This window comes from Meles meles, chromosome 13 (genome assembly GCF_922984935.1).
Source record: "Meles meles chromosome 13, mMelMel3.1 paternal haplotype, whole genome shotgun sequence".
NCBI classification, from domain to species: domain Eukaryota; kingdom Metazoa; phylum Chordata; class Mammalia; order Carnivora; family Mustelidae; genus Meles; species Meles meles.
In genome coordinates this window covers 55,501,524-55,619,181 of record NC_060078.1, presented here as the reverse complement: position 1 = coordinate 55,619,181, position 117,658 = coordinate 55,501,524, and the positions used below count along the sequence as shown (strand labels likewise).

Sequence of the window (117,658 nt, the reverse complement as noted above, 5' to 3'; positions counted from 1 at the left end):
AATTAGCCATCTATATCTTTCAATTTTTTGTAAGAGTATTTATAAATATAAAGAAACTACAATGTAGAATATATATAATTACTACTTTTTCAGAACTGGAAATTTGATTTCTTGAGGCTCTGTTTTTAGTTATATATGCTTATGAATTGCATTTCTGGTTGCAGACTTTATAAGAATTAATTTATTTGTGATTTTTTATTCCTTTTATGAGTAGTTATTGTGGGCATACAGCAAGAGATTATAGCTTCCACCGAGCTGATTAAGCTACAAAATTATAGAGTTAAAAAACCCATCAGAACTAAATTTTTAAGTCAATAACTCTCTTATCACTGGTAGTGACAGGAGAAGGAAAAATCCATTGTAGACAGGACTAAGGAACCACCTGAACTTTATAGAATTTTTAAAGTTTCCACGCAGGCTTGCGTTATGGATCACTTACCAGCTTTCCCATGGGTTTCTACCAAAAGCACAGGGGTAGTACACTGCAGAAGAGCTGGGAGAAATCCCTTTGAGGCCCACCAGGTCTTCACTGAGTGCTGGGCACTGGCTCCCCAAAGGCAGACAGAAATCTCCTGAGGCACAGAAAACTGACTGAAAAAGAAACCCTTGAGGAATGTTGTGGAAGAGTAAGAGGAAGCTTTGTAAATTGCCCTTGAGCTGGCCACTGGAACAGGCTGCCAAGTGACGTATGGCAGTCCGGCGGAAGATGACCACTTACCTGAGACCCAGTAGAAGGAACTCCATGGGATGCTAAAGTAGTCTAGGTCTTTGATACTCAAAGTGGGCCTGACAGCAGCACTGGCATTACCAGGCAGCCTGTTGGAAATGGAGAACCTAAGCCTCATCTCAAACCTACAGAGTCATTTTTTATTAATTAGAATTAATTTCTATTTCAACAAGATTCCTAGGTGAGTTATATAGACATTAAATTTTGATAAGCATGACCATTTTTTAAAAGATTTTATTTATTTATTTGAGAGAGAATAAGCAAGAGAGAGAGAGCACAAGCAGAGTGAGGAGGGAGGAGTAGAGAGAGAAGGAAGCAGACTCCCCATTGAGCAGGGAGCCCAATGTGGGGCTTGGTCCCAGGACCCTGAGATCATGATCTGAGCTGAAGGCAGATGCTTAACCCACTGAGCCACCCAGGTGCTCTGATAAGGATAACTTTTTAAGGTGTATTCTGATCCATAAAATTCTACTTAAATAGTATGTGTGATCAATCGCTGGGTGGTGAGCTATACAGAAACTCAATGCATGGTCCAAGAAGGAAACATTCAATGTAAGTAATGCAAGGAGGGATCATTGAGGAACCAGGAGTTGAGCTGGCCCTGAAGAGCTGGAGGAAGATATGGATCATGTCAAGAGATAATGAATTAAGAATACTGAACCAGAAATAGTGGTATGGACCAGCCTTCCTACAGTGGAAAGGGAGGTTAACTAGGACTGTTACCTCAGTTCCTGCTAACATACCCCTGAGACCAACTTTTCAGAAAGAAGTAAGTCACTTACCTTTCTCTGAGGAGCTTAAGCTGGATGCGGAATAGAAAGGTCTGAGGTCTAATGCAGGCCTAGGCCAAGGGCTGCAGTAGCACAGGGAAGCAGCAGTTTATTCTGACTTGGAGATGTGAACTTGGCCTGTCCTGGCCAAGGCTGTAAGAGGCATCTTGTTCCCTCTTCCTCTCTGGTGTCCCTGCATTTATTTTTTGTAAGAGATGCAAGATACAGGAGCAGGCCTGAGCTAAACCTACTGCCTGAAGGCTTCACTGTAGGCATTTCAGCTGAGCTTTGAAGGTAGAGTGGGGCAAAGGTGTTCAAGTTGAGCAAATAACCTGAACAGTGTTGGGTGAAGAAGCAGTCTACCCTGTCTGAAGTGTAGGTAACATCAGAGGGGTGGAGTGGGATGTAAGCCCAGAGAGAGCTCACAGGCATGGTTCAAAAAGCTTTAATGTCTGTTGGAGAGTTTGACCTTATTTTGTAGGCAATGGAAAGCTACTGGCAATTTTAGTTAGGGAGCAATGTGTTAAAGCTTTTTCTTTTTTCTTTTTTTTAGATTTATTTGAGAGAGGGAGGGAAAAAGAGAGAGCAGAGGGAGAGGGACAAGCAGATTCTGCACTGAGCATGGAGCCTGATGTGGGGCTCCATTTCACATCCTGAGATCGTGACCTGAGCCAAAATCAAGAGTTGGATGTTTCAGAGACTGGGAGCCACCCAGGTACCCCAAAGACTGTTTTTTGTAAAGCTTATTCTGGCATTAATAGATTGGAGACACAGCTGCCATTCCTGGTGTCAGATCTTCACTGGGCTGATAACAATAAGATTAGAAAGAGGAATCGAAATGAAAACTGTTGCAAAGGCAAAATGGGCAGGTGATGTTGATGAAGTCCTAGTTACTTGACACAGTGGTGGCATTGAGGCATTAATTATGATACAATTCAGGAGGCGGGGCAGGTTTAGGAGGAAAAATAGAGTTTGATTTAGGTCATTCTAAATACACACTGTTCCCCACCTAGCTCCCAGGGTTGCCTCCCCTTTCTTCTTAGAACTTCATTATAAGGAGTGATGCTGTTTCTTAGGTGACTGTATCTCATTTGTCATTGACTTATCCAAGTTCTCTGGTGAGCTTTGCTATTCACTATACATTAAAAAGGGATATAAAACCAAAAAGTTAACCCAGGTCCTGATGAGGGTATGCCATCACTGTATCACCAGTTTAAACTTTTAAAATAGATAAATGCAAAAGGTATAGCAATGCTTCTATCACATGTACAGTCTTTTTTATTTATTTATTTATTTTTTAAAAGATTTTATTTATTTATTTGACAGACAGAGATCACAAGTAGGCAGAGAGGCAGGCAGAGAAGAGAGGAGGAAGCAGGCTCCCTGCTGAGCAGAGAGCCTGATGTGGAGTCCGATCCCAGGACCCTGGGATCATGACCCAAGCCGAAGGCAGAAGCTTTAACCCACCGAGCCACCCAGGCGCCCCTATCACATGTACAGTCTTAAATGCCACTTTTCTAGAGAAGGTTCATGGAGCTACTCCTTTCCCCATTATTAAAAAAAAACACTCTCCCTGTGATAAAACCAAATGTACTCAGTTGTATTAGATTCATGTACAAAATAAAAACTTGGGTAGTTAACTACACATTGTCCTAAACACATAAAATAAAGAAAATAAACAGATGCATGTTCTCTTAGGAAATCTAGGAGAGAGAGCCTTTTTTAGAATATGAGGCCAGTTTGCGAGCTGCTACAGCATCTTGATTAAGGCTCTGGAAAGAAGTTGCAGACTGATGACATCTCGGAAGTAATGACAGTTTAAATAAAGAATATTCCCTGGCAAGATAAGTAGACAGTAATGGATAGAAAACACCCTTTATGTTTTAATTAATGAGACACTGTGGTAGGTTCAATCATTGTGCCCAATGCTTCACTCCTCTTCTGTATTAAATGAGTCATCCATGTCCTTCGCCATATGACCTAGCCATTCCTCCAGTATTTCTCCAACTTGCTAATTGTTGGGCTTGGTCATATGACTTATTTTGGTCAGTAGGATGTAGATGAGAGTGACAGAGGCTTGTCCTGGCCAAGGCTGTAAGAGGCATCCTGTTCCCTCTTCCTCTCTGGTGTCCCTGCCATTCATTTTTTTTTTTTTTTTTTTTTTTTTTTTTTTTTTTTTATTTATTTATTTGACAGAGAGAGAGATCACAAGTAGGCAGAGAGGCAGGCAGAGAGAGAGGAGGAAGCAGTCTCCCTGCAGAGCAGAGAGCCCGATGCGGGGCTCGATCCCAGGACCCTGAGATCATGACCCGAGCCGAAGGCAGCGGCCCAATCCACTGAGCCACCCAGGCGCCCCATTCATTTTTTGTAAGAGATGCAAGATACAGAAGGAGGCCTGAACTAAACCTATTGCCTGAGGGAGAGCTACCCAGCTGACGCAGATCCATGAACATGAAAATCAAAGTTGATTGTGGCTTACCACTTAGAGTTTATTACCACTCTAAGGTTGTTATAATAAATTTAAAAGATAAAACTCACAAACAGAAAAGAAACATGGTTAGTGAGCACAACTAACCATAAGCAACTGTCCTATTCTAACAAGATAGCAACTGTTAGAACCGGAACCAGAGAGGGATCAAACCCATCTGGCTGAAATTCAGTTCATCTTTCATACTAACAATAAATAAGAATATATTTTGATAGTAATTTTAATATAATAATATGGTAATCTTTGTGAGCTATTAAAAAACTAATACGTAGCTTAATATTCAAATTTACAATTTGATTATGGAATATAATCATCAAAATTATCTTTTTTTTTAAATATTTTATTTATTTGACAGAGAGAAATCACAACTAGGCAGAGAGGCAGGCAGAGAGAGAGGAGGAAGCAGGCTCCCCGAGGAGCAGAGAGCCCGATGTGGGACTCGATCCCAGGACCCTGGGATCATGACCTGAGCCGAAGGCAGAGGCTTTAACCCACTGAGCCACCCAGGTGCCCCACATCAAAATTATCTTGTATCATCTTTGAATCCAGATTACATTTTCCAAAAGTCTTTCATCAGGTGTCTTGGCCTGAATAACAGTCATCTCTGCCTTCACAAAGAAGGCAACAAAACCTGAGGAATAAAATGAAATTCTGAGCTGAGATCTTAAAGAACAACAATGTCTAAGAATATTTTAACTTCATATATAACAAATAATAGCAAGATGTTATAGTATCTATGGCTGTTTTTTTTAAAATTTCCCCTCACTAGAAAGACAAAGTACTGCCTGTGTCTTTTTAGGTTTGAATGTATTTTTAGACACGTGCTGTCCAATGCAGTAGACTAGTTATACATGGTTCTCCATCACTTGAAATGTAGCTAGTCCTGATTAAGATGTGCTGTAACTTTAATATATATAACAGCTTTCAAAACTTAAAATGCAAAACAAATATTAATAATAGTTCTTATGTGAACTACATGTTGGAATGATAATACCTTGGATATAGTCACTTTCTTAAACTCTTCTTAGCTCTGTGGTTTGATTGCACCTTCTTTTACTTGACTGATAAAACATTAGAGTGAAGTATACTTTTTTTTTAAAGATTTTATTTATTTGAGAGAGTGTGAGCGAGTGAGAGAGAGCGAGCATGAGCAGGGGCAGAGGGAGAGGGAGAAGCAGACTCCGCGATGAGCAGGGAGCCTGGTATGGGGCTTGATCCCAGGAGCCTGAAATCATGACCTAAGCCAAAGGCAGACACTTAACTGACTAAGCCTCTCAGGCGCCCCAGAATGAAGTATACTTTTAAAAACGTCTATTTTGCATTTTATATTTCTTATTAATTTAAGAATTGGGTAAGGTGAAAATTTCTCTCTCTTTCTCTCTCTCTCTATCACACACACACACACACACACACACACACACACACAGCCTACTTGCATAACTTCATTCTTTTATTTACAGAAGTAACCATTTCTGATGTTTTCCCATTATGAGTTCATAGAATAAATTTCCCACCTTCTAAGGAATGGTGGAACCCAGTTTAGGTGAATGGCCAGGAAGGAATGGTAATCATTTATAACCAGTGGCCAATTCAATATTAAAATCAATTGACAGTGACCCATTTTATTTGGCCCTTCTCATCTAGAATGGCCCAAAGCAGATTCCTGAATCTGCCACAAAACCATGTTTCCCTGCAATGGAAACGAGATCAGGTTGTGCCAGCAGATGTCCATGTGTTGAGACTTAAAACAAGCAAGTGGAATTTGACTCCAAATACCTTAATGGATTTTTTTTTTTTTGGACCCGGTCTGTAAGACCAAAAAAAAAAAAAAAAAAAAAAGAAAAAAGATTTCAATTTATTGAAGGAAACTAGTGAATTCTAATTCCAGCTTGTTGATGGGCAGTGTTTAGAAAAGATAAACAATAAACTCGGGGCAGAAGACATGAATTTGTATATCTGCTGTACCATGTACTAGTTTGTATGACCCTTATTTATAAAATGGAAATAGTACTTATACACCCTCATGGGGTTTTTTAGAATCAAAATAGAGAATGTGTGTGACAGTGCTTTGTATATGTAGACATAAGAAAGGAGCTGCTGCTGGCTCTATTTTATGACCTTTTTCATTTTTATTTGATGCAGAATTGCTGTGCAGGGAGCAAGCACTATAATTAAGAAGTCAGGAATATGGGGAATCCTTGATTAGTATCATACACGATGTATGTTACCATGCAAAGTACGTGAACAGGATATCGGTGTTGCCACGACAGCCTTTGTGGACTTAAAGCAATATTAAGTCACAAGTCCATCAGGGAACAGGTTATCTGTCTACTTCCCTCTCTTCCATGCCAATCAGCCCTGTATTCATACAGAGTTAAGTGTGAGTTTAGAGGTAACAAGGAGACAGTCTTGTATATTTGGGAGAGAAAATAATGGTTAAGTGCATTGCAGGCTTTTAGGTCAGCCACTTGGGCAAGTGACTTAACCTCTCTGAGCCTCAGTTTCTGATTCAATAAAGTGGGAGTGGTAGTAGCTTCCTTTAGACTGTTGTAAGGATTAAGTGAGAAAATGAATGTGATGCACTTGAGCACAGAGCATGGGACATAACAAATGCTCAATAAATACTAAGTTTAACAATATAACCACTAGCACTAGTAGAAAGAGTTTAAACATCTTCAAACTTGGCTTCTCCTTCCTAATCCAAGTGCAAGTTCAATTGTGAGTGGCAGAAAAGAAAAACTCCGCATCCACAGCTTTGTATGTTTGTATTCACCTGGTTGTAAAAAAAAATGACTTGGTTATTCAAGAGATATAAGGACATTTGGCTTCCAGTTTATAGGAAAGCTTTTCCTTCCTCACCCCAGCCCCACCCTGCATTAGTTCAGCAGTCAGTCCCCAAATCCAGAGATGGGGAGCTTGGGAAACTTCAGAGTAACACATCACCACTCCACCTGCTCACAGCAGTCATTAAAGGAAGAAAGTACAGGGTGTCTTCATATTTCTGTGACAAGGTCCATAGCTGCTGCTTCTCCCACAAAATAGTCCATGGAATAAGTAAATAGAGCCCATACTTGTGTGACGGGGTGGCAACCACACTTTCAGATCTGGTTCCTGGCACACTTTGATGAGCAAATACCATGACAGAAGAAAGGTGTGTTGTAGCTCTCTCACTACATTAAGCCCTGGGACAAAAAGATATGGCATGGCTTTTAAAACTCAATGGGCATCTTTGTGGTACAACTGATGAGCTTATTTGGCTGTTAACTGAAAGGTTGGTGGTTTGAACCTATCCAGGGCTGGCCTTGTCTCCAGCTAATTTCTTGATGGGGAAAATATTCTGGAATTAGTGGTGATGGTTGCACAACAATGCAAATGTGCGAAATGCAGCTGAATTGTACACATTAAAATGGTGGACTTTATATGTATTACTACAATAAAAATAAAACCCCAGTAGAAGCATTGAAGGGTGTATTTTCCAAACTCTTCATTGTAATTGTATTTTTCTTCCTGACGTGTATACCTACCATGTAGTATACCCTGATAACTGAATGCTTAGATGTTACATCAGCTTTTTAAAAAATCTCTGGTCTGGGGGGTCCCACTCCATAGAATTTTGGCATCACTGAAGAATATATAATTCATCCACACCCCTGTTTTGGATTGAAATATCATATTAGTGATATAAGCACATAAATTCTCTTGCAAGACTCTTTGGCCCTGGCGCATATTTGTCTACTCTAGAAAATTCTCCTGTGCCAACAGCAGGATGGGAATGAGATGGGTGTCTGCCCTCTCCAAAGGCATTGTATGGCATTCTTCATAAATGGGCAATGGGAGAAAGAAAGGGTCTGCATCAGTACAACTGAACGAGTTCCTGAGATCTTCTCTTGGCCAGTGTAGCTTACCAGCCCAGGACTCAGGACTCTTTTGAGTTCTTCGGCACAAAGTCATGATTGGGTTTTTTTTTTTTTTTTAGATATATAAAGCAGAGATCATGAAAGGTAACAGGTCTTTAAGACCCATACAAGCACAGGGTACAAAAGAGAAAAGTGGAGTTGGGAAGGAATCACAAAAGAGACGATGTCTTCTGGGTAGTCCTTGAGGCAGAAGGTGGTGAATACCTTCCATGGAAAGGCTTCAGCAAAAGCCAAGGAAGCTTCGTGCTGGTCAAGACTGGCCTTGGTGAGCAAGGAAGGATGACCTTGTACACCACTGTGGAGGACGGTGCTCCTTGGGCAAGTTTTTTTCTCACTCCAGCCAGCAGGTTTCAGCTGCTCCTGCTATACCATGTCTTTCCAGAAATATGAAGGCTTGTGAAAGATAAACACGCCTATGATGACCACTGCAACCAGGATCAGGGAGAAGAGAACCATGAGGAAGACATAGGTGGAGTGGGTCAGAGGTGTGGACAATGGCTCCTCAGCTGGGATCATGTTGGTCAGGTTCAGCATGTAGCCCAGAGTCCATCCGACATTGCTGCTCTGGATCTGCAAACAGTGGGAATAGGCTGTTGTTTCTGGTTTGAAGATGAAATGAGCTTTCATGCAATCCCATCCATAACACAGCATCAGGAAGTGGAGAGCACCACGTTCAATTCTCTAGCTGGATTACTTTTACATTCTAAGTTGGGAATATGTTTGTGGGGAAAATTGAGCCTGAGCGTGATGAAGGAGAGTTTGGAATCTCACTGCTCTATTCCTGAAATTCAGAGAAATTTGGTGAATAACTGCCTAGTGCCTCTGCCTAGAAGAACTTACTTCAAACAACCTTTGGAGATTTGCATTCCTCTTCGGTTAAGCGAATGCAGAGGGAAGGGTGTGGGAGGCAGGATGGTGACAGAAAGCAGGCAAAGGATAAGACAATAATGAGTGTCCCTGGTCTCTTACATCAACGTTACCCAGGAATCTCATCCCTAAGTAACTAGGACGTCTTTATGATTCAATGAGAGAAGACCGGGAAATAATCCCAGCAAGTCGGTGTTACTTTATGGAAGTTGGAATACTGTACACATGTTCAGAAGGGATTCTTCCTAAATGTTAAGACATGCTCTGGCCCTGCCATCTTCCTAGGAGTATTTTCCACTCACCTCCGAACATACTGAAGTGTAGTCAGTCTGTGAATAATAAATAATTTTGAAAATGTTTTTATTACATGAATTGTGCATGGTCAAGGTAGAAAAATTAGGATATACAGATAATCCTAAAAAGGAAAATAAAACCCAGCTATATTTCACCACTCAGAAGTCGCTGCTATTATCTTTTTGTGACACATGCTTCCAGGCTTCTCTGTGCATGTCTTTTGCCTTACAAAACATGGAATTAAGTTATATGTAGACTTCTTCACTTAACAATACCTTTCTAAACATCATCTCATCTCTCAAAGGATCATCACAGGCATGAATTGCCTTCTAGGTTTATTTTTACTCAATTTATCCAATTATTTATAAATCCTAGAAATGAAGTAATTGGATAAAATGACATGCATATTCTAAGGCTTTTAGCACATATTGCCACAACAGTCTCCACAAAGGTGTGCCAATTTATGTTCCGACCAGTTTCTGTGTAGAAATGCTCCTATCCCCTAAACCTTTACCAGTCAGTACTGGAAACTAACAATTTGTGAAGGGTCCGCTTCCATTTATGGGGCGCAGGAACCTTGTCTGAAGGCATGTATCAAGGAAGTTTCCAGCGTTAGAGGAGTTATAGCCTATGGTTTAGAAATACTAGATCATTCACTGACGTCCAAAGAATACAAATCACTCGAAAATTTGACACAGACATATCCTTCAGACAGACAAAAAAACTGTGATGAAATTAAAGAAGACTAGGAATTAAATCAAGGAAAAGATGAGCATTTGAATTAGCAAGGTCAATATCGACATGAGTGTAATGAAAATAGCATCCTTTAGGCTGCTACATCCCGGAGCCTCAATGTTTTGCTTTGCTTGAAGTCACCATATTTAATAAAGGGAGTTAATTGTTTTTGCCATTAGTGGGTATGGTTTAAAAGGCTGAGAAGCACGGCTCTTGATACTTTTGAAGCAGGAATTGCCTATCAATGTAAATGTTTCTCTATGCCTGGGTACCTGCAGGTGGCGCTATGGTAAAGAACAGCAGTGAGGTTGCTTCTGTAAGGCTCTAACTAAGCCTGCTAAGGAAAGACCCCCGTTGACAATCACTCATCTTTATGCTAAGCTTTCAGAATTGTCAACCTTGAAGCGACAACCAACGAGACCTGCAGCCCTTATAAGAAGCCATAATAATCATTTCCAGATCATGGAAGGGGCCTTTGGGATGGATGTTGAAATCAGCAAACAGAAACACTGAGACTACTGAAACGCAGTTACATTTAAGATCTCACTGTTTGTTTTATAAGGAATTAGTCACTGTTGCATGAGCAGAAAGAAGAGGCTGAGAATGCCCATAGCTCTCCTTCGATCAATGGGCTGGTCAACACAGCAGGGCTTGATACAAAATGTCAGCTTGGGTTAGAGGTGAAATGGCAGAACAGGACATCAGACTGACTTCTACCTCTTTCAAGCCCAAAGCTGCCTCAGTCACCCAATCTCCCCACAACCTAACAAGTCCCCAAATTACCTTGCCCATGAAATGAATGTTCTTCCAGGAATCAGCTGTGAAACCATAGCCACTCAGAAGGAGAGAGAGGATGTAGGCTCCAGAAAAGCAGTATTCACTCAAGTACTTCTCCTTCACATCACCAAAAGATGTCTTCAGCTGGAAGTGAAGTGAAAGAAATATCACCATGTACAACAGGCATCTCCCCACAGCCCTTTTCACCATTTGAGTCAGTAGAGACAGCAGAAAGGCCCACCTCAACCCAGGCCTTAGCGCTGTCTTCTTTAGAGAGACCTGAGGATGGCGCTGCACTCCTTCAGTGGGTGCAGGGCTATAGTTCAGGGTCTGTTAAGGAAACTTTTCCTCCACTGGGTCCTGTGGGATATCAACAAGTGCTCCAGGAAAACAATAGTTCCCATGATCTAATAAGTTCCAAAACACGGACTTTCAGTATACCTCTTCACCCCTTCAGAAACTTGTTTCACAATCACATTAACATTTTAAAAACTGAAAAATCTTGCATGAAAGAAATCCATCAATCTGTTTAATCAGACTTTTCTATGTTCTTGACCAGAGTCTGAGTACAGAGTGTCTGAAGGAATTAGTGCATCTGAAGCATGTTAAGGAAAGAGTGTCATAAAAAGTCTTGCCACTCGTGGGGTGCCTGGGGAGTTCAGTTGGTTAAGTGGCTGTCTTTGGCTCAGGTCATGATCTCAGGGTCCTGGGACTGAGCACCACGTAGGGCTCCCTGCTCAGCGGGGAGTCTGCTTCTCCTTCTCCCTCTGTCCCTACCCCACTCGTGCTTTTTCTGTCTCTCTCAAATAAATAAAATCTTAAAAAAAAAAAAAAAAGCCTTGCCACTCGGTTTAGTACCTGAACTAACAGTGTTGGGGTCTCCCAGGAGCTTATTAGTCCTCACCCCAGAACTACCAATACAGAATGTGTTGTTTAATGTGATCCCCAGGTGATCACATGCACGGGAAAGTTTGAGAAACCCTACAACACAGTTTAGGACGTGTTTTGCTCAGCCCTGCTACCAGTGCCAACATCTCACTTGTCCTCAGCCCTTACCTGACCTCTTTTGTTGCTTATGAGTCATGCAAAGGGGTCTTCTTGAGTCCATGTGTTTGCTCACCCTACTTCTCAATGAAGGCTGCCTGCTGACTCTTATCTCTCCTGTTGTAAATATATGCCCAGATGTCCACAGCTTGCTCTGCTCCTTGTTGGCCCTCAGAGAACAACAGACGAGAACATCTGTAGCTCAGCCCTGAGTTTTGTTTGCTGCCCTATTCCTCAGCTCTTGAAAAGAGGCATTCCCTCCTGGACACCCTGGTCAGAGAAAGAACTAACACCTGTTAAACATGTATCAAGTACTAGGAATCAGGCCAGATGCCTTATATGTAGGACTCCCTGGCTACCTGCCCGCCCACCACCACCACCCCACTTTTGCACAGATTTCTCTCTCTTCCCAAGCAACCCCCCATCTCTAAACTCCCTAGCTGCTAGCTGGGGTCTGTTTCCTCACTTGGTTTCTGCCAGCCCCCAATCTCTAGAAGGCTAAGTCCACACCTAGCCTGCCTTGGCCTGCTCTGGTGGAATTCTCTGAATGACCCAACATGGAACTTGTCTTTTTCTCATAGTCCTAGAAACAAACTACTCTTTGATCAGCTCCTCTGTATGGACATTCTCCCAAGACCTTGGTGTGACATCAGTGCTTATCCAGATCCTGCCCCCATCTTACAGTAACTGCACTCTTTTTTTTCCTTCATGGAAAGATTTCTCCGCCCATTTGATGTAGTCTCAGCAGGCCCGTTAAACAAAAAACTGGTATGGAATTCCAAGAATCCACTTGGGCCAAAATGGAAAGTGCTGCAACCCACAGGTCTTTAAAAGCTGGCCTAGCCCTTGGGGGAATGCCATTTTGGTCTAATTTTCCTGAATTCTACAAATTCCTGCCCCCTCCTCCTGGAAAGATATACATTGCCATGCAGTCTAATCTGCTGAGGATTAATTAATATAATTAATTAATATAATTAATTATGACAGTATAATTAATATAATCAACATAATAAATATATAATATGTAATAATATAATAATATAATTAATTAATTATGATAGTAGCCAAAAAATATGGAACCCAAAAACATCTACCTGGTTCATCAGTCCAGATCTGATCATGTTTTTGCTTGTGGACTCAACACTATGTTCTCTCCAAATGGGAGGATGGTTTGCCTTTCTCTATCCTAACCCTCTCTCTGCCAGTCTCTCCTCTCTCTTTTTCTATTCCTAGGGCAGTGGGATAGTACCAGCTTCTCTTCTCCTTGCCCATTGCCCCCTATCACTCCCCCCAGATGAAGGGGCATGGCAAGTCTTCAAGAATGGGATGCTTTTCCCTAGAAAGAGTAATAGTCTGTAAGTTTGAATGTCAGGACCCAGAATATATGGAGAAATCCTAGTTAGTATACACAGAATCTTACAGTGTCAGTCTTGTAGGCTGACCAGAGATCTTGAATGCACATATTTTCTGAGTGGACAAGTGATTATTCTGGTTGTCAAAATAAGAGGGTTGCTGACCTGCTAGTTAACCAATCAGAAGACAAGCATGATATGTCCCTTTCACTCACTTTCCTAACCTCTCCTTAGGGACCCAAGGATTGCGGGCATCCCCAAGGATTTGGAGGACATCAACATTTTATTTCTCCTGCCAAAGCAGGGACAGGCAGCACGATATAATATGTATAAAGTATCTAGCTCACTTTTCAGCAATAAAATATGTCTAACAATTGTCAGTTCTCTCTTGGCCAAAGGTGTCTAGAAGGGACATTCCCAAACTCCAGTCACACAGGAGTAGCAGGAAAAGAGTTGCCCTATAAGAGTGTACTTGAAACCTATGCATTCCATATGGACAGACAAGGCAGTTGGGGAGAATGAACCCTAGGTTATAACACCCACCTCAACATCAAGGCTCTGGGTGAGGTTCTGGGTCTCACTCTACAACTCCCCCCACCCCCTGCCAAAGATTACAGAATTTCTTTCAGGTGCAGGCCTTAATGAGTCTACTTCCAGGACCTCTGAGCAGCAACTCATGTGGCTTATTGGAGTAGACCTACTGGCCTGCATATAGGCATTGCCAACCTAATGTAACCTGATGAAATTAAACACAAACAAACAAACAAAAAAACACACACACAAATCAGATGAGGGTAAGGAGAAAAGATGTGATAGAGCTTTCACACTGAACAAGAAGTAATTTTTCTCCCTCCAGGGACCTCTGGGTGGCTCAGTCAGTGAAATGTCCAACTCTTAATTTCAGGTCAGGTCTTGATCTCAGGCTCATGGGTTTGGGCCCTGCACTGGGCTCCATACTGGGCACAAAGCCTACTTTAAAAAAAATTTTTTTTTTTCCAAAAAGCAGCCTAAATCTACCTCTGTCACAGGCATGCATTGGGGTTGTTTCAAGTTGCTTCAATTCCAAGATGCTCACCTTCCTCCACAGATCACTACCAGCTGCAAATGAGGCATTTCAAGGGGCTCTTTGAAAAGCCCAGAGTCCTCTTCCTTCTTGTTCTAACTCAGACAAAATATGGAGGAATAAGTCCATACCTCCAGCTCTTGCACAACCTTCTTCCTCTGTCAGCGCCAAGGAGGCAAGCATCCGTTTCTAGTATCACACCTACTCAGAATGAAAGTACCACTCAAGTGTGCAACCCTGTCAACTTGAAACAGCTGCCGCTGGGCACCACCCTTAGCTGATCTGTTTTGATTAGAGTGGACCCCATACCTCCTCCTCCCTAGAAACTTTCACCAGGTAGTACTAGATCTTCAATGACTCAGTGCCTCAGACAAGAAATATCTGTGCTTCAAATTTATGAGTAAATAGGCGGTACCTGGGACCTAGGCACGAGAAAGGGTCTTGCCACAATGGTTTTTATAGCAGACTCTGCGAACTGCTGGTCTTCCTTGTTAATAAAACTCTCATTTGGGGTGTGGGGAGAGGAATGTGTTACAGTGTACCCAGCTCCAAAGCGTAGCTCACCCTGGGTCTAAGGGTCTAAGCCAGTCCTAAAATCCCGCACCCTGCTTTCCCAGCCAGTCCCAGCTAATGAGATGTCAGAGAGAGACTGCTAAGGAGTTTCTGGGGTAACTGATGCTTTCTTATAAAATGCAACAGATGTTATCTGGCTCTACCCTTCTTCTGACCTTGAACATGAGTGATCTCTGAAGCCACATCTTGTGTCCGTGAAGAAAGCAGGCCTAATGACAGAACTGAAGAAGGAACGGCTGAGACCCAGTCAAGCTGCTGACCTTACACCAGCAGTTGCGGACTGCCAGGCTTGCTCGGTATCAGGTGAGAAAAGTAAGGTCGTGCTGGCTTCAGCTGGTATATGCGCAGTTATCAAGAAATGCCCATGCATGCACTCCGGGATGAGTGTGCCCTCTGGGATCCTCTAACGTCTTTGCTGGGTCTCCGTTCGGGTAGCAGGACTTGACGAACAGACTCCCATCCTCTGTGCCGTCAAAGGCACAGAGAGATACCAAACAGCTGCCGTTTCTCATCACTTACCTCCTCCCAGGGCTGAGAACAGAACTTTTCCATAGCGTCCGTCATCTTTTCCTGTGAGGGGGTTCCCTCTGATGTAAAGTTTAAAAATTCCATCACATAGTAATAAGCCGAAAATGCCTGCAAGAAAAAAATGCAGTTTTGCACTGTGTCCAACATAGAGGGACACTGATTCACTCTCCTGAAGGATGAACCCCTGGCGAAGGTGCCTGGAAATCTCTGTTGAGTAAATTAATAAGCCAAGTAGTATCCCAGACCCAAAAGTTGTTTCATTCCTAGAAGAAGTGTTACTTTGTTGTTGTTGTCGCTTTACTACTGACATGCATTTCTGAGCCACCTGGTAACTAACTGTCTCTGTAATTTTAATGGAAGAGTCAGGAAGAAAGAAAAATGAGGGGAGAAAAAAAGAGGTTAAAAAAATCCCATCTTTTTTTTTTAATATTTTATTTATTTGACAGACAGAGATCACAAGTAGGCAGAGAGGCAGGCAGAGAGAGAGGAGGAAGCAGGCTCCCTGCGGAGCAGAGAGCCCGATGTGGGGCTCGATCCCAGGACCCTGGGATCATGACCTGAGCTGAAGACAGAGGCTTTAACCCACTGAGCCACCCAGGCACCCCAAAATCCCATCTTTTAAAAACTGTACTATTATAGGAGCTTTTAATAAATAAAAACTGGGAACGTCTATACAAAGATCTAAGAGTTGTCTCTGGCAATTGTAAGGTGTTTTTTCCTTTTTATTTCTGCTTTTTTGGCCTATTTCTAAAATGTCCATGTACTGCTTTCTTTAAACAGCCAATCTTTATTTAACAAATATTTATTGAAGTCTATCATGAACTAAGCATAACTGAAAGGTTTTTTAAAATCACGATCATACGTGAGAACTATGGGAAAAAGTACAAATGAGTAGAAAGGAATAAATTAAAATTCACAGGATAAGTGCTAGGAAGCGTTTTCTACAATACTGAATTCCATGTCTTCCCTTTCCACTCCTTTTTCTCACCCTTCAGTTGAACTTTTGTCCCCCTCCTCCACTAACCTACCCACTCCAATGGCCACTTAAAAACAAAGAGGATCACTTTACTCCTCGACTTAAAGCCTTCGATGACTCCTAATTATGCGTAGAATAAAGTCCAAACTCTACCAGGTCTCTCAAAGCCAGGCAAGCTCCAACCCTTCCCACTTTGTCAATACCACCTCCTACCACTGCCACCTGCACACGCCACCCCCCAGGCCTTCCAGTCACTGCGGAGCTTTGCCTCCCTGGGGTGGCACACCTGCTCGTCCCCTATAGGGATTCCCTTCACCTTGACTCATGTTTTCTTTTTTTTTTTTTTTTAAGATTTTATTTATTTGACAGACAGAGATCACAAGTAGGCAGAGAGGCAGGCATAGAGAGAGGAGGAAGCAGGCTCCCCGCTGAGCAGAGAGCCCGAAGTGGGGCTCAATCGCAGAACCCTGAGATCATGACCTGAGCCGAAAGCAGAGGCTTTAACCCACTGAGCCACCCAGGTGCCCCTTGACTCATGTTTTCTAATCATCCCCCTGGACTAGGACAGTGTCTTATTCCCTTTCACGGGACTCTGCTGCTTTCTTCCCTGTGGTTGCCACAGTCTAATTTGCTTTTTGTGTTTCTGGCCTTCCATCTGCTTGCCCTCTAGAAGGCCAGTGGCACGATGGCATGGACCACCACTGCCTTTTTCTTGGCTGAATCTGCTGCACCAGCATGGCACCTGGCACATGGGGGGAGCGCTAAAGATGTGTAAGTGGTAGGAAACCGCTCTCAAATTCCTAGAGCACAGCCTCGAAGGTAAGAGACGCTGGGTGGATCTCTGTTGACTGAGAACCTGGATAACTCCTGAAACTGGATAGCTCCAGTATGCATAGCCAATGCCCAGAAATGTTCCCCCCTATTAATTAAAACTACTCAAGAGTATTTTCTCTAGTGAACTGACTGTGGGGCAGGAAGGAGAGGAGGACTTTTTAGGGTGTACTTTTATTTCATTGTTTTTTTTGTTGTTGTTGTTTTTTTAAAGATTTTATTTATTTATTTGACAGAGAGAGATCACAAGTAGGCAGAGAGGCAGGCAGAGAGAGAGGAGGAAGCAGGCTCCCCACGGAGCAGAGAGCCTGATGCGGGGCTCGATCCCAGGACCCTGAGATCATGACCTGAGCCGAAGGCAGCGGCTTAATCCACTGAGCCACCCAGGCGCCCCTAGGGTGTACTTTTAAATGTTTTATTTTTATTGTGTAAGAGCATTTAACATGAGATCTACCCTCTTAAATTTTTAAATGTGCAGTACAGTATTGTTAACTATATATAAGGACAAGGTTGTACAGCTGATCTCTAGAACTGAATCATCTAGAGTAACTGAAACTTTATACCTGTTAATGAGCAACTCCCCATTCCTCCTGTCCTTAGCATTCTATTCATTGAACACATGGAGTGTCTTTGCATTTGTCTTTAATTTCTTTCATCGGTGTTTTGTAGTTTTCAGTGTACAAGTCTTTCTCCTCTGTAGTTAAGGTTATTACTAAATATTTTATCCCTTTTGAGGTTCTTGTAAATGAGATTGTTTTCCTAGTTTCCCTTTCAGATAGTTCCTTGTTAATGTATAGAAAAACAACTGATTTTTGGATGTTGGTTTTGTACCCTGCAACTTTACTAAATTCATTTATTCTAATGGGTTTCTTATTTTTCTTTTTTTTAATTTTTCTTTTTTTAAATTGAAGTATAGTTGACACACAATTTTACATCAGTTATAGGTGTACAACAGTGATTCAGTGTGTCTGTATATTATGTTAGGCCTGCCACAAGTGTAGCTCCCATCTGTCACCGTACAACACTAACACAATACTATTGACTAGATTCCCCATGCTGTGCTTTTGTCCCTGTGACTTATTCGTTCCATAACTAGAAGCCTGTATCTCCCATCCTCCTTCAGCCATTTTGCCCATCCCCTGCCCTCCCTCCCCTCTGGCAACCACCAGTTTGTTTTCTGTATTGATGAGCCTAACAGGTTTCTTTTGCTGTGTGTAGACTTTACAGTTTTCTTTATGTACAATCTTGTCATCTGTAAACAGAGACAATTCTTACTTCTTTCTTTCTGGTGTGGATTCCTTTTATTTCTTCTTGCCTAACTGCTCTGGTGAGTTCTTCCAGTACTATGCTGAATAGAAATGGTGAGTTTGGACATGCCTGCCTGGTTCTTGATCTCAGAGGAAAAGCTTGCAGTTCTTACCACTGAGTATGATGTTAAGCTGTGTGGTTTTATGCCTGACTTTTATTGTACTGATGCAATTTCTTTCTGTTTCTACTTTGTTGAAATTTTTTATCATAAATGAGTGTTCGACTTTATCAGATGCTTTTTCTGCATCTATTGAGATGTGTAGTTTTCATCCTTCATTCTGTTAATGTGCTGTATCACACTAATTGATTTTTATGTATGGAGCCATCATTGCATCCCAGGGATAAATCCCACTTGTTCATGGTATATTATTCTCTTAATGGACTGTTGAATTCAGCTTGCCGGTGTTTTGTTGAAGATTTTGGTTGTTCCAAAGTGTGTTCTTTCATTTCCACATACTTGTGAATTTTCTGGTTTCCTTCTGCTATTGACTTCTGTGTTCATTCTACTGTGTAGAAAAGATACCTGGTATAATTTCTGTCTTCTTAAATTTGTAAGACTTGTTTCATGACCTAAGATGTGACCTGTCTTAGAGAATATTCCATGTGCACTTGAGAAGTTTTTATATTCTGCTCTTCTTGGGTGGAATGTTCTGTATGTGTCAGGTCTATTTAGTTTATAGTGTGGTTCGAATCTGTGATTGTTCTATCCCATATTGACAGCGAGGCACTGAAATCTCCTACCATTATGGCATTGCTGTCTCTTCCTCCCAGCAGTCCTGTCAATGTTTGCTTCAAAGATTCAGGTGTTCTGATTTGGGGTACATATATGCTTATAATTAATGTATCTTCTTGATGAATTATCCCTTTATCATTCTGTAATGTCCTTCTTAGCCTTGTGTGACATTTCATGACTTACAGCATATTTTGTAGCTTGAGGATTCTCAAGCAGAGGATTCTCTGAGGTGTGATTCGCTGAGTGTGGAGCCTGACAGTGGGGCTCGATCTTGTGAACCATGAGGTCATTACCTGAGCCGAAACTAATCACCCAGGTGCCCCCTTATGAGATCTTCTTTCAAAAGGTTAGATCACTGGGGCGCCTGGATGGCTCAGTGGGTTAAGCCGCTGCCTTCGGCTCAGGTCATGATCTCAGGGTCCTGGGATCGAGTCCCGCATCGGGCTCTCTGCTCAGCAGCGAGCCTGCTTCCCTCTCTGTCTCTCTCTGCCTGCCTCTCTGTCTACTTGTGATCTCTCTCTGTTAAATAAATAAATTATTAAATAAATAAAATCTTTTTTTAAAAAAAGGTTGGATCACTTTATAATTGTAGGAGGTAATTTTTCCCTGAAGTTTAAAATATGTTCTATTTCCTGTGAGTCCCACAAATGGTCCTTTATATGCCCCTTAAACAGTGTTATTCACTTATTCTAAAACCCCAAATCATTTCTTTCTAAACCCCTGAACCACATCTTCATCTTCAGTCTTCCTAAAATCACCACCATTTTCCTGTACTGTAGAAATCTCGGAGTTTAGAGATCATAAACCTCAAACAAAGGCATCTTATGATCACAAAGGTGATCTTTAAGCTTAGGGGGAAAAAAATTCTAAAATACCAGAGGCAAGTCTCCTGGCTGCCCACATAGAAAAACCCATTGAAATACTTTCGGGTCTCTGAACACACATCATGCTTTTTCACCTTCAGGCTTCTGTGCATGCTGGACATCTCACTAGCATATTCCAAATACTGACATTCTTTTATTGAGAATATACAATATTCTAGGCATTCTAGCAATAATATATCTAGCAGGCCTAAAAATGAAAAGATGAAATGTACACCACCTGTGCCTTCCAGGCCCTCAGGATGTAGTTGGGGAGACAGATATATCAACCTATAAAGACAAGACCCATTCTTGCCAGCCAAATTTTGTGCAACTTTTAACCTACACAGAATGCAATACATGCATTCCTGTTCAATTTAACTAAGCTGGTTTCAGTGCAACATCTATTCTCTCTCAAATTTTTTCTTCTTTTTGTGGTATCAATTACCCACTGTCCTCCCTGCTCCCCCAGCTTTAGAGCCTATCCAAGGGAGTTGTTTACTTTGACATGGTTTCTAAAACTATATTCATTAAAATCACCAGTAACCTCCTAATTGGCAAAAATCAACAGCCATTTTTTTTTCATCCCACCTCTTCCTTGACTTTTGGCTGCACATCATGCTTGCATCCATTCAACAACTATTATCTGAACAACAACTATGTTCCAAGCAGTGATGGAAGCAGATGAAAATCCCTCCCCTCTAGGGGAAGATGGTGCAACTCAAACAAGTAACAGAGGGTATGATGGTCAGGTAAATAAGTCCTATAAAAATAAAGCCTTTTGTTACATACCCTACATACATAAGCCTTTATTCAGACTAGAGAAGCCCACAGAGTAAGCTTAGTTCATTAATTTCTTCCAATCCAGATACACTTTATTTCAGGGGTCATTTTTTTCATAAGAACTGTTGCCTAGAATGACACTCCCATCTTTATCACATTTCCAGGGAAACAAATCCAGAAAAATAACCCAAAGCCAAATTTGTAAGGGAAGAAAGGGGGTTTGTCAAATCATTTTTCCAAAGATCCAATCCAAAACATATTGCTAGCATTTTGGAATAAAGATTAAATGAAGCACCCATAGTCACAGAAGGGTCACGTATTACAGTCTAGTCACAAGTTCTGCCCCAAATTGACCACCTGACATGTCCCCCTCCCCTCCTCCATCTAACCTGATTACTCATGCTAACTCACTTCTCTAGCATGGCCTGCCTGCTTTTATTGTTAGATATTAGGTTCGCTCTGCCCTGGCAGGAAGCATCTTAGAGGCAGGAGTAGGATCAGTTTTAGGGTCACCTCTCTCTGGCACATGTGTCTGCATTTGCTTTCCATACTTCTAAAGAGACTGGCCTCTAACATTTGTTGGTGGCATTCAGTCCCAGCCATTGCACTGCTTGGGCTCATGGCTCTACTTTAATCTCTACTTTCTATGTACCTTTTGTTCTAGATTAAGGGCTCTTAACATGGGGCTCACAGGTCTATCTCAAGGAATCATGATGTATTTTAAATTGTACGCAAAAACTTCAGAACACCTTTACATGTCTATTTTCCTGTTTAAACAATTGTTAGCTTTCCACACATTCTCCAGAAAGTCTTGTGATCCCTTGAAGAGCTAAGAATGACTGGTCTACGGAAGACATTACACTAAGTGAAAAAAGACAAGTATAAGTGGAATCCCACTTATATGAGATACCTGGAATAGTTAAATTCATAGCGACTCAAAGTAGAATGGTGATTGCCAGGGGCTGAGGGGAAAGAGGAGTGGGGAATTAGCATTTTGTTTAATGGGTGGAGTTTCTGTTTGGGAAGACAAAAACGTCTTGGAGTTAGATGGTGGAAATGGATGTACAACAATGTAAAAGAACGTAATGCCACAAAACTGTACTCTTATAAGTAGTTAAAATGATAAATTTTACCCCCCCACACACAAGAATGGCTGGTCCAGACAATCTTGATATTTTGCTTCCAGCTGTTGCCTTGACTGTGCAGGTTATGGTTTAGAGTCATATCTCAAAGTAGAATCAAATGAACAACATGCAACTGTAGAATAATGCCATTATATAAGGAATAGAAAAACAAAATGAATATAAATATGCCCTTCTAACATGACAAACGCCTGAATCAAATTTGAAGTAATGTTTTTAAACTCTCTCTTTTATAGATTTTTTAAAATTTCTCAGATAATAATGTTATTTTCATTTCATATTCCATATAAAATAGATTATAGAAATGACTAATTTCTCTGCAACCACAGTAGAGAGTAAGTCATAGAATTAGAATCAAGGGCGGATCCTGCTTGCTGTCTGAGCTGGGAATGTGTCCTTTCATCTTTCTTCCTTAGACAGTTGTGCTCCAGAATAAGGTCATCTCTTTCTCTTCCCCTGCTCCAGAACCAGCCCATTCATACTCATATTCATATTTATTTTTTCATTTTATCTGTCAGTCTTTCTCAAAGTGTTCCATGTGTCGAGGCCTGATGGTTTTCCTCTCTGTATATGCTCTTCAGAAACCCACTCACTTGAGTTTAATATCTAATCTGGCCTCTTAAATCCCTTGAAAAGGTCTCTTCTAGGATGGAATATTCCTTGCACTAACCTGCATTAGAATTTAATCAAGAAAAATTAAGTGTTAATGGGATAGGTTGGTGAGGTTTAGGATGAATATTTTTTTCCCTTGGTTTATTTATATTATGTAATGAAAAAGAAACCTTAGCCCTATTCAGAATGCTTCTATTTTTTTGAAGATTTTTATTTATTTGATAGAGAGGGTGAGAAAGAGAGAGCACAAGCAGGGGGAGCAACAGGCAGAGGGAGAAGCAGGCTCCCAGCTGAGCAGGGAGCCCAATGTGGGACTCGATCCCATGATCCTGGCGGGATCATGGCCCAAGCTGAAAGCAGACGCTTAACCGACTGAGCCACCCAGGTGCCTCCAAAGGTGATTCTCGAGGGAAATGCTGACTCAGTTCTTTTTTTTTTTTTTTTTTTAATTTTTTTTTTATTTCTTTGACAGAGAGAAATCACAACTAGGCAGAGAGGCACGCAGAGAGAGAGGAGGAAGCAGGCTCCCTGCCAAGCAGAGAGCCCGATGTGGGGCTCGATCCCAGGACCCTGGGACCATGACCTGAGCTGAAGGCAGAGGCTTTAACCCACTGAGCCACCCAGGCGCCCCCTGACTCAGTTCTAAGAATCCATGACCTTGCCTTTAGGTACTGGGGAGATGCCCTATGCCCTAAACTACTGAGGTCAAAATCTGTGATCAGCTTCTTAATTTCCAAATTAGGGATTGATCTTACTATATAAACCTTTACTTGATTGGTGTCTATAACCTGTGGGCCCATATTTAAGCAGCAACTGAGAATAGTAACACTCTAGGCCATTGTTAGAGAACATAGAGCCTCAAAAGTTCAGCTCCTCATCTTCCAGTTTCCAGCCTAGATAATTAATATTTATGGAAGACGACCTGAAAGATGTGTCTCCCCTTTTCCAGCCACTCTGAATTCTTTCTTTCTATCAAGTTGAGCATCTATCAAAGACCTCTACTGCCTTAGTCCATCACAGAATTGCTATGACTGAGTTGGCTTTTTAACATTATGCCTCTAGGTTACAGTTGCTATAAGAAATTGCCATTTTAAGAAATATGGTCAAAGACATTGTCTAACAAAATCTCCTTTATAAAATATCCTTGAGAATCAAATTCAGAATATCTCTGCTTTGCCCTGGGACTGGGTATGCTACACGTAATGAAAACAATATTTGATTATGTCTTATTTTTTCCCCTTGGCTACTAGGAAGCTCAGAGCTAAATACACACACACATACACATGCAAGTGTATACATATATGGAAACAAATATGTTTCCATACATATATGGAAACAAACAAGTTTTTAATGTTCTTTAATTCCATTTCACTCTTGAATTTGTTTTATATTCTTTCTTGTTTATATAAGTGATATGATGTGATCTTTCAAAAATTTCCTAAATTACCTCATAAATAATTCCCTGCAGATGTTCCTTGTTCTTTTTGGGTGTTTCTAATTTGCCTACAAATTGGATTCTGCCTAGCAACCAGTGTAGCCAAACTAAGAAAAATGACAGCTTTTCATACTTTTCATACTCTATTTACAGAGTAAGAATTAAATCACCAGTGCTGAATGCAAATGTGGCAAATTGTCTCTCCCTAAAAATGCTGTGGCTTGAGAACACCTAGGCTAACTGGTCCTGGAAATAATTAGAATGCAACTGCATTTTTGTGTTGCAAATAGTTATGCTTCCAGACACAGGACTGGGCGGTGGGAACTTCTGCAGGTATAACAGCCTAGAGAAAGGACTGTTAGGAGAAAGAACTAACCTTACTAAGGACCCACGTGGTGCTAGGGTATGTTAGCTTTCTGCTGTTGGCAGTGATATGCTGAAGGTGGCTCTTTCCCACTCACAAGAGCTAGCTGTTAAAGTTTGAAGAGTTTTGTGAACCTGCTGATGTTATGTTGATTAAACTAGACCATGGTAGGAGTACTTATACCACATAAACTGGCAAATGTCACAAACCAGCTCCTACATCCCCAGAGAGCTGGTTGGTACACAGTTACCAGTCCGCTACCATTGTCTGGCTTATCACTCACAACTAGCAATGAGATAGGCATTTCTGTCCTCATTCTATAAATGAGGAAATAGGCTCAAAAAATCTTTAGACTTTAGGGAGAAATTACAGAGGGAAAAACAAGTTCTGTAACAGAAACTGACAAAGCAGGAATAGGTACAGGTATCATGCTAACCCTAAGGGCTATATTCAGAGGAAAAAGATCCTATTCAGGGAAAAGCAATGAGCTAATCCAAGAAGATTGTCAAGCTGAGGTTCAGAAGGCTGTGTGGAGAACAATTTCAGTGAGGGACTAAGAGACCAAACAAAGGCATCCCAGGGGAGCTCAAACCTCCTTCACCCCTTCCAACTCCACCTCTCCCTACCTAGGTTGGAGGAATCACTTTCAAAGGCAAGAAATTCCACTACTGCCACCCTCAATAGAAAGGGTTTGCTCAAGCTTGAAGACAGGAATTGGGCTATGATTCCCAGGAGGTGAAATGTTGAAAAGTCAATACACCTCCCCTTCCAACCATAAGAGACTATGGACTCTGAAAAACAACCTGAGGATCTTGAAGGGGCGGGGGGTGGGAGGTTGGGGGAACCAGGTGGTGGGTAATAGGGAGGGCACGTATTGCATGGAGCACTGGGTGTGGTGCAAAAACAATGAATACTGTTATGCTGAAAAGAAATTAAAAAAATGTAAAAAAAAAAAAGTCAACACACAACAGTATATTTCCTTTCCTTCAGAGGTACTTCCTATCAGCGACTGGAATGAAAAGGGCCCTTGGTTGTCGCAGCACCCCTAGCCACCTTCCTCCCTTTTGTGGCCCCCTCTTCTATCATCCAACAAATTCAAGGCAAGGGCATTGGCCCAAAAAAGTCCAGTATGTGCAACCTGTGCCAGCTTAAGTAAAGGGCATCCAGGTGAGGTTCTAGTTGGTTCTGAATTTAGGTTTAGAGCTAAATGATCACTAAGTATTACTCTGCCAGGCATTATCCGGGCATGTTATTTCCCTCAGGAACCTCGAGGTGAGGAGTAACTGTGGTCTGGGCCATGATAAAGGTAAGCCTGGATCGACGGTGCTGCCCATTCTTGTTTTCCCAGAGATGATAGGAATGAAGAGCTCATATAGTTCTCAAGTGGTAAAGCCAGATTTTAAACCAGGTACAATTACTACAAGGCCTGTGCTCTATTCAGGGATCTCTTTCTGTGACAATGGGCTGAGCCAGGAGACTTGGGAGAAACCTCTCCTTCTGGGGTCCCATAGGAAAGTTGGACCTCCCTTCTCATATGCTGTTTTCTGAAAAAGGGAGAAAGAGTGTGAAGGCAGACAAAAGCCTTTGTTTCTATGTACGATATCTTGAGTAATTAAAAAGATAATGCATATATGTTATTTAGTCTGTAACTGGCTCTTGATTGGTGGTAGAGAATTTTGCAATATTCTGCTAAACTATGATTACAATAATGCTTTATCTCCAGGACCAAAATATGAAATTTGAATTATGAGTAGATTAAGGGGTACCTCTTCTACCTCTGCTCAAATATTTTATCTTATTCTAGAGTAATTAAGAAGGAAGTGGAGCTGGGATTCAAAGAGTCCCCCAGCTGTTCAAAATTTAATGCCAATGATGCTATCCTCAATATTTCCTTGGGATTTTTTTGAGTTTTTAACTTCAGTTTATAGAGGAAAGCCTTTAGCTGAGATATCTAACTGCTTCCTTTCCTTCTTCTGACATTAAGAAGCCAGATCACTGACATTAAGTAGCAGATCCCAGCGGGTGTGCCTACTTAACAGCCCACTCCTTCTAGCTTACAGATTCCTGATTTCACCCATGTAGAAGAAAGCACTATGTATAGGAAAGACTCCCCAGTTCCAAGGATGAACGGTCATTAGTCTAAACCAAACACAGTAATCCATTCCCTTTGATCACAGATTGGTTTAGAAGTGTGCATTTCACCAAATTCTGGCCAGTGACATCTGAAAAAGACATTTGTTGGCACTTTTGCAAAACTGGACAGAAATGTAATCAACAGAAACTTCTTTCTTTTTTTGCTTGTGAAACAGTAGCTGCCATCTTAGTACCACAAATAAAGGCCAAGAACGTAATGGAAAAGCAGATCCCAAATCCTGACATTGTTAAACCAAAGAACTAACCCTGAATTATCTACCTAAAGACTTGTTATCATATAGGAAAAAAATAAATCCTACTATTTAAACCCTTCATAGGCACCTAGTCCACAACTTGCAACCCAAATCGTCCTAACCAATATACCTTATTATTTTACAAACTTACCCCAAAATCCCCGTGAAGCGGCGGCAAGAAGATCCCATTGAAGGAACAGTTGGAGTAAGGGCAGTAACTGGTGTTGAAGAGTTGAAGGATGCTTTGCTGGCATTGTTGATAATTTCCAGTGCCCTGGATTTGAAACTGATCGAATGGAAGAGTCCTCTCATATCTCTTGGTGCAGGGGCTACTGTAGAGGTCACTTACATTCATTACTGTCTCGTATCCAGGGTGAAAGCATGGGTCCCTGAGGGTTCCGTTTGTACCCTGAATGGAAAAATCACTTGACGACATCATGTGCAAACGTGCTGGGTGCAAAAAGCACCACTCTGACTTCCTTAATGTGTAGGAATTTCATAATATCTTAGCAATGGCATCAATATGCCCCTGCCATGCCTTTTTCACCCTTGGGAACAGTCAGATTTGTATACGAGGTACCAGAAATGGCATCAGGTATGAATGAACTTTTGCTATTCATAAAAAGCTAATAGAGCTCAAGCTGGCAGAAATGCCGTTAGTTTGAAATGTCCCCTAGTGCTTAGTTAGTACAAACGAAATACATAGGTCAGAAGCAGATTCACAAGAAAAACTCCCAAGGCTCTCACAAGTCTGAGCCTTGGGTAGTTCTCCAGAAGAAGTCTGCCCATGCCCCCCACACCAACCTCTAAGCAAAAAAATCAGAAGCAATATGCCTTGAAAATACCTTAGATCATTTAAGCCAGGAGTATCAAAATGACTTTTAACCTATAACCTGATATGTTCAAAGCAAGAAAGGGGGCTTGGCTTGTGTGAAGAAAGGGGGCTCCTTGGTGGAGCCTTGGGGCTCAGTAGGTGTCTCTCAACATCCCCTACTCCAGTGGGAGTTACCTATTGACTGTGCTTCTGAGATCCAGAGCAGATTTGGAGGAGAGCAGAGAACTGGTTGTCCTTTCAATGGAGACAGGGAACAGCTGGGTGTGACAGCCTTGCTCTATGTGTGTTTGTCAGAGTGTGCCTGGTACTCACATGATTTTGAGTATGTTTTACTTTTCTTGTCTTCAGAAGACAAAAAGCGTCTGGGGACAAGACGTGAAGTGTTGATGGATAAACTCTTGTGTTTTCTCTAAATGAAACTTAGAGGTTGTTTCTAACAACCCCGTTTTCTATCGCTGTAGGAAATGGAGACTTAAAAAGTGCTAAGAGCTGTACGCCTGGGGCTAATACTACATTATATGTTAATAAAAAAATATATTTAAACAAAAAAAAAGTGCTAAGAGCTTGTAAATTACACATCCCTCCCAACAATACTTGAGCATGTAATTTTCACTGTCAAGGCCACAGGGCTGAGAAATTATTTGCAAGAAAGGATTTGAGTCGTGTCCTTGGAGAAAGTGCAGTAAACAAACACAGGAGGTGATGTCTGGATGGGACGATTCACAGGGGTTGACCAGATGTAGTTAGATATCCTGCTTGAGAAGGTTTGGAAAGTACAGTAACCAAGTTCAGACCAATTACTGAAACAGAAAGAGACAACAACAGGATGTGGGGGCCGGTGGCCCAGATGTGGGGAGGGTGGGTCTGGATTCAGTTATACTTGCCTGAATGTCCTTGGCCAGTTTCTGCCTGAGTGCTTGATCCTTCCCATAGCACAAGAAGCTGTGCGTGTACACGCTGTAGTCCCTGCCATAGAGGCGGAAGTACAGAGCATTGCTTGGAGACTCGATCTTCTTGTCTTGTGGCACAAAAGTGATTTGTGTAGAGGCTCCCCCAAGGTCTAAAGCCCCGTAGGTTTCAAGAGCACTGTCTTCATTTGGCTTCAGGTTGAGCCAACTCGGTTTCTGAAAGAGAGTACAGTCAACAGCCGTAGCAGTCTCTGGATACCCGCTTCACACTATATCTTAGACTCAGGGACTTCCTAGGGTGAGGGAAAGGGGGCAGAAGGTGACACAAAGCTCACTGGATGCTCCTCAGTCTGCATCAGATCGATAAGGAACATCAGCAAAGCAGGAAAAGAGGGGCTTCAAAGATAGAGCTCAGACTGCGGCAACACAGAAGTGGCATAGCCAGTGTTTACAATCAAGGAGTCTGAACTGAAAAGACTCAAGTTCAAATCTCCACTCATTTGCTCATTAGCCATGTGACCCTGAACAGATAACTACCTTCTCTAGGCCTCAATCTGAGACTTGAAAATGAAAGAATTTCTCATGTAATTGTTCTGAAGATGAAATCAGACAGTACATGAAAAGTGCTTATGGGGCGCCTGGGTGGCTCAGTGGGTTAAGCTTCTGCTTTCAGCTCAGGTCCTGATCTCAGGATCCTGGGATCAAGCCTCACATCAGGCTCTCTGCTCAGCAGGGAGCCTGTTTCCCCCACCCCTCTGCCTGCCTCTTTGCCCACTTGTGATCTCTGTCTGTCAAATAAATAAATAAAATCTTTTAAAAAAAAGAAAGAAAAGTGCTTAGCATAGTACAAGACACATAGCACTAGGCAAATATTAGCTATTCTTATTTTTAATGATAGATATTTAATTTCCTCTCTGCCTCCCTAAGGTGAAGATATGATTTCCTTATTCTCCAAAAGGAAAAGTTCTTGTAATAAAATTCTTGCAAATGTGGGGATAAATTAACGTGTCCATTCACCCAGCATTCATTCTGGCTACAGATCCATATACTGCCTAAGACCGCAATGGCATTGACCCTCTCCCCCCACCCGGGGAGCCACCTCCTTGGGTGCTGCGAGATGATCACCTGAGTGAATTTTCCCAGCAGGTAGTTGATGGTAATCCAGCCGTAGGCACCTTCCTCCTGGCCGGTGATGATTCTGGCACCCTGGAAGTCAAAGTGGTAGTTGCTGAGGCTCCTCGCCACTGCAGCCAGGACCTTGTCTGCCAACTGCTCATTTTCTATCCTGCGCAAAGGAAGACCTGTGTTTACCGGTTTTGCTTGAGTAACTACAAGCACTCCTTTTAGTCACAGCTTCCAGCCAGTTCTCGTAGGAAGCAAATCCTAACTCCCTGGAATAAACAAGGGGATGGAGATCCCTGCACATGGCTGTCTGAGGAGCCCTCCTTCTGGGTGAGGCGGAACTAGTCTTTTGGCCCTCCTCTCCAAATCCAGATCCTTCCGGTCCCTACATAGGCTGCTCTTCCTAAAAATACCATTTTTGTTGTTGTTGCTTCTAAATATTATCAAAGTAGTTTTCATTTTTGTGGTGGTGGTGGCTGGATGTTGTTTAATCACTATACCTGGAGATGACAAATGCTACATTAGCCATCACTGGTAGCTTCCAGCTGGTTCCAGAGTCAGGCTCTGCTTGAGATTTTTAATTATGGCTGTAGCAGATACCAGGTGGCAAATGTCCTGAGACAGATACCCAACCTCCACTGGGGGGCCAGACTGGGAAAAAAAATCTGCCTCATATTGTACCTCAGTTCCTGGGTCTGTCTGAGATGTTGAGACCTAAAGAAGGAATCTTCCAATGGTGTCCTAGTGAAAATGGGATGCAATTACTCCCAACATTGAGAGGCTCTGGGCCAGAGGATGCTGCCTTCCAAACAGCACTGAACCCTCTCAACACTCATCTGAATAGCTTCACACCCTATACCTGGCTTCCCTGTCCCCAGTTTTCCTCCCCTTCTCCCACTCCTAATCACCTCTCTCCCAGCGTGACCAACAGCTTCCTATTATCTCTCCGACGAAAACCAAATTCCCAGCCTGGCCCACAAGGCACTTTGTGAGCTGGACCCTGCCTCTTTGGAATTCCCCTCAGAATCTTGACTCTACAACTTACCAGGCATGTGACTGACCTGGGGGTGACTTACTCAACATTTGTAAGTCACGGCTTCCTTAGCTGGTTAATAATAGTTGATAATGCCTCTTCATAGAGTTATGATGACTAAGCACAGGTCTAACAACATTGCAAGGGCTCAACAAGCTGCTTCATCTTTTTTATTCTTATTATTTTTTACTATATGTAGCCTATGTTCTATCTATGCAGAACTATTTATAGTCCTCTGAATATGCCCTGGTCTCTCACTCATCCCTACTTTGCACATCTACTAGAACAAAAGCTTCAGGAAGGCAGGGACTTTGTTCTCTTCACTCCTGTATCCCCAGCACTTGCAACAGTGTCTGCCACAAAGCAGATGTGGAAGAAACATAGGTAATGGAATGTGTGACATCTTCTCCACCTCTAATATGCCCTTTGCCTGCCCTCCAACTCATCCTTTGTGATTCAGCTCATGTGTACTCTCCTCCCATTCTGAGCAGGGCCAAGTATGCTCCCATAGCATCTCTGAGCACTCCTCTGTTAAAGAATTGATGACCTGTATCGAAATTCTCATCTCCTTGAGAGCTGAGTCACCTACTTTTATGTCCTAGGACAGAGTAGGCAGGCAGTACAAGCTGAATGAATGAATGAACAAACAAATAAGGTACACGGGTACTAAGCAATGACCAAAGAAAATGTGCTACTTGTGATTATTTGGGTCTTGGGGCATCTGTGGCTCTCCTCTGGTCTTTCTCCTCCCAGATACTGGATGGCTAACTTGGTAGCCTCAAATCCCAGAGAACACACGCTCAACATTTCTCTTTGTCCTTGTCCCCTTGAGTTCTCCGCAGGGAGATGGGCAGGAGGACTTTTCTTTTACACACTTGAACTCCCAACATTACACATACTAAGAGTTTGGGAGTTGTACCCACTTACTGAGATTTTCTTCCTGAAGTGTGGACATGTAGGATGTTTAGAAGGTGGGGTGCTAGGGAAGTGTGGTGCTATCCCGTAACTTCAGAGGCTCTTGCACTACGAGCCTAACCCCCAACACTGTGTCCCCACGTGCTACAATACCTGAGCAAACGCATGCCTGCCGTTGCTCCCAGGTAAACAGGGGTCTCTTGGTGCCGGGACTTTGGAACCACTTGAGTGGCTCTTACCATGCATTCCGTCAGATAAGTGTCTATTTCACTTAATTTTTGAGCATATCTTGAGATTCCAGGACCTAAGGAAAGATGTAGAAGCAAATGACAATCTTTTTTAAAAGTACAGGACACACCTGGGCAATATTAGAGCAAAACGGTGGCATTTTATGAGAAAACGAAAGAAGACAATTTCTTGATGTAATGCAGGTTAGGTTGCTATACTTCGAGGGTAACTCTCTGAACCTGACCTTGGTAGGATCTGTTTTCAGACCTCGGGCTGGGTCTGTCCACTGTCCAGTAATTTTGCCGCTGGATGGCGCAATTTGCACATTCAATTGCATAATCTCCCTAATAGGGTCTCACATTTTTAAGGGGGAATAACTAGAATTGAAATAAAAAATTGAATTTAAAAAATTAAATGGGGCTCTTATAGTTACCCTATAGATCTGCTTTTTGATTTTTTTTCTACAAAACTGTAACTAACACCACTAATTCCTAGAAGACCTAAAAGGAGAAATAAGGAATTTAGAACAAAAATTAAAATAAACACCAGGCACACTGGCTTTTACTGAAAAGACAGTAACTGCTGCTAACTAGCTATGTGATCATGGACAGTCCCCTGAAATTTCTAAAGCAGAGTTTCTTCCTTTATTAGAATAAACAGGTATAGAATCCATGTCTCCTTGGCAATTTTTCCTCTCTGAAAACTTGGTTTCCCTAGTAAAACTGTTTTTCCAATTCCAGAGCAAAACTAACTGTTGCTAAGAAGTTTTTGGGTTTTTTTTTTTTTGGTAAGTTATGCTTAACAATCTCAGCTCTCTTTAAAATAAACATCTACACTTTAGTGAAAATGTGCATTAAAGATCTTTGTCCAGATATGTGATCCGTATCTTTCACAGGTTTTTAAAAAGCCAGTTTAACAGTAATGAAAAGATCAGCTCTAAGTTATCAGGTAACTGTTTTGATTCAAAAATTCTGGCCTTCAAAATTAGCAAGACAGGAAACAATGTGTGTTGGAGAGGATGTGGAGAAAGGGGAACCCTCTTACACTGTTGGTGGGAATGCAAGTTGGTGCAGCCACTTTGGAGAACAGTGTGGAGATTCCTCAAGAAATTAAAAATAGAGCTTCCCAAAAAAAAAAAAAAAAAAAATAGAGCTTCCCTATGACCCTGAAATTGCACTACCGGGTATTTACCCCAAAGATACAGATGTAGTGAAAAGAAGGGCCATCTGTACCCCAGTGTTTATAGCAGCAATGGCCACGGTCGCCAAACTGTGGAAAGAACCAAGATGCCCTTCAACAGACGAATGGGTAAGGAAGATGTGGTCCATATACATGATGGAGTATTATGCATCCATCAGAAAGGATGAATACCCTTGGGGCGCCTGGGTGGCTCAGTGGGTTAAGCCGCTGCCTTCGGCTCAGGTCATGATCTCAGGATCCTGGGATCGAGTCCCGCATCGGGCTCTCTGTTCAGCGGAGAGCCTGCTTTCCTTCCTCTCTCTCTGCCTGCCTCTCTTGTGATTTCTCTCTGTCAAATAAATAAAATCTTTAAAAAAAAAAAAAAAAAAGAAAGGATGAATACCCAACTTTTGTAGCAACATGGATGGGGGGACTGGAAGAGATTATGCTGAGTGAAATAAGTCAAGCAGAGAAAGTCAAGTATCATATGGTCTCACTTATTTGTGGAGCATAACAAATAACATGGAGGACATGGGGAGATGAAGAGGAGAAGGGAGTTGAGGGAAATGGGAAGGGAGATGAACCACAAGAGACTATGGACTCTAAAAAACAACCTGAGTGTTTTGAAGGGGCAGGGGGTGGGAGGTTGGGGATCCAGGTGGTGGGTAATAGGGAGGGCACGTACTGCATGGAGCACTGGGTGTGATGCAAAAACAATGAATACTGTTACGCTGAAAAGAAATTTTTAAAAAGTGGAAAAAAATTCTGGCCTTCAAGAATTTTTTCTACTCACCTTTCATCTAAATATTTGACTAGAGAACTCTCTCTTTTGAGAAGGGGAAAGTCCTGCACTTCTTTGGCCAGACATACCTGGGATGAGTCTCAGAAAAAAAGATAGCTGCTGAATTTTAAAAAATACCAACACTTTTTTAAAAATGGAATGCAGTGAATTAAATAGAAGCCCCCCCCCCCCCAAAAAAAGAGGGATTTGGGCTTAAGAAATGCTCAACATTCTGTCTCAGAACGGATGGGGCCAATGTCTGAAGATACTAGGCTCCTGGGTAAAATGACTTGCTCCTTGGAAACATCTCCTCTCTACTGCTTTCTTGGCACACTTTGAAAATTGGGGGACCTCACAGACCATCAAAGTAAAAGTCCATCTTCTGGGAGCTAAGACACCTGTCTAAGAATAAATAGTGGGACCCTACCTCAAAAGGCCCAGAGAGATCAAGGTCAGAGAAGATAGTGCGGTGCAATAACACTCGGTGCATGCTGGGGTGTTGAGTGGAGGGAGTGGAAAGGTCTGAAGTGACAACTCTAACCTGTTCTGTGAGCTTAGAAGAAAACTAGGGAGGAAAAAAAATCAATCTGTAATGTGGCGATTCAGAGTAGAAGGAAGCCTGGAGTGCAGGAAAGAGACCTAGACTCTTGTCCTGGGTCTTTTGCTACTTGTAAGTCACTAGTCTCCCAGGTTTTTGCTTCCTTCTTTGAAAACAAGATTTAAATGATCCGCAAGCTTGGGGCGCCTGGGTGGCTCAGTGGGTTGAGGCCTCTGCCCTCAGCTCGGGTCATGATCTCAGGGTCCTGGGACAAGCCCCAAGTCAGGCTCTCTGCTCAGCAGGGAGCCTGCTTCCCCCCGCCCCCTTCTCTCTGCCTGCCTTTCTGCCTGCTTGTGGTCTCTCTCTCTGTCAAATAAATAAATCAAATCTTTAAAAAAAGATGATCCATAAGCTCCAGCCCTAGGAATCTGTGATTTCTTCCAAGCTGTAGCTTAGAGGATAAAGACTAAGGGCAACAATTCTTTGGACCAACAGCATCAACATCACCTGGGAACCTGTGAGAAATGCATATTCTGGGGCCTGCCCCAGACCTACTGCATGAGAAACTCTGCTGGTGGGACCCAGCATCTGTGTTTTAACAAACCCTCCAGTTGGCTCTGCTGCAGATTCAAATTTGAGAGCCACTGGAGAAGTCGTGGGTTCAAAATTAGGCAGATCTCCATTTGAACCCCAGTTTCATCACTTACTAGCTCAAGCAACCTTAACAAGGGGCATACCCTCTCTCTATGTCAGTGCCCTCATTTTTTTAAAAAAATGGGAATAGTAGGACATAGCTCCCAGGGAGACCGTGAAGATAAAATCACGCATTTTCCATACTTGCTACATGACACACAGATGTGTGCTGGGAGCCACTATGACCTGACAACTTTTACATTTGTTTCTTCTTCAAAGGCTCCATCATTCAGGACTGATTTCAATATATTTGTGTAATGATAATAAAATAACAGCAGCAGCTGCCCCACTATGTTCTTCACTGAACGTCCTTTTTCTCACGTATTCCCCTCACCTGCCATACATGTTCTCACATACATTCCTCTCATCCCTCACTATCTCCCTCCCCTTTTCCTTCTTCTTACCTTTCAGCTTGCATTCTGTTACCTGGTGCACCACCCCTGTGTTGTTCTCCTTTTCTGCTGGCCACTTATAGATGTACAAACTTGTGTGAGAAGAGCCTGCATCCAGCACAATCCCATACTGAGGGGAAAACAACAAGTCAAGAACTTATCAGGATTACATTATGCTTCCCCATACTGAGCTTGCAACAGAAGGAAACAAAGACAAGAGTCTTCAAAAACATGAGGAGACATATTTTTTAAAAAGATTTTATTTATTTATTTGACAGACAGAGATCGCAGGTAGACAGACAGGTGGGGGGGGGGGTGGAGGCAGGCTTCCTGCTGAGCAGAGAGCCCAATGTGGGGCTTGATCCCAGGACCTTGGGATCATGACCTGAGCCGAAGGCAGAGGTTTTAACACACTGAGGCACCCAGATGCCCCGAGGAGACATATTTTAATTCAAGAGGAACATGGGGAGGGGTGGCCTCGTATTGCCCTGATCATAAGAACTACCAGGACACCAATCTCTCTAGAATCATGGCTCGTAGTGCTGGTGGCATGTTAGAATTTTCCAGGCCTTCCCCATGGTGGGGCCTGAGCCTCACTACTGACCAGAAGCTTCTCAGGTGAGTCTTATGGGCAGCCAAGAATTAGAACCAGATGTTGAAGCAGCTGAGACAACATAGAGGGAATAGAAAGCCATAAATCCAGTAGTTCCCAAACTTGTGTGCATGCTGGAATCATCAAAATCACCTGGAGAGCCTTAAAAGCTACTGATACCTGTGTTCTGCCCCAGATACAGGATTTAATTGGTCTGGTATGTGGCCTGGGCGTTGGAAGAGAGACATGGAAAATACTAAGCATGTATTTTTCATTACGAATATAACTATACATTGTATTTAGTACATTTAAAAGTTAAGTATTTTCATGTTTAGGGCTCTTATGACTGAGGGGAGATGAAAGGAAGAATAAAGGGGAAAAGGTGGGAAGAAAAAAGGGGAAAGATGGTATGAGAAAAAACTCATTGGTCAGAGGGGAAAGAGGAAAGAGCCAAGTCCCCACATCACATTTCGTGAGAATATTAAACGTACTGGGCAGGTGTTGCACAAAACTTTTCATGAGAGTTCTCTGATTTAACCCTCAGAACAGTCCTGGAGGGTAGGTACTCTGTTTATCCCTGCTATATATGTGAGAAATTAAAGGACAAAGAGGTTAAGTAGTTTACTCAAGATACACAGCTAACTTGTGAGTTAACTGGTGAGAGAGCCTGGATTTGGATCAGAGTTAGACCCAAGATCGTATGCTCCATATACAGAGAAACATAGGAGCAAGGCCAGAATAATAGTCTTTAAAGACTTTTAGTGAGAGATAACTACAGCAAAGTGCATCCCAGTGAATTCTGGCATATGTGCACATCCATATACACCACGCCACCAAGATCAAGATTCAGAATGTTTTCTACTGCCCCTCTCAGTCCGTTCCTCCTGAGGGTAACCATTGTCTTGATTTCTGTCCCCACGGATGAGTTTTGCCTATCTTCGAGCTGCTGTAAAGGGACTCACACAGCGTGCCTCCTTTATATCTAGCTTCTTCTGCTCTAGCCTATCTCTTAGATGCATCCTGACTGTGTGCAGCCATAGTTCATCCCTCTTCATTGCTATACAAGACTTCCTATTTCATTATATGCACTATGTTTTTGTCCATTCTACTGTTGATAACATTTGAGTTGCTTCCAGTTCGGCACTATTGGGAATATAGTCCCCGGGAACATCCTTGCCCATGTCATTCTTTGGATATAAGCTCATTTATTTTGGGTATTTACGTAGGAGTAGACTGCTGAATGCTCTTTTTGATCATTTAATGTTCATCCTTGGTTACACCCCTGAGTTTAATCAGGAAAAATGCCATGGGGCTTGTAAGGAGAGCATGATGGTACCTGTACTTTAATTTATTATCCCTCTGCTAGAGAGAAACATGGAAGAAAGTAAACAGGGAAACAGAAGGAAGAGAAAAAGGAGGCATGCCTACAATGTGAGCTAACCACTCCCACCACACTTCGTTGCTGTGGACCTCCAAGTGCCTTCTGCCTCTTGATAATGCTTAAATCGGCAGGCATTTGATATATAGCTTCCCATACTGTCTTATTGTCTGTTAAGAACCTAAGATCTTCCAGGGAGGAAAGAAGAATGAGGATTCAAGAGACCTCCCTGGACCACTGGCAATAGCTAAAAGCTGAGTTTGTTGTGGTGTCGAGCTTTATTCTGTTTCTCCAGATGAGGAGAATGTCAGTGTGCAGCAGAGGGCAGATCCTTGGCCTTCTGCAACCTCCAGTGTTCTCAGCCTAGTTCAGCACAGCAGGACTCCCTATGGCAATGAACATTATGACCTTAAAAGAAAAAAGCCTGTATACTTGGCGAGAGAGCAAGCTGGACAGACTCCTCGGTAAACAGGCTTGCAGTGAGAGGAAACCAAGAACTGACTTAGGTCGTGACTCTTGCAGGCCCATCAGGGAATGCCTGGCATCTGGGGCCTTTGGAACCATGGGCAGCCTCCTGAGGTCGAGAGAGGCTGAGAGTTTACACAGCAGAAAATTCTGTTGTTTCTTAGGAGGGTCTGTGAATTCTTGCTGCCAGAAAATGTTCCAGCCACAGTGGCCTATGATAAAATCTGAGGCAGCAGCAGCAAGCAAGCAGCCTTTATCTGGGATCAGGACATTCTATTCTTTGTTGACACGAAAGTCATTCTTCCAGCAGAGCAAAGGAACCAGCCTTCCATCAACCTGTTTCTCGAAGGCCTGAGACAGCGAGGTGGTGGAGAAATGAAAGTTTTTGCTACATTTGGTTTATCGAGTTTTTAAGTGGGAGGTGTGGTGTATTCTGTCACATGAGCTGAGGGCTTTCCACCTTATGTATACAGTGGACTGGAATGCTAACCTGCCGAATTGTGCCAAATATTTTTTCTCTTAGGAAACAGTTTGCAGCTTGAGGGACAGATAAAAGCTTGATTGTGTGAAAAGTCTGTTTGGGCATTTTGGAAGTTTGCCTTTCATTGTTGTAAAACTGTCAGCATATTTACTCATTTTCATAGCTGGCCCATCTTAGAGCTGTAAGTTTATTCCACATAATCTTCTTATTTGAGAGATGAGAGACCATGTCCAGCAGAGTTCAAGGATCTACCTAAGAAGTACAGAAGGTGAAAGCCTTCAAAGACCCATCTAGAGCCTGGGTAGCCTCCATCTTTTGTTACTTTTCACCATACCAACAGTTTCCAATGCATGTTCCAGAGAACACTAAGCCTGCAAGGATCTAGGCAAATAAGCCTTCCCAGGAGTTTGGGGAATGCTGAGTGCTTTCTCTCTCTCTCCTGGGCTCACAAACCCCCTAGGTAATGAATGCTTCAGAGAGTCTGGCAGTAGAGAAGCTTGCCTAACTTTGTTTGAGCCAGCATTCCCTTGACTCCATGACGACAGAATTCTGTTAAATTAAAATAACAGAATTCTGTTAAAATAAAAATAAAAATCTCTATCCAACAGAAAGGCTTTGACCAACGCTGTGCCTTACACCATGCTAACACTCCTATCCAGTGTTTCTCTGTAGCTCATATTTTAAAATGCCCTGTGAGTACATTCTACACATTAAAGAAAAATTAAATATATGTGTGGTGATGAAGAGATCTGACATTTCCCTAAGATTATTTCAATATTACTTTCTATTTTAAGAATACTAAAAGTTTACTAAATAACATCTATAAAATGAAGGGGAAAAAAGACATTTAAGATCCTACCAACTACATATCACTGTTACTTTGATTTATCTCCTTCCAGTCTTTCCTAAATACACAAATTTTTATATGGCTGCAATCTTACTGTGTATATACAACTTTATCCTGGCTAGTTTTCGATCATCCACATGATTTTAGCAATCATAACTGATCTTCATAAGTTATGCTGAGTGAACAGAAGCAGTGTTTCAGGAAAAGGAGCAATAAAAATGACCTTGCTTGGTTCACAGAGACACCAATGTAGGGCCATTGGTGTAGACCCGGCGATGTGGGTGGCCACAGACCCTGAGCTCACAGAGACTGGAGGCCATGGGGACATGAGCCAAGACTCTCCTTAAGGTGGAAGCAGTTCTACCTGCACAATGTCATAGGTCCACTCATCTGAGTAAATCTCTCTAGATGCAGAAAGAAATAGAAAACTTGAGCATCAGATGATCTACTTCTATTCCTGGTTCTGCTCTCATTCAGAGAGAACAACCCACTTGTCACCCAACTGTGAGTCTTCTCATTCAGAAAACACTCACCCTGACACTGGCCCCAGCTCTCAGTTCCCTATAAGACACATAACTTCCATTCCAGAGCCTCAGCCCAGAATGCCCTTCACCTAAGATCCCAGCCTTCTCTGACCTTTTCAGATTTGATTCTACTCCTAATCCATGGGTCAGAGTCCCCATATTTTGTTCTAAAAACAGGACTTACCATGATGCATAACTACATGTCTATATGGCTATTTGATTAATATCTGTCTTCCCCATAAGGATGTGAACTACATTAGGGCAGGTCTGTTTTGCTTACTATGGTATGTCCAGCACCCACCTCAGGATATCCTACCACATGTTAGGCACAAAGAAGGAATTCAACAGGCAGTTGTTGAATTGAATGAATGAGGAGGGTTAGAACTCTATGATTTTTTAATCCCTTCCAGTCCCCAAAGAACTTAGTACTCACAGTCTAATATAAAGTAGTATCATCAAGGTTGAGTTCCACCATCTCTACTACCACTACCCAAAAAAACCCCATAAACCAGGGAACATGGGCAACAGTAAGATAATTAACTTCTCTCTGTCACTTCAGACATATTGGTTCTTCAGAATCGTTCCTAAAAGTCCCTGTAGCTTTAACTGTACTTTTAGCAATGTCATCAGTTTGTCTCAGTGAGTCCTTTTGAATAAACAAAGCTAATCCTTTCGAATTTGACTCCGGTACTCTATAAACTCTATAAACAAATCAGGTCTCCATTAGCTACGGTAATGCTGGCAGGGCCTATAAACTATTAGAGACCATTTTCTGCTTTTCTTTTTTCTTCGATGAGAATTACTAGACTTTCAATACAAACCACAGTTTTATTGCTGTTTGTTAATTGTGGTAAAATACACTGAACATAAATTTACCATTTTAAGTGTACAGTTCTGTGTACAGTTCGGTGGCATTAAGTACATTAACACTTTGTACAATCATCACCACCATCCAGCTCCAGGTATTGTGGGTTTTTTTTTTTTAAGATTTATTTATTTGAGAGAGAGCACAAACAGGAGGAGCAGAGGGAGAGAGAATCTTAAGCAGGGTCGGCACTGAGTGCAGAGCCTGACGTGGGGTCCAGTCCCACGAATATGAGATCATGACCTGAGCCGAAACCAAGAGTCAGCCACTTAACCAACTGTGCCACCCAGGCGTCTCTCCAGGTATTGTTTTTTAAACAAGACAACGTTAAAATCCAGTGAAGTAAAAATAACATAGATCTTTTCCAGGAGTATTTGAGGTTGAAAATTGAAGCAAGTCCTTCCAAATTCTCCATAAAACAATACAATCACAAATGCTTAATGAAGAATAGCACTTTAGTTCCTTGTGAAAATGATGTATGGAGACAGGTCACTACCCTTTAGCAGCAGCTAGAAATCCTGGGGGCACCGGCTCAGTGACCTTAACACATTAGCAGCAACGAGCCTTCCCTAGAATTCATCTCCCTCAAAGCAGTGTGGACAGCTGGTCTCCACTGAGGGCTTCTGGTGTGCTAGCTACTCTGATAAGGAAGTCACTGGTATCATCCCAGGTAATCCTCACAACCACCTCCATTTGACATATGAGGAAGCTGAGGAATAGAGAGAGAGACTTACTTGCCCAAGTCTCGTAGCAGAAAGTAGCAGATCTGGGATTGAAATCAAAACCATCTGGTCCCTGAGCCAACAGGCTTCCACAGAAGTGGTAGCTGTTAATGAAGGCACGTAGTTTGGTATTGGGTCAGTCTGGTGCCTTCGAGAGAATCTTGTAGGGATCTGTGTGTGTCAGAATGTGCAAGGTTTGTGCTAAAAGGAATGAATATCTGACAACTCGCTAAATGCCAGTTTTCACTAATGAGTCAGAAATAAAGGGAGTGAAGAACTGAACATATCTGAAAGCTACCTCCCCACCCAGGTCCAACAGGACAAAGGGAGTTTCCCAGGGGACACTTAGGTACAGCTAAATGACTCTTCAGTTCATTAAAGCCTTTCTTTTTTTTTTTAAAGTATTCATTGCATATCTATAGGATGGTGATTCCCAGACTTCAGTGGCTTGAGAATGTCCCAGGATGCCTGTTCCATGTGTAGATTCTCAGGTCCTGCAACCTGGAGATTCAAACTGAGTAGGGTCTGGGGGTGAAAATAGGGAACGCTGATCTCCAGGGGATTGGGAGGCAGGGCTCTGCCTCCCACACTGACAAATCCTGCCATCAGGCTGGTCGTCACATGCTATTCACATCCAAGGAGGAGGCAGTTTTTACGTGTTCAAGATGTTACTCTGTTCACTGAGTCAGCAAACTTCTATGAGGCAACCAGCCAAGTCAGATCGCTGGTTGTAATTTAACATTTATTTTGCAATTATTTGATTGATAAGTATCTCTTCCACTAGACCATAAGTTCCATGAAGGTAAGGACTTTGCCAGTTTTGCTCATTGCTATATACCTGGGGCCTAAAATAAGAATAGATGGTCAATGACTATTTGTTAAGTGAATAAGTTGAGTGAATGAATAATAAAATGCATAAAAAAACAGATGAAACCCAGACCCTGTCTTCAATACCCTTACCACCTCAGTAGCTGGGCAAGTAAACAACACATCAGTACAATAAGGAGTTCTTGTATTTTGCTAGATATGGCCTGGGCATGAGGCCACCAAGGCCCCAGTAAGGCTAACCCCAAACTAGATCAGGCAGGAAGATGACAGGACTGGATCATTAGGATGGGAGGGCTGACCCGGGTTGGGTTAGACAAGGACGAGTTAGATGGGAAGAAGGGGGTATAAAGTGACAATTTGTGACCAGGCAGACAGGCTGCAAAGATGATAACATATGAGCTACCAGTCACTGAGTGTCCACAGTGGGCCAGGATGCCTGCTCATCACTTCACATTTGCATTTATTTATCCTGTTTGATTCTTGCAATAATCTATGAGATACTGAGCCTTGAGCAAGAGAAACTCAAAGGCCCTCATTTTGCTTATCTGTAAGGTGAGGATAATCTTTCATTCCTCACAGCATTCCTGGAAAGAAAAAATGCAAATGATTTATAAACTGCAAGCACTATATTTGAATGCTAGAATTCCTCAGGACTTGATCCTTGCCCTCTTCTTGCTTTTTACCCCCTTCCTATAATCTTATCCATGTCTAGGGCTTCAATACATCAAAGGCATTAGAGACATACCTTTAGTCTAGACCTGTACTGTCTAATAAGGCAGCCACTAGCCACATGTGGTTCTTGAGCACTTGGAACGTTAACTGCAGTTGATCCTTGAACAACACAGATTTGAACTGTGCGGGCCCATTCGTACATGGATTTTTTTCAATAAATGCAGTAGAGTCCTATAAGTGCCTTTTCTCTCCTTACAATTTTCTTAACATTCTCTTTTCTGTAGCTCACTTTATTGTAAGAATACAGTATACAATACATACACAAAATATGTGTGAGTCAACTGTTTACATTATTGGTAAGGCTTCTTCTGGCCAATACTAGGCAATTAAGTTTTGAAGGAGTCAAAAGTTGTACATGGATTTTTGACTGTGTGGTGGGGGTGGCACTCCTAAGCCCCACGTTGTTCAAGGACCAATTGTAGTCTGAATTGAGATGTGATTTAAGTTAAAAATCACACTGGAATTTGAAGATAACATGAAAAAAAATGGAAAATATTTCATTAACCATTATTTTGATGAAATATTAAGATAATATTTTGGATGCAATGGATTACCTTAAATGTTATTAAAATTAATTTCATCTCTTTCTACTTTTTAAAAATGTGACTCCCGGGGCACCTGGGTGGCTCAGTGGGTTAAAGCCTCTGCCTTCAGCTCAGGTCATGATCCCAAGGTCCTGGGATCGAGCCCCGCATTGGGCTTTCCGCTCAGCGGGGAGCCTGCTTCTCCCTCTCCCTCTGCCTGCCTCTCTGCCTACTTGTGATCTCTGTCAGATAAATAAATAAAATCTTTAAAATAAAATGTGACTCCTGGAGAAATTAAAATGTGGCTTGCATGATATTTCTAATGAACACTGTGGGTCTATACCTCTTCTATGAGGTTCAGATCTGATTACCCAACTGCTGCTTTGACATTTATCCTTGGATATCTAATACCTCAAAAACAAAAAAATTTTCTTCAAAAATTTAACTCTACACCTTCTCCTCCTTCCACACTACTGTAATAGTCTAGTCTCCTATACCTGCTCTAATCACCCCACTCTCAACTTCATTGCAGCCAGTGTGATCATTTCAAAACACAAATCTGATCAATTTACTGTCTTCTCATTGCTCTTAGGATTAAAGTTAAAATCCTCAGCCTGAGTGGCAAGACTCTGACTGAACCATCTCCCTCACCATCCTTATCTGTGAGATTCTTGGACTTGCTTTCCTTTTGCCTGGAATACTCTCGATCCTTCTCTATCTCTGCTAACTTCTTTTTTTTTTTTATTTGTTTATTTTCAGCGTAACAGTGTTCATTGTTTTTGCACCACACCCAGGGCTCCATGCAGTACGTGCCCTCCCTATTCCCCACCACCTGGTTCCTCAACCTCCCACCCCCACCCCCCCGCCCCTTCAAAACCCTGGTTGTTTTTCAGAGTCCATAGTCTCTCATGGTTCATCTCCCCTTCCAGTATCTCTGCTAACTTCTAATCACACTTCACGTTTTACTGTATATGTCGTTTCTTTCAGGCAAGACTGCCCTGGCTCCCAAAACTTTCACTTGGTGGCACTCGTCACAACTATAATCAATAATTTGTATCAGCTATTAAATGTGTTTCCTTCCCCAGATAGTAAGCTCAGTCATATCTATACTGGCTTTCCAACTCTATAGCTAATATAGAACCTAATACAGATACTTAATAATTGTTAATACATGAATTTGTGAACAAGTGAAGAGCTGCTAATTGAGGTATGGTCATAAAGAGATGATATGTTTTTATTTACTTTAATTCCAGTATAGTTATATACAATGTTATGTTAGTTTAAGGTGTACAACATAGTGATTCCACAATTCTATACATTACTTAGTTTTCATCACAGTAAGCATACTCCACCTATTTCACCCATTCCCCTCATCTACCTACCCTCTGGTAACCATCAATTTGTTCTCTATAGTTGAGTCTGTTTTTAGGTTTCTCTTTTTTTGCTTGTTTCTAAAATTCCACATATGAGTGAAAACATACGGTATTTGTCTTTCTCTGACTTATTTCACTTAACATTATATCCTATCCATGTTGTTGCAAATGGCAAGATTTCATTCTTTTCATGGCTGAATAATATTCCATTGTGTATCTATACCACATCTTCTTTATCCATTCCTCTTTCAATGGACAATGGGCTGCTTCCACAATTTGGTTATTGTCAATAATGCTGCAATAAACAGAAGGGTGCATATATATTTTTGAATTAACGTTTTCATATTCCTTGGGTAAATACCCAGGAACAAAATTACTGGATCATATGGTAGCTCTATTTTTAACTTTGAGGAATTTCCATACCCTTTTCCACAGTGGCCACATCAGTTTGCATTCCCACCACCAGTGCACAACAGTTCCCTTTTCTCCACATCCTCACCAACACTTACTGTTTTTTGTTTTTGATTCTAGCCATTCTGACAGGTGTGTGGTAATATCTCATTGTGGTTTTGATTTGCATCTCCCTGATGATGAGTGATGTTGAGCATCTTTTCATGTGTCTGTTGGCCATCTGTATGTCTTCTTTGGAGAAACGTCTGTTCATGTCTTCTGTCCATTTTTTATTTGAGTTATTTGGTTTTTTTGTATTGTGCTATTTAAGTTCTTTATATGGTTTGAATACTGGCTATGCCATTTAAAAATATAATCTACCACTCAGTAGTTTGTTTTTAAGTTTTGTTGATCATTTTCCTTGCTGTGCAGAAGCTAATAGATTATTTTTGCTTTTGTCTCCCTGACTCAGGAGACATATCTAGAAGAATGTTACTACAGCTGACATCAAAGAAATTACTACCTGTGCTCTTCTAGGATTTTTATGGTTTTAGGTCTCACATTTAGGTCCTTAAACCATTTCTAGTTTATTTTTGTGTATGGTGTAAAATAGTCCATTTTCATTCTTTTGCATACAGCTGTCCAGTTTTTCCCAATACCATTTGTTGAAGAGACTATCTTTTTCCCATTGCGCAGTCTTGCTACATTTGTCAAAGATCAACGGACCATGTAATTGTGTTCTATTGATCTGTGCATTTATTTTTGTGCCAGTACCATACTGCTTATAGTACTACAGCTTTGTAGTATATCTTGAAATCTGGGATTGTGGTATCTCCAGTTTTGTTCTTCTTTTTCAAAACTGCTTTGGCTAAGAGCACCTGGGTGGTTCAGTGGATTAAGCCTCTACCTTCCACCCAGTCATGATCTCAGGGTCCTGAGATCGAGCCCCATGTTGGGCTCTCTGCTCGGTGGGGAGACTTCTTCCCCCTTTCTCTCTACCTACTTGTGATCTCGCTCTCTATCAAATTAAAAAAAAAAAAAAAAGACTGCTTTGGCTATTCGAGGTCTTTATGAATCCATATATATTTTAGGATTATTTATTCTAGTTCTGTGAAAAATGCTCTTGGTATTTTGATAGGCATTGCATTAAATCCACAGATTCCTTTGGGTAATATGGACATTTTAACAATATTGGTTCTCCCAGTTCATGAGCATGGAATATCTTTCATTTGTTTATGTCATCCTCAATTTCTTTCATCAGTGTTTTATAGTTTTCAGAGTACAGGTCTTTCACCTCCTTGGTTAAGTTTATTCCTAGGCATTTTACTCTTTTTGGTACAATTGTAAATGGGATTGTTTTCTTTCTTTCTTTTTTTAATTTTAAGATTTTATTTCTTTATTTGAAAGAGAGAGACCAAGCAAGAGAGAGAGGGGGAGAGCACCAGTGGGGGTAGCGGTGGGGGTGGGGTGCAGAAAGAGAGAAGGAGAAGCAGACTCCCTGCTGAGCAGGGAGCCTGACACTGGGCTCCATCCCAGGATCCCAGGATCATGACCTGAGCTGAAGACAGATGCTTAACTGACTGAGCCACCCCAGCACCCCCATGGGATTGTTTTCTTACATTATTTTTCTGTTATTTCATTATAGATGTATAGTGTATAGATATACAACGGATTTCTATATTTTGATTTTGTATCCTCTGACCTCACTAAATTCATTTATCAGTTTTGGTAGTTTTTTTGGTGGAGTCTTTAAGGTTTTCTATATATAATACCATGTCTTCTGCAAACAGTGAAAGTTTTTCTTCTTCCTCACCAATTTGGATGCCTTTTATTTCTATTTCTTGTCTGATTGCTGTGGCCATCCTGTACTATGTTGAATAAAAGTGGTAAGAGTAGACATTTTGTCTTGTTCCTGATCTTAGAGGAAAAGCTTTCAGTTTTTCACCATTATGGTGAACCATTATGGGTTTTTTTTTTTAAATATATGTGTCCTTTGTTATGTTGAGGTATATTTCCTTTTATCCTTTCTCTTATTAATGTGATGTATCATGTTGATTGATTTCCAAATATTGAACCACCTTTGCATCTCAGTAATAAATCCCACTTGATCTTGGTGAATGGTTTTTTAAAATTTATTGTTGGATTTGATTTGCTAATATTTTGTTAAGGATTTTTATATCTATGTTCATCAGAGTTTATTGGCCTGTAGTTCTCTTTTTTTATAGTGTCTTTATCTGGTTTTGGTATCAGGGTAATGCTGCCCTCAGAGAATGAAACTGGAAGTTTTCCTTCCTCATCTATTTTTGGAATAGTTTAAGAAGACTAGGTATTAACTCTCCTTTAAAAGTTTGGTAGAATTCACTAAGGAAGCCATCTGGTCCTGAATTTTTGTTTGTTGGTAGTTTTTTTGATTACTGATTCAATTTCATTGCTGATAATAGGTCTACTCTGTGTTTCTATTTCTTCCTGATTCAGATTTGGGAGGTTATATGTTTCTAAGAATTTATCCATGTCTTCTAAGTTATCCAATTTGTTGGCATATAATTTTTCAAAATAGTCTCATAATCTTCTTTGTATTTCGTGATACTGGTTGCTATTTTTCCTTTTTCATTTCTAATTTTGTTTATTTGAGTCACCTCTCTCTCTCTCTCTCTCTTTTTATGAGTATGGCCAAAGGTTTATCCATTTGGTTTATCTTTTCAAAGAACCAGCTCCTGGTTTCATTGATCTGTCCTATTGTCTATTTAGTTTCCACTTCATTTATTTCTGCTCTAATCTTTATTATTTCCTTCCTTCTAGTGGTCTGGGGTTTGTTTGTTGTTCTTCTTCTAGCTCCTTTAGGTGTAAGGTTAGTTTGTGTAATATTTTTCTTGCTTCTTGAGGTAGGCCTGCATTGCTATGAACTTCCCTCTTAGAACAGCTGAGCTGCATCCCAAAGATTTTGGACCATAATGTTTTCATTTGCATTTATCTACATGTATTTTTTTTTATTTCTTCTTCGATTTCTTGGTTGGCCTGTTCATTGTTTAGTAGCATGTTATTTAATCTCCATGCTCTTTCCAGATTATTGCTTGTGGTTGATTTCTAGTTTCCCAGTGTCGTAGTCAGAAAAGATACATGGTATGACTTCAGTCTTCTCGATTTTGTTGGGGCTGGTTTTGTGGCCAGTACATGATCTATTTGGGAGAATCTTCCATGTGCACTTGAAAAGAATATGTATTCTGCTGTTTCAGGATGGAATGTTGTGAAAATATATGTTAGATTATTTTGGTCTAATGTATCATTCACAGTCACTGCTTCCTTGCTGATTTTCGGTTTGGATGATCTATCCATTGATGTAGTGGAGTGTTAAAATCCCCTACTTCTATTATGTTACTATTAATTACTTCCTTTATATATGTTATTAGCTACTTTATGTATTTGGGTGCTCCCATGTTGGGTGCATGTTTAAATTGTTATATCTTCTTGTTGGATTGTTCCCTTTATGATTATATAGTGTCCTTCTTTGTCTCTTTTTACAGTCTTTATTTTAAAATACATTTTGTACAATGTAAGTATTGCTATCCCAGCTTTCTTTTCACTTTGATTTACATGATAAATGCTTTTCCATCCCCTCACTTTCAATCTGCATATGTCTTTAGGTCTGAAATGAGTTTCTTGTAGGCAAGATTGTTTTGATTGTAGCAGTTAGTCCAGATACATTCAAATGAATTATTGATAGGTATGTACTTACTGCCATTTTGTTACTTGCTTTATGGTTGTTTTGTTCTTCTCTGTTCTTTTCTTCTCTTGCTGTTTCCTCTCATGGTTTCCTACTTTCTTTAGTGGTATACTTGGATTCCTTTCTCTTTATTTTTTGTGTATCTATTACTGGTTTTTGATTTGTGGTTACCATTAGCTTTATATATAACATCTTATGCATATAGCAGTCTATGTTAAATTGATGGTTGCTTAAGTTTGAATCCATTCTTTATTCCTTTCTCCCCCATGTTTTAAGTAGATGGTGTCATACTTTACATCCTTTTATTTCATGAATCCCTTGACTGATTTGTATATTTATACTTATTTTTTTGTGCTTTTGTGCTTCCTATTTTTCTTACTCCTGCTTATAGTCTTTTCCTTCCACTCAAGAGTCCCTTTTAACATTTCTGGTAGTGGTCATGAATTCTTTTAACTTTTGTTTGTCTGGGAAACTGTCTCTCCTTCTATTTTGAATGATAGCCTTGCTGGATAGAGTATTCTTGGCTGCAGGTTTTTTTCTTTCAACAGCATAAATGTATTATGTCAGTCTCTTTTGGCCTGCAAAATTTTTGCTAAAAAATTAGCTACAGGCTTATGGGATTTCCCTTATAAGTAATTATTTTCTCTTACTGCTTTTAAAATTCTCTTTATCACTACTTTTTGCCATTTTAACTACTATATGTCTTGGTGTAGACCTCCTTGGGTTACTTTGTTGGGGGCTCTCTGTGCCTCCTGGATCTGGATTTATTTTTTTTTAAGATTTTATTTTTATTTATTTATTTGACAGATCACAAGTAGGCAGAGAGGCAGGCAGAGAGAGAGGGGGAAGCAAGCTCCCTGCTGAGCAAGAGAGCACGATGTGGGGCTTGATCCGAGGACCCTGAGTCATGACCTGAGACAAAAGCAGAGGCTTAACCCACTGAGCCACCTAGGCACCCCTGGATCTGGATTTCTGTTTCCTTCTCCTGATTCAGGAAGTTTTCAACTAGTATTTCTTCGAATAAATTTTCTGCTCCCTTTCCCTCTCTTCTCTTTCTGGGACTCCTATTATATGAATGTTTTTATGCTTGATGGTGTCACTGAGTTTCCTGCTTTTAAATTTTTAATTATTTCTTTCTTAGCTCCTGTTCAGCTTGATGCTTTCCATTACTCTGTGCTCCAGTCACTGATCCATTCTTCTTCTTCCTCCAGTCTACTATTTATTCCATCTAATGTTGTTTTAATTTGAGTTATTGCATACTTCATCTCTGGTTCATTTTTTCTTTTTCTTTTTTTCCCCAAAGATTTTATTTATTTATTGAAAGAGAGAGAGAGAGAGAGAGAGAGAACAGGGGAGGGACAGAGGGAGAAGGAGAGAGAGAGAATCCCAAACTGATTCTGAGCTGAGCACACAGCCTGGTACAGGGCTTGATATCACAACACTATGATCACAACCTGAGCCAAAACCAAGAGCTGGTTGTTCAATCACTTGATCTATGCAGGTGCCCATCTTTTTGGTTTTCTATCTCTTTGTTAAGAGTGTCACTCTATTCTCAAGTCCAGTGAGTATCTTTATGACCATTACTTCAAATTCTCTACAAGCATATTACTTATCTCTATTTGTTAGCTCTCTTGCAGTGATTTTGTCCTGTCCTTTCATTTGGGATATATTCCTCTGTCTCCTCACTTTGTCTAACTCTCTGCATCTGTTTCTCTGTGTTAAGAAACATAGAGCTATGTCTCATGTACTTGAAAGTAATGGCCTTATGAAGAAGTCCTGTAGTGCCTTACTGCACAGTGTCCCCTGTTTATCAGAACCTGGCACTTCAGGGGTATCTCCTATGTGTGATGTGTGTGTCCCACTATTGTGGCTGAGCCACTTTTGCCTTCAGTCTACCTGTCTGTGATGGCTCTCTTTGCCTGTTATAGGCAGGGTCTGGTCCCTGTGTTGTTAATGGGCCAGTCTTGGGCCACTTTCATCTTGAACTGAGTCAGACCAGGAGTTTGCCAGAGATGCAGTAACACCAAACTATAGGGCATTTTTTTGTGTGTTGTCTTTTGAGAGGCTTTCATAGGGGGGCAGGACCTGCAGTCATACCAGACATCAGCTGCCAGCCCACTGCTGACGCAACAGTCAGACTGGTCTGTGTGGTGTGTGTAGTGTGGTCTCTTCCACTGTCCCCAGGACAGGAGTCACTTTGGAGTAGTGCTGGCCTGTCAGGGCTGGTTGCACACTGTCAGGCTTCTGGCACCACTTTGGATAGGCTTTGGCCAACGGCATACGGAGGGGGCAGGTACACGGGAGAATGCAGGAATGGGGGGGGGGGGCGAGCACACAGTGCTAGCAAGGTTTGCTTAGGGCTGTTGTGAAAGGGGACCTGTAGCCACCACTGGCTGGATTGGAGGTAGTAGATCTCAAGAAGCACTTGAGGGCAGTGTGGGTGGTATTAGTAAGGTCTGTAGTGAAAGAAGACCTGGAGTGAGACCTGGCTGGTACCAGCAGGTCCACAGGAAAATACAAGGGTGGGGCAGGCTGTTATCAAGTAAGGTAGTGTTGTTGGAGAAGTGCTGGGTCACAGGTATCCATGTGTTTATGCTGGACGGTGGAGGAAGGAAATGGCATCTACTAGCTCCTTTGTTCCTGGAGAAGTCTCCCAGTGATCCCTGCCCCTCCAAACACATGCTCTGAGATTAGTAAACAAATCTCCCTCCTGCACACCCCAGGTGCTTTTCAAACTGCTTCTTCTATGCTGTGTCTCCACAGGGCTGTTTAAGGGTGCTGTCCCTTTAAAGGTGGGGACTCAGTTTCCTCTCACCTTCCTGATTCTTCCAGAACTGAGCCCACTAATTTTCAAATTTCCAGGTATTAATCCCTTCTTATTTTAAGAACTCAGGAAATTAAGCCTCTCTGGTTTCATGCAGAATCCCTGTGCACCTGGGGTACTTGGTGTGATGGTCTTGTCCTCTCCCCTTTCCATGCCTGTATCATTCCTCCTACTATAGACAGGTCCATTTAATTTCCAAATGTGTCTCCACCCTTCTTATTCTCTTTGAGATGGCCTCTTCCCTACATTTAGCTGTGAAGAGTCTCTTCTGTCAGTCTTCAAATTGTTTTCTGGGTTATTTACACTGATGTGGATACTATTGTGTTCCATGAGATGAGGTGAACTTAGGGTCCTCCTACTCTACTATCTTCCCTGGAAGTTCAATGTTAAAGGTTTTTATTTTTATTTATTTTTTTTAAATATTTATTTATTTATTTATTTATTTGACAGAGAGAGAAAGATCACAAGTAGGCAGAGAGGTAGGCAGAGAGAGAGGAGGAAGCAGGCTCCCTGCTGAGCAGAGAGCCCAATGTGGGGCTTGATCCCAGGACCCTGAGATCATGACCTGAGTCGAAGGCAGAGGCTTTAACACACTGAGCCACCCAGGCGCCCCACAATGTTATAGGTTTTTAAAACAAATGTACCAGGTACAAATATTGAAATAAGTATTATCCTTTAAATCATCATTTTTGAAAGGAAATAAATTTATTCCAACAAACTACTCAAAGCACGTTAGTAGCTCGTGATATCTGGGATGATCTTGGTACTGGTTTACAAACCACACAAGAAAAAGTCTCATTTCTTTTTCCTTATTTTGGATTTTATAATGTTTCATCATATACCTTATTCCTCAAACTTAGTTTTAAATGATTTCGAGGATATTATCAAAGAGTATGCTCTAAAGCAGCAATGTCCATTTGAGCTTTCTGCCCCAGTGGAAATGTTCTAAGTCTGCATTGTCCAGTTTAGTATCCACCAGCCACGTGAGGCTATTGAGTGCTTGGAATGTGGCTAGTGCAGTTATGGAACAAAATTATATTATATTATTTTATTTTATTTTAATTAACCTATGTTGAAATAGCTACATATGGCTAGTGACTATCAAATTTAGTATACATAGCTTAAAGCCATCACCAAAGACAAGTCCCTAAAATATTTTTGTCCTTAATGTTTGCCAATAATCTTATTAAAATTAGTATATGATCTTAATAAATGACTAGTTTGCATATATAAAGTGACTTTGTGTAAAATAAACTAGTGATATTGCTATAACGATCCATTTCATATGCCACTATCTACTCTTCAAATACTTATACCTCTTATTTAAAGACCTGTTCCATTTTCTGGGGCCAACACAACACAGAATCACAACAGAGTCAATGATGACTGCTACAAATGCAGGAAAGTCATCCATGACCAGAAGTATTCACTGGGAACACAGAGCTCAAGTCTGTCATGGATTTTGCCTCCTAGGCAGTCCCCTTCTCCAATGATGCAATAATGAACATGTAAAAAGGTCAAATCAAGAAGGCAATCATGTACTTTTGGAGCTGGTAAACAAATAACAGAAACAAGATGTCACGAGGCTTCAACTGTGAGTGAAGTTTTGCCAAGAGAGCCAATATCACTCAATATTAAAAGGCAAGAGACCATTGACAATGAGATAATATCAGCCTTCTGAGCTGACAAAGGGGTTGCTGTGCACAGCAACACTGAGTTGAGTTCATGTCACAAAGGAATGCCAATGTAACATCCAGGCCTCCACTTATATAGCAACTGATTTGGGTGGGTGGCAAAAGTTTTAGAAGCCTGGCATATGCATCCGTCATTCCAGTCTCACAGTTTGGTGTCTTCAAATACAAGAAAATAAACTTCTGCACATGTATTCCAGAGCCTCCACAGTCAAGTTAACTTCTAAACATGTCATCGTCTACGTGTACATATGTGCCAATATGTACAACATTAGCAAATTGGTATATTCTGGGCCCTTTTAGATTTATTTACTTATACATTTATTTAATTTCAATGAAAGTTTAAACTTAAACTTAAATTTTAAGTTTAAAATTTAAGTTTAAACTTAAACATAAACTTAAATTTTTTACATGCTTTTTAACTAAATAAAATAGTGACATTATAAGCTACTTGTAAGATATTCATGTCTTTGAAATTTTACTTTGGTGAATTTGGAAGGAAGTAGACGTATATCACAGCAGAGTTAATGACCCTAGTTATTTTTAATGATATTAACTAGCTCTTCAAATGTGGAAATTTTGAAGAAATATGTCTACCCATGAATTAATTTCAAATCACTATATTTAATACATGTGTGTGTTTCTCTGTTTTTTTATTGACTTTACTGCTTTAATATTCTGAAAATGAGGAAAAATTCTTCTCCATAATCTTTGACTTCAAAACTACTTTATATAATGCTCCCTAATAAATTGAATTATTTTGGTATAGTAATGATGATTGAGTAAGAAGATCAAAGAGTGCAGCGTTGTGACAGATCCAGAGTGAAACAATGAATAAGAAGTAGAGATAACACTAAATCATAGACTATCAGCATGAAATAGCATCACATAATATCTGGATGTAGTAAAGTATTTGTTTCTCTCAAAGTACTAACAATTAGTGCTGAACAAGCATAAAGATAATTATCTTCCTACCACCAGTTGACTCAAGACATTCCCTCTTCCCCAGTGAGCATCACTCCATTTTACCTCCCTAATCCAGTGGATATTGACTTGCTCCTGGGCGGCCAGAATCTCCACCCCTCCTGTATGCTCTGATTTACCATACCTCCTTCCCCTTCCCCCACTCCACCCCACCCAGACCCCCTCAGATTTGAGTTACCTTAACGTTTTCTGGCAATGGTTTGTTCTGGGTCAGCCCCACAGCGATCAAAGCAATCACAGCTATGATACAGGAGAAGCCAAGGATGATCAGTATATTTCTGGAACAAAAATTCTTCAGTTCAGACTCTAAAACCAAAAGCAGAAAAGAAAATATCAACAAGAAATAAAAAAAAAAAAACCATTGATTTTCCTCTACTTTCGGTAAGGTCTCGTGCTAGCTATCTGGAGACATCAAAGACAGATTAAAGTTCATCTTTATTATGGGGAAATAATTTGAGAACAAAAGGATTTGCCTGTTCTGTGATAAGAGCCAAGACTGTTAGTTGTTGTGGTAAGGAGAATGGACAGAATTAGGTCAATGACCAGATAAGGAATGAGGACAGGGATGAATCCTAAATTGGCTGTTTAATAGGTCATGCCGGTCTGTGAGGGTACAAACAACAAAATAAAGCAAGGATTGCCCTCATTTTTAAAATCGACCGCAGAATGTTTCAGATGTTCAAAAGTATTAAGAAAATATCATCAAATGTCCAAGTCCCAACACTCCATGCCATTTTCTGGATTGATGCACCCCTTGCATTTCAACCACACTTAAATGTTGTATTTGTAAAGGTGTAGAGGCTGTGGAGTTTTGAACATTCTTCATTTACATTATCTCATCTATCCTTAGTTTCAGCCTGTCATGGGACATAATAAAGTTCCAAGCAGAGAATTATATAAAAGGCACAAGTTACTTTGGTCATCACAAACAGAGCATATAGCAGAAGTGAACAAGAAATGGAAAGCTACCCGACTCCTCCATTCTGACAACTCACTCCCTTCCTCTCTCAACTTCCCAAACCATCCCTAAACGTTTTTTCTTAGGCTTTGGGAAAGAAGGGTAAGATAAAGCAATAAAGAAACACATGGAATGAGATGGGCTCTGCAGAATAGATTGCACTTCTCTAAAGACAGGGCATGGGATTAAAACAGCTGAAAGAGGAGCCCGACTGACTCTCCCCCTCTGGGTCTCCACTTGAACAGCAGCAGGCACCACTGCAGGAGCTCCTCCCCAAGCTCTTAAGCAGAAGCTTGGACTTAGTCCAAAGGACTGTAACTGTATGGGTCTCCAGTCTGCTCACCAACCTCTAGAATCTTAAACTAGTCTTTACTTATCAGACCAAACAGTACAAAACTTAAAAGAAAAGCTTTAGCAATCCCGTTAGCTACTGCTTCCAAACATAGGAACAATAGATGAAATATGCAACACTTCCTCTCCTTCTCCCCTCCCAAAAGAACCTCAATTTTGTTCAGATGATTACCACTCCCCAAGCAGTCCACATACCTCGTGAGAAAAGGATACACTCCACCCTTCAGGCTCAGGATCAGGCCTTATTGTTGTGCATAATCTCATTCCCTCACCAATGGTTAGTTCAACAATGCATATATACCCAAAAATGGCCCATGAGACCCTGGAGGAAGTCTGCTGGAGCAAGTCTAGGAAAAGAATGGCAGCACTCTTGTCTTCCTCAGACATTACCCTGCCTGGATAAGGTGACATTCAATGATGGCAGAACAGAGAGATGGACAAAACTTGAGTCTTTCACGGCATTTTGAAATGCTAAAAGACTAATACCTGCTCCAAACTTCCCGTGCGACTTATGCTTTGACCCCATTAGAGTCAGGAATTTAATACTCTGATATCCTGATATAACTGGAGTGGCAGAAGTCTCCTGTTTGATGCCAGAGCTCTGGAATCTGGAAAAGAACCCCCCTACCTGCCTCAGTTCCCAAAGTGATGCTATTGACAAACACAGCTCATTACAAGCAGCACTTGGGATGAACAATTACAAATCTAATACCCAGGGACAGCACACTGCAGCAGTTTCTATTTAAACTGAATTTTGAAAGCTTGGCTCCCTCAAGCTGTTCCCCCCAAAAATCTATCTATTTAGTTATTTTGTTTTCATATATGACAATTTTGCTCTCATTTCCCTTCCACATCTATTTGGGCACTAATCTTCATAGTGACAAAGACCAAAAAGGTCCCTGCTCTTTGGAGTTCACAATCTGGCTGGGGAGATAAATAAGCCAGAACAGAAGTCATAAACCAGCAACTCCAGGTCATGATATATACTAAGAAGAAATTTAAACTAAGGGATATTACACAGTTTAATGGGAATTAGAACCAAGGAATGGGATATGCAGCAGAGTTGGGGTGGGAGGATTCAACTAAGGGTCAGGAAAGCCTCTCCAAGAAGGTGACATTTGACTGAGACCTGGATGATGAGAAAATACCAGCCATGAGAAGGAGTAAGAACATTCCAGAAAGAGGGAACAGCAGCTGCAAAAGCCCTGAGGTGGGAAACAGCCTGACATGACTCTGTCTCTTCCATTTCCTAATGAGATTATTTACTTACATTATTATTCCTGGATAGGTAGATATATACTTTTCCACATTTGCCCAGCTTTTGCAATGACATCCATATTTTCAGACTATATTGAAGATTTTCATCATATTCTTAATGACAGATATGACAAGAAAAAGAACTTAGATCAGCAAGAAACTTTCGGAATTTCTCATACACAATTTTTAAAACTCTATTACAAAAAAAATAATAATGACTAAATTTGTTTTTCATGAAACTGGCTAGATTACCAGGGAGGAGCAATTAAAATATTACCATGTTTTCTATGGCTTAAGGCAGGTAGTTTTCAAAAGACCTTAATCTCCTCTTAGGAGGTGGTACTAGCCATACCACTGGATGTGGGGACCCGGGGGAGGGGGAGATGTAGCTGGGATGTGCTTATAAAAAGGGAACCACTTAGGTTACTGCCCCCTCTTCTCTGGCCCCCAGAACTCTTTCAGATGCTGTGACTGCTACAGTCAAATTGCTATGGAAAATTCACAGTGACTCTCTCTCCCTCACTTCCCTGAAAGTCCTTCATTTACCTTGTGGATAACAGAAATTCAGTTTCTATCACACAATGTGAAATGGAATTTCAAAAAACAATTTCAAGGAACACTTTTTATCAAAATATGTAATGGCAAAGTGTTGTGTTTGCTTTCCTTTGAATTGTCTCACTGTACTAAAGAATTCAAGACTACCTCTTCCCTCCCATTTTTTCCCTTTCATACGACAAGCGAGAAAATATTTCTATTTAAGGTGAGAGTCAGGTAGAAAGTTCAGCTCTTCACTTGAGAGACAAAACTGAAGGAAACCCAAGCTTTGTGAAAACAGATTGATTTCAAGCCAATTAGCTATGTCAGAGGAAAAGAACAAAAAAGAAAAAATGATCTTTTGATTCCTACACAAACAGCCCTCCTGATATCTACAGCTAGCATCCTATTAGAGGGAAGATCAAAATTCTGCCAAACAGAGAAATCCCAGCCATCTCACTTCATGATACCAAAGATGTAATAACTTAAAATTTTACTACATTAATAAAAAGATTTGGAGTGTTGAAAGGTGTGGTAGGTTTTAGGCAAAAATCATGAAAGTTTTACTCTGCAGATCCTGTATGACTCACTAGTTTCAGACCATTTTCAGTTTGATCAGTTACATCTGGGCTTAAGCTTGGCTTGTCACACAGAGAAGAGCAAACACAGACAAGTGCTGGAGGGTAAACAGCAATAGAGTTTATTGCGGTCCTTCCTGTGGGCCTTCACAAAGGCCAGTGATGGGACAGTCACTGAATTTAGGGATTGGTCCTAATCTGGCCTCATCTGGTCCCAAATCCCGGCATCAAAGCCCCTGCACCAACTCTCCTATCTTGTTCCTTCCCTTCCCTCAAGTAGTTCTTGGTGACACACATTTAGATTGTTCTAACACTCTGGGGCTTTAAGATCCTTTCTCAATTTCTCAGTTCATTCCAGACATCTTTGACCCACCCTCTTCTATGGTGATATCACCCCTTCCAGTTACCTCCACCTCTGTACAACAGCCCTTTCTTGGACCTCACCCTTTCCAATGCCCTTCCCTATAAGAATCCATCCTTCCTGTAGCTGCAGAAATCTCCCATAACTGACATTCCCAGGGCTTTTCCAGATCAAGAATCTAAAATAGCTTCCTACAGTCTGCCAGATGAAAGCCACACTGATCTAGACCTCTCAGCCCTCTGGAAATATAAGCCCTTCCAATCTCACCATTCCAATAAGCAGATGTTTTTCTCCAAGATCATACTGCCTGACATGATGACCACTAGAGTGTAAGTACCCTTGGTCATTGCTGACTTGGTCATTGCTGTGTTCCCAGTTGAATGAATAAATGAATTTTGGATTTTGATTTTTCCAGAGAAGTCTGAGATTTCTCTATCACTTAGAAGTTTGTTCCCCTCTTTCTCCACCGCATCCTTTTCCTTGTCTCCTTTATTTTTTTAAAAGATTTTATTTATTTATTTGACAGACAGAGATCACAAGTAGGCAGAGAGGCAGGCAGAGACAGAGAGAGAGGAGGAAGCAGGCTCCCCGCCAAGCAGAGAGCCTGATGCGGGGCTCGATCCCAGGATCTGGGATCATGACCTGAGCCAAAGGCAGAGGCTTTAACCCCCTGAGCCACCCAGGCGCCCCCCCCCCCTTGTCTCCTTTAAAATCAAGCTCAATAAGAGGTTATGTTCCCTCCATATGCTTCAAAGCTCATTTGTTCCACTAGTTCTCTCTTTGTGTGCTGCTTCTAGATACTTCGTGACTTGACCCACTTCTGTTGGGGAGTTTCATAGTTATTGTCGGGGAGGGGCTTTGCTTCACTCATTCTTTCAATTAGTCACTCAACAATTATCTAGGGAATAAATTACTCTGTTCACTAGTTCTGTCCTAGGCTCTGAGCTATAGTAGTGAACAAAACAGATAAGCATCCCCATCCTCATGGTACTTATAGTTTGGAAGAAAAGACAATAAACAAGATAAGTAAAATTTATGGCATGTTACATCATAAGTGTTAAGAGGGGGAAAAAGCAGGAAAGGTGAAGAAGAAGGATAAGTTGAATAAGAAATTGATGAGATGGTGATATTGATGAGAGTCAAGGGGGTAAAAAAGAAAGCATGCATAAGTGTTGGGCAAGAGCATTAAAGGCAACAAGACTGCATGTGCAAAGGCCTTAAGGTGGGACAGTACCTGGCCATGAGGTCATTACTCATGGAGAGTGATGCAGGGGAGAATGATAAAAGATGGTCCGGTGGGTAACCGGGTTGCTTTCTTATAGAACCTTGCAGGTTCCAGCAAGGGCACTGCCTTACTCTAAGTGATCTTACTTATTTCTAATCATTTGTATAGTCTACACTCAGTAGCATAGGGGCCTTTGAAGTCCCTGGAGTCAGCGGGGGCTGGGGGTGCCCTTTAGGCAGCATACACCTATCTGTTGTCATGAGGTGCTGAGGCTACCTCATTGAGGTCAGGTCATAGGACAATCAAACAACCAAGTGTAGACAGAGCCTGATTCTGTTGGAGTAGAGCCTGTGCCAAGACCAGGGCTGGTAAGATGTATCCAGGAGTAATAAACACCATTACATGGGAGGTCTTCTCTATACCTTCTGGTCTTGGTAGATCACTACTAAAGAATCTTTGCTGAGAGAACATCATGAGGGGTCACCAAGCCAACCAGAATCCATGAGCAGGAAGTTCAACTCCAGGGACTTCTGAAGTGTGGGTCGGTCAAACTAGAGCTGAGTCCAGACAAGCTCATCTTTGCTTAGCCTCTCTAAGCCTCCATTTCTCCATGTGCAAATGGGAGTCATAATAGTACCTACTTCATAGGGTTGCTAGGTAAGATCCAGTGAGCTAACAATACATAGCAGCCAATGCTTCAAGAGCCCTCACTGTAGTCCACATTTTGCTCTTAGCACTTTTTTGTAAGATTTTATTTATTCATTTGAGAGAGAGAGCACAAGCAGGGAGAGCAGCAGACAGAGAGAGTGGGAGAAGGAGACTCCCCTCTAAGCAGTAAGCCCAATGCGGGGCTTGATCCCAGGACCCTGGCATCATGACATGAGCTAAAGGCAAATGTTCAACTGAGCCACCCAGGCACCCTGTACCCTTAGAACTTTAAATATAACCACTCATTTAACCCTCCTGGGAGGTAGATGTACTTTTATTGTCTGTATCAACTTCCTAGGGCTACCACAACAAACTACCACAAACTTGGTGACTTAAAACAACAGAAATTTATTCTCTCATAATTTTGGAAGTCCAGAATCAAGGTGTCAACAGGGCCAAAGTCTCTGGAAATAATTCCTTTCTTGCCTCATCTGGCTTCTGCTGGCTCCTGGTATTCTTTGGCTTGTGGCTGCATCTCTCTAATCACTGTCTGCACATGGCCTTTCTCCCTATGTCTGTGTATGTCATGTTTCCCCCTTTTCTCTCATCAGGATGTTAGTCATTGAATTTAGGGCCCATCTGAAATCCAGAATGATCTTAAGACCTTTAATTACACTGGCAAAGACCCTTTTCCTTTTTTTTTTTTTTTTTGTCCACACTTCTTTTTTCGTTTTGTTTTTGTTTTTGTTTTAATTTTTTATTTATTTCTTATTTTTTTATAAACATATAATGTATTTTTATTCCCAGGGGTACAGGTCTGTGAATCGCCAGGTTTACACACTTCACAGCACTCACCATAGCACATACCCTCCCCAATGTCCATAACCCCCCTCCCCCTCTCCCAACCCCCCTCCCCCCAGCAGCCCTCAGTTTGTTTTGTGAGATTAAGAGTCACTTATGGTTTGGGCAAAGACCCTTTTCTAAATAAGGTCAGAATCACGGGTACTATTATCATCATCATCATTGTAATTTTACAGATGCGGAAACTCCATCACAGGTTAAGGAAGTTGCTCAGAGTTATACTGATGTAGAAGTAAGCACAGAGGCCAAGCTTTTAAACCACTGCCCTATCTTGGACCACATGACTGAAGCTTAGTACAGTGCCTGGCACACAGTAATAGCGCTATGTGTGGGACCCAATCCCAACATCCATAAGTGAAAAGTGACTGACTTTGGGGATTTGGCTGGAGGGGTTGTCAGGACTGTTGTCACAGATGATACCAGACAGTGTTGTATCTTTTAAAATAGAGTCTTCAGTCCATGATAGTCAGAAGCTTGGAGCTAAGTAAGAGAAGCTGAGATTGTAATTCCCCAAGAGGTTAAGGGACTTTCTCAAAGTCATACATCTTGCAAACAGCAGAGAGGAATTCAATCCAGATCTCTCACGCCCGCTTCACTGCCTCAGCCATTGCTCTGGATTAGGGACATGTAGAAATTACTCAGCTTTGTTCCTAGACTCAGTGCAAAAGAATTCACCCCAAGTTCTGTTCAAATGGAAAGATCTTACTCCATCTCAAACCCCCCCCATATTGTTCCAATTAATAAATCCAGAGCCTAGTTTGAGGACAAAGCAGTTTAATTTGGTGGGGTTTTTTTCCTGCCTGTGTTTCTAAGTCAAGGAAGTCAGTACAATGTCAATAAATACACAAATACTAAAAATAAACTGCAAGGTCTCAATGATTACCAGTTAGTTAAAGGGCAAAAGGCAAATGAGAGGGAGGGAAAACACAATTGACTCAGGCTTTGGGGACACGTGCAAGAAGACAGAATAAGAGGGAGGGAAAGGTGGAAGATGAAATGAAAGGAGAGGTAGAGATGGATAACTGAGTGGATTACCCACATTTTGTCCCATGATCTCTTGAACCACAGACTTCAGAGGATGTCATTTGCTTTTATTTGATATTTTATTCCTAGTCTTTAAAATGTTAGATTGTTAATCTCAGTTCACAGCTCTTTACAAAAGGAGTGCATTTATCTTAACAAAGTAGCCAACTGATCCTGAGTGAACCCCTTCAGAGATTCAGCTTTGGGTGGGAGAAGCCCATCTAGAGACACCAGGCAGTGGAAATGGGAGTAGGGGTACAGAACAAGCTCTTCTTCCAAATCAGATTCTGCCAACCCCATGCTCCCCACCCCACAGTTCTTGCTGTGAGCTATGCTCTTTTCAGATTAGCAGCAAGTAACTGACTTTCATTTGGTATGCTTGACTCTAAAAACGTTAATGACTGCAGAAATCAATGCCCATAGAGGCTCTGTGTGTGGGAAATAAGGAAGCAAAGGAGTCCCCTTCCTTACTCTCTTTCTCCTTACTTCGTCCCACCATACCATCCACCTCCTCATCCATATCCCTTCTGGCTTCTCCTGCATTATTATGCCCATAGACTGCATGGAGCACAATAAGTCTTTGTGGTCATCATGGAATTCCATATTCAAGTATAGGGCTGGCAAGGAGGAGGGCCGTTTCCAGCAAAATGATATCACTGAGACCGCAGACAGGAATTCCCTGTGTCCCAGCCAACAAGCATAACAATCTCGTGTATTGATGGTCTCTGCAATAAGTACATTGCTTTCATTAAATGAATCCTCTTCCACATCTGAATTGAAGAATTACACCCTTGGGACTCTACCCTTTCTCAAAGCAGCTGCATTTGTCAATAAGCTTTGGTTCTTTGTAGCCAGTGAGACAGACTTAAGAAAATCTGTACTGGCCATATATTACTAGTTTGGGGGTCACAGCCAGGGTTGAGTAAATTGACTCACCCAGGTTGCCTAGACTTATAGTCCCCTGTGTTCTATACCTGCCATTCATAAATTCTCACATTTCTATCTCCACATCTTTGCACCCATGAGATGTATTTAATATAAAACATTAAAATATTTCTTCAGAAAAATATGCCATAAACATAGTAAAACATTACAAACTAAGGAAAATGTTCACAACAACTATGAACTATTTGGTTACCTTAATATATAGAGTCATTAAAAATCATTAAGAATATGATCAACCAGGGTGCCTGGGTGGCTCAGTGGGTTAAAGCCTCTGCCTTCAGCTCAGGTCATGGTCCCAGGGTCCTGCGATCAAGCCCCATATCGGGCTCTCTGCTTGGCGGGGAGCCTGCTTCCTCCTCTCTCTCTGCCTGCCTCTCTGCCTAGTTGTGATTTCTCTCTGTCAAATAAATAAATTAAAAATCTTAAAAAAAATTTAAAGAATATGACCAACCTACCTACTAGAAAAATACCTGAATAGGCAATTTGAAGAGAAATATATATTCTTAACATATTAAGTGTCTTCTAATTGCCCTTAATTAAAGAAATGTAAGTGAAAAAATGAGACCTTTTTATCACTTACCAAAGATAGCAAAGTTTTTTTTTACTTTGATAAATGTATAACATTCCTAAATACTTATTAGAACGGCCAAAATTTAAAAAAAAAAAAATACTGACAACAAAATGTTGGCAAGGATGTAGAGTAACTGGAATTCTCATATGTTGCTACTGGGGATGCAAAATGGCACACCCACTTTGAAAAGAGTTTGGCAGGGGCACCTGGGTGGCTCAGTGGGTTGGGCCTCTGCCTTCGGCTCAGGTCATGATCCCAGGGTCCTGGGATCGAGCCCCGCATCAGGCTCTCTGCTCTGCAGGGAGCCTGCTTCCTCCTCTCTCTCTGCCTGCCTCTCTGCCTAGTTGTGATTTCTCTCTGTCAAATAAATAAAATATTAAAAAAAAAAAAAAAGAAAAGAGTTTGGCAGCCTCTCATGAAGTCAAGCATAGACTTGCCATATGACCAGGCAATCCCACTCATAGACATTTATCCAAGGAAAATTAAGGCATCTGCCTACCCAAAACTCAAAATAACCCAAGTATCCATCAACTAGTGAATATACCTAAATTATGACACAACCATATGGAATTGAAGTTAGCAACAAAAAAGGAATAAACTGGGCGCCTGGGTGGCTCAGTGGTTTGGGCCGCTGCCTTCGGCTCGGGTCATGATCCCGGGGTCCTGGGATCGAGTCCCACGTCGGGCTCTCTGCTCAGCCGGGAGCCTGCTTCCTCCTCTCTCTCTCTCTGCCTGCCTCTCTGCCTACTTGTGATCTCTCTCTGTCAAATAAATAAATAAAATCTTAAAAAAAAAAAAAAAGGAATAAACTACTGAGAATTATAACAACATGGATGAATCTCAAAAGCATTAAGCTAAGTGAAAGAAACCAGACTTAAACGGCTATATACTGGGGCGCCTGGGTGGCTCAGTGGATTAAGCCGCTGCCTTTGGCTCAGGTCATGATCTCAGGGTCCTGGGATCGAGCCCCGCATCAGGCTCTCTGCTCCGCGGGGAGCCTGCTTCCTCCTCTCTCTCTGCCTGCCTCTCTGCCTACTTGTGATCTCTCTCTCTGTCAAATAAATAAATAAAATCTTTTTTAAAAAAAGGCTATATACTGTATGATTTCATTTACAATGATATTCTGGAAAAGGCAAAACTAAGGATAGAAATCAGATCAGTGGGTCAAGGTTCAGAGACAGAGGACTGACTACCAAAGATCACAACGGTACTTTCAGAGATGATATAAATACTCTATATTTTGATTGTGATGGTAGTTAAATGCCTATATCCATTTGTTAAAATCCATAGAACTATGCATCTAAGGAAGGTGACTTTTCACGAAGGAAATTCAGTAAAGAAATTCTATTTAACCATAATGCTGTGGGGGAAACAGGCATTTCCTACATGTTGGTGGGAGTAAAACTTCATGCAAACTCTTTAGTGGGTGGACATTTTGTAATACCTATGAAAGAGTAAAGTACATATATCCTTTGGCCCAAGAATTCTTCTTCTAAAGGTTTAACCTGCTGATAATACTTATGAATGTACAAAAAGATCCATGTATAGGGATGTTCGGTGCATCATTATTTGTAATAGCAAGACTAAAAATGACTAAAGGTCCATTAATTAGGGTCTGGGTATATATTCCTAATACACTATAGGTAATATTATGCAGACATGAAAAGGATTTTGATCTATGAATGTCGATGCAGACTGTCTTTGAAATATTTTATATGTGAAAAGCAAATTGTGAAACAATGTATACAGTGTGTTCTCATTGGGTGGAGGAATACGGATGCTCTAGGACTCAGGATTCAGCATATGGTCATATTCACAACTAAGATTTATTACAGTGAAAGGATATGAAGCCTCAGCAATGAGGAAAAAAATGCATGGTAATAATTCTGGAGGAAACCAGGCACAAGCTTCCAGGGGCCTTCTCCCAATGGAGACCACAGGACATACTTAATTCCCCGGGCAGTGAGGTGGGACAACACATGCGAAATATTGTCTGTCAGGGAAGTTCACCAGAGACCCAGTGCCCAGGGATTTTACTGAGAACCAGCTACAGAGGCACCTTCCATTCAGCACTCACCAATATTCCAGACTCTCAGAAGGAAAGCAGGTACCCAGGCCAAACCATGCACCTGCACAGCCCAAGCACAGTGACCCATCCCCACCAATCCTCAGAATGGTGAGAACCCTTCTGAAATCCCAAAACATCCAAGGACTAGCCTAGCAAGCAGTTCCCCTCAAGGATAGCAGTCCCAGGCTTGCATGTTGATTCCGTTCCATGCTGAGCAATTCTTAAAATATTTTACCACGTGACTGTCCTTACTCCCTCTTGCTTTTTCCTCCCTTCTTTCTCCTCCTTCCTTTCCCCCTTCCCTCCTTTCTTCCTGATTCTCTGAGTAATTTAAAATTCTTTTTTTTAATTTATTTATTTGTCAGAGAGGGAGAGAGAGCACACATAAGCAGAGAGAATAGCAGGCAGAGGGAGAAGCAGGCTCCCAGCTGAGCAAGGAGCCCGATGTGGGACTTGATTCCAAGACCCTGGGATCATGACCTGAGCCAAAGGTAGACACTTCCCTGGCTGAGGCACCCAGGCATCCTGTAATTTAAAATTCTTAATAGAAATTCCTAAAAACCCAAAGGCTTTGATCTAAAGAAGAAAAATTGACAGAGGGTTTCTAGTTTGGAGTAAAGGGGCAAAGACACTGGGAACCCAGAAGGTAAGGAATGAGTAAATAGAAAGTTGTGCATTGGTAATTTGGTGATGACCTTGCCAATTCTCTGCCCACTCTGCCACCCTGCTACCCACTCACCAACCTGATGAGACCAAGCAGCCATCTCTGGGTCCCCTCCACTCCCACTTGTTCATCCTTCCTAGGTCAGTGTAATCTCTTTTCTGTTCTTTGGGGCAGAATCATCAGGTGTCACTTGGCCAGACTTTGGGTGGATTTGGAGCTTTATTTTGAGGGAAATTTGGCATCTCCTCTCGGGTATCTCTGCTGTTATGTAACAACGCAAGAGGGAACACCTCTCTGGATAAGAAACAGTCACGTTTCTAAATGCCCATGGCAGCTTTGTCGTAGATCTTTGTCTCTCTTTAACCATGAACACAGAGTATTTGTACTTTAGATACTTAGGTGAAAACTCAACCTTAAGTTAAGTATCTAGTTCCTGTCAAGGGTATAACAAACACAACTGATATTTGGGAGGGACAATCTAAGAATCCCCTAGATTTTTTTTAGCTTATTTTCTGTACTCATTTAGTGAGGCAGAAGGAAGGAAAGGTTAAGGAAAGGTCCTGGACCTTGGAAAAAGGGGTGTCCTTCTAGAGCAAAACTAGTAAGACCAACACATAACAGATGAGAGCAGCTCCTACCAACTTTGCCCAAGCATTTTAAAAAAAGGTATGTTCAGTCCTGTTGATGTGGGAAACAACAGCAGAAGAAAAATTATTAAATGTCCTTACTACCTACAGTCCATTGACAAGTCCTTGAACCAGGCAGAACATTCCTCTAGGAACTCAGCTGCCTCAATGTTAATAATTTGCTAAGGGAAAAGGCAATCTTAGCCCAATCCCCATGATCCTGTAAGTCTACATTAACATATAAAAATTCCCTTGGAAACTTCCTTTATCTCTACCACCCGCCCCAAGATAGGTGGCAAGCATCTTCCAAGCATATGACCCACTGATAAACATCTGAAGAGTTTCGTGACTGAGTTTTTACTGGACAGTAACAAATGACCTTTTCCTAACAATATCTAGCCCCCTCAGGATCCTGGAAACCTTGTTTCCAAAATACCTGGGAGGCTTCTGCTATCCCTAACTTCCTCCCAACTTGAAACTATATAATGGGCCACTACCCATGACCCCGTTGCAGCTCATTCTCCCCACAGGTCCTGTCCCATGCTTTCATAAAACCACCTTTTTGTACCAAAGATGTATCAGGAATTCTTTCTTGGCTGTCAGCTTTGAACCCAAACATCCTTCTTACATCACCGTGACTTCAGTATTTCCTCAAATCCAGAATATAACTAAGAATGTGGGGTCCTACTCAGTTTTGCACCCTGAGTGAAGAGAGAATGTATAAATATGGTGAGGTGGGGTCATCTGCTTGGAGTAAAAAAGCAACTAGAAGAATTGGACAGTGTGGTGTGTGTCTCTAGCATGGTCTAGGGGAAAAGATCCCTTGGCCCATGGAATCAAGTACGCCATTTCCCTGAAAGTTCTTTCTCCATAGTAATGAAGGATGCCCTCTCTAAGATAACAGATTAACTCCCCCTACTGTGATGTCATGTCCACCAAGCACTCTTGCCATGATTTTTCTAACAGGCTAAAAATGAGCTGATGATTGTTAAACAATAAGTGGGTATTATGCCTTATATACTCATCCTTTGCATGTTTGGTTTTGCAGGATTCTCATTCTTTTTATTCCAGTAGGTGAAATAGATAGTCTTTCCCTTAAAGACAGAGGCTGCCTATAGAATACAGATCCAATATGGAGACCCCAAGAGCGATGTGTGCAGCAAATTCAACACACTTCTTGCTCACACCCAGACCGTCTGCTATCTTACCTGCTCAGATTCACAGAGGTAGGAGGGGTGCAGCCAGACAAGGAAACAGACTTGAGGAGCCAAAGCAGACAAGAGTGATTCCATGTGCTTTCTCTTCTTTGGAATTATACTACTGTTCTGAGTGGAAGGGAAATTGTCTCCACCTCAGCAAAAGCTCAGGATACATTAGGGTCCTTGGTGGCTAAAATAGTTCAAATTTCTTTAGTTCAAATTTTCTTTACAGAAATTCCTGCAAACCCAAAGGCTCTAGAGAACACTTAAGTTGAAGAGGAAAATTTTACTCTGCCTTCTGGGGAAGTCTTTGTTGCCTAGAACTGACATCTGGGGATAATACATTGGTAGACCCATCTTTAGGGATGGAATAGTTAAATTAGATAACAAACACACTGTTAGGCCCACCTTTCACCTATTCTCTCAGGACTGGGTGGGGAAAGGCCACTTCCTCTCTTCATAGGGCTTTACGTGAAACTGGTATGTTCATTCCACTCCTCTTGCCTCCGGCTCTCCCCCTCCAGCATCTCCAGTGAGCTGACCCATGTCACAGCAGTTCTTAAGATGTGACTTCCTCTAACTTTTTTTCCCCTCCTTATACTCTGTGTATTCCTAAATTTCACCTCCTTGCAACACATCCCTCCTTGATCTGCCACGCCCGGCTTCTGTCCCACCAGTCCACTGAAGCCACTCACAGAAATATCCAATGGATGCTTTTTGGTATTTTAATTTTCTGTAGATTTTGACACTGCTAACTTTTTATTACATACAGTCTCTCCTTTCTTCGTTCCTGTAACACCAGGCTCTTGTAATAGTCCTATTTCTCTGACCCCTGCTTTGCTAGCTTCTCTTTCTCACCATACCCTTTAAATAGGAACGTTCCACAGTGCTCCATCTTAAAACCCTGGTTCATCTCATTTTATACACCTATTTCCAACTCAATGGTGATGACTCCCTAATCTGTATGAAAATGACTCCTTAATCTCTATGGTGATGACGCTATGATCTATATTTCCAGTAGAAATAAAGTCCAGAACTTTCTCTTGAGCTCCAAATCTATAATTCTAGTCACCTACTGGACGTATTTGCTTTGATATTCTACAGCCAAAATCTCTATGTCTAAAAGTTAACTTTCTCTTTCCCACTCTAATTTTTCTGCATAATCTGCTCAGTGAAGCTCACTGCCATGTCACCAGTCTACCTAAACTCCTCCTTCTCCCTCTAATCAAACTCAAAACAAACGAACAAACAAAAAGCCCTCTACATTTTATTGATTCTACCTACTAAATAGCTCTCAAATCCTTTCACTTACCTCCTTTTTATTCCTTGCCCAGACTCCTAAGACAGCATTCAGAAAGGCCCCCACATCTGGGCTCTTCCCCTTCCAATTCATTCTCTACTTTAGAGCTAACATAATCATCCTAAAAAACGCAGACCTGATTCTCCAACCCTACCAGTGTGAGCTTCTGATTCTCTGAGCAATGTGTCTCAAAATAAAAGTAAACCTCTTTAACAACAATTTTGAGTCCATGTCCCCAGGTACTGTTCAAGGTGTCTGTCTCTACTTTGGCCCTTCTTTTTCATATCCTCGTGCCTTGCACAATGTTTCTACTTCTTTCTTCTTCCTAAAACACTCTTCGTTCCTCCCTTCTAACTCTACCTTATGAGGAAACTAAGGATGAGAATAAGCAGTTTATGTGTCATTGTTTCCAGAAAGTCTTGCAGAAAGCCTCTTGCCCTTCCTCTAATGATGGATTAAATATAAATACCCTCCTTTGCATCTGTCTCATGGCACCTGCCCACACTGCTGCAATGACCTTTAACCTGTGTCAGTCTCCTCTATGAGAACAAGTACCTTGAGAACACAGTGTATCTTTTAGATCTCCAGAAACCAGCAAACAGTCTGGCCTATGTCAGTACTCCGTATATCAGCTGAATAAATGAATGGATAAGATTGATTCGAATTTTTAGTATACAATGTTTTCCCATCAAGAAAAGGGGTACGGGACTTGATTATTTTGGATGTGTTTTAACTTCTCGATTCCATGGTTCTATTTTTAATGAGTTGCCAGGAAACCTCAACTTCAGTCTGCATGTACTTTAGGAAATAAGAGGACAAATGTTTGTGTAGTAAATCCCAAATCTGGACTAGGGCTTAGTCATAAACTCCATGGAATATTTTCTCATTGAATTATAAAGAATAATAGCCCCCAAATGATAGGTTTATAATAGAAGGAACTCCACATTTAGCTAGTTCTTTCTAAGCAAGCACAGTTAACCCTACATTGTCTCCGTGAATGAGTAATTCTGACTAAGGAAAGGTTACGATATGATTAAGTAGTAATGCATCTTCTTAGTATGTAAAAATCTCATAGGATGGATTCTCAACCCTACCTCTTACTAGCTGTTTGGGGAAGTTAACTTTCTAAGTCTTCATTTTCTAGACTAAAATTTTTTAAAAATCTATCACTGACTTTGGGAAACTGATGGGAAAATTTAATGAGCTCTGTAAGAAAAGAGTGAATAGAGTGATCCCAGATCACCCTGTGGCCTCAGTCCATATGTGGGAAATAGTCTAACTTCTATTTAGTTCAGACACATGTATTCTTGACTTTACAGCTGCCTCCTGGCCCTTTCAGCTTGGATGACTCACAGACACCTCAAACCTATGCTACCCAAACAGAATGCATGCTTCCCCCCCCTTCCCCCAAACCTGGTCCTCTTCTAGCTTCCCACAGCTCAACATCCGCAGCTCAGTGAATATCTCTACGACTCAAACAGTTGTGATACCAAGAATAATAGCATCATCCTCAATTTCTTCTTCCCCTTCACCCTTCACATCCAAGCAACCCACTCGTTCAGGAAATGTTTCTGAAACCTTGTGTATTGTCCTGGGTCTTGCTTCCCAAAGATTCTGATGCCCACCCATCCCCCTCCACCACAGTGCCGCCTCCTTGGTCCAACCACCACCACCTTCCACAGCGGGCTCCTAACTGGTCTCTGTGCATCCACTCTTGCCTCTCAACAACTTACTTTTCACACTAGAGTCACAGTGATCTTTTCAAAGTGCCTGTATGACCACATCACCCACTAGATACTTCAAGCACTGCAGAGCTTCCCATTACTTTCGAATAAAAAAAAGCCAACGCCCTTCTTGCACGCCACAGGTCCCACCCACAAGCCCCAGGGCTTCCAGCCTCTCTTACTACCACCTTCCCCTCACTCCACCTCCCTTCAGCCTCACTGCACCACTCCGCCCCTGCCGCAACCCCCAAGCACAATTTTTTTCCTCTGCCTGGAACATTCTCATCCCACCCCCTTAGCTATTTTTTACTCAGCCTTCTGAAAGTCACTTCCTCAAGGATGCCTCAGAGACCCCTTCTATGAACTCCACACTAGCTGGCACTCTGCATGGCACTCAAAACTTTTTTTTAGAAGATTTTATTTATTTATTTATTTGACAGAGAGAGATCACAAGTAGGCAGAGAGACAGGCAGAGAGAGAGGGGGAAGCAGTCTCCCCGCTGACCAGAGAGGCTGATGCGATGTGGGGTTCCATCCCAGGACCATGAGACCATGACCTGAGCGGGAGGCAGACTTAACCCATTGAGCCATCCAGACTCTAAACTTTTTCTATCACTTAAAGTAATTAATTAATCTCCACGCTTGGGCCTTCCATCACACCAGCCTCAGTTCTGGCTATATATTAGAGTCATTGGAGAACTCTGTGAAAACAACTCCTGAGTTGTCCCCCCCCCCCCCCAATTAAATCAGAATTGCAGGAGGTGAGAGACCTGGAAGTTGTTGTCCTTTAATGGCCTCCTGGCACATCCAGTGTGCAGGCAAGGTTTCAAACTTCTAAGCAGCAAATCTACTTCTACGGAACTCTTGAAAGCTGGGTATTTAACCTTTGCCATATCCTTCTCCACTGAAAGAGGTGCGCGTCTGTGTAGTCCAGGCCATTGCCAGACATTTGGAATTGTTAGGAAGCTTTTACCTCGATCCAGGTTTTGTTTTATTCTCCCACCATTGACCTCAGCTTTAAGCTACAGCACAATGCAGTATGTTTACTTCTTCTACATTAACAAATTTCCTTCCAAATCCTCAAAGATAGCCAATATTTGAATCCCATGCTCCAGTTTCCCATTCTTGAGGATATATAGTTCCATTAACCATTCTTTACATATTATGATAGACAGATCTCATGTCATCCTAATTACCCACCACTAGATGCCCTTCAGTTTGTTAATGTTGCTCTCAAAACACACTGCTCTAGGGGCGCCTGGGTGGCTCAGTGGGTTAAAGCCTCTGCCTTTGGCTCAGGTCATGATCCCAGGACCCTGGGGTCTCTCTGCTCAGCAGGGAGCCTGCTTCCTCCTCTCTCTCTCTGCCTCCCTCTCTGCCGACTTCTGATCTCTGTCTGCCAAGTAAATAAAAATAAAATCTTAAAAAAAAAAAAAACCACACCGCTCTAAACTGAGGATAATACTGCAGAGAGAGTGACATTATTACATCCTTAATCTGGAAAGTTAACTTTAATTGATGCCACCTAATATGGCTAGTTGTTTTAGATACTCATACTGAGAATCATGGTCCAGTAAAACCTACAAATCTTTTTCAAATAATCTCCAAGTCAAGATTCTCTCTGTGTATGTATCATTTAAATGGCAGCCTTATGGCTCCAGCCCATCCTTCCAGTTTGATAATACTTAAATCTTTTATGTAATATATTGCACTCTCACTAAAAGCCATGAATTTTTTGGCCAGTTTGTTAAATGTGCTTTCAATGGTTTCATCCAAATCATTGATAAAATGTGCCAAATAAGACTGGGATAAGGACAGAACCTGGTGGTACATTCCCCTATAACCTTGCCTCAAGGTGGATCCCGAACCATTTGTCAACATGATTTAGCCATGATTCACATTAATGCCAGTCTTCCAAGTTCATTCTTACCCAGTCCATGTTTCTCCAGCTCATCTTTAAGCACATCGTGAAGGACTTTGTTATATATCTTTCTCAGCCTGTTGTATTATACATTTTTCTCATAATGAAGTATTTGCAAATGATATAATACCTGGGATTTGCTTTAAAGTATTCCAATACCAACAATAAAAAGACCTGGTAAAGGGGAGAGTAATAGGGAAAACAAAAATCTCAGAATATTAATAGTTGTTAAAGATGGGTAATGGCTATATAGAGGTGTATCATGTCATTCTTTTTGGTTTTGTTTGAAATTTTCTATAAAAAGCATGATGACCCTCTTGCTGAAATAAAACACACTATTTCTATGAATTTGAGAGACTGCCAAAAGTTATTAACTCTGGCACCCTCCTACATACTTTTCAAATTGGGATAATTGATATAACTTGACTTAATAAATCCATGCCAATTTCAAGTGATTGGGGCTTTCTTTTCTAGGTGTTAACAAATCTTCCATACTTATTTTAAGACTTTGCCAAGAATCAACCTCATGTGGAGTTTCCTGAGCCCATCCTCTCCAGTATTTTGTAACTTAGATCACTAACTCTTAGAACTTAAAGACCATCATGTCTGTAAAGTTCTTTAAACTCATTTGGGAAAGTAATGGACTCTCTTAATAACTTCCTGTCTGTTTCAATGACTTCTTAATAATGCATGTTTTACTTTGAATTGATTGAACTGCATTTTTCTAGATTCAAGCAAAATAGTTCAGAAGTCCCAATTCCTTTGCATAATCCATTACAGTTGTGAATCCCTCTTCCTGTTCATGTCTTGCACTGAACCGTAACCAAAATGATTTTTTTTTTGTTATCTTTAGCATTTTTTCCTGCACGCCTCATCTCCAAGTGATACTTAGCCCAAGGGATGCTGCTTTTAAAAGAATCTCCTAGCTTCTAAATGTTCTTCTCAATTACTTGCCATCTTTTTTCTCTATTGTACAAATCCTTATGGGGAAACTTTATTTTATAAAAGCCATAGAAATTTTTTGAAAATAGAGAAATACATAAAATAGAATTAAACTCACCCATAATTTTAAAGTCCCTTCTCAAAGTTCCCTCTGTTCAGATAAGTGTTTTAAGTGCCTTTCACTTTTCTTACCCGGTAAGATTACTTATGGTCACACAATCAGATTTCTCATGTAGTTGGTTAGTCCACTTTTAGACTCTTACCCTTTTTGTGCCATATTCTTTAGTAAATCTGACCATGAGATCTCACCTATCATCTTTCTGATTTTTTTTCTTTAATCTGCATTCTTAAAAATTGAGGCCATATGTCTGGTTGCCTTATGTTTTCCTCCTTCAGGATTATTAATGCCTAAATGAACTAGTCATTTCTCCTACTTCTAAACCACATCTTTCTTTTGAACCAGAGTTAAATCAAGGAAGAAGGCATTAAAACCTTCCTCTAACTTGCAGGAAGTATCTGCAAGGAATATCAAGAATTTTCCACATGTTCTATTTTTGGAAAATAAGATTTCCAGGAAATGTTTCAGAATTTCATAATTGAAAGGGGTTGGGTGGGGATAATGGAGCAAAGTGTTGCCAACATCTATTGTGACCTTCTTCGTGCCAGGCACTGTACCAGGCACATCATATAATTTTTTTTCTCTCACTGAATACCCTCTTTTAAAATGTTATTTTATTTTATTTTAAATTCAATTAATTAACATATACTGTATTATTAGTTTCAGAGGTAGAGTTCAGTGATTCATCAATTGTATATAACACCCTCATAACAGTCCTCATTACATCACGTGCCCTACTTAGTGCTCATGACCCAGTTACCCCATTCCCCACCGCCACCCTCCAGCAACCCTCTGTTTCCTATAGTTAAGAGTCTCTTATGGTTTGTCTCCCTCTCTGATTTCACCTTATTTTATTTTTCCCTCCCTTCCCCTATGGTCCTCTGTTTTGTTTAATTCCACAAATGAATGAAATCATATAATTTTTTTCTCTAATTGACTTATTTCACTTAGCACAATACCCTCTAGCTCTATCCACATCTTTGCAAATGGCAAGATTTCTTTTTTTTTTTTGGTGGCTATTAATAGTCCATTGTATATATACCACCACATCTTCTTTATTCATTCATGTGTTAATGGTCTTCTGGGCTCTTTCCATAGTTTAGTTAAGATGGACATTCCTGCTGTAAACATTGGGGTGCACGTGCCCCTTTGGATCACTATGTTTGTATCTTTTCTGTAAATACTTAGTGGTGCGATTGCTGAGTCATAGGGTAGCTAGCTCTATTTTCAACTTTCTGAGGAACCTCCATACTGTTTTCTAGAGTGGCTGCACCAGCTTGCATTTCCACCAGCAATGTAAGAAGGTTCCCCTTTCTCTGCATCCTCACCAACATCTGTCATTTCCTGACTTGTTAACTTTAGCCATTCTTTCTGGTGTGAGGTGGTATCTCATGGTGGTTTTGATTTGTATTTCCCTGATGCAGAGTAATGTTGAGCATTTTTTCATGTGTCCGTTGGGCATTTGGATGTCTTCCTTGGAGAAATATCTGTTCATGTCTTCTCCCATTTAATACTCTCAAAGGAACTAACTATAAGTTAAGTACTGTTTTAGTTCCTGTTTTGCAGATAAGGAAAATGCAAATGAGATAGGTTAAGCAACTTCTCCCAGATCAGGTGGTATAGTATCTTTCAAATGTTAACTAGCATACCCAATTTGCAAAGTCCTCCTTTCTTTGAAAAACTCCATTCATAGTTTATTTTGCTTCTGTCCTTGCTTTGTAATTTGTATTAAAACACTTCACAAAGCCTCCACTTGCCTACAGTGGTTTATCTGACACTCATACAACAATGTCCTTTTCACTCGCCCTCCTTTATATCCTCACCCAAAGCCCTGCATCAAGCTGCCAATCTCATGCTCCTATATTTTCTTAACAGACAAACAATATCTTAACATTCCCTCCATCTCCTAAAACATTTAACTTTGAGTAAGAAATAGAATTCATTGCCTCCAACCAATTAGGAGACCCATCCTTGTGACATGTGGACCTTAGTGTTTATGTACAGTAGAAGCGATAATTTCAATAGGTTAAACTTTGATTTGAAAAAGAGATGACCAAAATAAAGGCTGGAATTCTAGAATCAAAGTTTCTTAAAAGCTGTATCAGTGAGTCATAGATTTATTCTCCTTTTTCTCTCTCAGCTCTTTTCCTGAAAATTAATGCAACTTATTATGCTTCACATTAGAAGGCGTAAAATCCATAGCCCGAGACCTTTCCGTGCATCATTCTAATGACGGTAACTCATTACCTAAATGGAGAAGCAACAGCAAAGCAACGCCTAGAGGTTACTAGATCTAGGATCTTGAGTAAGTCACATTCTAGCGTTTGGCTCCTCAACTATAAAAGGAGGATTAACAGTAATACCCACTTGATGCGGCTGCTAAAAGGATTGAATAATGTGTAGGAAACTGGCTATTTGAAAGTAAATCCAATGATTATGATTATTAGGATAATGATGATTATAGTTTGCAAGGCCAAAACTTCATTTTTAATCAATGTAGAAAATCAGATATGCAAATGTGCAATACCCAAGTAACCAGAGGCTTTTCTTTCTTTTTTTCCTTTTTTTTTTTTTTTAAGATTTTATTTATTTAATTGAGAGAGAAAGAGAAGAGAGAGCACACACATTGTGGGGAGGGTGTGTAGGAGGAGGAGCAAAGGATCCCCACTGACCAGGGATCCCAGTTTTTGTCATGGCGCTCAATCCCAGGACCCCAGAATCATGACCTGAGCAGAAGGCAGACGCTTAACAAACTGAGCCACCCAGGTGTCCCCGGAGGTTTTTTCTTTCTCTTTTCTTTCTTTCTTTCTTTTTTTTTAACAGCTGTAAATGGTGTTGGAAATTTTTTAAATTTCCCAGATTTCCAGGATTCTTCTTTTCCTCATGATAGGAAAGTCTAGGATGAGACAATTCCTGTCACTTCAGTATTTGCTGATACTTTTCCCCACTAAATTTGCTGTTTTAGGAGCCAGGTTTTGCTGTTGACTGTGGGTGCTGGGAACCAAATCTAGGACTGAACCTAGCTTGATGACTCTCAGTCCTGAGTCACCCTATTCCTTGGGGAGCAACATCAGCTTCAGGTTCTAGAATCAGCGTTCACCTTCTCAGGCAAAGAAGGGGGATACTATAGGGAGGTTGGCGAAACCCACACCTGTTTCCTCCACTGCTGATCCTGCCCTTCCTCTAGGCTTGTCTTTCAGGTTCCTTTCAGGGCAATATGCAAGTCTCCGGGCTCAAAGTACCCTCTACTCCACAGCTTCTGACTGATTTCCCATTCAGGGGAGTAAAGAAGCAACACTTCTGGTGGCCTTAAAAGTAGAAGGGAGGGGCGCCTGGGTGGCTCAGTGGGTTAAAGCCTCTGCCTTCGGCTCAGGTCATGATCCCAGGGTCCTGGGATTGAGCCCCGCATCGGGCTCTCTGCTCCGCAGGGAGCCTGTTTCCTCCTCTCTCTCTGCCTGCCTCTCTGCCTACTTGTGATTTCTCTCTGTCAAATTAATAAAATATTTAAAAAAAAAAAAAAAGTAGAAGGGAGTTGTGTGGTTCTCCACACCTTAAAATGAAATGTTCCCCAAACCTGGCTGCGGCAAAGCTGCACAGAAAGAACATGTGTTTGGAGGCAATATGGGAAGGGAGCAGGAGGCATACTGTCCCTTGGGGTGGTTTGGAGCAAAGGGCACTGAGCCACAGTTTGCAAGAACATAAGGCTCAGGAGATAAAAGAGAGGCATAAATGAAACCCTCAGATATCACATCTACTTTACCTGCACCCAGTTTTACCAGGTACCCACGTTTTCTCCTCCCTCCCTGCTTGGGTGGAAAGAGCAGCACCCCAAGACTCTAGACCAGATAAGCTGTCATCCTCACAGTCATCATCTGTCATGTGCTTGCTGGGTACCAGGCAGGATGCTAAACACTACATGCACTATCTGTGAAATCCTCACAACGCTGTAGAGATCATTAGCCCAGTTTGCATTTGAGGAACCTGGGGCTCAGAATGTTTAGTAATGGGCTCATGGTCACACAGTAAGTGCAGAACTGAGATGTGGACACAAGCGCGTCTGACACTGGGAATGCTATGCTCTTAGTTATTAGGAGGAACTGACACTCATATAACTCTTCCCTTTTCTACTTTCCCCTACCCTCCCCCACATACCCACCTACTCACTTCCTTCCGTCAAGTGGGGCCATTTTACATAGCCATCTTCTAAGAAGGTCACCACAGGTAGTTTCTGCCTCTTAAGTTTCTATGTTGAGTTTTATGGCTGCCTTTCATATGTCCTGTGACCTCAAGATCTTGGCCACAACAGATTGCTCCAGCAATTGTGGCTTAAGCCAAAGCCAGGGTTGGACTTGCATTACCTCCTTTAATCCTCTTGACAAACCAATACAATATTAATTGCATTGTACTGGTGGGAAGGCTGATTCAGAGAAGTTATCTGCCTGAAGTGATACAACTAGTAAGAACAGAACTAGGATTGGAAGACTGGTTCATCCAAATGCTTGAACATTCTGATCTGCATCTTTTTTTTTTTAAGATTTTTTATTTATTTATTTGACAGGCAGATAACAAGTAGGCAGAGAGGCAGGCAGAGAGAGAGGAGGAAGCAGGTTCCCTGCTGAGCAGAGAGCCCAATGTGGGGCTCGATCCCAGGACCCCTGGATCATCCTGGGATCATGACCTGAGCCGAAGGCAAAGGCTTTAACCCACAGAGCCACCCAGGTGACCCTGCTCTGCATCTTTTTCTTTTTTTATTTTCTTTTATTTTTATTTGTTTATTTACAGCATAACAGTGTTCATTGTTTTGGCATCACACCCAGTGCTCCATGCAGTACGTGCTCTGCATCTTTTTCTTGGGAGACCACTGGAGTTGGCCTGGAACAAGAGACTCTCTTGAATGCAATTTGTGACAAGAGAAGGGAGATACAGACCGAGTACAGAATCAAAGAAGAGCTGAGTTCTGGCAATGGAACAGTGATCAGAGGGGTTGACTTCCAAAGTAGCTATCTAGTCATGCTAGTCATGTGATGCCCTCATCAGAGGGGCCCCACCAGTGCTAGGCGGCAATAGAAGCTGTTAACTTTGTTTTCTGACTTCTCGGAATGGGCCTGTCAACCCCTATCATCTCAAATAGCTTAACCCAGTCCATACACACTCCCCTTAGGCTTAAACTCACAGCAACCCACCCCATCACTATCTTGGCCTGTTGGAATGGAGTGGTGAGAGCCTTGGAGCGTTGCAGGCTCTGATGCTTGGATCCTACCCCCACTATGACCTCCAGCTTTACTCCTTTCCCCAACAAGTAACTCTTCCCCTCCTTCACTGCCTGGCAACTCCAGGGGAAGGAGTATTAGGCCTAAGGGTGCTTTCCAACGAGACCTGAGTGTTTGGGGTGTACATCAAATGTTTTCTGGGATAACAGCAAGTCAAAGGCAATGTGCAACTCAGAAGACCACACAAGTACAGAACTTCCATGTCCTGGGTCCACCAAGGCCTTGGAGTGACTAGGGAATGAAGCCAGAATCTTTTTCCAGGTCTTCACACTCTTTCCTTAGGCTCACTGTCTACAAGAGACATCTGAGCTCACAGAAATCCCCTTGTCTCGTGGCTGGCCAGAGCAACAAGCTGCTGGTAAGTGTCAGTACTGGAAACTCTGGCAAGAAGCCACATAAGACATTTTCAGTGCCCCCGTAAAGTCTGTGTGTTCTGAGGAACTTACACCCATGAGCAGCTGATGCTGTAATGTCACACATATAAGGCTGTTCCAAGAAAGATCCAGGAGTATAAAAAGCTGGATTTCCTGGCTTCATTGTCTTCCCTTTGAAACCCTGTCTTATGAGGACAATTTGGCAGAAGGTCAAATTACTACCCTGATCTTTACACACACACACAAAGAGAACAAGATAATCATTTGGTTATATTAAGCATCCCATCACATTCATCCCTCAGGAGGCAGAATATAGTAATCAGAAACAGACAAAAAGAAAAAAATGATGATACACCAGTTTTTTATACAGATCTACTTCTTTCCACCTCTCTTCAGGGCCTCCAGCTGTTCTGCTGGGTCACCAACTGCCCCAGCTCCAAATTTGTTCCTGCTTTTCATACTCAGTAATATCTAGAAGCTGAGTTCCCAAGGCAACCACAAATATTTGTTATTCAGGGGCGCCTGGGTGGCTCAGTGGTTTAAGCCGCTGCCTTCAGCTCAGGTCATGATCTCAGGGTCCTGGGATCGAGTCCTGCATTGGGCTCTCTGCTCGGCAGGGAGCCTGCTTCCCTCTCACTCTCTCTGCCTGCCTCTCTGCCTACTTGTGATCTCTCTCTGTCAAATAAATAAATAAAAAATCTTCAAAAAAAAAAATTTGTTACTCTTTCTGTCCTGTGATTTCCCCTAAAATAAGCTCCGATATTTTTCCTACCATCAAAATGCATGAAGAATGTAAAAGGATATTGGTTTTTTATGCATACCTGTAAAATAAAGAAGTTGTAATGCTACTTAGGCAAAATGTCGAGGAATGCTGTCAGAGTCCTAAAGTAGAAGATTATATAAAAGCTGGGGTGTCAGATTATTCTACCTTTAAAATGGAACAAGCAAAGGAAGACATGGGGGAGAAGGATTCGAACAAGCAGGTACATACATATATGCTCACATGCCCCCAAACAAATAGAATTTGTTTTCCTTTTTAGAAAGGCAATAGCAGAGTGCCTATTTGCTCTGAGTTCTTATCAGGATTTAGCCTCCTTCCTTCGAAATGCCAGGTTGATGTGCACCCAAGGACTCCCAGAAACATCCATTTGAAGCTGACAGAACTTGAAACCAATTAACAAGCAACCGTTGCTTTCTCTTCTCGTGTGACTCTGGAGGGGAAGACCTTTCAGAATCATGGATAAAGTCTCCATTTATGACTCCATCACAGTAATGCCCCACTACACAATTCACTGTGGCTTAGGGGGCTTCTAATTTAAAGGAGATCCTGCAAGTGGTAGTGTCACCATAGCAACAATGATAGAAAACTTCACGTTTCAATGGTCTCAACAACAGTTTGCAAACAGAGTTATGTCCCCTCTCTTTTTGGTCCACAGAGAAACTCCCTAGGACACAGAGGACACACACACACACACATACACACACACACACACACACAATCCCATTTTACAGGTCCGTGAAAGCTGAGGCTAAAGAACAAGGAACTCACCGGACCTGTCGCGGCCAGGTGTTCAATTCAACCAAGGCTTCTACTTCCAGTCTCTTGTCTTTTTGTCCTAGATATTCTTTATGCCTCCACCTCACCATCTGCACTATCATCCAAGAATCCTGAAACTGCAGAATTTGTGATACAGAAGACGAGGAGTCAAGAAAACAGACTTAGAGCTTTAGAGCCTCAATTCATAAACAGACAAAAGAATGGAACAACTGGGGGAAAAAGAGAAAACAGGAAGAACTGAGATGAACCAATGCAGAATGTAGTCACTAAGGCAACAGGGAAAGTTCTCACTCCTTCCTTTACATCCTCACTGCTCATGACTGCCTGTCCTAAGACCTATGACTTCTCCCAAATGGCCCTTTAATAATCCTTTCCTCCAATATTGGATTGTCTCTTAAAATACTTTGGCTAACCTTCCTAATTGACCAGGAGCAAGTTTCCCATTTTCTTTAGAACTACCACTTAGTACCAGTCACATTCATGTCACTGCTTCCTTATACGACATGGTCTCTGAGTCCTTTCCCATTCTGGACATACCCACTCACCCAGTTTGTCAACATCTTACTTCCAGGGTTTCCAGGTCATTCCAACAGGCCAAGATAGTGATGGGGTGGCTTGCTGTGAGTTTAAGTCTAAGGGAGTGTGTATGTGTGAGGCACAGGTGACCAGGACTGGGCCAAGTTATTTGAGGTGATAGGGGTTGACAGGCCCATTTGGAGAAGTGAGAAAACAAAGATAACAGTTTCTATGCGGAAAGGGAATGTACCACCCACAGTGATTTCCAGTTCTTCATTCAATGAATCAACAAAAAGTAAACAAGTAAGTATTGACTCATGAGGGAACTTTTTTGGGGTGATAGAAAAGACAGAAACTTTTTTGCTCTATAGCTTGATGAGGGCAAAAAGTATTGTAGGGATAAATGAGATAGTGAAAGTCAAGCACTTAGCACAGGGCCTAGCACAATGTAAGTCCTTTATGGACCACTGCAAATTAATGCCTTCATGGCACTCTCTCTGCAGTACTATCTTCCATTCAGAGCAGTGTATTCTGAGGGAGACATTAACAAACTGGAGGGCAGAACTTTGAAAGGAGAGAAAGAAACTCCTACTCACAGAACTTCTATCAGCAATTTGTCCCTCTCTGTGCCTGTCCAGCTTTGCCCTGCTCTGGTGAAGACATTACAGGTTTATCTCCTGAGGATCAACTCTACCTAATTCCTACAGCATGTGAAAATCTATGATTGCTTCCATGCCTTGGATCAAGCGTCCTGGGAGGAATTTAACCCCACCTTTGGGAGAATCTGGGAAAACCTTAGCTAAATCCATCCCAGAGTATAAGAGTCTGTCTGGCTACCCAGGTCCTGGTCCTTGTTTCATCTCCATTCTAGGACTAGAGTCAGACCACAAATGTTGACCAAATTGGTGTGACCTCCTCTACTGGTTTCAGTCCACTCTTCTCATGTAGGATCTGAATTCAACTTCTAGTGACTCTCAGACAGACCTCCTGCCCAATGACTTGGCATCAGACAAGGATGTACTTCCCAGATGCCCCTGCAGCTGTACCCCACACCTTGGATCAAAGCCCTTGACCATCACCATGGCCTGGATCAAACATGAGTTTGTCTCCCTTGGATGCAATGATCTGGACTACCTAGGACAACTTCCTTTTACTCTCCCCCATCTACAGAGAGCTTCAGGCACATCTCCTATCTATGGATGTTCCATTTCATACACTAACAGTGAGGAATGAATGAATGAAAAATAGTACAAAGAGCAAACATGTGAGCTCATAAAGCAAAGCAGTCTGTTGAAGATTTAGTATAGGGGCAAACAGGCCTAAAAACTTTAATAGTCACTGCTATTTTATAATTTCATTTATCCATTCATTATGTACTCATTCATATATTCATACCTGCATTGATTTGAGTAACAATTAATTGTCTGGAATGTGCTTGATACTGGATATGTAGATATGAATAATACCTAATCCCTGCTCTTAAAAAAACTATAAGAATTAATGTTCAGAATGTCAGCAGCATCATCTTGACCTATCAAATAAAACTTTTATTTATTTATTTATTTATTTTTAAAGATGTTATTTCTTTCAGACAGAGGAGTGTGAGAGAGAGCACAAGCCAGGGTGAGAGAGGGAGGTGGGGAGGGGCAGAGGAAGAAGCAGACTTCCCACTGAGCAGGGAACCCCGGGCTCTCATTCCAGGACTCTGGGATCACAACCTGAGATGAAGGTAGACGATTAACTGCCTGAGCCACCATGGTGCCCCTCAAATAAAACTTTTTATGCTCGGTATGCTCTGTTAAAAGAAAGAGAAAGATGTAATACACCTCAGTAGCTTATATTAAATATTTCCATTCAATAATATTTGCTCTAATTAGCACAAGATATAATGTGTGCACTTCAATTCTCTAGCACTGTCAGCCTTTAGTCTGGCGTTTCTAGGACCACATCACACCATTGGTCCTCCAAGTCATATGGCATTGGCCTCCCTTCTTCAGCTTTAAAATGAGAAAATCAGGGGTACCCGGGTGGCTCAGTCATTAAGCATCTGCCTTTGGCTCATGTCATGATCCCCAGGGCCTAGGATGGAGCCCTGCATTGGGCTCCCTGCTCTGCAGGAAGCCTGTTCTCCCTCTCCCACTCCCCCTGGTATGTTCCCCCTCTTGCTGTGTCTCTCTGTCAAATTAAGAAATAAAATCTTTTTTTAAAAAAAGACACATTAATAAAGTGACAGTACCCCCACTCAAGGCTCAGGCTTTCAAAGTACATCTGGACTCTGTATTAAGTTATAGACAGTGCACTTAAAGTGAGGCAGGGACAGCCAGGAGCTTTCTAAAAATGTTAGCCAATGGGAGCTTGAAAAAACAGTGAAATACGGTAGGAAAGCCAAGGCCTCTTCAGCTGGGGGATGGCAGATATGGAAGAGTCTTGATAATATCCTTCCAAATATCTGAGGGATTCAGAACTGTCCATCTCTATGGCTCAGAGGGAAGAACTATTGCGAATGGCAGAAGGAAGATGCAGGGGCGCCTGGGTGGCTCAGTGGGTTGAAGCCTCTGCCTTCAGCTTAGGTCATGATCTCAGGGTCCTGGGATCAAGCCCTGCATCAGGCTCTCTGTTCAGCGGGAGCCTGCTTCCCTCTCCCTCTCTCTGCCTGCCTCACTGCCTACTTGTGATCTTTTCTGTCAAATAAATAAATAAAATCTTTAAAAAAAAAAAAGAAAGAACATGCAGAGAAGAAGAAATATTTCCATTAAACTTTAAAAAGAGCAAATCTTTCAAACAGAGCTGTCTAATATAGTAAAACAACTGTCTCTGGGGCTTGGGGAAAGTAAAGTATAGGAGGATAAGAAGAAACTTCAGGACTCAAGAGAGAATGCAACTTTGATCAAGAAGCTGGACTGTGGATTTGGCTGATTTGTGGTAACTTTTTCAGACATCCATTGTAAGAAAAATAAAACAATGATATGCTCTCTAGGACACATTAACCATAAAATGAAAATAATATCAACCTGACAGAATAGTGTAAAGATAAAAACAATATGTGGGAAAAGTCTTCTTTCAACAGGAAAGACTGAAATGAAAACAGACAAACCCAGAGAAAACAGAGAAGAAACCTCCAATTACTGTCCTCTTAGAGATGAGAGAATATGGCATCTATGAGACCAAAAGTGTGTACAGCTTTGTTTAAATTAAACATGAGAAAATAAAAACCAGCTTTTACATATTTAAACATCTATAATAACCAAAAAAAGAAATTAACAAATTTCTTTGAAATTTGAAAGATAAAGTTGAGAAAATGTCCTGGAAGATAGAGTCAGCTGTCAAAGAGTATAGGGAGAAAACACAAGAAATTAAAATTATTAATACAAGAAAGACAGCATCTGACTCATATACCTCCCAGGAAGAATGATCAGAGAAAACCATGGAAAGGAAATTATACAAGAAACCATATGAGAAAATTTCCCAGAACTGAAGGATCTGAGTTGCCAGATGGGAGGGGCTAAGTGCCCAACACAATAGATGAAAATAAACACACACCAAAGTACATCACCATACATGTTTAGTACCTAAGAGATAAAGAAAAAATCCTAAATACTTCATAGAAAACAGAGGGTGGGGTGGGAGTAACAAGTGACATAAAAATAATTGGGAATAGAATAGCATCAGACTTCAAAAATCCAAAAGACACAAAGGCCTCAACATTTTTACTCCAATGCACCTTTTCTCAGGAAGTTACTGAAGGATGTGCTCCACCCAAATGAGATAGTGAACCTAGGAAAAGGAAGAGATGTAGTACAAACGGAGAATCAACACAAGAGAAAGGTCAGGGGAAGCCCAGGAGGACAGCTATTCAGCAGTCCAGGAGAGCAACCAGCTTAGATGGGGATGGGACAGCAGATTCAGAAAGGAGGTTTTAAAAAAGGAACAGACAAGAAAAGAAGCACAAAAAGAAAAATTACTGACTATGTAGGAAATTATATCAAAGGGATCGCAAGAAGAATTAGTAATATGGAGACAAAGAAAACTAAACAGATAAATGAGGCCTTATTAATGCCAGTAAAAATAAAAAATCATATAGGAAAGAAAATCTAAGGCACTAACAATGCTTACCTAGTCTGCTAGAGGAAACATTGGATATTCATTTAACGAAAACTTGCAATATCACTATACAGGGATGGTGTGGAGAGGGCACCCCTGCAGGAATGTAAGAAAACAAAGTATTCAGCTATCAAAATAAGTAACAGAAAACATCTAAATTAGCAATGTAAGCACAAATACCACAAGAAATTCTGAATCTCTTTTCTTAAATCCTATCTCTTCCCATCCATTTGTTAATGTTGGTGTTTCTGAGGTCCAATTCTTAACCCTCTTCTTTTTTTTTTTTTTAAAGATTTTATTTTATTTATTTGACAGACAGAGATCACAAGTAGGCAGAGAGGCAGGCAGAGAGAGAGGGGGAAGCAGGCTCTCCGCCAAGCAGAGAGCCCAATGCGGGGCTCGATCCCAGGACCCTGAGATCATGACCTGAGCTGAAGGCAGAGGCCTAACCCACTGAGCCACCCAGGCGCCCCTCTTAATCCTCTTCTTAATCCAATTCTTAATCCTTGACACTTTCCTGGGAGATCTATTTTTTTTAAAGATTTTATTTATTTATTTTATAGACAAAGATCACAAGTAGGCAGAGAGGCAGGCAGAGAGAGAGGAAGGGAAGCAGACTCTCTGCTGAGCAGAGAGCTTGATGTGGGACTCAATCCCAGGACCCTGGGATCATGACCTGAGCCAAAGGCAGAGGCTTTAACCCACTGAGCCACCCAGGCGCCCCGTCCTGGGAGATTTATTCATGTCCATACTTTCAACTGCTGATTCCAATCTCCAGCTCCTACTCTCATTATCTCTGGATTTCAGCCAGATCTCTTCAAGATCTAGATCCAAATTTCCAGCAACCAACAGAATATGTCTGCCTTGATGTCATAAACATCACGTGTTTAGTACGTGCCAGGATGAACTTGTTATCTCTTTCTTCCCCTGCCAAATCTACTCTCCTTCCCCCTTCCCAGCCTTACTTTATAAACATTTATTAACCCAATTATTCAAATTTAAATGTCAGGATAAGTCTTGATATCTCCCTCTCCTTTTCTCCCAGCAAACCACCTAGCCCTCTACTTCAGACTCTACCTCAGAAATATTGTCTAAATCTAGCTCCTCACATCCTTCCCCTGCCCTCACATTTTGCACCATCAATGCCTTAGTAAAATCCCCATCATTTCTCACCTACTAAACTATAGCAAAAACCCAATACGAGTCTCCCCCAATGTTCACCAACTTCTTGTTTCATTGCCTAGACTACTGTCACGGTGATCTTACAAAGCCAAGTATTATGACCCCAAGCATGATGGTAACATAAGTGAAAATATTTTGCCACACTCTCTCACATTCTTGTGAAAATCCTAACTACTCCCTAAAGAAATGGGTTTTCCCCCCAAATGAAATGCAAATGCATTAGAATTAAAACATGATACTAATCGGGGCACCTGGGTGGCTCAGTCAGTTTAAGCATCTGCCTTATCTCAGGTCATGATCCCAGGGTCCTGCTCCCTGCTCAACAGGGAGCCTGCATCAGGATCATCTCTTCTGAGACATGGCAACATAATGGGATAAATAAGCAGAGGCTTTAGTTGGCCCTCCCAAGACCCATTAACTTGGAAAAACAAATGGGCACTATGGGAGAAGAACAACAGAGTGTGATGGGAGAGGCAGGGGGAATTCTTTGGGAAGCCCCGGGTGTGTTGTTTTGTCTCGCTTTGTTTTGTTTGTTTGAGTTCGGTTTTGCATCTGTGAGTTGGCAGCCATGTGTCTATCATGAGTATAAAGACCTTAGAATTGATCTCCATAAAAAGACATTACTCAGCTCACTCTCCACTGCAACATAAATTTGCTCTCAGTGGGGAAGGGATAAAAGCAAGAAAATGGGTCCTGAGATGAGTCCTTCCTGGATGTCTTTGTGCCTCTGGACAACAACATTGGGAGAATTCTAACAACTGTAGACTATCCTCTCAAACATGACTATATGGCAACAGGACTTTTGACTTCTATCGTGCATCTGAGTGAGCTTATTTTGGCTAAAGGATTGAAATATCTTCCCACACATAAAAGGGGATCTAGCACTTTGTGACTGCATTCTTCCAGGATCCAAAGGAAATCTGATGGAGCCAAGTGTAGACCAGGCATTTCAAGCATTTCTAACATTGGACTGGATGAATTTCCCCTAACACGTCTTTAAATTCTTTTTAGAATAAAGTGAAAAATACACACATTCATTTGTACACACATACAAAAGGAATCTCCTTTTTTTTTTCCCTAAGGGTAAGGCCTTAGGTTAAATAAATTTTGCAGTAAAGTAGAAAGAATAATGAAGAAAAGCTTGTCTCTAAAATAGATACGATTCAGGAAAGAGAAAGAAATTCTCTTTGTTTATTTTTTAGTTAGCTACAAAAGGTTGTTGCTATGAGAAGAGAATGGACTAAGATAAAAGATTTCATGGTAACCAAAAACATTGCAGTTGAATGAAAGTTTATATGCGAGATAATTAAGGAAAATTGAATCAGTGATATAGAACACAGTCTCAGGAAAATATTCTCAGGATACAAAGAATACAAATGAATACAAATACTAATGATACAAATGAATACAAATACAAATGATACAAATGAAGGGGGGAGAGGGAAAGGTAGATGGTGTTCAGAGATTAGAGATCCAAATAATAAGTCCTTGAAGGAAAAAATGAACAAAGCAGTAACGCTGATCAGAGTTATGACAAGAGAAATATTTCTTGCTCCTAAAGAAGTCTTGAATTTGGAAATCAAGAGGGTTTACCACATGCTAGGCAAAATCTATGAAAGGAAGTCTATACTAAGTTGTCTTACTTTAAGAAGTATAAATGTCAGGAAGAGAGAACAGAAAAAAAGTTTGGGCTGAAAAACAGCTGTCAGACTTCTTTTCAGCATCAGACATCTCAAGACAATGGAGGACTATCTCCAATTACTTGAGGGGGATAAGATTTCTATATTTAGACAAGTTGTCACTCTCCTACCACATGGATGCCCTTTCTAAAAAATTACTTTGGTATGCCTACTAGACTGTGAAGAGAAGCAAAATTAAAAACTCAAGGATGGGATTTAAAGGCATAGTGAGGAAAGAACTATACTGAAACCAATTAAATACATGGAAGGATGAGTATAATTATTAATAGCTAAATAAAAAGAAACACCTATGAAATAAATGACTAATAGAGTTTTCAATATTGAAATTTATAATATTATCAGATTAAATAATTAAAATAAGAAACAAGGACCCAGGGAAGCAAAAGCTCTTAAACTCTTCTCTTTCATGACACAGCCAAAATTACTCTGGTTTTTACTTTGATATGAAGATAAACTTAAGCTCAGGAATGTTCTTCTTTTCAGATAGCCACAGATAAAAATATAGATAAAAGCAAATAAGCAAAAGTGCAGAGTCTGTACTGCAAAAAGCATAATATTAGAAAACATTAAACACGAGAGAGAATAAAACAAGAATGGAAAGTAAAATAAATATGAACTACTATATTTAAATTCCTGCATGATAACAGACTCAACTTGGATTTTTTTTAAAAGATTTTTATTTATTTATTTGACAGAGAGATCACAAGCAGGCAGAGAGGCAGGCAGAGAGAGAGGGAAGCAGGCTCCCCACCGAGTAGAGAGCCCGATGCGGGGCTTGATCCCAGGACGCTGAGATCATGACCCAAGCCGAAGGCAGAGGCTTAACCCACTGAGCCACCCAGGTGCCCCTCAACTTGGATTTTATAAGAGGACACATGGAAAATAAAATGAAAGTTCCAGCTGATTTCTTTGCAGAAATTGACAAGCTGATCCTAAAATTCATAAGGAAATTCAAGGGACCCAAAATAGTAAAAACAATCTTGAAAAAGAAACAGAATTGAAAGACTCACGCTTTCTGATTTCAAAACTTACTACAAAGTTAGAGTAATCAAGACAGTGTGGACATGACACAGAGATGGACATACAAATCAATAGAATAAAGCTGAGAGTCCTCACATTTATAGTCAATTGATTTTCAAAAAAGATGCCAAGAAAATTCACTGGAGAAAAAGAACAGTCTTTCCAACAAATGGTGATGGGACAACTGGATATTCACATGAAGTTGGGCCCCTACCTCATACCACATGGAAAATGGATCAAAATGGATCAAAGACCTAAATGTGAGGGCTAAAACTACAAAACTGTTTGAAAAAAAAGTAACTGCAAGTCTTCATGACTGGATTACGCAAAGGTTTCTTCTCCAAAGAAGATATACAAATACCCGTTAAACACGTGAATCATTAGCCATCACAATCATTAGCCATCAAGGAAATGCAAATCTAGGCCATGAGATACCACTTGGCACTCAAGGGGATGACTATAATCAAAGATCAATTTTAAAAGGTTTAGGTAAGGATGGTTATACACTACTGGTGGGAATGTAAAATGATGCAGCTACTTTGGGAAACAGTCTGGCAATTCCTCAAATGGGTAAGCATAGACATATGACCCACCAATTCCATTTCCAGGTATATATCCAAGAGAAATTAAGAACAGAGGTCCACACAAAAACTAGTACATGAGTGCTCAGAATGGAAAAACATTATTTATAATGTCATTATTTATAATGTCAAAAAGTAGAAACACCCCAAATATCCATCAACTGCTCAATGGATAAAATGTAGTTTATCCATACAGTGGAATATGTGATATGAAATGTTCAGAATAGGCAAAACTATAGCAGAAAGTAGACTGGTGTATGCCAGGGGCTGTGGAGAAGAAAGGGTGCATAAGGAGGGAATAGAAGTGACTGCTAATGAATATAGGGTTTCTTTTTTTTTAATCAAGAAAGAGACTCTTTTTTTTTTTAAATTTATTTACTTGACAGAGATCACAAGTAGGCAGAGAGGCAGGCAGAGAGAGAGAGGAGGAAGCAGGCTCAGGACCCTGAAATCATGACCTGAGCCAAAGGCAGAGGCTTTAACCCACTGAGCCACCCAGGCGTCCCAATAGGGTTTCTTTTTGGGGTGATAAATGTTCTAAAATTGATTGTGGTGATGAGTGCACCATTCTGTGAATATCCCCCCCCCCAAAAAAAACATGGAAAAGTAGATTTTAAGTGGGTGAATTATGTGGTATGTGAATTATATCTCAAAATAATAATAAGGTCAACAACTATGGGCTCAAATCTCAACTTCAACACTTACTAATGGAGAGACTTTAGGTAAGTCACTTAACCACTCCTTCTTCAGTTTCTCATTTGTAAGACAGGGACAGTAAACAGTATGAATCTCAAACGCTTATTTGAGAACTGAGTTAACAGCTGTTAAGAGCAGGAGGTGGCCCGATACACACTAAACCTGTAGATTAACTAAAGCTACCACCATCTCCATTTATTAAAAACAATGTACTAGTTTCCTGTGGCTGCCATAACAAATTACCACAAACTTGGTGGCTTAAAGCAAAACACACATTTCCTGTCTTACTACAGTTCTATAGGTCTAAAATCAGTTACAGTGGGCTGAAATCAAGGTGTTGACAGGGCCACTCTTTCTTTTCCATCCTTTTCTAAACTGTTCCATGCATTCCTTAGTTTGTGGCCCCCTCCCCCATATTCAAAGCCCGCAGAGTAGCATCTTGCTTCAGTGGTTACATTGCCTTGTGTGTCAAATCTCCTACTCCCTCCCTCTTACAAAGACATTTGTGATTGCATTTAGGGCCCATCTAGATAATCCAAGGTAATCTCCCCAGTTCAAGATCCTTAAAGTCATCACATCCGCCAAGACTTTTTTTCAAGATAAGATAACATACTTGAATTCTAGCTAGGGATTAGGAGCTGTAATCTTTGCAGCCTTAGTTACCATATTGACCAAAAAAGAAGAAAAAGAAAATAAATCTACGAAAAAGCTCTATTTCTATGAAAGAAATCTTTCTAAACTCACCAAAATAAAGCAATAAAAAGAAAACGTTAAGCAAACGATGGTATCAGCGACGTTTTTACATAGCTTAAATTACAATATGTGAGTACTTCACTATTAATTTCTGTTAACTAATCCTGTTCACAGGAAACAAGCATTGTTGAGGTCCCTCTCTATTCTGCCTTTTCAGCACAAAGCCTAAAAATTTATTTTGCTGATGACACATTGCTTCAGATGTCTTTTTGTGCATGTGTCTGAGTCTTTCTTTAGCCACTTAAGCAATATTGTTTCAATTTTATGGTTCAGCAGTTCTGACCCCACCTCTTAAACCCTGCCAACCTGACCCAGGGCCTTGTTCTGGCATCCTGGCGCCTACCATGGTTAGTTGGAAGGGAAAGGCTTGCTCATTCTCACTCACACCCATTCTGTACTTCCTAAAGTTAGGTAGCCACTCATGGCTCAGCTGCCTCAGAAGTCATCTGAGAACTTCATCTCATCTATTTTTCTCTTTCCCAACATTGGATTACTCCTTCTCTGCATCTACTTCACCTTCCTTCCATATTCCTAACTTTCCATCCTGCCCCCCCCCACTTTTCTAATAAGCCACAATAAAAATAGGCCACAATAAGCAACAATAAAGGCCACATTAAATAATAATAATATTATAAGCCACAATAAAATAACTAATAAGCCTAATAAGCCACAATAAAAAGAACTCACATCTCTTTTTTCCCCCTTGAACTGAAAATAATGTTAGGGTTGGTCATTGGTACCAAAATAAGCCCTGAGACTAAGGCATGCAGTGATCCTATAATAGAGCTAGTTGAAATGTGACGATTACCATCACCTGGGAGCTTGTTAGACATGCAGGATCCCAAGCCCCACCCCCAGGGCTACTGGATCAGAATATGCATCTTAACAAGATTCCCAATGTAGCGCATGTACATTAGAGTTTGAGAAATACTGCCTTAGAACACACATACATTCTTTCACCAAGACACAGCTAGTGCCTCTGCTCTTCTATGCTTCCATCAAACCATCAAGAGGTTTGATGATTCTTTACCACAAGGGCTTCCCATTCTCCCTCCAAAGACTTGCAAAGAACAGACCCTATATGATTTTCCTTGGGCCTCACCTTCACCCTGCACAGGCTTGAGCCCAGCACTACTCAACCCCATGGCAGGTGGAATTTAATGTTAATGCGTCTAGGCACAATCACCGGTTTTAAAGTGCAAAGGCAACCAAAAAGACAACACAAAGAAGAAAATACTGTTAAAATGTGGTATAGCCAAGTAAAAGTAGGACCAATCACCATCATTTGTAAAACCTCTTTATCACATGTGCCTAATGACCACGGAAGACAATCATGATTAAGGAAATCATTTAATATGCAGTTGATTACTTTGCAAAGGTTTATTAAATTACATGGCAGGTAACCCCAACTCTACACTTTGGACTTCTGCCTTCAGATCTCTAGGATGGACATGAAAACAGGTTTCCTGCTTGGAACTTAAAAAAAGTAAAAGAGCTTTATACTTTTAAATACAGGCTGTAGTTTTGGTAAAAGAAATTTTTTTTTAAAGATTTTATTTATTTATTTGACAGAGAGACCACAAGTAGGCAGAGAGGCAGGCAGAGAGAGAGGAGGAAGCAGGCTCCCTGCGGAGCAGAGAGCCCGATGCGGGGCTCTATCCCAGGACCCTGAGATCATGACCTGAGCCGAAGGCAGCGGCTTAATCCACTGAGCCACCCAGGCGCCCCGGTAAAAGAAATTTTTAAAAAAAGGTCTTTAAGCTCTGCTGGGACTTGATAGGATCTTGTTGTGCACCAGACTACTCATCTTTCTAGATCCAAATGAAGTTCCCATCCTTTGAGAAGTTTTCCCAGAAATCATCCCTCCCTATTCTGTTTCTCAAGCCATTTTCTTTAGACTTCTATTACAGCTCTTAGGGATGTTAGAGAATTTATTCATTAGGAATCCAGGCTTTGTAGCATAAATATGTGGGTCTATATTTCCTCTCTACTGAAGGAAAGATTCCAAATGCATTCTATGAGGCCAGTATTACCCTAATACCCAAACCAGGTAAAGACACTACAGAAAAAGAGAACTACAGGCCAGTAACTCGGATGAACATAAATGCAAAAATCCTCAACAAATATTAGCAAACCAAATCCAACAATACATTAAAAAAATCATTCACCATAATTAAGTGGTATTTCTTTTAGACATGCAAGAGTGATTCAATATTTGGAAATCAACCAACAAGATATATCACATTAACAAAAGAAAGGATAAAAATCATATGATCATTTCAACAGATGCAGAAAAAGCATTTGACAAAGTACAATTCATGATAAAAACACAACAAAATAGGTTTAGAGAAAACATAAGTCACCATAACAAAGGCCATATATAAAAGAAACCACAGCTAACATCATAATGGTAAAAAACTGAAAAGATTTTCCTCTAAGATTAGAAACAATACAAAAATATCCACTCTTAATACTTTTATTCATCATAGTACTGGAAGTCCTGACCACAGCAGTCAGAAAAGAAATAGAAAATAAAAGCATCCAAACTGGTAAGGAAGAAGGAAAACTTTCACTATTTGCAGATGACATCATACTATATATAGAAAACCCTAACAACTTTACCAAAAAAACTACTAGATCTGATAAATGAATTCACTTTAGTTGCAGGATACAAAATTAATATGCACATATCTGTTGCATTTTTATACACTAATAATGTAATAACTTAAAGAGAAATTAAGAAAACAATCCCATTTGCAATTGCACCAAAAAGAATATGTACCTAGAAATAAACTTAACCAAGGAGGCAAAAAACCTTCACCCTGAAAACTATAAAACATTGATGGAGGAAACTGAAGATGACACAAGCAAATGGAAAGATACCCCACACTCATGGATTGGGAGACCAATATTGTTAAAACATCCATGCTATCCAGATTTACAGATCTAATGCAATCACCAGAAGTATTTTTCACAGAACTGTAACAAATAATCCTAAAATCTGTATGAAACCACAAAAGACCCCAAATACCCAAAGCAATCTTGAAAAATAAAACTGAGGTATCACAATCTCAGATTTCAAGATATACTACAAAGCTGTAGTACTATAAACAGTATGGTATTGGCACAGAAATAAACACATAGATCAAAAGAATAGAATAAAGAGCCCAGAAACAAACCCACACTTATTTGGTCAATTGATATATAACAAAGGAGGCAATGATGTCTAATGGGAAAAAAACAGGGTCTGTTCAACAAATGTTACTGGGAAAACTGGACAGCCACATGCAAAAGAATGAACCTGGACTACTTTCTTCCACCATACACAAAAATAAACCGAAAATACATTGAAGACCTATATGTGATACTTGAAACCATAAAATTCCTAAAAGAAAACACAAGCAGTAGTTTCTTTGACATCAGCCTTAGAAATAGTTTTCTAGATATGTCTCCTCTGGCAAAGGAAACAAAAGCAATATTAAACCACTGATACTGTACCAAAATAAAAATCTTTGTTTTGCACAGCAAGGGAAACCATCAAGAAAACATAAAGACAACCTACTGAATGGGAGAAGATATTTGCAAATGACACATCTGACATGGGGATAATATGCAAAATATATAAAGAATTTATATAACTCAAGACCAAAAAAACCTAAATAATCCAATTAAAAAATGGACAGAGGACATAAATAGGCATTTTTTTCAAAAGAAGACATACAGATGGCCAACAGACACATAAAAAGATGCTCAACATCACTCATCATCAGGGAGAAAAGCAAATCAAAACCACAATGAGATATCACCTCATACCTGTCAGATTAGCTAAAATCGAAACCACAAGAAATAATAAGTGTTGGGGATGAGGTAGAGAAAAAGAAATCCCCATTCACTATTGGTGGGAATGCAAGCTGGCGCAGCCACTGTGGAAAACAGTATGGAGTTTCCTCAAAAAAAATAAAAATAGAATTACCATCTGACCTAATAATTCCACTCTTGAGTATTTACCCAAGAAAACAAAAAAACTAATTTAAAAAGTATATTCCCCCTTGTATTTATGACAGCAGAATTTCAAATAACGAAGCTATGGAAGCAACCCAAGCATCCACTGATAGATGAATGGATAAAGAAAAGGTGGTAGGAGTGCCAGGCTGGCTCAGCCGATGAAGCATGTTAACTCTTGATTTCAGGGTTGTGAGTTCAAGCCCTGCACTGGCTGTGGAGCTTACGTAAAAAAAGAAAAAAAGAAGAGGTGGTATATATAGTCAGTGGAATTCTGCTCAATCATAAAAAAGAATAAAGAATAAGACCTGGCTGTTTGTAACACCATAGATGGATCCAGAGGATATAATGTTATGAAATAAGTCAGTCAGAGAAAGACAAATGCCATCTGATGTTACTCATGTGGAATTTAAGAAATAAAACAAAGAAACAAAGAAAAAGACAAACAAAAATAGACTCTTAAATACAAAGAACAAACTGGTAGTTGCCAGAAGAGAGGTGGGTGCGAGGATATGTGAAATGGGTAAAGGGAATGAAGAGGTACTTATTTATGATGTGCACTAAGTACTGTACAGAATTGTTGAATTGTTGGGGCACCTGGGTGGCTCAGCCCGTTCAGCATCTGGGTCTTGATTTTGGCTCAGGTCATGATCTCAGGGTAGTGAGATGGAGCCCCATGTCAAGCTCCGTATTCAGCACAAAGTCTGCTTGTCCTTCTCCCTCCCCCTCCGCTCCCTGCCTCTAAAAATAAATAAATAAATAATTTTTTTAAAGATTTTATTTATTTATTTGACAGAGATCACAAGTAGGCAGAGAGGCAGGCAGGGGGTGGGGAAAGCAGGCTCCCCACGGAGAAGATAGTCCGACGTGGGACCCTGAATTCATGACCTGAGATGAAAGCAGAGGCTTTAACCCATTGAGCCACCAAGGCACCCCAAATAAAATCTTTTTAAAAAGAGATTTGTTAAGGGGCACCTGCGTGGCTCAGTAGGTTAAAGCCTCTGCCTTCGGCTCAGGTCATGATCCCAGGGTCCTGGGACTGAGCCCCATGTCGGGCTCTCTGCTCAGCAGGGAGTCTACTTCCTCCTCTCTCTCTCTCTCTGCCTGCCTTGTGATCTCTGTCTGTCAAATAAATAAATAATTTTAAAAAGAGACTTGTTAAATCATTATATTGTACACCTGAAACTAATATGACACTGTATGTTAATGACACTTGAATAAAATAAATTCCCCCTATTGTTATGCTGGCTCTGTAATCTTGGATGAGTCACTCTCTCCACAGCTATAAGATGCAGAAACCTATATCACAGATTTGTCCTGAAGATTATGTGAGACAGCGCCTGGCTCATAATAATCAATGTTAGCTATTATTATTAGCACTTCACAGAGTCTGGTTTCCATTAGAGTCGGTTGTATATATATCTGTCTTCCTCACTAGACTGAGAGCAAACTGTTTATATCCCACACATCTGGCATAGAGACATAATGGTAGACACACAATAATATTTGTCGGATTGCTTTGAAGGTATGCCAGGAAGAGGAAAGGGAGGGTGCTGGAAACAAATTTAATGTTCTTTATGATTTTATCCAGGGCCAACCTCTGCAGTGTATGTTTCTCTTCTATTATGAGAGAACATTGTCTCAGACTCTAAGGTTGCTCTTTGATGGGGTTGGGGAGGCACTATTTCTGGAACCAGATGTTCTGTTCAGAGATAGCAAGGTTGAACTAGAGGCATCTGAAATCTCCAGTTTGGCCCCTGACTGAACGGGGAATGGGGGCTGAAGTTCTGCCAGAGCTGGACCGGCCGAACTGGGTTCTCTGGCGTGGGGCCACATCAGCTCCGAAGCTCACCCACCTAGAAGGGAGTCATCTCATTTCTCAGTGTATTCACTTAGAGGGATGTCTTAGTAGAGCGCATAAAAGAACAGTATGTACCAGTGGGAACTCTATTGCAAATTCATAGGTCCCCTTTTAGTTCTTTGTTTGTTTGTTTGTTTTGATAGCACTAGTGTTTATTAAACGGTGCCTTAGTACAGATGCTGGGAATTGATGCTCTTGGTGCATAAAGCCCAGATGCTCTGCCAATTCTTCTTGAGCAATGACATCAGGAAACTGACTGCTGAGTAGATGTCGTACACGAGCTCATCATGTGTTATCTTCACGGGCCAACGGCCACTGCCAGACACAGCACCTTCTTCATCTGGAATTTGACTGTGGACTTCACTTCATCCACTTCAGTCACTCTGTTCTCCCTGTGCGTCAGCAAGGAAGGGAATTCGCCAGCCTTATTCAGGCCTGGGCCCAGGATTTGTGGGAATCTGCTCGATCAGAGATTCTGAAGCCAAAAAGGCATCATACTTCTTGGACAGCTTCTTGATTATTTTTTTATCCTGTTGAGTTTCTTCAGCACCTTCCTGTCCAGGCAGGGAATATCCACAGCCTTGGCCTCTCAACACAGTGCTTCCAGTCCCCCAAAACATACGGAGAACTTGGGTGGGGAGGAGAGTTAAGCCTGACGGTGTCTGAGAAGTGTTCGTCCTAGTTCTTCAGGCTGATCTGCAGCTCCGCCGTCTCCACAACCTTTCTGCACCTGCACCTGCGCTGATTGCTTGCAGGCCTTCCCGCCCCACCTCTCACAGGGTGTCGTGGGAGACTCTGCTGCTCACAGCACCACACACAATAACCAGAAGAGTCACAGGTCCCCTTTTAAACCAGCCTCCTGATTCTTGGATAAACATCAACTAAAATAATAATACTTAGTTTATGAAATATTTGTCGAGTCCCCATTATGGGCTAAACATTGTATTAGATGCTGCTGATCCAAAGGTGGATAAAGAAATTATTGTCAGGGTAAGCAACACAGAGGGCAGGAATGTGGATGAGTGTGGCAAGCAACAGTTTAGGTGTAAGCTGTGAGGTGTTGTAGAAACATCCTAGACAGGGGCTAATCTAAGGTTCGAAGGGTTAGAGAAAGCTTAACGCAGGGAATAACAACCAGGACGAAGCCTGAAGGAATGAATGCAACAGCTAACATTTACTGAGCACATACATTATGCATCAGATCCTGTTCTGAGAATTTTGCATGAATCCCTTATTCAGTCCTTATAATAACCTTATGAGGCAGATATTATTATTCTCCTCATTTTACAGATGAAAAAACTGAGGCACACAGTTAGTAAATAGTAGAGCTGGGATTCAACCCTAGGCAGCTTGGCTCCAGACTGAAGGGGAAGGAGAAGGCCAGACAGGCCTCTCTGGGGCAGAGGCGAGTGCCATGCAACAGTCTGAGGGGGCGGAAAGGAGAGAGGTCACTTGGGGAACTGAAAGTGGCTGGGGGTTGGGGCAGAAGTTCAGAGATGACTGGGCTCACTCTGCAGGTTTGAAGAGAAACCAGAGGCAGGGGATTTCTGGGCTGTGTGATTACTGTCACTGAACCCCTCCTAGCCCAAGTCTCTTCCTTTGGTAAGAGGGTAAAGATGACAATACCTGGGCTCTCCCATAGAAAACGGCCATGAGCCCCACATGAGAAAAATGAATATGAACTGACAGCAAAGCACAAATTCCTTCTCAGACTTGAGATTTTAGTAAGTGTCATTTCCCCAGTAGCTTCAAGGCTTTGAAATCGAAAATCAACCACGTCAGGGCCGAAGCGGGAGCCTTCAGGTGGAGTAACACTGTGGGAGGACAGAAAGAAAGGCCCACAGACCCTGTGTCCAACTACCTGCCTCCACAGTCACCACTCACTAACCGTGAGATCCCGAGGCAAGCCACTCTCACACTGTATCAACTCCACCACCTGGAAAATGGGAATGATACCGATAGCACTCACCTCTTAAGTCGGTTCAAGGAATAAAAGGAATAAATAATAAGGGTAATGTGCTTAGAGAAGCTCTTCGCACAGAGTAGAGACCTAGTAAACATTAACAGCTACAACTGCCATCATTATTAAGAATCTGTTGGCTACTCATCCTTTTGCTCTGCGTGCTATGTGATAAAAACATGTGGGGGGGGGGGGCGCCTGGGTGGCTCAGTGGGTTAAGCCGCTGCCTTCAGCTCAGGTCATGATCTCGGGGTCCTGGGATCGAGTCCCGCATCGGGCTCTCTGCTCAGCGGAGAGCCTGCTTCCCTTCCTCTCTCTCTGCCTGCCTCTCTTGTGATTTCTCTCTGTCAAATAAATAAATCTTTAAAAAAAAAAAAAAACATGTGGGGAATATCAGAAATTAGAGATGATGGAGAGGAGGGTCTGCAACCCTACACAGCCACACCACTGCGGAGACTCCTCCTGGCTCCCATGGGCTGGCAAGCAGCTGGCTCTCCGCGGTGGCAGAAAATGCCCAAAAGAGGTAAAAGACAGAGACTGCACACCATCTGGAAAACCAGGCTGCTCTTACAGTTTTTAGACACAACCTAAATATAGTCACTCAGATATGCCTTGCTTTTTCAAGATAAAACTGTTCATCCCTCCAACCCTTCACTCCTCTCCCCCGCTCCCATACACATTCACACAATCCCAGAAACATTCAGTCTTTTGCAAGACGTACTCCCGGGTCCTGTTGTGACAGCCTCTTGCCACATTAACTTCTCTGTCTAACTCCTGGCAGAGAAGCCTTTGCTAATTTCACAACAGGAAAGCACGCAGGAAATTCGAGAACAAAACAAATCTCCTACACGCAGAGCCCAGCATCTTCAAGCAAACTCACTGAGGTACAGACCCGAAGCACGATGACTCTGGACTACAAATGAGGCAGCTACTTCTTAAACTGCAAAGGGACGGAAGAAGTCATTTGCCGCTAAAACACCAGATCTGCATGCAAATTGCTCGTGAATATTCATGAGCCCCTCCAGCTTGCTCAAGAGCCACCCCTGACTAAACCCCCCAGGCTTTGCTTCCTAAAAAGTTTCCCAAAGTTCTTTCTCTGCCTCCTCTCAGAAGGAGAGGGTGGGAAAGTTCATTTGGGGATTTATGCCTCTTGCTCTTTCAAGTACTTGCTTTTGGTCTGGGCTTTTCTGGAGGGGGTTTTTTTTTTTTTTTCCTCCTCCTTTTTTTTTTTTTTTTTTGGTTGTTCTTAAGGATTCAGATCAAATCAATTTGCTCTTACCCTTTCTATCTTCCATAACTGGCAGGCTTTGTTTTCTTCCTCTTTGCTCTTTATTTTTTCAGCCTCTGCTTGCTGTAGTCGGTCTCAGTGAGAGAGGTACTCAAGGAACCAAGATATAACAGACCCTCGGGCTCAGGGGAGGGGCTAAATTAGCCGGCCCCGTTTCGGAAGGAACCTCAAACCCTATGTCTCCTTCATTGACTCCACTCGAAAGAAGAGATTGGCTGAGTCCAGCTGCTCATTTCCCTAAAGACCACGAAGAGTTGTGCGGGTGGTAATTTTTCGTGTTCTTAAAGCAATGTATGTTCAAGTAGCTCTCTTTCCCTCTCTTTGCTACAGAAATCCATTTTTCTCCTTGAGATACGTATCTTGGCTGCAAGCAAAAAAGCTATTTACTTATTGCAGTTTTGAAACCAGATAACAGGAAGCTTGTTTCCTGATACCCACTGGAAAAACTGTGGGACTCAAGAACAGTCCTTCCCGCCCCTAAAAGCCGATCCCCGCTGGTCCTCTGATGAGCAATCCCTTTTTCGAGGCTCACTGAGAGCCGAAGAGCCGCAGGTCCTGTCGCGGATGGACGCTGTGGCGGGAGGAGCAGCATTATTGGTGGGAAGGCCAAGGAGGCTGCCGCTGGGAGCAGCTGTCTACCTGTACTGATGCAAATCGTCCACTTTTTCCAAACTTTAACCTCCTACATCTGAAGTCTTAGGAGCATGAATTGCCACACCCAGGCTTTGCCAAGATGACCCAAATGCAGACGAGAGGCCGAGCAAAACATTTTCAAACTGTGTATATTCGATGTTATTTTGAAATTAGGACAAGACAGTCCTCCCAGAGGAAGGTAAGTGCTCAAGACCCAAAGCCCCTTGGGCAGATTCTCCGTGCACGAGGCTATAACAAACCTTAGCATTTTAGATTTGGAAAGAGACCGAAGACCTCTGGTCTAACCAAGGTTAGAGGCGAGGAAATATTAAGCCTTCTGCTCATGTTCATAGAGAGGGAGCGTGCGAGCAGGGAGCTGCATGGTCTGTCTTCGCTACCGTGCTCCCCGGCACCCAATACAGTTGCTCCACAGTATAGGCTCTCGATAAATGGTTGAATCAATGAATAAATAGCAGAGCACGGGTGTAGGTACGGTTTCTTTTTTTTTTTTTTTAAGATTTTATTTATTTATTTGACAGAGAGAGAGAGAGAGAGAGAGAGATCACAAGTAGGCAGAGAGGCAGGCAGAGAGAGAGGGGGAAGCAGGCTCCCCGCTGAGCAGAGAGCCCGATGTGGGGCTCGATCCCAGGACCCTGAGATCATCACCCGAGCTGAAGGCAGAGGCTTAACCCACTGAGCCACCCAGGCGCCCCGTAGGTACGGTTTCTGATTCCTACTTCATGCTTTTTGTACACGGCCTCTCTAATGTGAGAACTCGTATCAAAACCCAGTTGTACCGTAAGACATTTTTCTTCATATAAACCATTAAATTAGTGACCATTACAAATTGTTTTTGACTTTATATAGAAAACATATTCTCCATGAGACTTTAAGAAAGGCAGGGGCTGACTTTTCAGTTCGGACATCTCTTGCATGGTGACCGGCACAGAGTATGTGCTCAATAAATGTTTGCTGTTTTAATAAATCTGAGTCTGTACAACAAAACTCTTCTTTTATCTTACTAAGTGGTTCATAGTTGCAGGATTTTGCATTTATACTAACAATTAATTATGTTAAACGAAAAATCCAATGGATGCCTTCTCTAGAGCCAATTTAGATCCCATCACTAATAAAGAATATTGGTTTGATATTTGTCCTATTGTGATAAGTAAGATAATGAGATATTTGTAAAAAGCAACAATTTTTGTAATGGGTTTATGACTGTCTTGTCATCGCTGTTTTAGAGAAAAATTTGAAAAACAGCATGTCCCCAAAATACCCTGTGAATTACAGAATGGAAAACAGGCCACCAAAGCTAGGAGAAAAGAATGATCAAATGGAAGATCATTGCAGATGAGGGCTTAGGTGGGAGAAACAAACAACAAACACGAACATGTCAAAGAGAGCCCCATACTGGGCGTTGTGGCAATAGTTCTCTATTTCAAACAAAAATAAAATTCAAAATAATAAAAAATAAAATAAAATAAAATTCAAAGCCACTCCTACCATGTTCTACTTGGACATCATATAGTTGACCAAAGGTTACTTTGACAATTGACTCATTTCTCTTTCAATGACATCATAGAGAGAGAAGCTATCAAGAGTTAAGCACCCAACTTCTGGTTCAACCAGAAGAGGTAAAATCTCATGATAGTAACTAGCACCTCATAAAGATTTGAAGTTCACCGAGTTGAATATACAGTAAAAGAAACATGGTTTTAGCCTCCACCTCAAATTATGAGAACCTTTTGACTAAATGTCAAATGCTTCTTCTGATAACATGTTCTGTGCTACAGTTAAAACATACTGTCTGGTGTTCACACCCTCCTTGGCATATGAAAACACTATGTACTTAAGTAAATATTGTCTGTCATTCATCCAAGAATAATTACAAAACAGATGGGGTTTATGTGTGTCTTTTTAAAGGCCTGAAATTTTATTTTAAAAAATAAACCCTATTTCTGAACAACAAAAAAATACCATCATCATTATTCATGTTATCATTATTTTAATAGGAGTAGAAAATAAAAATGGCACTCAGAAGGACAGAGGGAGTTCTTCGAAAGGGGTGAAGATATTTACCTTTCTGTTAATGATAAAAGGATCTTTGATACATTCTTAAAATGATGAATGTTTCATTTTTTTATACCTCCAGTCTCTCTCACTGAACTGCCCAGATGATCTTTCTTTTTTTTTAAATTTTTTATTGATTTCTTATTTTTTTTATAAACATATAATGTATTTTTATCCCCAGGGGTACAGGTCTGTGAATCGCCAGGTTTACACACTTCACAGCACTCACCATAGCACATACCCTCCCCAATGTCCATAACCCCTCCCCCCTTCCAATCCCCCCTCCCCCCAGCAACCCTCAGTTTGTTTTGTGAAATTAAGAGTCACTTATGGTTTGTCTCCCTCCCAATCCCATCTTCTTTCATTTATTCTTCTCCTATCCCCCTAACCCCTCATGCTGCATCTCCACGTCCTCATATCAGGGAGATCATATGATAGTTGTCTTTCTCTGATTGACTTATTTCACTAAGCATGATACCCTCTAGTTCCATCCATGTTGTCGCAAATGGCAAGATTTCATTTCTTTTGATGGCTGCATAGTATTCCATTGTGTATATATACCACATCTTCTTTATCCATTCATCTGTTGATGGACATCTAGGTTCTTTCCATAGTTTGGCTATTGTAGACATTGCTGCTATAAACATTCGGTGCACGTGCCCTTCGGATCACTACGTTTGTATCTTTAGGGTAAATACCCAGTAGTGCAACTGCTGGGTCATAGGGTAGTTCTATTTTCAACATTTTGAGGAACCTCCATGCTGTTTTCCAGAGTGGTTGCACCAGCTTGCATTCCCACCAACAGTGTAGGAGGGTTCCCCTTTCTCCGCATTCTCTCCAGCACCAGATGATCTTTCTGAAGTGTATACCTGATAATGTCATTCCATGCTTAAAAAGTTCTGATCTCCTTATCATCCATAAAACGAAATTCAAATTCTTACCATAGAATATGTACGGTTCCCCTCTGCCTCTCTAGACTCATTTCCTGCCAGATCCCTATGTTCCAAAATCAAATCATCATTCCAAACCCACCATCCTTTCAGGACTCTAGACTCAACACAAATTGTACTGACACAAGACAGCCTCTTCCAAACTTTAACCTCCTACGTCCTCTGTTGCTCCCTCTACTCAGAATGTTCTTTCCCCTCTTTTTCACCTGGTCCTCCAACATATTCTTCATGACTCTGCATAAATATCTAGGCCTCTGTGGTGCTTGGCCTGACCTCTCTTTTCACCACCACCCCCCCAAACATAGCACTGAACCACAGAAGAAACGCCACTCATATTATTATGATGTTTTATTATTTCATTTATAGCTCAGTCCATAAAGCTTGGTGTCACATAGAATTCTCTTTTCTCACAGTCCAAGTCCAATCATTTAGCAAATTCTGTGGGTTCCATTTTCAAAATATGTCCTGATCCTGACTCCTTCTCATCACCCCCACTACCATACTGGCCAGAGCCACCTCACCTCTCACCTGGTTTACTGTGATACCCTTCTCTCTGGTGCTCCAGATTCTGCTTTAAACCCTGTGCAGTCCATTCTCAGCCCAGCACCCACAGTGATTCAGTTAAAACAAAAGATGATGTCATTCCTCTGTTCAAAATCCTCCAATGGCTCCCATCTACTCCAAGCTAATCAAAAGTTCTTCCAACAGCCTATGAGGCCCTACCAGCCCTTCTCCCCACTATCTCTCTGACTTTCTTTCCCACTATTTCCCTTATCTTGCTCCCTCTCTTCCAGACTCATCATCTTTGCACCTGCTGTTCCTTCTGCCTGCAATGCTATTCTCCCAAATAGTCCATACAACTCATTCCCTCATTCCCTGTAGGTCTTTACTAAATAATCATCTTCTACCTCGGCACAAGATTGTGATCTCTAAATACTGTTTCCCACTAAAATGAACCAAAGCTCTTTGCAAAAAAAAAAATAGTTGATTCCAAGTCTGAGGCAGGAAATCTATGAGACTGCGATATTGTGTCATATCAGAAGGACAGACTATCTAAAACTACTGGGGTTGCGTCAGCTGGACTCAGGAACCAACTTCAAGTGGCTCCTACTGGCCAAAGTAGTAAAAATTTGAACAGCAATAAGGAATAATAACTGCAATGGATGTTGAGATGTACATGTTATTAATGACAATCTAAAGAAATCACTGTTCATCTTTGGAACCAATTCATTATTTGGAAAGCAAATAAAAGGGGTAAACATCAATAGTATGCCTTTGCTACGCAGATTGTACCACAGGACGACCAAATATTTGATGAGGGAAGGTTTCTTCGTGAAGTATTCCAGATAATAAAAGCATAACATTGATAGCATGAGAGTATCACTGTTGTACAAACACCAAATAAAGTGCTGAGTGCTGAGGCTGAGTAATAATCATCAATGTCTGCTGAGGTCACAAAAGGAGCTACAAGCATTCCCTGAAGGCCTCTGATGGAAACACATGCACACTTACACACACACACACACACACCCCTTCTCAAGTAGTCTTGCCAAAAAACTGAACCCTCTAAATCTAACTTCCAGTTTACAGAAAATACAGGACAGAAAACCCTGTTAGAAGACACTTTAGGAATACAATCAGTAAAATTTATTCTGGAGGAAATGCTACAAAACAATTCAAGTTCTTTAACAAATGTCAGGGAAGACAAAAAAGCATGGGGCACCTCTAGGAAAAAGAGCTTTAAAAGTTATATTAACCAAAGGTACTATCTGGATCTTGAAATTCTGATTCAAACCAATTTAAAAGAAACTCCACGATCGCTGAAGAAATTTGAACACTATTTGGATAGTATTTGATAATACCAAAGAACTATTCAATTTTTAAAGGTGTTTAACAGCATTGGGTCTATAATTTTTCGGAAACCCGTGTCTTTTGAAGATACATACTGAAATATTTTCAAAAGAAATCTGGGATGAGCATCAAAAAGAGAAAGTGGTAAGGCACAGCTAAAACCGGGGTGGGGATAAGGCGATCGTTGCTGAAATTGGATGATGGGTACATGGGGATTGGATTTACCATTTTCTCTACTTTGTGTGTTTGAAATTTTCTGATAAAAAAGAGTCCCAAGCAAAGAGTAGGAGATTGTCTGATAATATGCAATAGTTAGATGAGGAAATTGCTCCAAGGACTTCAAGAACCCAGATGAATGTTCACTGAGTCAGTAAACCATATGTAAAACTGACTTGGGGCTGAAAGATGACAAGGTTCAGTGACAAAAATTGCTACAATCTGGCAAGATGATGATCACAAAATAGGCTGAGCATTTCACTTAAGGGGCAAATAGTCAGATGGAAGAGATCGTCTGTAAGACAAGTAAAAGTAATTGAACAACACACTGGTCAAAACTAAAAAGTCATTACACCAGTACAAGCCAGAAAAATAAATTCACTTCCCGTTTGAAGTGCAATAATCAGGCACTCTCTCTAAAGTGCAGTATCCACGGTGTGGTTTGACAACTTGAGGGACTCTGTATATACCCAACAATGACCAAGCAAGCAGGAATCACATGACTTGGACAGAGCAGGGATCATAGCATCTGCATCTCTGGTGGATCGTGATCAGGAAAGTAGCTGGTAGAATGGGGTGGAGGATGGTCATTCTGGTCTCTACACTGTTTCTAATTCTTCATTAAAGCAGAACTCTGTTGATAAAACTCATGAAAGGAGGCACTATGGTTTTACGTATCTTAAAATAAATGCCATGGATAACTATTATAAAAAGTGACATTTTTCCATCTAAGAATGTCTGTATTTATCCATTTAGCCTTTATTATATTTGAATATACTAAAGTGTTCTTCATAATGTTTAACATGTCGTTTTGAGGTAATGTCCTTTCGGAATTTTTTTAACAGTCCTTGCTTGTGGTTGCTTTCAAAGCTAAAAGGAGACTATGAAAGAATGGGTTGTTATAATTGGTAGGGATGCCAGGGGCATGGTAAATCATAATACTTAAAGAATCATGGAGGAGGGGCGCCTGGGTGGCCCAGTGGGTTGGGCCTCTGCCTGTGGCTCGGATCATGGTCTCGGAGTCCTGGGATTGAGCCCTGCATCGGGCTCTTTGCTTGGCAGGGAGCCTACTTCCCCCTCTCTCTCTGCTTACTTGTGATCTCTCTCTCTCTGTGTCAAATAAATAAATGAAACCTTTTAAAAAAAATTAAAAAAGAATCGTGGAGTAAAATATTACATCTTATAGGGCAATTGACAGATCTAATCTCAGGAACTCAAACATTTTTTTTTCCACCAGCAATAGACCCAAGCTCCATCTTCTTTCACCCCATATAAAGCAAGATATTAAGTCAGAACTATTTGGTGTTGGTGTATGAATATTCAGCAAACAAAATTTTCCAGCACATTTTGAAAATCATATGAAATTTTCTTGACACTATTTGACATTGTGCTTTGACAGTCTATCAGCACTATACATACATGGCTTATCAAAAGAGAAACACATGTGACTCCTGGGTGGCTCAGTCGGTTAAGCATCTGCCTTCAGCTCAGGTCATGACCCCAGGGTTGTGGGATCAAGTCCCATATCAGGCTCCCTGCATGGTGGAGAGCCTGCTTCTCCCTCTGCCTGCCACTTAGGCCCCCTGCTTGTGTGCTCTCTCCCTCTCTCTCTCTCACAAATAGATAAAATCTTTTAAAACAAATAATAGAAGAGAAACACAGATTAATTTAACTGGATTGAATTGCTACTTCTCTTCCATCAATAATAACCTCAGCCCAGACTCCATCTGCTTGCTTACAGTTATTCAGAGATGATCAGAACCCCCGTGAAGAGTAGGATATGGAGAACAAGGCTGGATCTGAAAGTGCTCTGAGAGTAGTTAGAATGCACATTGGTTCAGAAAACACCTCTTTCCTTCTTTTAGGACAAAATAGGAGAGATACCATCTGTCCAAGCAGAGCCAGGATTCTCAACCTTGGCTTACACATTATAATCTCTTAGGGCACTTAAGAATTGTTAATGCCCATCCCTACCTTACCCTCTGAGATTGGGATTTAATTTGGTTTGGGATAGGACTCAGGCAAGGTTTATTGTTTGTTTGTCTTGTTTTTTAAGGTCCTAAATGATTTTTTTTTTAAGTAGGCTCCACACCCAATTTGGGGCTTGATCAAGTGAACCAGAAGTCAACAGTCATATGCTCTACTGACTAAGACAGCTAGGCACCTCAAGGGCCTAGATGATTTTAATGGGCCACTAGTGCTTCAGAGTTAAGGAGATCTAGATTCAAATTTTTAGTGTGTGATCTGAGATAAGTTAATGAGCCTCTCTGAACCTCAGTTTCTTCATCTGTTAAATAAAGATTTTGTTTTTAATCTATATCACAGAGTCACTGTGAGGGGGAAATGGGGAAAAATACATGAGGACTCCCAAAAGAGTCTCTAGTACATGGCTGGTACTCAACAAGTACCAGTTCCTTTCCTATTCACTTATATGCTAGATCTGTGTTCAGTTTAAACAAAACTTTATCTTCTCTTCTGTGTCTCTTACCTTTTCCCCTCCAACATCTTCTATTTGTTTTTCAGAAGTATAAAACCAGGACCCCTGAGGAGAATGACCTCCCCATGCTCCCCTTCCCCAAATTTAAAGCAGTCCTAGATATTCAACAGCAACTGTGGGGCTGGTGCCATGTTGAGAGAAGGGAATGGGTAGTGAAGTATGACCTGAGATCACTCAGGTCTTTACAGGGTAAGGTAAGCCTTAGTAATCAGGGAGGAACACCCCCAGCCCTGAGTTAGAGAAAACCCTTGCATGATGCAGAATGTCCATCTCTTCCAAAAGGGAAGTATATGCCCAAATGGTAGCACCAGAAGAAGGGAGGCCTCCAGCACACATCACAGCAACTGCAAGAAGAGCAGACACGCAAGAAGGAGTTTGCAGAATTGAAAGGAAGATTCTAAACGTCAGGTCAATGTGGAATCTGACCCCGGTGGTCCATGGAGCCTAAGTGGCCCAGGGATTATCATAGTGTACATCAACTATCTCACAACTGACTCATAAGCACTCTTATCTGAGCTACAAGAACTGCCCCTCTCTTCCCCTGCATGAATTAAAATTTCTTACATTTCCTGTTGAAACATCCTCTTTACCTCCTTCATCTTATTCCCCCAACCCCCAGTGCCCTGATTCCTCTAAACATCTCAGAGGTCTATGGAAACAATGAGTGAACTGTCACTTTATTATAATGATAAGATTTTATGGCTACTTTAAGAGGCAGCCCCCAGATCAGGTATGATAACTAAATCAGGTATGATAATGTCTTTTAGGTCAAAGATGTTCATTCCAAAAAAAGTACTCCTTATCTATGAAAGTCTAATCAGTTTATAAAGGTTCCAACTTAAAATTTTTTTAATATAAATATTTTTAACCATTGAGATGGTAAATAGACTAGTGGTTGCCAGAGATTCATTGGGGGTGGAGAGAGGGTTGAATACGTGAAACGGGATTTTTAGGGTGGTGAAACTATTCGACATGATATGTAGTGGTACATACATGACAGTATGCATTTGTCAGAACTGATAGAACTTTAGAGGACAAAGAATGAAGCTTAATGTATACAAATTAGGAAAACAAATCATTCAAGAAGTTGAGAATCCCAGAATGGAATGTAGATTGTGACAAAGTTTCTGTTCTAAAACCATTCTCCCAGGGTGCCTGGGTGGCTCAGTCGTCAAGCGTCTGCCTTCAGCTCAGGTCATGATCCCAGTGTCCTGGAATCGAGTCCTACATCGGGCTCCCTGCTCAGCGGGAAGCTTGCTTCTCCCTCTCCCACTCCTCCTGCTGTGTTCCCTCTCTTGCTGTATCTCTCTCTGTCAAATACATAAAATCTTTAAAAAGATAAAAAATAAAATAAATCGTTCTCCAATAAAAGGAACCAGAACTCTCTGGAGAAATGGCTGATTCTAGGACTGGGGCAGGACATATACATGGCAAGCCTGGAGTATCTCCGAGTGCCAGAAGGTAAGGGAGTGATCAAAAGCCCTCACAGTGATGGAGCTCGAACTGACGCAGGAGCCAATAGCCAAAACCGGAAGAATGTGAGCAGAAAAATAAAATAGCATTCAACCGGAACCCAAGGTATAAAATAAATACCCATGAGTTTATACTGATATAAATTATTGAATAAATAAATGAAGGAGAATAGACCCCCTGACAAGAAGAAATCCAAATAATTTATCTCCTTCTAGGAGGTAGAGGCTAACACTCCATAAGCAGGGGCTACACATAGTTACTACCTTCCAAAGTAAGGACTGTGGGAAGGGAAGAAGGAACCTGACAAACACTACCTCGGCCAGGTGACCAAGAGAACATCAACAGCAATAAGTCATACTGATAATAGTTTATGTCCTTGGTGTGATGTGTTCAAAATGGTACTTCACCTCTGCGGTAAAACTGTATTGCGCTGGGGGCACCTGGGTGGCTCAGTGGGTTAAGCCGCTGCCTTTGGCTCAGGTCATGATCTCAGGGTCCTGGGATCGAGTCCCGCATCAGGCTCTCTGCTCAGCAGCGAGCCTGCTTCCCTCTCTCTCTCTCTCTCTCTCTGCCTGCCTCTCTGTCTACTTGTGATCTCTCTCTGTCAAATAAATAAATAAAATATTTAAAAAATAAATAAATAAAATTTTTTAAAAAACTGTATTGCGCTGGTATAATTGCGAGAAAGGCATCAGGCAAATCCCTATTGAGGAACATTCTACAAAATATCTGACCACTATTTTCAAGACTGTCGAGGTTATCAAAAACAAGGGAAGTCTGAGAAAATACCACAACAAAGAGGAGCCTAAGAAGACATGAGGATTGAATGAAATATGAGATCCTGGAACAGAAAAGGGACCTTGTATAAAAACTAGGGAAATCCGAATAAAGTATGAACTTTAGTAATAATAATGTATCAGTGTTGGTTCATTGATTGTAACAAATGTACCACACTAATTGAAGATGTTAATAACATGGAACTGGGTATGAAGTGTATGGCAACTTTTTATATTATCTTCACAACTTCACTGTAAATCAAAAACTACCCTAAAATAAAAAGTTCATTTTTTAAAATGTTAAGTTAAACAGGGTAAGGATGTTTAAAATCCCAGCTGTTGTACAAAAATGCTTTGCTGAGGCACATATGTATTAAAGTAACTCCTGAAGAGACATGGTTTTGCAAAAACATTTGTTACACGTGATCTCTTGTTCAAACAAAATTAATTGTATCTACATCCAGCAAAGCAAAGTTAACTCAGGCTGTGTGCCAAGACATGGAAATAGCCTTGTTATATAGACTCAGTGTGATAATTGTAGTACTGAAATCTTTCTATCCATGACACACAATATTCCCATTGGCCTAAAAGTAAAAAAGCCTCTAAGCTGATTTTTCACCGGCTCAGAAAGTTTCCAAATAAGTGTCTCAAGGGAGAAGTCAGAAACTCTGGGACCAGGGGAGGGCAGGAAGGAGTAGCGACAGCTAAGTCCAGATTTGAAAAAATAATAATAATAAAAGGAAGGAAAGTGCCTACGTTTCTCCAGAGGGCCACCCTTAAATGGGAACACTGCCAGAGAACTTAAAGTAGCTCTGAGAAGGAGAAAAGTTGGAGCTAAGAAAAATTTACCATACTTTACCAACTCTAAGTGCCCCTGATTGTACTTGCTAGGCAATCAAGATTCCAAAGGGTGTAAGTCTCTGTCTTTAAATTCTAGACATTACTGGTCCTAGGGGGCAGAGGAAATTTTTAAAGAACACATGGCCTTTAGAATTTTATGTTCAAGACCTTCACAGCATGGTTCACACACCCAGTTTTTGAAGACAATAATAGCCCACAATACCAGGCCAGTCCATAGCAGGAAGCTCGCATGTTGCCTCCGCCTTTGCAGAGATCAGCCAGCGGTGACAAACATGGGAGCAGGCCAAGCCCAAAGTCAGGCATCCTGCTCTCCTTTGCTTTAGACCCCTCATCCACTGGGGGCCAGCAGAACCTGAATAAATAGGAGAGCAGGAAAAAATAATGGTGGTTTTCAGATTTACTTAGCCTACTTAGCCAAGCTGGTTCTCCCAGCTCATCTTCAAGGTCTAGTTCAAGTCTTCAGTCTTTAGTCTTCCAGCTAAGCCTCCCTCCTCCAAATTCTGAGAGCATAATTCCCTTCTCACAAATGCCAAGTTACTTGGCACTTGCTTAATGCCTTGCATTGCTGGCTTCTTTTCGTATGTAATACATCTTGTCTATATAGCCTAGAATTAACTTCACATTCCTGACTCTGATGGCAAATTCTTTTTCTTTCCTCCCCATCCACATCCTTTCCTATCCCATAGCACCTAGTACAGTGTTTTGCATTTATGTTTAATAAATAGCTGATTTTGAGTGGCTATTCTGATCTCTCTCAAATTTCCCTTGAAAACATTAAACATAAATCAGACCCTTTTTACATCTTATTCTTTTGGCTAGCCATTCAAAATAGCCAGGAGGTTGTTATGATTATGTCAAGCCTACTTATGGTGAGAGCCTGAGGTGAGAAGAAGTAAGTCTTCCTGCAGTCACCAATATGTTATGCATTTCCCAGCCTAAACTGGTCTTTCACAACTCTGGTCACGGGATACTTCTTGGTTCCCAGACAACTGACTGATACATCCGTTTTGGTACAGGAAAATGACATTATCTTAGCCTCCAGACAGTGACCCCTGGTTTGATCCAGCAAAATGAACCCAACCCTGGAAGCTCAGTCCCAGCACTCACCCATGCCAGGACCCTGGGTTTGCCTACTCTCCCCTAGCTCATTCATAACTGATACCTCCCCCATCTTGACAAAGGTTGGGATGTAGTCTCACCCGAGCCATTGGCATTTGGAAACCCAGGCAGGCACAGAAATTACCAGAAAAAATTCTAATCATGAGATCATCATGCTCACATACAGAATCCAGGGTCTGATGCAAAATAGCAGCTTTCCTTTCCCTGTGAGGCTGCTGATTAGTTCATGCACATTTGACCCCCCAAAGAGCATCACCTGTGCGTTCATTTACAGACTCTTCTTTGTACATTTTTATATTATTTCCACTAAATATTAAGCATTTTCATGAAAGCTTTAGGGGAAAAGGTTAGCTAGAACACCTCAGCAAATATATCATTCCCAAGTATAACTCAGCACATGAACTGGACACACAAATCTCTCCCAACTCTGAAAGCTTTATGAACCAGTCCAAAGTACGTGACAATCCCCTTTTTCAAATTCACGGTTTGATATATAACACGCAATCTTTCCACATTTAAAAAAGAAAATGAGTTTAGGTTTGCTGAGTTATAATCTTTAAAAGCCAACTGGGAGTCTAGAATTAAAAGAAAATTCACCTGAAATTGTTGGTAAAACTGGACAGCTACATGCAAAAGAATGAAATTCAACCATTCTCTTCCAATGTATACAAAACTTAATTCAAAATGGGTGAAAGACTTGAATGTAAGACCTGAAACCATAGGAATCCTAGAAGAAAACATAGGCAATAAGTTCCTTGACATGGGCCTTGGTGATGATTTTTTGAATGTGCCACCAAAAGCAGAGGCAACAAAACCAAAAAGAAACAAGTGGGATGAAAGCCACAAAAAAGCTTCTGCATAGCAAAGGAAACCATCAATGAAATGAAAACGCAACCTAACAAATGAGAGAAAATATTTGTAAGTCATATACCTGATAGGAGCTGATATCCAAAATACACAAAAAACTCATACAACTCAACAGCAAAAAACAATGCAGTTTTTAAATGGTAGAAGATCTGAATAGACCTTTTCCCAAGAAGATATAAAAATGGACAACAGGTACATGAAAAGAGCATCTTTTAATCACCAAGGAAATGCAAATCAAAACCACAGTGAGACATCACCTCATGCCTGTTTGAATGGCTCCTATCGAACACGTTAAGAAATGGCAAGTTTTGGAAAAGGTATGGAGAAAAGGGAACCTTTGTTCATGCCATTGGTGGGAATGTAAACTGATATAGCCACCATGGAAAACAATAGAGAGATTACTCAAAAAATTAAAAAATAGAATTACCATATGATCCAGCAATTCTAGACATTTATCTGAAGATATCTTCAAAAGGATATCTGCAACCCTATGTTCATTGCACCACTCTTTACAATAGCCAAGATATGAAAGCACCTTAAGTATCCATCAATGGATGAATGAATAAAGAAGATCATGGAATATTATTCAGCTATAAAAAAGGAATGAGATATTGCCACTTGTAACAACATGGACGGAACTTGAGGGCATTATGCTAAATGAAATGTTAGAGAAAAACAAATAGTGTATGATCTCTCTTGCAGTGGAATCTAAAATAAAACAAAAAACCAAACTCATAAATACAGAGAAGAGATTGGTGGTTGCCAGAGGCTCGGGGTGGGAAGAGGGAGATGAGTGAAAAGATAAAATGAAAAAAAAAAAACGTGAAGATCTATAGTAAAGAATAAAAATTATTTAATCAGGTAAAATAAAATGTAAAACCAAAATTCAGCTGCATTAAGTACCATTACAAATAACTCATCTGCGTTGGCATTCAGATGAAAAGAGAGCTTCCACACAACACTAAGCATGCTCGTGCACAACGACAAACACAACCTAACTCACAGTTTTGCCTGGAAACAGACAGATTGCTTTTGACATTGATTGCACGACACATTCTGAATTTCAAAACAAAAAAATCTGTTTTTATCAAGTGTTTTACAATCAAGGATATACAGACTATATATAGAAAATATCTCTAAGCCTACCCACTCGACTGTTCGCCATAATTTCTTGAGGAAAAACAGAAATTGCATAGAGGTCTCTGCTCTGAAGCCTCTGGAATGACAAAGAGAAAGCTGCCAGTTAAGCAAGGTGTCTGTGGGAGGAAGGGATGGGGGAGCGAAGGGATCTGTACTCTGAGTGCCATAATGCCTCACGAACTAGTTTCTTCTGCCTCTATAAACCAGAGGATGAATAACAGGGATTTTACAGAATATGCTCAAAGGATATATATGATTAGGGGAAAGAAGAAGAACTTACCAGAAAACACTTCATTAATACTTGACTAATACATACATAATCATTGATTATTATGCTTTGTGTTATGAAACGGGAACAAGCTAGAACAGAAACAGGGAGGAAAATAATTAGTTCCCTCCTCCTCTATTTAACTGCCCTAGCCTGGAAAAAAAACTGAAAAAGAGACAGCCGTGCTCCCAAACAGCTAATAATATGCCGTGATTTATTATGGCTATGTTACATTGCTTGGGCTCCTGCAGAAACCTTGTCATATTCTTCTTTTGTCTCATTTATGCATGAAACAGATTCAATCTTAGGCCATGACATTTAAGAAAAATATTTGGACACCTATCTTTATTTTCTTTGTATCAGTTTAAGGCCAATATTAGCTCCCTCTGAGCGGGCAAGAAAGTCCTTCACAATCATAATTGTGATTTACACCAGAATTTGGGAGAAGCACCTGTATCAGAAAATCAGGGAAGGACTTCTAATCTCCCACCTCCCTTAATCACTCATGATATTCTCACTGCCCAAATTGCAATGTGACAGGCTTTCTGTTCCAATGCTAAGCCTAAATGGGATAGGGCTGAAAGGGGGCTTTGCCTCCACTAGAAGCTCTGGTACTAGAGGGGAGCCTCCCCAAGGCACCATACAATCACCCTTTCTGACGTCTCCCCACCAGGACACAGAACATGCAGGGGTCCCTCCTATCCATGCCCCCCCACCTCCATCCCCTTCCCAGTGCTCCAGAATTTCTGCTCTTTTCTGGCCCTCAAAGGTACCCCTTTATTTCTTCCTCATTACCCTATGCTTCAGAGCACCTTGGGGAATTTCAACAAGCTAAGGTAAGATTGGGAACCTACTATAATTAACATCTTTTTTGTGGGGGAGGGGGACCTGCTATTATTAACATCTTAACAAAGTATCCCGCCACTTACACTGATGATCATTGCTTCCCACCCCAAATTTCCCTTCAGTCTTCAGCCCACCTTCCATTACTATTAGAGTTCTGAAGGGAAAGGACTGTTTATTACTCATTTCATTCCTCTGAAATACCTAACATGGGGATTTTCACTCACTATGCTCAAGAAGTCAAAGCCCTCACATTTTTCTGACATGTAAAAAAAATTATTTTTGCCACAGCTGCGTATAAGTACTGTCACAGCAATGCCTGACGTACGAAACTAAGCACATCAGACGGCTGGGTGTGGGAACAGCTTTGCTATAACAGGGAGTATTAGGTAAGCATATTATCAGGTCAGCAACACAGAGATATTGCAAGACCTTTGCCACCGAGAGGAAGAGTACCACCGAAGCAGAACCAGATCTCAAACAGCAATCATCCTGAAGAGCAGACTGTACATAACCATGACGATTTATTGACATTACGGTGGCCATGGCATTGTAATCCTTGCTGGCTTAATAAGTGTTGCTTTCAATCATTTCATTTTCTCACACAATAGGTCTCAAAAAGTTTTAGAATTTGAAGTGTGCCTCTGTGACAGGCTGCTGGATGTTCACTCCTCTTATTCTAATTTTCTTCTTCACCAAAAGAATACCTATTGTTTAGCTGCCTATCATAAAGGCTACGGTGCCCATCCTGTCTTACAGCTGTGTGTACAAAGGATAGTGAATCACCTTGGGGCTAGCAACAATGGGTGTCCTTGACTAAGGCTGGCCTGAAGCAGCAAGGAGAGGAAGGAAGAGGTCCTTGAAACCCACAAAGTTAGCTGTGGTTGTAGGAGACAGCTGCCTGACAAGAATTGTGGCTTCTTTATTGGGTTGGGGTCACCCAGAAACTGGCCTTGAAGCTAAGATTCCACCATAAGGAGTTCATTTAGGACGCAGTCCCAGGAGGAACTGGAAGGGGCGGGGTAAGTGAGACAGGACAGGGAAAGAGGCCAATACCAGGTACACTGATCAGTAGATCACTGAGTGCAGTTGGGGCTCAGTCTTGATAGGAACCCCTGGGAGGCGATAAAGAACATGGCTCAGAGTTGCCCCGACCTGGGTGGGGGAGAGGAAGCTGCAGGGCTTATCCACCAATTCCCGAACATCCTTGGTTAAGAGCTGCTCC

The 117,658-nt window shown here is 41.2% G+C and overlaps 1 protein-coding gene across 2 annotated transcripts; it reads right to left on the bottom strand.

The window, feature by feature from the left end:
• Positions 1-5,417: 5,417 nt before the first annotated feature.
• On the bottom strand, positions 5,418-100,969 carry ENTPD1 (ectonucleoside triphosphate diphosphohydrolase 1). 2 transcript variants are annotated; one of them, XM_046027473.1, is made up of 10 exons: positions 100,858-100,969; positions 54,310-54,437; positions 35,203-35,320; positions 31,533-31,683; positions 29,435-29,594; positions 28,286-28,525; positions 26,718-26,975; positions 15,127-15,243; positions 10,582-10,719; positions 5,418-8,472 (listed from the first exon to the last, which is right to left on the bottom strand). In XM_046027473.1, exons 1-10 carry the CDS (start codon positions 100,871-100,873, stop codon positions 8,266-8,268), a joined length of 1,533 nt encoding a protein of 510 aa, XP_045883429.1. In that variant the 5' UTR covers positions 100,874-100,969; the 3' UTR covers positions 5,418-8,265. The 2 variants fall into 2 exon arrangements, with proteins under 2 accessions (XP_045883429.1, XP_045883430.1); XM_046027474.1 differs by lacking the exon at positions 35,203-35,320 and adding an exon at positions 85,836-85,919 and having other exon boundaries at positions 100,858-100,951.
• Between the last annotated feature and the right edge of the window lie 16,689 nt (positions 100,970-117,658).

Bases quoted from the DNA above. Each gene is read 5' to 3' on its own strand.
- ENTPD1 (XM_046027473.1), bottom strand. The intron at 28,526-29,434 runs GTGATCATCTCG...ACTCTCTTTCAG, and splicing joins TGCTGGGAAAATTCACTCAG to AAACCGAGTTGGCTCAACCT. The intron at 15,244-26,717 runs GTAAGTTTGTAA...TTTTTCTTGCAG, and splicing joins CGCTTCACGGGGATTTTGGG to GCATTTTCGGCTTATTACTA.